This window comes from Colossoma macropomum, unplaced genomic scaffold, assembly GCF_904425465.1.
Source record: "Colossoma macropomum unplaced genomic scaffold, Colossoma_macropomum, whole genome shotgun sequence".
In the NCBI taxonomy this organism is placed as follows: domain Eukaryota; kingdom Metazoa; phylum Chordata; class Actinopteri; order Characiformes; family Serrasalmidae; genus Colossoma; species Colossoma macropomum.
In genome coordinates, this window is record NW_023494796.1 from 13650495 (window position 1) to 13794673 (window position 144179).

At 39.0% G+C, this 144179-nt stretch overlaps 3 protein-coding genes across 11 annotated transcripts; 2 read left to right on the top strand and 1 right to left on the bottom strand.

Annotated features, from left to right (window-relative positions):
* The first annotated feature begins 6755 nt into the window (after positions 1-6755).
* On the top strand, positions 6756-28959 carry lcorl (ligand dependent nuclear receptor corepressor-like). 5 transcript variants are annotated; one of them, XR_005007942.1, is made up of 8 exons: positions 6756-6858; positions 10693-10758; positions 11662-11741; positions 12788-12905; positions 13483-13728; positions 14713-14782; positions 21719-26071; positions 27160-28959. XR_005007942.1 is itself a non-coding variant. In XM_036583845.1 (7 exons), exons 1-7 carry the CDS (start codon positions 6762-6764, stop codon positions 16527-16529), a joined length of 1731 nt encoding a protein of 576 aa, XP_036439738.1. In that variant the 5' UTR covers positions 6756-6761; the 3' UTR covers positions 16530-21541. The 5 variants fall into 5 exon arrangements, 2 of the variants coding, with proteins under 2 accessions (XP_036439738.1, XP_036439739.1); XR_005007943.1 differs by having other exon boundaries at positions 27197-28959; XR_005007944.1 differs by having other exon boundaries at positions 14716-14782.
* A 3315-nt stretch (positions 28960-32274) lies between these two features.
* tasp1 (taspase, threonine aspartase, 1) lies at positions 32275-83586 on the top strand. Of its 4 annotated transcripts, none has more exons than XM_036583849.1 (15): positions 32275-32405; positions 36246-36448; positions 40500-40567; positions 45197-45265; positions 46092-46212; positions 55578-55662; positions 56987-57066; positions 59348-59454; positions 61166-61300; positions 61523-61601; positions 63488-63598; positions 72062-72100; positions 75061-75168; positions 78995-79065; positions 83345-83586. In XM_036583849.1, the coding sequence occupies exons 2-15, from the start codon at positions 36319-36321 to the stop codon at positions 83435-83437; spliced, it is 1296 nt and encodes a 431-aa protein (XP_036439742.1). In that variant the 5' UTR covers positions 32275-32405; positions 36246-36318; the 3' UTR covers positions 83438-83586. The 4 variants fall into 4 exon arrangements, with proteins under 4 accessions (XP_036439742.1, XP_036439741.1, XP_036439744.1 ...); XM_036583848.1 differs by having other exon boundaries at positions 32276-32405; positions 78992-79065; XM_036583851.1 differs by lacking the exon at positions 72062-72100 and having other exon boundaries at positions 32277-32405.
* A 23468-nt stretch (positions 83587-107054) lies between these two features.
* On the bottom strand, positions 107055-118391 carry btbd3b (BTB (POZ) domain containing 3b). 2 transcript variants are annotated; one of them, XM_036583462.1, is made up of 5 exons: positions 118053-118391; positions 117613-117865; positions 116375-116465; positions 111880-111998; positions 107275-108307 (listed from the first exon to the last, which is right to left on the bottom strand). In XM_036583462.1, the coding sequence occupies exons 2-5, from the start codon at positions 117747-117749 to the stop codon at positions 107275-107277; spliced, it is 1380 nt and encodes a 459-aa protein (XP_036439355.1). In that variant the 5' UTR covers positions 117750-117865; positions 118053-118391. The 2 variants fall into 2 exon arrangements, with proteins under 2 accessions (XP_036439354.1, XP_036439355.1); XM_036583461.1 differs by lacking the exon at positions 118053-118391 and having other exon boundaries at positions 107055-108307; positions 117613-118027.
* Between the last annotated feature and the right edge of the window lie 25788 nt (positions 118392-144179).

Genomic DNA, 144179 nt, shown 5'->3' on the forward strand with positions numbered 1-144179 from the left:
CCAATGTAGTAGGGGCTACAAGAAAATAAACAATACGCATATATATTATATACATACACAAAACATATATGTGCACATTCGACATATAAACAATACTGATAAGCTAGCCTTATTTAACGATGTGTTTTCTCTTTTTCAGGTACCTGCAAACTGGATCCCACCTCACCTGGATCCCCCTAGACCTCAGGTAAGTAGAAGTTTAGATTTAATAAAAATAATGAAAATAAAAGTCCCTTTAAGGTCCATGGAGGTAAGAGGTAAACTACAGTTCTGGTGATGTGTAAGTGTGTCCTTTACATTATCAGAGGATGATATGGATGTTGGCTTGTCAAGGTAACAATGAAAACAGATATATGTTCTCACTTCAGATAGCCTATCTAGCCACACTCATTCAGACTTGGGCTGTGAAGTAGTAGTGCAGTGTTAGAGCCTACCGTCAAGTAGATATGTACAGTTAGAAGTGACCTGCCTGCTATCTCAGCCATTTCAGCAGCGCTAAGCGGTGGTGTTCCCCCATCTTTGAGTGAAAGAGCATTCATTTGAAGTGCTATGCATTCCATGTCTTATTCTTCACTGATGCCACAATATCTGATCTTACAGAATCCTAAACCACTTAATTGAGGTTGATAATCAGTTGTATGTCTGTTACCAAGCAAGCAATGCTAATGTGCACAGCTAAGATGTAAACATATAATTAACACAACCTGAACAAAAATGTTAGAATAGGCAGATACCATGTGTAAAAATGGGAAAATAAAACTAAAGTGTGATGAACTGGACAAAGTCACAAATATTGTGAGTGGACCCCCTCCTTACAGGAATAACACCTCTGTTTCAGTTACCATTAGACTTTCTTTTACTCCTTATAAATAACCATGTGTTTAACTCTCTCTTTTTTTACTCACTGCAATATTTCATTTAGTAAGGTTTCATCTGGTGTTTTGTAATATGAATGAATGTAACAGTATTATGCTGGGTAATGGTAGTGAACTTGTTATGCATGTTTTAGCTGCATAAAAGAATATTTTCATTAGAACAGCTAATGGTACAAACAGAAGGTTAAAACAAAACTTAGTACACTCTTTGGGTATTTAGTAAATTGGTCTAGTTGAGATGTTTCTGTTATACTATTTTGTATCGGGAGTTCAGATAAGATTGACCTTAGGAACTGTTATTCGATAATAGCCATTGTCCTAAATTCAGTCCTAACTGAAGTTGTCATGGAGACTAAACAGATAAGATATCAAAAGTCAGTATGTTTCTGTCATACAGTCCCAGTATATACATATAGTGCACTGGGGTAAAACGTTTGTCATTTGTTTAAAAAATTAAAAAAAAACAAAACAAAAACAATGAACATGTTTTAATTGGTTTTTCATTAAAATGTCCAGTAAAATACAAAACCACAAGTGACTCATCTAAATCATCTCTAAAAATCAGACCAATTCACTGCAACATTTGGAAGTAATAGATGTTTTGTGAGGTTGTTCTTTGTCGCTTCCTCTCTAAAACTTATTCAGAATCTCCATCTAAAGTCAACTGAATATAAACCAAACAATATATGCCCATTTCACAATATAGACATATGAACTAACATAGTTTTAAATATGAAAAATACTGTTGATTCTTTGCAAGCCAGAGTAAAGTTGAGAACTGAAAACCAGTAACTACAGCTATGTGCTGTTGGCTCAAAGGTCTTCTCAAACGAAGCTTTGAAACCCAATAATTTAAATCGTCACTTGGAGACTAAACAAAGTGAGGATGTTTTTAAACCTATTGAAATTAGCCACAACAAGGTTTTAAACACTGTTCTCTTCAGCCAAACATGATTAGCTATCTCATTAGGTGAGTCAGGTGTTGCTAGGTGGTTGCTATAGTATCCGGAGTGGTTGCTAGGGTGTTGCTGGGAGCTTGCTATGTTATCGAAGATGGTTGCTAAGGTGTTACTAGGTGGTTGCTAAGGTGTTGCTAGGCAGGTGCTCCTCTTATTGTCATTTTTTTAATCCCTCATTTCTGTCATATGTATGTGTGTACATGTATATGCAAATATATTGCTGCTGTCTGAAGAAAACCTAGTATCTCCATTTTTGTTGTTTTTCTGTTTTTGACACAACTTGAAAATGCCTGTTGCCCTGTAAATTTCATGAAGAATGGACCAAAAAAACGACCCAAAATGATTTGGGAAAATGTCTTGTTCCATTCACTTCCATTGAGTAAAGTAGGTTTTTTCCTTTTCCTGTAAAGATTTAGAAGACATGAGGTTTTCCTCCCGACAACAGTGAAATCTTCAGCAAAATTTTCAGTAATTTCAATGCAGCTCCACTGCCTGATTGTGATTATAATGAACTATTCCACGTTTTCACGTGATGATTTCACGCAGCTAGTGTAGACAACATCATTGATTATAATGTGAGCTTTTGGTTTTCTACTTGCTGTTAGGTCACAGTGAACGAGAGAGGAAAGCAAAAAAAAAAAATGTCACTACACAGTTTTGGGGTAGTTACTTAAAAAAAAAAAAGAAATTCCATTCAAGTTACTAATTACTGTTCTCATACAGGGATTGCATTACATATTACTTCCTGGAAAACTAAACTAAATAGATAAATAAACAAAACTCTAATAATTTCTTTAATAATTATTCTAATAATTGTTTTACTCCTATGATACTTTGAACCAAATTATCTCATTATATTGCCAAGCTTTTTTTCTACAGTGGATATACCACTTGGAAGCCCAGGGCCTCAACTTATTTAAACTGTACTTTCAGGGGGCTACAATACTACTATAATTTTATTTAAAAGTAGAGAATGGTGCTTTATTAGTGTTGAATAGAAGTTTTGAGTTACACGCCTTAGCTGAAAGTAGTATTACTATTGAATACCTAACTTGTCAAACTCAAATTCAAATGAGAACTGTCCTAACACAGCCTCGTGGGAAATTTAGTTTTGGAACCATTTTTAAGCCATTTTTAACAGACAGCACTTCCTAAAAGAGGCAGCAGTATTTTATTATTATCAGAACAGGTTTAATGCTCCTTCCTGTGACTATGTAAGAGAGTACATAGAGATAAGCTGTTTTATGATTCAGTGATAAACTTTGTCTACAGTGATAAATATCTACAGTCAGCGAGAGGAACGACCAAAAGGTTAAAGTCCAACCACATCGGACCTCTTTACAGCATTTTCTCAGTAACGATTGTCAACGTTTATTCAGAATCTGTTCCGCATTCTCCCATTAAAACCCCAAACTGCTTTAAACTGGGCTGAACTTAGTGGCAAATGAGTTTATGTTCATTAAAATGTCACTCAGTGACCAGCGGCACCTGCCACCAGAAGAAAAATACTTCATGTATTTTACTGTGAGTGATATTTGGATTGTTATTCCTTGTTTGTTCAAATATTTCCAGTACATTTGATCAACTAAACTAAATAACACAGTTATCAAGAAATATTTGTAATTTTTAATTTAAAAAGGGCCTATTCGTTTAGACAGAAGTATCTTGAAGTATCAATTTGGATGTGGGCGGGGCCAGGTATGCTATGAATCAACTTTAATCCAAATAATCTGGCCTAACATGGCAAACTAGAAAAGTGCATTTCCTAAAGGAAATGTGGAATGGTTGCACAGCGGTTACAATGGAAGTCATTAGGAGGAATGGGGGATGAAAAAACTACACATAGAGGAGAGTGGGTCAGTATGGCTGTGGATTAGAGCTTGGAGACCTGATCTGAATGAGTACATTGTGGCTGTTTGAGAAAAAGATAGATCAGGGCTTTTTTGCGAAAGAAAATGAATGGGACACTATTGAAGGAAAGAGGGATGATTAAAATGACATATAGAGGAGTGCGTGTCAGTGTGGCTGTGGAATAGAGCTTGGGAATGTGCCCATGCATTTCAGTGTCTGTTGCACAATCGAAAAAACAGGGCTATGGTTTGCCCGAAAATAAATGGATTAAAGCTTGGGGATGTGCCCTGAGTGAGTACATGCATTTTGGTGGCTGTCGGCCAAAGAAGTAATACAGTTTAAGTGGTGGCAAAAATGAATGAGACTCTATGAGAGGAACGAGGGATGAAAAAACGACAAATAGAGGAGTGCGGGTCAGTATGGCTATGTATTAGAGCTTGGGAATGTGCCCTGAGTGAGTACATGCATTTCGGTGGCTGTGGGACAAAGAAGCAATAGAGTTTGAGTTGTGGTAAAAATGAATGAGGGATGATAAAATGACAGAAAGAGGAGTGCAGGTCAGAATGACTTTGGATTGGAGCTTGGGGACCTGCCCTGAAGTGAGTACATGCAGTTTGTTTGCCGTCGGGTAAAGAAGCAATAGAGTTTGAGTGGTGGGGAAAATGAATGGGACTCCAAGGGTGGAACAAGGGATGAAAAAACGACAAATAGAGGAGTGCGGGTCAGGACGGCTGTGGATTAGAACTTCTGAATGAGCACATGCATTTTGGTGACTGTCGGGCAAAGAAGTGATAGAGTTTGAGTGGTGGCGAAAATGAATGGGACTCAATGAGAGGAACGAGGGATGAAAAAAATGACACAAAGAGGAGTGCGGGTAAATATGGCGGTGGATTAGTTCTTGTGCTAGCTAAGCACAATTCCACCTTAAAAACAGTTCCACCTTAAAAACTCATTATGTATGCTGATACTGCTGAACAAAAGTGAATTGGGGGCCTGCCCTGAGATAGTGTATGAAAAACGGTGTCATTTGGACAAGCAGAAGTACCTTAGATTGGCATGCAAATGTTCACCCCATTCATTCTCTATGGGAAAAAATTCCGCAAAGTTCCATTGCTACACGGAATCCGCGCATCCGATCAAAATGCTGTATACAAGCACGCATCACACAATCAGGCCGGAAAATCTGGATTTGGAATGGTGTCGATATCGCAAAAGCTGCAGGACTAGTTACGTGGCGAAGAAACGGCAGAAAATAAAAAGAATAACTAGAAAAGTGCATTTCCTAAAGGAAACGTGGAATAGTTGCGCAGTGGTTACTATGGAAGTCATTAGGTGGAACGAGGGATGATAAAACTACACATAGAGGAGTGTGGGTCAGTAAGGCAGTGGATTAGAGCTTGGAGACCTGATCTAAATGAGTACATGTACTTTGGTGACTGTTGGGGAAAAAGACAGATTAGGGCTTTTGTTTGCGAAAGAAAATGAATTGGACGCTATGGGAGGAATGAGGGATGAAAAAAACAACATATAGAGGAGTGCAGGTCAGTAAAGCTGTGGATTAGAGCTTAGGTATCTGCCCATGCATTTCGGTGTCTGTTGCATAGTGGAAAAAACAGGGCTACAGTTTGGCCAAGGGATGAAAAAATCAGAAACAGACGAGTGCGGGTCAGTATGGCTATGGACTACAGCTTGGGGATGTGCCCTGAGTGACTACATGCACTTCGGTGGCTGTGGGGCAAAAAAGTAATAGAGTTTGAGTGGTGGGGAAAATGAATGAGACTCTATGAGAGGAACAAGGGATGAAAAAATGACAAATAGAGGAGTGCGGGTCAGGACGGCTGTGGACTAGAGCTTGGAGACCGTCCCTTAATGAGTACATGTAGTTTGTTTGCTGTCGGGCAAAGAAGTAATAGAGTTTGAGTGGTAGCGAAAATGAATGAGACTCAATGAGAGGAACGAGGGATGAAAAAATTAAGAGGAGTGCGGGTCAGTATGACGGTGGATTAGTTCTTGTGCTAGCTAAGTACAATTCCACCTTAAAAACAGTTCCACCTTAAAAAAAAATCATTGTGTGTGTGCTGACACTGCTGAGCATTAGGCTGGGAGCATGTGAGACATTGGGCTCCGTGCGTGAATTTGTATGGGTGTGTGAGTTAAGGGCCCATTGTGACATCACGTGTGGCATGCTGCCAACACTCCGCTCAATGTAAGCCTATGGGAGAGACGAAGGATGGAAAAAAACCACAAACGGATGAGTGCGGGTCAAAACAACAGTGAATTCATGCTTGGGGGCCTGCCCTGAGATAGTGTATGAAAAAACGGTGTCGTTCGGGCAAGCAGAAGTACCTTAGATTGGCATGCAAATGTTCACCCCATTCATCTCTATGGGAAAAAATTCCGCAAAATTCCCTTACCACACGAAATCCGTGCATTCGATCAAAAAGCTGTATACAAGCACGCATCACGCAATCAGACAATCTGGAGCTGGAATGGTGTTGATATCTCGAAAGCTGCGGGACTAGTTACGCGGCACAGAAACGGCAGAAAAATAAGAGTAAAGAAGATAATAATAATAATAATAATAATAATAATAATAATAATAATAATCGGCCAAAGCAATGCGCAACCATAATGACAGTGAAGGAGGGACACAAAACTGGAACTGTCTAACTTGTCTAACCTTTACTGTGTTATTATATTCATCTCTAAATTTATCAGAAAACAGTATTATCATATAAAACACCTGTACATCTAATCAGACTAGTCATATTAAATCTCCACATGGATGTTAACTGTGCAGATCGAAATGTAACCATGACAACAACAAAAACAAACAAACAAAACTGACACTAAACATAGACGCTAAACTGTTTTTTAGATCAAAACATGCTTTAATATATTAAAATTTAATGAAATAATGAAATTAAATTGCTAAAAATAAAAATAAACTCACAAAAAGAAGACAAAGGGCCGTGCTGATAGCCAATCAGAGCGCAGTACGGCGTGACTCCGCCCCTTCGCTCTGTGCCGCCTGTCAGTCAGGGGCGCGGGCGCGGGCGCGAGGCGGGAGGATAACATGGCGACGCGGTGCCGCAGCGCGAAGTGCGCGGCGGAAAGAAGGGGCGTGCGCAGAGAGCTCGAGACGTGGAGACACAAGCTCATCGCCTGCGTGGGTAAGAGATTAAAACATAACAACAAAGAAAAGTAAATGTATATATGAATATAAACAAATACACAAACGAATCTTTACATCATGTATCGGTGCTGAGAGCCGAGAGCCGAGAGCTGAGAGCTAGGAAGGCTTCTATTTGCAATTTTCCTGTCCACCTTAAACGGTGCAGCAGTTCCGTTCTGGCACTTGGAGGCGCCCGAATGTAACTGCTACACCATTTAAGGTGGAACGGAAAATTCGGAGAAGCCAATTTTAGCCTCTGTCACAAAGAGGAGAAGACACAAAGCCGCACACTCGGTAAAACGCACACAAACACATTACAAATATATTATAAATGTTTGGCACGCACTTATATACATACATCGAAATGCATAGCTTATACCTGTAAATTCTATCTTTATATGCCCGCTGTGTGCTGCAGTGCGGGTTTTTGGGCAGGAGAACTAATGCTATTGCTAACGAGCATTAGCTCAAATTAGCATCAGGGTGGTCGCCATTGCTCTGCTTTTTCTGTATCTCTCTGCCTGACTCCCTCTTCTCTCTCCTCTGGTGTTTTTTGGAAGTGCAGGTAGGCATTACAACCTGGATGTCCTTTTGTAGCGAGTTAAGGAGAAGCGAGTTTATCTTGGCCTGATCTCCGACCCTGGTTTAACAGTACAATCAACTGTAAACATGCTAGCTAGCTGCTAACCGAGCTGGGCTAACCGGGCGATTCGGGGCCGGGGCTGGGATCAGTGGGGGTTTTCGAGGGATTTAGGCGGCTTTAGATGGTATTATAGTCCCTGATCATCGCAGCCTTTCTGCTGCATTGAAAACCGTATAGTCATTTGAATAAAATCTCAGATTTCTCTCAAAGATCCGCTTGACGAGAAACTGAACAGCTCGCTCTCCGTTGTTTGTATGTCTTATAAATCTGCTCTTAAAAAGGCTTTTTAGCCTTTTGTTTTAGGTTTGATTTTATAAAGGGGACGTTATTTGGATAAGGTGTCGGTGTGTCCCAAGTCCTGCTGGGGTTAAAACATGCTTTTAAATACAAAATATGCCTTCAGATGTTTCTGTACGTTCATTTAATGTTAAATGTTTTTAGTAGATGTGTAACAATGCATCATGGTATTGCGCTGAAAAACCGACCTAGATAATAATAGATACATACCACTCTGAGATAATCATAATAGATACATACCACTCTGAGATAATCATAATAGATACATACCACTCTGAGATAATCATGGCATATAAAGGATTTGCATTGTTTGTAGGGGTAGTAATAATAGTAGCAGTAATTGTAGTAGTAGGCGGTTATACTGGTTCTTTGTTCTGAAAGTTTTGTCAGTAGATCCCTTATCAAGCAAAGATATCACAGTGTATGTGCATTCCAATGCTTAGTACAATTAGCACCTTTAGTTTGATGCAAGAATGTTTCAGTAAAATAAATAAATGAATAGCAGGTTTGTTATGGAGAGAGCAGACATTAGCGAGAAATGTGTAATGACCAGCCAGTCTCTTTGGGTTAGCCTTCAGCCTGCTTGTCGCCCCTCTTCGAAATCAATAAAATTATAATGAATAATATATAATTTTTTTCCATAAGGCATAATCAGGTTTTCATAAATGTTATAATAAGTTACATTTTCATTAAAAATATTACTGCTACTATTATTACTACCCCTACAAACAATGCAAATCCTTTATATGCCATGATAATCTTGTATCTTTGTCACTTGTGTTATCAGAATATTTCATATTTTCAGTGTGTTTGCTCATATTTAATTGTGTTTTTGGGTCACAGGGTCTGAGCAGAAGCATTTCAAAGCTTTGAATAGGAGGTTGATGCATTCTCCCCACAAATGTTATTTTCTACTTTAGACAGCAATAACTTTTGTCAGTCATTGATGTTACACTTTCTACAACCCTAGCAGGTGATATTGTTTTAAAATGATTTTACAAATAGAATTAATTCCTAAATTAACATTTCTAAACATGCTCCCTTTCCTGCATGTGTCACTTATGTTAAGATAATCTTCTATTTTCACCAAAAGTGTCACTGGTGTCTTGCTCTATTACTGTACGTTCACACTAGGAAGCAACAAAGTGACAGGTGACTAGTGTTCTGTCGGTACTGGCGGTATCCACCATATGTTCAGAAGCTTATTGTTACGTAATACATCACGATAATGGCAAATAGCACTCCCGCTGTATTGTGGTTTTAATTCTGAAAAAGATTTGAGTATTTGAAGCTGCTCCTTCAGCCAGTGCAATGCGGTATTTTTTTTACTTTTTTCTTTCTTTGTGTTTTTTTTTTTTTTAATTAATTTATTTTTTTATTGGTTTTTCTCTCTTCTAACAAGCATACACACTCATCTCAATACATTTCAGGCTTACAGGATTTTATTAATAAAATTATTCCTTAGGTTTAAAACAAACAATTAAATGGTTAATGGGAGTTTTATTATCTGATAACCTGAGTGAACGCTGCTGATCTGTGAAAGATATAGCAGGAAAACAGCCATAATAAAGTAAATAAGTAAATAATGTTTTGGGGTTTAACTGAATTAAATGAATCTGCTATAAAACACACCTAGGGGCACTTATAGTTGTTCTAGTTAGATACAAAAATAAGTTATAAACAAATGCAACTTATCAAAAACATAAATAAAAATATTTTGTACATTTAAAATCAACTGAAACTATACCAAAAATGGTGAGAAATATTTTATTGTGTGTAATGACTGTGTTGATTGTGTGTAATGACTGTAATGCTTGTTCAATAGTAAAGTTATTATCTGGTTATATTTTACTCTTATACTGTAATGGAACTGCATTTTACAGGCTTCGCTCATTCTTAAAACCAATAATATCTGTTTTGTAACTGAACATAGTGTTAGATGTTTGTTATAGAAGCCCAGAAGGTGTGTGTGTCTGTGTGTGTATGTGTGTGTGTGTGTGTGTGTAAAATGTAGTTATTTATTTTTTGTAAAATAGGCTGTAGAGAGACTGTATTGTAGTACCGAGTGCATCATGGCCTGGCTTTAGCTACAGCGCACAGTGTTAGCAGTGATGTAGCTCTGTTTCTCAGTGTGTTGTTTTAAATGAAACAGCTCTATTTGACATTTTTGTTCATAGACGAGGCTGTCGTTTCGAGTAGCATGGACAGAGCGTCTCTGTACACTGCGACTATATAAATCGTAGTCTGTGACGATGGTCTGTTCGAACATACGGTGTGACCAGAGAACAGGCTTTCTAAAATTCCTCTGTATTTCTGGCTTTAAAGGATGTTTAGCTACAGCTCAACCAGCCAAACAAAATACTTAGAGAAGACTCAACATGTGCGCTCCTCATATGCGTTAGCCTCAGATGCTGTCAGAGACTTTTGTTGAAAGACACATGGTAGGAGCAAAAATATAGCTGAACAGAATCGCCTTCTGCGAGGAACAAAACCCACTCTTCTCCACTGCATCGCTACTCAATCCAAGGCAGCGTTAAATAATATAGCATAGCTAGCTAATGCATGTTATTAAAAATCAGGTACATTTTAACAATTTAACTGTTAAAGTACATTACACTCATTTACACTATCAACTACTAAGTAGATTGCTTAGGTTACTTGGTATCAGACTCTGTATCAGTGAGTGCTTAAAAAATATGTACTTGTACTTGGCCTGAAAAAAATGGTACTATGCTTATTGAAACTGCAGTACAAATAAAATTAAATTTAAACATGCTTTCAAAATGAAAAAAATTAACAATAACAGAACATACATAAAAGCTGCATTAAAAAGAGATGACTTCGCTTGAATGTTGTGATTAAATAGTTTGTAATGAGATTTCTCTGTTTCAGGGTTTGAGAGCATTCTGGAAGGAATTTATGGGCCAAGACTGCTGCAGGACCTCAGCATATTTGATGGTGAGATATTGTTAATCTTTATGATGTTTATACACTAAGGCCCAATCCCATTTCTTATTTTTACCCCTACCCCTGTTTTCGAGTGTCACCTTGCCCCTCAGAACTGAGTCACAACGGCTAGTGGTTGAAATCTTCCCCTACGAAATGAGACAACATTAAAATAAAAAAAACAAATTACTTCATTAACAGGCTACTAGTGGTGCTCTGTAGGTGACCCTGCCAGTCTGCAATGATAGCAGAGGAGCGGAAAAGTTCAGCAACCTCGCTGCTGGGCATAAGGTAAATTTAGGGCATCATATGCCTTCAAAGAGGGGAGATGTGAAAATGATTCATTATCCCCCTCATTCTTTGGTGATATAAAGCTGAAGTCAGTTTTTTTTCGCCAGCTTCTCTTTCGAATTTTCCTGTTCCATCTTAAATGGAGCAGCAGTAACATTCTGGTGCTTCAGGCGTCAGTACTTCTGGACTATTTAAGGTGGAATGGGAAATTTAGCTAGCTAGCTACCGAGACGTTAGCATAGTACTAGCGGTTTTTTAATGCTTGTTATGAAGGAAAGGACGATAATACATTGAAACAACATTAAACTAAAATCGCTTGCACAGCCATCTTGCCGGGCTTTTCTTTGTTTCTCATAACACTCTGTTTGGAGTGTGCCTCTGAAAAACCTTCGTTTAAAGGGCGATGTAGCCCTGGCACTTCGCCCTACCCTTCTATCTCAACAACAATCAGGACACCCTAACCCTAGACGTGAACGTGCGAAACGGAGGGCTAAGGGCTAAGTGGTAGGGGCAGGGGGTGAAATGGGATTGGGCCTAAATGAGAGATTTATTTCTGTATAATAACGTGTCTGTGTTCAGGAGTCACTGTCAGTATTTTCTAAACTTGTGGTTTTTTTTGTTCAGACTGCGAGCCTGAGGCTGTCTCTGATTGGTCTACTGATGCTTTCTGCCCCTTCTGTAACCTGCAGTTAGAGAAACTTACCGTAAGTCTGAATCATCTTCACAGCGGAAAATCCATCGAAACGAGTGTTCAGTTAAAACCTGCTCCACCTCTGAAAACACCAGATGCAGTACTGTGCAAAAGTCTTAGTGCCTCTGAGAAAATGGTCTGTAAGGCTGTTTATCAGGACAGTAAACATTTAATTTTTTTTTTTACAATAAATACAAACAAACAAATAAATGTTCACAAATAAATGATTGTTCTCTGTGTGTGTGTTAGTTTAACCATTTTTGCTGTCTACTTGAGGGCCCTTCTTGTGTTCTACAGTCTCTCCTCCTGTTACCGTTTCAGGTCTAAAGTGCTCTTTTAGTTGAGTTTGAGTTATTTCAGCTGTTCAGATTTCTGTAAATGTGTCTTGGGGGCAGGGCTGTGTGTGGGTCACTGTTTCAGGGTTTTTCCACAGTAACTACAAACAGCAGAAAGCCTGTACAGTAATACTGAATAAAACTGTTCTGAGGACAGTAAAGATCTGCAGAGTTTCTGTCTCAAACTGACACGTTAAAACTGTGAACAGAGCATTCCTGTTTCTCCAAACCTTCAGCACAATGACCCTCTTCTACAGCCTCACTACAGACACTGTCAGCACTGTTTTACAATCATTCACAGACATTGTTACTGTTTTACCATCTATACCACTGTTTCTCTATTGTTATTTTATAATTACTATCACTGTTACTATTACTATTTCTTATTGTTATTATTGTTGTTATTTTGGGTTTGGAAACTGAACTTGCGAGAGAAGCTTTGTTTTTGGTCTATCATTTCATGTCATGTCATTGGTCTATCATCATCTAACATAAATATTTCATTCAGCTTCAGAATTTACATTTATTAAAAATGCAAGCTGCTGTTATGTATTAACAGAATTAAAGGTGCTTTAATTAAGCTGCTCTGTCCATCTGATTATAGAAGAATATTTTTACACTGAGCATGTAAAGTGTTGAACTGTTTTTAACTGCATATGTAAGTTATTGCGAGTAAGCTGAATGTAAATTGATTGTAATGTGGCTGATTTTGTTTTTGAAACAGGAACACGTGCCCGTGTCGCCGCCCCCCGCCGAAACCCCCCCACCTCAGGGCCTGACCACCTCGGAAAAACTCCAGTGCCAAGCAGACCAATTTCTTCATGCAGTTTTTCATAAAAAAGGTATTTATTGAACACTGAGAATATATGTACCTTCTGAAACTATAATGATATTCAGGGATTTACAAGGTTTAGATTTCCATAAAGTGAAAGGACTTTGAGTTAACTAAGATTAGTAGTTATAATAATAATACTAGTAAAAACAGGAATAGTAATAATAACAATGTCATATCTGTAGTAGCTTTGGTTTGTGTTACTGCACACGGAGGGTTTACTGTAATTCCTAGAGATGCTCTGATTTCTGGGATGATAAGTGATGCTCTTGGTTGTGACCAATACTGAAATCCGTAATTGTAAATTTACTTTCTTAAAACAGGCTCACACTGTAATCCACAAATGAAGTGCAGTAATACAGATCAAAATTCTGATGTTGCAAATGAGGTTAGCTCTGTGATGTTTTGGTGTTGTCAAATAATAAAAATCCTTTTTTTGTTTTTGTTGTTGTTGTTGTTGTTATTATTATTATTATTATTATGATTATTATTATTATTATTATTATTGTTATTATTAAAAATAGATTTTTTTGTCTTTAAGAGAATTAAAAACCAAATGTGTTTTCTTTCCTCTGTACATCACCCAGAATTCCCAGAGAGTTGTGATCCTAGTATACCATTGGCAGCGCAGGAGTTGATGCGTAAGATGATTCGTCAGTTTGCGATTGAATACGCCTGTAAGATCCAGCCTGAGGGTCCAGAGGGTCCCAACGCCAGCCAGGTTGATCTCCCTAAACACAGCGAGCTCGACGGTCCCCTGGACCTGACCATCAGCCGCGTCACCCACTGCCCGGACATCGCTGTAAGCCGAGCCATGCACTGCCCACAGCAAGGTGAGCCAAACAGCAGCAAGGGACACTTCACTCTTTAATTTATATTAACACTTTAATGTGGTGTACGTGAGGATTAGAGGTGAGGGGGTTTATTCAAATATGTAGATATCTAAACTCATCATAATATTAGTTTATTTAATTAGATATTCTAATAAAGCATGTTTCAAAAAGTTACTTAAAAGTAGTTTTGTTAGTCTGAGTGAGTGTGTTGAGCGACACAAAGCTGATCATGCTAAGATAAATGGATACATCTAAACTGAGCAAAAAGATGTTAAATCACTATATCAGTGCAGAAATCATTAAATGGTCCCAAAACACAGAGACAAATTACTAAATTGGGCAAAAACACAAAGCACAAAATTGCCCCAATACTCTAAATTGGCCAAAAATGCAAAGAAAAATTGCTAAATTGGCTGAAAATGCAAAGACAAATTGCTAAATCGACCCAAAATGCAAAGACAAAGCATTAAATAAATATTACATAAAACCTAAAACTTAAAGTAATTGAACTACAACGCAAATTAAATTTTTAACATGAAATATTTCAAACTCTGATATAGAGTTCATCTTCCAATAAAATAATGTGTTGTGTGAAAGTTTTAAGATCAGTTGATTTAAAGTGAAATATTACTCTTAGTGTTGTATTTATATCCAATTGATATTTCGGCTCAGGTCAGTCATTCTGTAAATAGTTAATCCGTATTTGAGACTGGAGCAAAACATTCTTAACTAAAAACAAACACTAGAGTACATCTTTGAAATTCTGCATGGTTGCCAGATTTGAAAATAATCATTCTCTTTAACTTTTTCATGTAAATTGATATGATCTGCCCAGTTATAGTGAACTGCTGTGGAGTTAACTGTTGGTGCTGATCTGTAATAAAACAGTAGTGTAACCTAAAACAGTGTATTTGTATTTTATTTCTATTTAGTTAAAACCTGCATTTTTTTAAACCTTACTAAATATTTTTGTACATGTTTCAGCAGATGGTGTTCTTGACCTTTCAAAGAAAAACACATCTGTAAAAGTGCTGAATTCTCAGAATGTTTCGCGGTGAGTATTTTTACTCCTCAATTTTAGTTTTTGGTTTGACTTTTTAGTGTGTATTTCCTGTTTGTGATAGAGTAGCATCATAAATGTAAAACATCAGTAGTTTTCTCTGTTTATCAGGATTTTTTTTCTCCATTTATATCATAGATAAAGGTTGTGAACATCTTGCACATTAACAGTAATAGTTTAGTGGTTGTTCTGTTGCACTGCCAAAGGGGTTGACTCTTTTCTAACTTGTTGGAAGGTAACGTCACATTTTGTCAGCAGTCAGGGCTTCACTTGTTCCTCTGTGCAGCCTGTATTTATTTATTTGTTTTATTTACATTTATTTATGCGTTATTATTATTATTATTATTATTAATATTATTATTATTATTATTATTATTATTATTATTATTATTTTCACTCAAAAACTAAGCTGCATTGCAAAGATACTGGAAGCTTTACTGTAGAAGTGTGTCTTTCTCCACACGTTTGACTGAGAGCTCTCCTTCCACGAAGTATCGTTTGCAACCTAAGGCCAAAATCAAACCAAAATGTTTACCCCCATATTCAGAGGCTTTGTGTTAAACAGACAAAGAGAGAAGCGAGTGATGTTACCCAAAGACAAGGCAGTAAAGGAGTGGACCCTGAGTGCTTCCTGTCGTTCGTCCGTTCACCCGTTCGTTTCTCATCCTCCCATCCACCTCCCCTTAGGAGACCAAACCGAGAGGACTATTTGGATCGCAGTTCAGAGTTTGCAGAAGGTTTGCTCTCTAAAGCCTTGAAAGACATTCGCTCTGGTTCACTGGATGTTCATAAAGCTGCCATTCTGTACGGGATACCTCAGAAAACCTTACGGCTGCAGGCTGAGGCCTTACTGCCAGAGAAAAAGCCGCGGCTGCCTGTTGGAGATAATGGCGGGGGTCCAGAGGCAGGCTGGCCTGCGACTGAAACACAGCTGCTGCTGCAGAAGGTGGCAGCCTGGGCCCGCTCTCAGACAGACCACCCAGAGGGCGCCAGAGTGGCGTTTTCTCCTGTGGAGAATGCAGAGTTTCCCACGGCGATGGCATCATCATACCTCCACCGTCTGACGCTGCAGAGGATGGTGTCTCAGCTCCGGGAGCGCAGCGACGGCGTCCTGTCTCACCCTGGCACACCCACACCCCCGCAGAGCCCTGCCACTGGGGCTGGCGTTGCCATCCGGATCCCTCAGGTACGCGCCGGCGTCCAGCCAAAAACGCCACTGGACCTGGCGGGTCTGGTGGACGCTGTGTTTCAGGCCAACAAGGGCTCAGATGGTCCGGTCGCGCTGCACAAGCTAAAGACCATTCTACCCAAACAGGGTGTCTTGGAGTGCCCCTCCGCGCCGGAGTCGCGGCTGCTGCTACAGGGGGACTTGCCCCCCCTCTGCATGAAGAACGGTGCCGTGGGGGGCAGCGCTACAGGAAGCAGCGATGCCTGCGGCGACGATGGAGAGCGGCGAGACAAACAGCCACGGAAAAAACGCGGACGCTACCGCCAGTACGACCACGACATACTGGAGGAGGCCATCGCCATGGTGATGGGTGGGAAGATGAGCGTGTCGAAAGCTCAGGGCGTGTATGGGGTTCCGCACAGCACGCTGGAGTACAAGGTGAAGGAACGCATGGGCACGCTGAAAACGCCGCCCAAAAAAAAGCTCCGCCTCTCCGAAGCCAAAACCTCAGGCTCCATTAATTCAGGGACGACGACAACTAATGCCTCAACAACCGCCTTCAAACGGTTCTAAACACAACACAACCTCAGCTCCTGCCTGCACACGGCTCTAACAGAATGCCTCACATTCAGCTACGGGATGTTTGAACACAGTCAGGACCTTCACTCCTTCTGACTTGAAAGAAAAACTTGAATTCTCAAAAATCCTTACAGGTTCTGGTACATTTCAGAGAAATCACAACACATGCCTTTAAAAAGAATCTATTCAGGGGTTTCACTGTGGATATCTATATAATTATATACATACAATTATATATAATATATATATTTAAAGACGATATACTGTAAAGCACTGATTTTTAAGTTAAGTTCAGTTTTAAACTAAAGAATTTATTCAGGTTTGATTTCTGCCTAAGGTAATCAGCTCTTAATGATTAACAGCTTTCATGCTTTGACTGGTCCATCAGTCTTAGTCACTGAGAGATTTTCTTTTTGTTTTTTTGGTCCCCAGAGTTAGTCTGTACAGTGTTTTCTGTGCTGTTTAGGCTGATAAAATGGGGAATGTATTGCTTCAGCGCTTTATTCAGCATTTTATTCCTCCATTTAATGATGGAGTAAGGTTTGTATTCTTACCTGCAGGTACAAACTTTCATTTCCGCTGAAGAATCACAATGTTAACGTATATCTGCTAAATCCTTTCGATATCATTAGAAACTTGATGAATCGGATCGAGTGGGTTTATTACTGAAACATTCTTTTCTTAATGAAGAACCGAAATTCCCACTCAGACCAGCTCAATTTTATTCTTTTAGTAACACAAATGCAAGTGTGTAACGTTTGTCAGCTTAAAAAAATGCTTTGCCTCTTTTCAGTGAACTTGTTTTGGGGTAAGTTGGAATGCAACATAATGCATGTCAAAAAATCTGCACAGGAAAAAAAGCTTGATAGTTCTAGTGAATGTGTCGTTTAATATTAATATTAGATTTTCTTTCAGCAGTCAACTGCTGTAAAACCTCATTTTAAGCTATTTTTCTCTGCTGCTTCAAGTGCTCTGTGTTTTATTGTCATTTTCAGTATATCACTAAAGATCTGGGGCAGGTTGTACCAGCTGTACGTGAGTTCAAATGTAGGCTAGTTATGATGCAAGTTTGTTTACTAAGTTCAGGTTTACGCATTACTAATTCAAGAAAGGTTTTGCTACACAAACTACTTTTTACGTTGAGCTTAATATCTACTAAATATTTACACACTGGTCTTGGTCAACGTCCAGACAAACTTGTGCAGCTTGACATATTTGAAATCTGAACACTTAACGGATGTTTTGCCCTGCAGACCTGCTTTAGTTCCTGAAACAGACAAGTTTCTTACACTTTTCTGACTTGTGAATGTGTTTCAGAGCTCAAAGAGATTAAAATCAGTAATTATACAACAGAGAGTTTGTTTTAAAAACAATGCTGAGAAATTCTAAATATGTGCAGAATTTTCTGTTTTATAACAGTACTAAGACAATGGTGGCTGTGAGATGATGATTTCACTCCTCTTTACATTGTGTGAAATTTGTTAATGTCCAGATGATTTATTGCTCTAGAATATCACAAGACAGATGAAACAAGATACAAAACTCATGAGCTCAGTTTAGTCAGAAAACAGTGTGGTTTGGTGAATATTGTAAGTTATTGTCACCAAATGTACCATTTCCATATTACGGTCAGTATGAACGTTAAGCGAACTAAAGTGTCTGCTTCCTGCTTCTATCCAGCCCAGGAGAACTAAACTACAAACGTAAACGCAAACCTAAAAGCTGCACATTCGTGTGTTAAGAGGAAATCTAAACTACTGAGTTATATTGTTTCAGTTTTGTTCAGTTCAGTTGTGAAAATGTAAATTGTTCTTTTCTATACTGGATTTTTTTTTGGTATGGAATGCAAAAAGTCAGTGCAGGCTGCTGCATGTATTTCCATGAAATCATGTTTATTGATTTTAACATTCATGTTCAATTGAAAAGCGACAGTGTTCAGCATTTGTATGCATTAGTTAGGTGTTGCTAGTTTAGGCATGACTTGTGTGGTGCAACTGAATTTAGTAAAAGGGCAGTGTAAAACTAGTGTAACAGATTTCGTAAAGACTTGATGCACAAACTAAAGGAAAAACTTACGCAGAACTGGTGCAACCCTGTCCAGATGTGTTTTATCTGTCTGCTGTAACCAAAATATCACTTCAGGGTCATTTTACAACCTAATTACACTCCAGATGAAGCTGCTTTAGTAATGTCCATGTTCGTCTATATAAGGGCGAGTGCTGCGTTCACACAGTGGCTCTGAGGTTTTAGATCTGCTCTGATTTATCAGCAGAGCTGCTCCGTGAATACGGCCTTTAGTCTGTGGTCTTTCTGCCTCATTTGGCTTTTTGTATTGTTCTCTTCCCCACAGCTTCACCTTCCTTTAGTGTCACCTTCCCATAGCACGATACTAATAGATCGACATGTCACTGGCTGTGATCTGTGTACTGCTAATGAAACCCAAATTCCTTTGTTCCCCCTTTATTTCATAGCATGGACCCGTTTTAATAAGTTAAACTATAAATGAAGGATAAGAGTAGGTTGCAATTTATAAGATGCACATTCTCCTGTGTGTTTGTATTGTCTAATCATTATTAATAATTACAGTGTGTAAGTTAATAATTAACATGGCCATATTTGGAGATTTTATTGTGCGCATTTAATGCAAGCACAGGGACTTGCAGCTCCTTATAAAGTGCAGCCCTAGAATTAAATGTGAATTTTTGTGATTGATGCTTTGGAAAATATAAGAATTTCTACATGCAATGTTAATGTAGTAGTCTTTGTGTTGTGAAAATTCTGTATGTGGTATAACTGTTAATGTTATCTAAGGAAAAAAAATTGTGGAGAGATTCTTAAATTTAAGTCAAAAGCATTTTGCCCTATAAACCACTGAATGTTCCTTACAACTTGTTAACTTTGCATAGTGCCTGTTTTTGCAACACATTTCAGAGTAGGGTTTTTTGTTATTTTTTTGGAAGTTAGCAACAGTTTTATATCTAAAAATATTATTAGGAGTTTATATTGCTGTTAATTTTTCTGGTGATGTATGCATTACTTTTACAGGCACTTTTTTTTTCCCGACTCAAGGGCAGTCCCACCAGTGTTTGAGTGAAGTTTTCTTACCTTTAGTGTACTTTTTACAGTCAAATAATTCTCAGGTCTCCCCGTCTGTCGCATTGATGGATTAAAGTAAAGCTCAAAGTGATTCAGTGCTGAAGGTTTATAGAAATGTACCGATTCGGTCACGCCCTTAAAAATTAAGGTACTACAAAAGTTTCTTTGGGGTAATACCATAGAATAACCACTTTTGCTTCAATAAAGAATCTTTCTGTGGCTGAATCTGTAAAGATTACGTGTGTGAAGAACCTTTTTTTTAAAAGGTTTTTATAGAATCTTGACAAAATGTAATTGATAATTTCAGAGGTGCCTAGATAGGTTAAATTATGTGGAGGTTTACTTTAAAAAGGTTGTTCACACTCACACTTCTCCTTTATAAAAATGTTTCCTTTTGCCTGTTTTTGTTGGGAGTTAGGACTGAGTAAAAATGTGGACCCTTTGGTGGGGGTCTCTCAGGGGAACCACTACTTTAAAGAACCGCTCATTGAAAGATGTTATTAGGGAAGCAAAGTGGTTCTTCTATGGCATTGCTCCAGAGAACCGTCTTTAGCACCTTTACTTTTAAGGGTGCAGGTGAAGGCAGATTCATCTTCACTAAAATGTGATTTTTCCAAACACACTGTTTTCAACACATGAATTAGTTCTGTACAGTTCATGTAATGTAATGTAAGTTTTTCAGCAAATGATAATTTGCAGGTGAAATCAGGTACAGGAAACCAAATCTAATGGATTGAGTTTGGTGTCTTAATGTAGCCATAGAGTATCCTCAGGGTAAGATTACGAATATAGTTAAAGGTGTAACTGCCCTTTTAACTGCAGTAAGTCCAAGGATGAGTTGTAAGGGTTCTGACAGACAGTCTCATTTTTACAGATCCCTTTTCTGTAAGTTGTACCGTTCTGTGAAAACTTTTAGGTGGTCGATAAAGTAAATCGGCTGAATTGTCGAGTCCTCTGAGTTTTCTTATTCAGAATAAAACTTATTGAAATTCTTTTCGGCCAAACTTTTAAAAAGCGTTAGGATCTCAAAGCTTTTCGCTGTGGGAACAGTTTGCAGCAGTAAGTTTGTCATTTCTTAAGCTGAAGTAAGATAAATTAATTGCAATCATTTATTTATGCATACATCTGTTGCACTATGATTGAATCATTGAGTTTTTTCTCTGAAAATTTTACGTAAATGTTTTGTGTTGTATTGTGTATTTATTTCTTTGTGATGAGAATCAGACTTTAGTGTGTTAAGTTTGTATCAAAGCACTTTGTTGCTCTCAGATTTAAATGTGAAACGTGTTTTACTGTAATTGCATGCATATATTAATGTCTCTTTGAATAAGGTTATTTTTCCCCTTGTGATTATCCTGATTGCTTTATTTATTTATTTTTGTTTGCTTACTAACAAGAGAAAGGGCTTTTCATGGAGAGAGGCCATTAAAACACTCCATAATTTTACTCTTTGAGATCTTTGATGTAGAAATTGAACACTTATTTTGGATCAAATCATTGATTCTAACTGTGTAATGTTCTTGTTTTTTTTAATGTTTCATTTCAAAGACTAATGAAAGTCATTTAAGATTATAAAGATGAATTAATGAATTGGGCTCTTAATGTTGGTTTATGAACCTCTGCTATTTTGACACTCAAAATGTAACTTTTTACATGTTAACTTTACCTAAACCTCCTTAAACAAATTAATGTCCTCATGCAATCTTTGTTTTTTGTTTAACTCTGACAGTGTATTGCCTGCAGAAATGGGTTTGCTCGTGGTTATTCTAAAGCGACATTTAGAGAGGCAGATGGTTTGGCTGCTTTTATGGATGCTTTGTACAAATGAAGTTTCCTTGAGTGTGAGCGTTGCTACAATCGTCATCCTCTGCCTTCTACAAGTTGTCAATAAAAAAGCTATCATTAAAAAATGTGTTTTTTTTTTCTATGTAATAAGTATCATAACATGATAAGAGTTTGAAAGGGATAATATAATTTGCCATAAAATCTGTTGATATGCACGTCATATGCACTGCTGGTCCTTTGACTCTTGTCACTGATCTTCATCAGTAAAATGAATAACGTTTTGTCCCCATTTATTTGTGTAGTTCTTTGGTGACTGTGGATGAGGACCAGTGCAGAATGGAAGAGGAAAAGGAAGAACCAGAGGAGTGGAGAGGAACAGTGTTGGAGAAGGTCTTGTCTTCACTCTGCTCTTATCACAGAACGCTTCTGATCCGCATCCTGCAGGACATGCGGGAGCACTATAGCATTGTATTAGCTCTGAGAGATGCTCACAGGCGGATGGCTAAAACTGAGCTTTACTGCTGTCCTGCTGAAGGGAAATCTCCCAGTGATCCTTTAACCTGCTCGCTAGGTAACTGCGCAGCAGCTGGTTGTGCTAGCTGTTTAACTGCATGTGGACTTAGAACATGTGCACTTACCTCCATTTGTATCTGTATGAAGACCCTCGGTGGTCTCACTTGCCAAAACCTTGCACCTGGATGTGTCGGCAAAGTCATTTGTCCGAGCTCTACTGTTTGCTGTGCTCATCATAAAATACTACTGTGCCAGCACAACAGTGAAAGTGTGTGCATTGCACATGCAAGCAATGTGTTGAGTGTCCATATCAAACGTCCCAGCACTCTAAATTCTTGTCTAACTTGCCGTAGCCCCTCCCCACCCCCACTCTCGCCAAAGCCGGTGGATGTGGAATGTAAAACGGGTGACCAAACGGTCAGCTGTAAAGGTGAGGAGTTTGCAGCACTAAGCAAACCTCCACCTCTTCTACCTCACCAAACTGAGGCTGAAGATGAAGATAAAGCTCTACAATCGGGAGAATCTGCCACTCCTCTAGTTAAAGATGATTCTGAAGATGACAAACATCACTGTGGATCCTTTTTAGGTGATCTAATGGACAAATTTACTGAAAAACTAAAGAACATCCAACCAGCTGAGAGAGAGCAAACTCCGCAGACCGCTCATGCGGGTCAAAACTCAAAAGCATGTGACGATACACACTTGACAGAGATTATAACCACAGTGTTGCACAGCAGCTGTGACAAAGAATATGACCTGAAGGAGCTCTTTGAGCAGCGCATGGCTACGGAACAGAGGTCCCCTCAGACGCGCTCTCGTCGGAGACAGGAAGTGTTGGCTGCCATGAGCAAATCCCCTGACATTTCAGCATCCCGCAGACAGAGCTTACAGATCAAACGAGACCTTGCACGGCTCGACCCTTCTGCCTGTAGAAAGAAGGTGGGGCTGGACAAAAGCAAGTGTCCAAAGAATGCCCAGGCCCATAATGAGCCTTCAGAAGAGTCCACTTCTCCAGAAAGTCTATCTGAGATGGAGCCCGTAAACGAATTCTCGGACACTCAAAACAGTGAACGGTGCAGGTTAACTTCAGAAACGCAAAACCTTCAGCAGGAAAACCAACCTGCTGTCTTGCCGGAAATTCCACACTGCAATGAAACGGACCTTTCTCAAATGGATATTTCTCACACAAAGGCAATAGCAAAGTCCCACCAGGACAAAAGTCAAATGTTTCATCCAATTGGCAAAATTGAAAGGTCCAGGAGAAATATTGTTCGTCCTCAGCGTTTCTCTTCCTATGTAACAGAGCCCCGGAAGATGTACTATGCTGCCTGTTTTTCTGAGAGCATATTCATCAAACATTCTCCCAGCATTAATTCTACAACTAAACATGAATCTGCGAAGATTAGCATGTCTACTGAAACTGACACTGAACATTCAATCAAAACTGAAACACAAGATCATATGATGCATCCATCAAGCCACACATCAATTGACTCACCTAAGAAAAGAAGATGTGAAGATGAGAGTGGTGAAAACGGCCAGTCTAGAACAAAATGTCAGGAAGATTACACAACACCAACAAAACGGTTGAAATCCTGTGGAGGCAAGAGTGTAGTGGAATCTCAGAGTCCTGGGTTAATTCAGGGTCAGTCTACTGATACAGAAAGCCTAGAGGACACTAAGGAGTGTAGTTTAAAGTATGTTAGTCCCATAAAGCTCATGCTGGTGTCTCCTGTGAAGGGTGAAAATGGGATCAAATACACACTCAAAGCTGCAGACTCTGGAACAAACTCTCATGGAGAAATGTTTGATCCTTGTGTTGAAGCTTCGTGGGCAGGCAGTGCCATAAATGAGCAAGCCCTGGATAAAGATTTGCAAACAGATTCAGTGCAGGATGTTGAGTTTGGTGGGACTGACATCAAACTACCAGAAGAAAGTGTATGCACCGCTAAGACTGGTTTATTCAGTCATGGAATTGGGACTGGTGAGGCTTTACCAACTGTGCATGAAACGACTCCTGTTAAGAGACGTCCTGGAAGGCCCAAAAAGTTAGGACCACAGATTGAAAAAGCAGTGAAACGTCCCATTGGCAGACCCCCTAAAGCCAAGGCTGGAGACCCAAATAGCATGAATAGTAAAAATGTAAATCACACAGCAAGTGAAAAGTCAAGTGAAGATGATGTCAACAAAAGTCTGAAAATAACTATCATGTATGGGAGGTCAAGAAAAGCCAGGAGAGTGGTATCTGAGGACATGGGGCATCTTTCCACCAACCAGCCTGCTTATGATGTCCTTAATAGTGTTGCAAGTATTGAGACAAGTATCAGTGGAGATTCTATACTTAATGCAGCCAAAAATCAGTTAGAAGATCTAAATTTTGTAATGCCTGTGGAAGACAAGAAAGGCTGTGTCCATTCAAGCAGTAACATAAAATGCCAAAAGCAAAGTGATCAGACAGTAACAAGAAAACCAGGAAGGCCACCTAAGGTCAAGATCTCTGGAATTTCTGTCACTGTTACCACAGTATCACCAAGGCAACGCAAAATTCACATGAAAAGAGACATGAAGGACTCACCTCTACAGCGAAGGGCGCTTTCAATGGAATTTGAACCTTCCAAAGAGAAGATGACAATCGGTGAACATACTGATGGTGCCTTCAGAGATGGAGTGGGTACCATGGAAGAAAGCACAGAGAGTCCCAGGGACATCATTCGTGCCTGTTAGACATTCTGTAAGGGAGCGCAAACCCTCTATTCATCTGCTGCACTCAGTTGCTACAGCTAGATCCTTTAGTCGTAGCAATGCACTGATTTGTAGGTCACACAAGCTGCTTATGAGCAAGACTAACCACCAGACACATCAGCGCAGGCCCGAGGTGGCTGCCAATAATGCACTTTCCAAAAAGAAGGTCAGTCATATGAAAAATGTTGTTCGTTTTTCTGGGGTTTCTGTAGACTCTATCTTTGCATCAAATGACAGCCTCAAGTGGTGGCCCATCAGTGCATCACATGAGACCATAAGTGAAGAGTTGGCCAGAAGGATCAGAATGATGTCTGACACATGGGTTTCGGATGTCTCTGAGGTAAAAAAGTCAGAAGTGATTAAAACAAAACAGAATCCAATTCCATGTGAAAAGGTCACCAGTTCTGATAAGAGGTCCTCTGTGGTAAAAATACTGTTTGAGAGAAACTACAGTATGGAAAAGGTTTGCTCCTGGTTTATGCAGACCACAGAGACTCAGTCCTTGGCAATTGTGAAGAAAGCCAATGCAAGAAATCCCTTTGAGATCTCTCATTACAATTCCATAAGATCCACTTGCAGAGAGGATGTTTGCCCTAGCTCACAAGCAGATCGACTCAGGAAGCATGTCAAGAAATTTGCAAAAGTTCTCCCAAAGAGTCCAAGAATGCATCAGCAGGCACAAGCGACAATGTATAAACCAAGGAGGTTTTTTGCCAAACAGTACCTTTTTAGCCCATCAAAAGTTACATTGATGCACACTGATGGGCAGAAAACATCCAGGTCTGGTGGATCATGGGGGGTCTACAGAACAGCTTTGCTCAGAGCAAGGTCCAAGTTCAAAACCATGGCAAGGAAAAGTTCATTGAATGAGGCACAACTTAAAAACCACCTGGGAATTAGTTGTGAGACAACAGATTTATCAAAAGAAATGCCTACCTCAGAAAAGAAAGTGCAGAATGCATCAGGTATCGCAGAAAGCAAACTGTGTAAGGTTGAAGCTTTCGAGAAGACAGTGGGCATCACTGGCATCTCCAAGGAGGAGACAATTAGCTCTAAAGCGTGGAGTCCAGAGACACTGAAGGAGTGCCGGGTGTTTCTAAAAAAGATAAACTCTCCAAGCACAAAATCAGTGACTGGAGAATGTAACATTTGCACAGTGAAATTCAATATATCACCTGCGGGGTGTGATGTATCTATGGAACAAAAGAGCAGTGAAACCACTAAGTTGGGGAAGACATTTAGTTCTCCGAGGAAATCCGTCTTGTTTCGGATGAACCAGAAAAAGTCAGAAAAAAAGCGCAGAAGTTCCCGCACAAGCGAGTTGCCTCCCGCAAAAATGACACGACAATCAAGGAGCAGCAGGGGTGTTCTGGGAGCAAGGTGGTGCGATTTTGTACTTGGTAAGTGTGTGTGTGTGTGTGTGTGTGCGTGTTTTAAAGATATTAATTCATATAAATAAATATTAACTGGATTCTTAAACATGCTTTCAGTTTTTAAAGTGGGATGGCCTTGCATTGGACCAGGGGTTCACAACTACGGTCCTGGAGGGCCAGTGTCCAGCACAGTTTGGTGATTTACTGATTTAAACACACCTGATTACGTTTGTCTGTTAACTGGCAGGTTTACTAACTCTGCAGAATTGCAAAGCGAACTGATTTTATGCAACAGTAACAGCAGAACATGCTAGTCTAGGTGACCACTCTAAAATGCGTGGTTTTCTTAGTTACTTGAGTGAACAGGAGCCTGAGAGGACGGAGACAATTTTTATAAAAAGTTTCAAATTAAAAAAACTTGCAAACAAAATGTTAAGAATGAACCTCTAAAAATCCATAGCAAGTAAATTACAAAAAATAAATAAAATGATACTTTAAGAAAAAATTAAGATATATCCCTCTACTACTAATTTAATATTTAGGCAGTTTTTGGTTCTATTCTTGGTGTGGTTTGGCTGCTGCAGTTCTTTTGCTATTGAGATTTGACATGTTTTAACAAGTTGGTGGGTCTTAGATGTTCTTTACTTTAATCATCTGAGTTGATTGAGTGACCGGTATTTTGGTCCTTTTATTTGTATCTTTTTTACATTTTGATGCTGAATGTTTTGCTTGTAAACTTATTTCAAATTTCAAAAATGGCACAAACTCCGTAAATTTAATCTGTAAACCTAACATTTACCTAGAACATAACCTAGAACGTCATACAAATAAAAGCTGCTTGAGTAAGCGACCATATGTAGATAATTTACTGTATTTATCAGTCAGGGATTATTTCTACTGGTTCGCACGATTAATTAGAGAAGTGGTCGTACTCTGCTTCTCTTAACGTACTGTGAGGTTTGTGTTTTGAGTTTTTCCTGAGGTTTTGTTATCAGTGTACAGAACACATGAAAATTTTTTTTATGAGGCCATCCCACTTTAATGCTGTTTCTTTTGCCGCTTTACTGTTTAACAATGAAAATGTAAATAGATCCTGCAATATCTCTACCTTACAGGACCATCCAAATAACTGAGGATCTTTGGGTTTCTTAGCAGGAGTGTACGTAGAACCCAAACATACGGTGCCTTTAAGAACGGACTGGCTGAAAAATCAAGAGCATTAAGACACGCACGCAACCTCAGCAAGCAACATGTAGCAAAAGACTTTAATTATAAGAACTTGCACTATCTAATCTTATATGTTAATTTTATATCTATAAACATGCCCCTTTTTACTGTTTGAAACATCCCTGATTTTATTATTGCAGAGAACCAAGAAACTCTTACAAGATGTTTAAGGAGTGTCAGAAAGTGTGCAAAGTGTTTCTGTTTGATTTTTTAAAAGTCTCTAATACTGGAGTATTGTATCAGCATTGAGTGATATACTGTAACTACAACTCAAACTTTGGACTATTACTGAGAAAAAGGATTTTTCCAATCCTTTTTCTAAATTCTACATTTTTACATATACATTTTTTTCAGCATGCAAGTGCTCTACATACGTCAGAAATACCAGTTTATCTCCCAATTCTCAAATTACTAACATATGAACCTTTTGGGCTAATTTAGTTTGGTGATTGGGTTCCTAACATTTTGGCCTATTGCAGTTTTCCAGTGTTCAGTAAAACATCAAATCCTCAATTACAGTAAAATCCAAAAGAAAAACTGCTAGAAGTGACCTTTCATTTGATTTGATGTAGAAATGGTACCTACTGTCCTGTCCTCTAGTGCCAGTTCTGAGGAACTCTGTTAGTCATAAAGATTATGTGAATTTTTTTCTGAAGCATTAATTCAACTTTATATTGTGTTGCACTACAAAACTGTTACTTTTTTATGTACATACATAACAGACTGCCACTGTTGTACAAATTATTCCTTTGGTGCAATGTTTTACCTTCTTAAGCAGAGATGTTAAGGACTTGGCTATTTTATTAAAAGCTTTTAGGTAATTTACAAACCAGCTTTTCTTTTTCTTTTTTTTTTCTTTTCAAATACAAAAGATTCATGTGTAAATGCAAGCTATTGTGTTTGTTTATTGCAGTGTGATTCTTATCTCTCGAAATCCAGTTTAAACTATCAAATCCAAACTCTAACAAAACTACTTCATGCCCAGTATAAACTGTATCAAATCTAGTATAAACTGTTTCCGGTGCAGTCCAAACTATCAAATCCAATCTAAACCTTTTAAAGTCCAGTGTTAATTGTACCAAATCCGGTATAAACAGTTTCAAATCAGGTCTAAACTGTTTTGATTCAGTCAAAGCTATCTTATTTAGTCTAAACTACTGCAGATTCAGTCAAAACTATTAAATCCAGTCTAAACCGTTTCAGATTGTCCATCTCCAACACAACCACCCTGCTCCACCCCCCCAACGGCTGGTTTCCAATCATTTGGATCCACAAACAGATTTTACACAAACACTCTCCTGTTTAAGCTAGTTACATCAACAGTTTACCGTTTTATATGGCCTCAACCTGCTTCCAAATCAAGCTCTAAACGTGGCAGTGGCTTTGGCACGTCTGGGAGAAAGTCTGACAACCAAAAGCCTTAAAAAGTAAAGACACCATAAAGCTGGTCAGCTGTTTAAATTGGAGTTCGTTTGGGGAAACTGCCTTTACTGTCTGTGAAATGTCTCAGTAGGAAAGTTATAAGTAGTCAGTTATAGAATTATTTTGGGCTGTTGGATAGAAATGGAACTGAGAGGTTCTCTGAATGTGATCTGGTGCTATATCTTTGGGGTGTGTATATATACACACTCATTTGCCTTTATGTAATAGTGTCATGTCACTAAAACAATAAAAATGTTTGAACCAGTGCTGTGCTGTTTACTGCTGTTAGCCTGCTAGCTAAGCTGGCTCTAGCACAACTAGCTCTGCTCAGCTGTCCAAGTTAACACTGTTTAACACTCAGCAGCTGTTTGACGGAAGGTAATTTATTGAGTGATGAACTTTTTTCTGGTTAAAAACAGCTGAAGCTGAACTGTTGTTTTGAGTGGACAGAAGAATCAAACTCTGCTTAACAGATGAAGAAACAAACGGCACAAAGCATGAATTATTTGTCATTCCAATTTTTAAAAAAAGATATTTATTTCCACTCTCTTAAAAGATTGTGTTGGTGAACTGTGACTAATTTTATCAAACTAACACCACTGTATTTCATCCATACTTTTTAAAATCAAATTTCACCTTTATTCTTATTTTTCTCCTATCAAGCTGCATTTCTACTCACACCTGAACTATTAAGTCTATAGAAGCTTTTAAAAAGTATTTTCTTTACATTTCTACACACACAAAAAAAACTAAGTTTTCTGTTATTTTGGCTTCTGCTGATGGAAATACATTTTTTAAAGTAAAAATATTCCATAATGAAAATACACAATACACAGTAAAAGCTCTTGTTTGAAGTTTATGAAACAATTCAGTGTAAAACAGGCATCCAATTTTTCATAATGCTGAAACTCTGGTTATTTGGGATAAAGACTTATTTCTGAGCTCATTTATGAAGTGGCACCCTTTCTTTTACCTTATGTCAACTTTGTCAGAGATTCAGTTATTTTGAGAAGTGATGATTTCTGAAGCTTTGAATCAGTTGAACTAATCGATTTTAAAAGTGATTCATTGTTTGGAAACACTCAAATCATGCACGCTGGCAGCAGTTTCTGGTTAGTGTATACACATTCCGAAACATGAAGGATTTCTACTTGGGCTATAAATGTCAAAAATCAGTTAAAACATGAGAAACTCGACTAGCTTAAGTTGTTAGCATTAAGCTAATGGTGATTTACAGGAACACATTCTGACAAGGCTGAAATGAATTACCTATTCAGATTTTCCATTCTATCTTAAAAGATGCCACAGTTACATTCTACTACAGGGGTACAGAACTCTGGTCCTGGAGGTTCAGCACAGTTCATTTTCCTGCTCAAACACACCTGATTCACTGATTACTCATTCATTGATTCATTGATTTTTTTTTTATGGCAGGTGTTTGAGTAGGGGAACCACTAAACTGTGCTGGAACACACTGGAAGTGCACCCCTGTTCTAGCATCTTGATGCACCAGAATAAAACTGCTGCACCCTTTAAGGTAGAATGTAAAATTTGAATAAGAAACCTAGGGCAGCTCAAGCTCAGATATTTGAAGCTCCTTATAGATGCTTATGACACACACATAAGCATATAGTTTACCTTGTAGAAGTTTCACAGTGACTCAGCAGTGAGCTCTGGTCTAGGTTGAGGTGTAAAGAGGGATGCATGTAGGCCGGTTTTGAGACCCAGAGCAGCCAACTATTTGTACTGACTGCGTTGTTTTTAAACTACATAAAATAATTTGATGCAATGACATTTTTACCAACCGTTATATCTCCCGCTCGGCATATCTTCTGGTGTTAAACTTCGCAGTGGGACACAATTAGTTAACAGTCTGAGGCTACAAACGGTCGTGGATCTTATGGCTCTAGTTAAATCCATAAAATAACATGTCTGAGTTCATATTACACCAGATTTAGTAAGCATAGAAAGAGGTATATGGAGTTAATTTTGTGCCAAAAGCTTTAAATTAAATAATAAAATTCACAAGCAAAATATTAAGTATCAAAATGCCCAAATATGTTGCTAATACGAATAATGACTTTTCAAAAAAATACTACTCATTTTTATTCATTCTATAAATGTATGTTTTACTCTTTTAATAAATGTATTATTCATTTTGTCTGTCTTTGCTTAATTTTTTTTTCTATTTGCTGATATCTCTTTTTTTCTGTAAGCGCTCTTTTGCTTCTGAAATTTTTCTTTTGCTTTTGGTACTTTTAACAGGGGGCGGGTCTTAGAAGAGGGTGTACACCTGCACTCTCTATTGGTCATCTGATTTGGAGTGACAGGTCTTCTGAACACGTAGCCACTCAGCATGAATCGCCCCCAGAATAGCACAACATGCTGTGTTGAGTGCTTTATCATATTCCTTTTAAATTATTAATGTTAGACGTTTATGGGTACTGTGTTGACCTGGATAAAAACGATATAATATGGACATTCAAGAGCAATTTATGAATGAACGGAGCTGCACCAGTTCGCAGATGCTAGCGCTAACTAGCTCTTCACCGTGTTTAAGTCAGTGCTGCATTATTTCCCTCGACCGCACAGCACCGCAGATTCAGCAAATTCCTGACCTAACACACCTGATTGAGTACATGAAGGGCTCTAGAATCAGTTGATGAGCTGTATCAGGTGTTTAAGGTAAGGAATAGCTGAAACTGTGCGGAGCTCAGTGTGTGTGTGTGTGTGTGTGTGTGTGTGTGTGTGTTTATTTGTAACTTGGGCAGTGGAAGATGATGTCAGCCAAGAACATGAAGACGCAAGAGTATACACATAAACACATAAGAACGCATACTGAAAAACGGCCATAGAGTCTCTTTACTGGGGAAACTGATGTCCTTAAATATAAACGCCCAAACAAATAGAAACGTCACATCTAATGAAAGAATTTATAAACAACCATATTGTTTTTTTGCATTTGGGAACATAAATTGGAATAAAGTATGGACAATTTGAGATAAATGTTGTATGAATAATAAAATAAAGGTAGTGACTTTTACACAGTATGTCCCGTTAAAAGTGTTTTAGAGAGATTTAGAATTATTAATGAATATTCCTGTACCTTTTGTGGTTTAGAAAAGGAGATAAGTATCCATCTGTTTTACCAGTGTACAAAAATCTTTCGGATTGATGTGGAAAATTTTGTAAGAAGAAAGACTGGACACTGTATTACATGGGATGTTTCAGATGTTATTAGTTATTTCTCCATGGACAGATTAGATGTTAAAGTATTTCTTTTTGTACAATACTTAATTATTATGGGTAAATATTATTCACATAAGAAGGGAAGGTCTGACTAGAAGCCAAACTTTATACATTTCCTCGATTAGGTTAAGGAATGTGGCACTATTTTAAAATATATGAAAAACAAGGAAGCAAAAAAGACTTTATATATTATAGTCTATATTGATTACGATTTATTTAATGTGTAAGTGCATCCTTGGCTGTTGGTTGTTGTATGTTATGTTGTTGTATACTTCCTGCTATAAAAAAAGAAATGGCCATCGACCGAGTTTCACGCTCCAGCTCAGTAGGTGGCGATAAGGCACCTATCTCGCGCTTCTGAGACACCGAATAAAAGGAAGAAGAAGAACAACTGCAACAAGAAGAACACCGCGTAGTTTAATGTGATTTTTATACAGATGCAGCAGCGGGACTCCAGTTGTAGGTGTGTATTTACTGCTAATTTAACTACACTGAAGACTTCATGTACCTCAGCTTAGCGTGGTTTGATTTAATGCGTGATTACAGACCTGACAGTGTTGTGACACAACTACTTCAAACAGCACTAAGATTTGAAACGTCAGAGTGGAACAAGAAATCTGTCTTATCGAAATACAAAACCGTACAGACACGTAACTGCAGCAGTGTTCCTCCGTAGGTCTGCAAGTGTACGTTATTCCCTTCCGATTTAGCTGGCCAGAGAACGTAGCTAACCCTCTGGGAGATCTAAGAGCAGAAGTTTTCACTGGCGCAGGTGTCTTTGTGGCCAGGCAGTTGTGGGTGAAACATAAGAGCATAAGCAAATGAAACTGTTAGTCACGTGCGAGCGTTTTAAGAATTAAAGACTACGCGCTTAAAAAGGATGGTTCTTTAGTAAAGGCAATTGTCCTAAAATCATGAGTTCTGTATAGAACGATTTCATGCTTAAATGGGTTTTATGGGTTTTTGCATGGTGAAATGGTTATTCAGATTAATGGAGAATGTGTTGTAAATGGTTCTAGCACCAAAAAGGATTCCTCTGTTATGATGTCAAGCTTGTAAAAATAGAAGAACCCTTTTTGATGCTAGAACCATTTTCAAAGTGGTTCTATATAGAATCATATGCAACACATTTTCCATCAATCTGAAGGACCATTTCGCCATGCAAAGAACTATTTAAACATGAAATGTAGAACCACTGCCTTTACTAAAGAATCATCTTTTTTATGAGTGTTTGTGCATGAATACTTTTATCAACCATTTGCATATTTCCTGTGTTTCTTTATTCTAACACTACACTAAGAAATGCATTACAGCTTTATGGGTTCAGACAAGTGCAGTTAAATGAATAGCGTGTTTCTCCCTGTTGTTTTCCCTCTTCATTGTAACCCATTGATTAAATACTGTCCACCACCCCCACCTATCATTGAACAAAAATGCTCGACTTGCTCGGAGACTCTCTGTTGCAACATATGAGCATCAAAAACACAACATATACTGGTTTTGGTGGTGATCAGCGTAACAGCTTCCACTGTTGATGACCAACATCTAAAACACAACATATGCTGGTCGTGCTGGTCTATGCTAGTTTTACTAGAAGGATCATGTCATCAGCTTATACAACTCTCAAAAAATTGGGATGCTGTGCAAAATGTAGCAGAATAAACCCTATACTTCATAGAAACTAGTACAAACACAACATATCAAATGTTGAAACAAAAAAAAAATGTTTTTTGAAATATATATGTCCATTTTGAATTTTATGCCAGCAACATGTTTCAGAAAAAGTTGAGACAGTGGCAACAAAAGACTAATTAGGTCGAAATGCTAAAAAAAACACCTGATGGTACAGCTCTCAACTAATTAGGTTAATTGACAACAGGTCAGTAACCTGACTGGGTATAAAAAGAGCATTCCAGAGAGGCAGAGAAGTAAAGATGGGGAGGGGTTCACCACTCTGTGAAAGACACAGGCAAATAGTACAACAATTCAAGAATAACATTTCTCAACGTAAAATAGCAAAGAACCTGGGGATTTCATCATCTACAGTATATGATATCATTAAAATATTCAGAGAATGCAGAGGGCTGCAAAGGACAAGGGACATTAGTGCACGTGCGATGTGTGACTTGTGCAACTATAAAGGCACCATTAATACTGAACGATATACAGGTTTTGGAGCAACATAAGCTGCAATCCAGATGACATCTTTTTCAGGCCTTGTTTATTTCAGCAAGACAATGCTAAACAACATTCTGCATGTATTACAACAGCATTCTTTCGTAGTAAGAGAGTCCAGGTGCTAAACTGGCCTGCCTGCAGTCCTGACCTGTCACCCATTGAAAACATTTAGTGTGTGTGAATGAAGAATGGGAAAAATTTTACTTTCAAAACAACAGCATTTGGTTTCCTCAGTTCCCAAATGCTTACAGAGTGTTGTTAAAAGAAGATGCAACACAGTGGTGAACATGCCCCTGTCCCAACTCTTTTACAATGTCTTGCTGACATCAAACACTAAATGGGCATATATTTTTCAAAAGTAATACAATTTCTCAGTTTCAACATTTTATATGTTGTCTTTTTACTATTGTAAATTAAATATACGGTTTAAATGATTTGCACATCATTTCATTATGTATTGATTTATATTTTGCACAGCATCCCAACATTTTTAAAAACAGTGTTGTAATCAAATTAGTACTAGGTTATGATGGTAAAAATAATATTAATAATATCATTATTTTAATCTATTTAAAAACAACTGTCAGGCTGTTGTACTCTAGAATGCCATGTCAGAGTTTAGGAGATATATAAAAATCATCTTCCACTAACTGAGCTGTGAGGGAGCATAGAAGTTTGACCTGCCTCAGCTGAACAAAGTGGTCTAGACAGTTTTAAGCACGTCAGTATATGCCGGACGCAGTCTTTGCATCCGTCCATCAGACTGCCAGCTAGTGCAGTGTGTTTGCTCTGTCAGTTTGTGTGGTCTACCACTTCCTGGCTGAGCTGTTGTTGCTCCTAGGCCCTTTAATTTCACAGTAATATCACTTACAGTTGAACAGGGCAGAAATTTCATGAACTGGCTTGTGGGATCCTATGATAGTGCCACGTTTAAAGTCACTGAGCTCCTTAGTATGACCCATTCTTCTGCCAGTGTTTGTCTACGAAGTTTGCATGGCTCTGTGCTTGGTTTTATATACCTGTTAGCAGTGGATGTGGCTGAGACACCTGAACCCAGTAATTAGGAGGGGTGTCTACATGTTTTTGGCCATAAAGTATATGTTGTTTCACTGCCTTATGGTGCACTCTATTTCGTGTTTCAGTGCACAGTACACTACAAACAAAAATTTAACAAAAGCGGGACGTCAGGTATACTGAGATAAAGGAGCTTAATGCTGCGTTGAGTGAATAAAATGCAAAAAATGTAACTATGATGAATAATTACTGCAAGGGTGCTCCTCATTAAACATTTGTTAGGTTGGCCTAAAGTTGCTGTTTAGGACATTCATAATTTAGACTGGCTAGTAGGCTGCACTCTTAAAACCAAAGGTGCCAAAAAGGGTTGTTTGTGCACTGCCCTAGAAGAAACATTTTAGTGCAGAAGTGTCAAAATCAACCACTAAAGGGTCCATATTAAAAAATGTTAACAAATCCATTGGCCGGAGAAAAAAAGGTTTTATTTTAGTTTTGATTACTGTTGTTCTGTAACCTGAACTGACCATAGTTCATTCAAAATATGCAAAACTTAAGCAGTAAAATATCGGCACTTGTGGTAGACCTTGAAATATTACATAAAAACTTGAAATATTCTAAATTTTAATTTCCCCTGGAGCTAGCAAGGTTATTGATACTTGGGCTCAGTTTCTGAGCTGCTGAGCTAACATTAGGCGTTTATATTGTTTGAATTGCAGCTGAAATGCAGCTAGTGTGTTGGTGATACGACAGTTGTGGATTTGCATAGAATTGTGTAGAATTGTGTAGAATTGAGGTGTAACTGCTGTCCCATAGACTGTTGTTGGAAGAAGAGTCAGAGTGCACAGTATGTTGCAGTGCATGCTGGGGACGTAGTGCAGCGCATTGTGAAACGGGCTAATATTAAAAGAAAATTAAAATGCTTCTGCGGGTCATATAGGATTGTGCCTTGTGTTTAACACATGAACTTCTTACATTGGTATAGGACTTGCATTATGTTTAAAACTTTAAAATGTTCTACACATCTACATTTACATTTTAGACACTGATTTTACCCTATGTGTGTTTTATGTCATGCAATGTTATTTATCCTTGTGTCTTATTTTTTTTCCAGGACTCAGAGGACCAATATGTTTACGTTATGAGTGACTGATGGGCCAAGATGCGACCGCTGCTTCACCCAAGTCATGGAGAAATTAAGAAACTCAACAGGTTGCACAGGGACTGTGTTCCCACTACAGTATTCAGGGACTATGCAGAACAGCACTATCTCCAGCAGGGAGCACAGAGCTGTGGGGTTTGTGCTTGTGCATGCAGGTTTGTGTTTGAATAGAGGCACACATTTTTAAATTAGCTCTAATTAAATCTGTATTTTGAATTGTCCAGTCAGGGGAGATCATCTTTAGTGAAGCCTTTTGTACACTCTTCTCTCATTTCAACTTCCTGTATTATCTGTGCTTTCTAAATTTTCACAGAAATGTTAAATGGGATTGTGGGGTTGCAATAGATGATCAACAGACAGTGCCCTCCATTATGTTTGTTTCTGCTTGTTTTGGGGTTTAGTCCCTGTAATTGTTTTTTTTTTTCTCAGCTTATGAAAAGAAAGCTCAGTGGGATTAGGAAATGGTGACTGACTTGGCGAGTCAAGCATTTTCTAGTTTTTAGCTTTGGAAAAACTCCTTTGTTGCTGGGCAGTATGTTTGGGATCATTGTCTTGCTATAGGATTAGGCACTATCCAAAGAGTTTGGAGGCATTTTCAGGAACTTCAGCTGATAAGATGTTTCTATACATCTCAGAATCCCTTTCCAGGCCCAAGCCATAATGCCTACCAACCACTATGTTTTACAGATGAGGTGGTATGCTTTGGATCTTGGTCATTTCCATTTCGCCTCCACACTTTGTTTTCACCATTGCTCTGATACAAGTAAATCTTGGTCTCATCTGTCCACAAGACCTTTTTCCAGACCCCTGCAGGCTTTTTAAAATGCTTTTTAGAAAACTAGATTGGCTGTCCTGTTTCTGTTGCTAACTGGTTGTTTGCATCCTGCAGTGCAGCCTCTGTATTTCTGTTTGTGAAGTCTTCTGGGTACAGTAGTCATTGACAAATCCACACCTGCCTCCTGAAGTGTTTTTTGGTTTGTCAGACAGGTGTATGGGGATTTTTCTGCATTATGGTGAGAATTCTCATTGAAATGTTAGCTGTGGAGGTCTTCCTTGGCCTACTAGTACCTTTTGTAGTTCACCAGTTAAGCTCACCAGTTCTCTCTTTCTTCGTAATAATGTTCCGATCAGTTGATTTTGGTAAGCCTCAAGTGACCGGTGTTTCTCAGCTTTATAATCTTTCCTTTGACTTTCTTTAACATCACTCTGATCCTCATGTGTACAAACAGTAAGCAGACGGCACAGGTTACCAAAAGCCTACAGTCAAGCTCAGACAGTCAAGCTACAGTCAAGCAAAAAGCTCTTATACCTTCAGTAATGGGGGGCTATGTATAATAAAGTGTGTATATGTACACAACCAAAAAAGTTGGGACACTGTGTAAAATGTAAATAAAAGTAAATAAAAACAGAATCCAATGATTTGCCAATCTCATAGATGCATATTTCATTCACAGTAGAACATATAACACATATCAGATGTTGAAAGTAAGACATTTTACCGTTTCATGAAAAATATTAACTCATTTAGAACTTAATGGCAGCAACGCATCTGAAAAAAGTTGGTACAGGGCCATGTCTACCATTGTGTAGCATCCCCTCCTACTTTAACAACAGTCTCTAAACATCTGGGAAGTGAGGAGACCAATTGCTGTAGTTTTGGGAGAGAAATGTTGTCTTGCTAAAATATCCAAGGCCATCCCTGAAAGAGACATTGTCTGGATGGGAGCATATGTTGTTCTAAAGCCTCTGTACACTGTTCAGCATTGATAGTGCCTTTCCAGATGTGTAAGCTGCCCACGCCATAGACAGTAATGCAGGATGCAGGCTTTTGAACTGTGCGCTGATAACAAGCTGGATGGTGCCTCTCCTCCTGAGTGCACAGGACACGGCGTCCGTGGTTTCCAAAAAGAATTTCAAATTTTGATTCAACTGACCACAGAACAGTTTTTTATTTAGCCTCAGTCCGTTTTAAATGAGCTTTGGCCCAGAGAAGACAGCAGCGTTTCTGGATTGTGTTGACATATGGCTTTTTCTTTGCATGATACAGCTTTAACTTGTGTTTGTGCATTGCACAGCGAACTGTGTTCACAGACAGTGATTTCTGGAAGTGTTCCTGAGCCCGTGCAGTGATTTCCAGTACAGAACAATGCCTGTTTTCAATGCAGTGCCCCCAGAGAGCCCGAAGCTCACGAGCATCCAGTATTGACTGTCGGCCTTGTCCCTTGTGTACAGGGAATAAAATATGGGTCGGTGAGATTTGCAAATCATTGCATTCTGTTTTTATTTACAATTATTTACATTTTACACGGCGTCCTAACTTTTTTTTGGAATCGAGAACACACCTGATCTAACTAATCAGGTAACTAACATCTTTTTACTGGTCAGAAATGGGCAGTGGACCCGTGTCGTTTATTTTTCTATTTACTTAATTAAAACAGAGCTAGCTGTAGAGCAAACACTCCCCCAACCCCAAATATTTTCTCTCTAGCTTAGTTGTGGCTCACTAGTTAGGTCTAGCCATTCTCATGCATCTACAATCCCGGAAGTATCAAAACTACAAAGTGCTTCCTTTTTGAACTACCACTATCAGAACAAAACAGTGCACTTGGAGGAGAAACTTAATTCTGTTGACTGTTAAGACTGTAGTGATTTACTGAATAGTTTACTTTCATGCTCATAATAAGATCAAATAAGGCCATTTGCTGCTATTATGTGGTTTTGCCTCATTGCATATGCATTTATTGGGGTTTGACTCTCAAAGTGCAAATAACTGGGAGGAGATTATTATAATGAACCACTATAAGACAGTAATTATAATGAACCCCTATAATACTTTATCAAGATTTTGCCTAAATAATGATTTTACGATTTTTTTCCCCAAACGACTGTTAAAAGCACAATTTCTGCATTGCGAAAGCTACTTATTACTTTGCTGCTTTATGCATGCTGTAGTCCTTGTACCATGTACATCACAGCCGTTGACGCACTGCATGTAGCTAAGACGTTATGCTCACTACAAGTTAAAAATCATACAATATGGTCAGTGAAATTATCAGGTATTTTTTCTAATATTACACGGTTTCTAAGAAACATGTGGCACAGAGCTCAAGATGAGCTCCTCCCTGTAGCTGAAAATGAATGTTTCATAAGTCTAAATAGTAGCTAAATCATTTTTTGTCTCTTGTTTCTTATATTGCGCTGGCTGTGTTAATTAAGTGTTGTGTTTGTGTTCATTTGCCTGGAAGTTTTTAGTAGTGATGCACTGAAATGAGAACGGTTGATCATCCAAGGCAAATTAATTATATATATATTTTTTAAGTTATACTGTGCTTTGTGGGACTGTTGTTGGATTTTTTTTTCAGCATTTCAAAAACTGAGGCTACAGCATGCTACTGAGGACTTTGTCATATGTCATATCTCCAAAATGGTAACTTTACAGGACAAGGAAAAAACATTAACTCATAATGAAAGTTACTGTAAGAAGGTTTTTTCCCCCAGGTAATTTTGGACCATTTCTATTGGTCTATTCATCATAAACTTTTAACACAAGACAAAGGGTGATTAAAAGTTTCAAATTGGAGATACAAGTTTTTGTAGTCCATCAGCATACTATATTAGCCTCCTTTTACCCTGTTATTCAAAGGTCAGGACCCCCACAGGACCACCACAGAGCATTTTTTTTTTAGGTGGTGGATCATTCTTTAATTGCAGTGACACTGACGTGGTGGTGGCATGTTAGTGTGTGTTGCGCTGTTACAATTGTTTCAGACACAGTAGTGCTTCTGGAGTTTTTAAACACTGTGTCCTTTCACTGTCCACTGTGTTACACTTTCCTACCTTGTTGGTCCACCTTGTAGATCTAAGTCAGTGGCAGTAGCTCATCTGTTGCTGCACAGTTTGTGTCAGTCATCCTCTAGTCCTTAATCAGTGGTCACAGGTCTCTGCCCACAGGATGCTGTTGGCTGTTGGTTGGTGGACTATTTTTAGTCCAGCAGTGAGACTGAGGTGTTTAAAACTCCAGCAGCACTGCTGTGTCTGATCCACTCGTACCAGCACAACACACGCTAACACGCCACACATGCTTATGTACTTCATTACATATGCTGCTGACAGAGGTCACTGGTCTGTTCCATGTTTTAGTCATGAATTGCACACTTCTAGATGGTAAAAATAGCATTAATGATTTTTTTCCCCCCTTTTATCTAGGAGCAGGGTATCATTCGGAATCCAAAGCCAAGGAGTATAAACATGTGTGCAAGAGAGCTTGTCAGAAAGTGAGTACATTTGAATTTCTTTTCACTGCTTGCATTCTGGTGTCGGTGTGTGTGTGTATGTATGTATGTCTATATATGTATGTGTGTGTGTGTGTGTATATATATATATATATATATATATATATATATACACACACACACACAGTATCTCAGAAAAGTGAGTAGACCCCTCACATTTCTGCAAATATTTTATTATATCTTTTCATGGGACAACACTATAGAAATGAAACTTGGATATAACTTAAAGTAGTCAGTGTACAGCTTGTATAGCAGTATAAATAAATATAATAAATAATTCAGCACACAGCCATTAATGTCTAAATAGCTGGCAACACAAGTGAGAACACCTCACAGTGAACATGTCCAAATTGTGCCCAATTGTGCCCAATTGTGTCGTTGCCCCTCCCTGGTGTCATGTGACTCATTAGAGTTTTCCAGGACAGGTTCCACTCGGAACAGGCCTTGCCATGGTTGACCAAAGAAGTTGAGTCCACGTGTTCAGCGTCATATCCAGAGGTTGGCTTCAAAAAATAGACGCATGAGTGCCGCCAGCATTGCTGCAGAGGTTGAAGAAGTGGGAGGTCAGCCTGTCAGTGCTCAGACTGTATGCCACACAATGCATCAACTCGTTCTGCATGGCCGTCGTCCCAGAAGGAAGCCTCTTCTGAAGCTGATGCACAAGAAAGCCCACAAAAAGTTTGCTGAAGACAAACAGTCCAAGAACATGGATTACTGGAAGCATGTCCTGTTGTCTGACGAGACCAAGATAAACTTGTTTGGCTCAGATGGTGTCCAGCATGTGTGGCGGCGCCTTGGTGAGGTGTACCAAGACAGCTGTCTCTTGCCTACAGTCAAGCATGGTGGTGGTAGCATCGTGGTCTGGGGAGCTGCATTGAGGGAAACATGAATTCCAACATGTACTGTGACATTCTGAAGCAGAGCATGATCCCCTTCCTTCGGGAACTGCACCGCATGGCAGTTTTCCAACATGATAACAACCCCAAACACACCTCCAAGATGACAACTGAGCACCTGTGGGGCATCCTCAAGTGGAAGGTGGAGGAGCGCAAGGTGTCTAACATTGGAGGAGTGGAAGAGGATTCCAGTAGCAACCTGTGCAGCTCTGGTGAATTCCATGCCCAAGAGGGTTAAGGCAGTGCAAGATAATAATGGTGGTCACACAAAATATTGACACTTTGAGCACAATTTGGATGTGTCACTGTGAGGTGTACTCACTTGTGTTGCCAGCTATTTAGACATTAATGGCTGTGTGTTGAGTTATTTTCAGAGGACAGTAAATCTATACTGCTATACAAGCTGTACACTGACTACTTATTTTCTATAGTGTTGTCCCATGAAAAGATATAATAAAATATTTGCAGAAATGTGAGGGGTGTACTCACTTTTGTGAGATACTGGATACATACATATATATATACCCATTTCCAAAAAAGTTGGGACGCTGTGGAAAAATGTGTTTCATTGAAAATAGTACAAAGACAAGGCATTACACAGAAATACAAAGAATTACAAAGAATTACTTAGCTTTATCAGCCTTTTGTTGCCCCTGTCCCAACTTTTTTGGAACGTGTTGTTGGCATCAAATTCAAAATGGGCATATATTTTTCAAAAAACACTAAAATTTCTCAGTTTCAACATTTGATATGTTGTCTTTGTAGTATTTTTCTTTAAAATTATGGTTTACATGATTTTCATATCATTGCATTCTGTTTTCATTTACATTCTGCCCAACTTTTTTGGAAATGGGGTTGTGTGTATGTGTGTGTGTGTGTGTATATATATGTATGTATGTATGTATGTATGTATGTATGTATGTGTATGTATGTGTATGTGAAGAAATAAAGAAAAGAACCACATGTGCTTGATTTTATACACGTTAGCCATCATTAGAAGCTGTATCCACAATATAGAAATGCTCAAACAGTAAATAGAAGAGTTATTGGATTTCTTGACTAGTCAGTGCAGTACCTATGCCAAATCTAATCTTTATTTCTGTATGCTACCCTGAACCTGACTAATGTAGAGCATTTAATTGTTAACTAAAAACCTTAAATAAAAGACCTAAATAGCCTACTGTAAAATCTTACTAAGTAATTTGCATTTTAAATATAGGACAATTGTGTCTTCTCAGACATCTTTAAAAGTGTGTATTTTGATATACTGGTTTATAAATGTTGTTTGTAGCAGCTACAAAAATGCAACTGATTTCAAACTATAATGGAGTGACTAATTGCTAATGCTTGTTGCCCTCGCCTCAAGGCACATTCTGTCATTTTGTCGCAATTTGCACTTCATAATGCACCACACATTTTCCATGGGAGACTGGTCAGGACTGCAGGCAGGCCAGTCTAGAACATGCAAGCGTTCTGATTATGCTGCCATGCTGTAACACATGCAGAATGTAGCTTGGTGCGGTCATGCTGAAATAAGCATGGACATGTCTAATAAAGTCATCTTAAAACATGACCTGTTCTGTTGAAACTAATAACACCAAAAAATAATGTAGTGCTCTTGTCAACACTAAATATATCATTCAGACATTCACGGTGTAGGTTGGAAAAAGTTATGTAAACCTCTAGACTAATGACTTCAACAAAATCTAAGTGTATTTCAGGGAGTAAGTCTGGAGTAAGTCTGGAGTAATGAGTCTCCCGTTCAAAAAAACATTGAACTGGCATAGTGTCCATGTGCCTCCGCCACTGGTTCCCAACCCAAAAGGTTGAGGCATGCCTTTGTTGACTTATAAAACTAAGATTGAATTGTTTATATTGTTTGGGAAGAACAGATAGCACTATGTATAGTGTTAAAAAAGGCACTGCGTACCAACCTGAAAACATCCCAGTGATGGAGGGAGCATCATGATTTGGGGCTGCTTTTGGGCCTGGACTGATAAATTCCCAAAAAAAGATGAATTCCCTTGATTATCAAAGTATCCTAGAGGATCATGTCAGGGTGACTGTCTGCCAGCTGAAGCTCAGTAGAAGCTGGCTGATGACTTTGTATTGACCCTAAACATTGAAGTAAATCTACTATGAAATTTCTTCTTCCAAAAAAAAAAATCTAAAGAATAAAAAAAAATAAAAAATTCTAAAAGATTTACATGCAGTATGCATGGTTTAAAGTTCTCCATTTTTAGTTAGTCATGAAAAATCATTGTGCTGTTAATGGAATAATCTTTGACTTTAATGGTACTTGCATGAACCACTGAGTGTACTGATGAAGTATGAACTGATTTTTGTTTAAAATGACAGGCTGACAACTTATTTTCCTAAATAGAACAAATAAATAGTAAACTAAATAGAACTTCTTAACAGAACAGGCTAAAAGATAGCAAACATGATAAACTACCCCATCATTAATATCACAGGCGTGAATTAAAGTGCTTACAATATGACTCACTGTAAAATGGCACTATATAAGACAAAACAATGTCACTGGAATGGCTTACACATTTCAAATATCTGTGTTTCAGTTAGATCTGACGTTTGTAGCATCAAACCCAGCTGAATAAAAAATGGCTGCATACTCTCTTTTATAGTGAGCTAGGGCAGTTTTTAAATTCCCTCTACAACAAAATAGTGCACTATTTGTCAAGTATAAATGTGGCTGAATCCCAAGTGGCTATTTATTAGCTATATTATGCACTTTGGGATGTAGGAGCCAGTATTAAATCTTATGTAGTGCACTATGTAGGGAGGGGGAAGCCATTTGAGATTCAGCCTCACTATTTAGCCACTATTTGTTAGAACAACGGCCTCTTGTAGCTTATTGCAGATTTTTTGAGAAACTGAAAGCAAATCCCCCAATATAGAAAGGAAGCTGTAATAAAGATAAGGTGGAAAGTAACATGTATGGTGCATTCAGACTTGGCGGGTTTGGTTAGATTAAAACAAACCCTGTTGCGGGGATTTCACCGTGTTTGTGTTGTGCAAAACCCCAGTAAGACTGGGAGTCATATTGGCTTATTGCTCTAATATCACAAGACAGATAAAGCAGAGAATGGAATAATGCAGAAAGTTCAGTGGATATTATCACAGTTATTGTATGTTATAAAGTAGGTCATAGTGATGCATTGTCTTTACTTGACACTTGAAACTGAAGAGATTACAGATGGGACAAGTGTTCTTTTGTGTGCTGGTATTGTCTCCATTGCCTCTGACATATTTACAAATGTTGTCTGAACGCACTGAGCACCTGAACAGTGGCATTGTTGGAGCACTATTTTCCTTTAAAGGGCTTTCAAAACTGAATCCTTTTGCTTTATCCCTAGCTAATATACTCTAGTAACAACAGTAGTCTAGCAATTTGTTGCAGTTTGAAGCTAAAGATTTACCTGAAAATAATGCACACTGAACAAAAGCTAACCAAACATTTCATATAGAAGTATCTGTCTTTTATAGTACAGAGAAGAAGAAATTATGTGCAAAATAGTTTGGTTCTAGTTGAACTAAACCACCTACTCATGATTCCTAAAAAGAATCAATGGACGATATTGACATCCAACCACAATTATAAACAGTTCATACTTGACTTGTTTTGGGTCTCTGACCTTCGACTTTTCCATGAAATATGTTTCCCCTTTGTTTTACGCTGCCTCTTGTTTTGCAGGCTGTGGACAGGCTGAGAGCTGGAGCCATGGCCCTGGAAGCAGTGACTGCAGCTCTTACAGAGCTAGAGGTAAAGCCTCTCTGAATTTTAACTTAGCAAATTTGGATTACAAAATACCTTTAGTGATCAGTCAAAAGTAAGCAGAATGTGTTTTAATAGATGTTAAGTAGTTTTTGTTTGGATCTTACCACAGATGAGAAATGTTACTATTGTTTTCTTTTCACTTGACAGTGAATCCATTTTTGGTCCCTGTTTTCTGTTCATTGTCACAATTATCACACAGTACCATTTAGCTTCATAAATGAAAATGATATAGGAGAAAATACTTTGAAATTTGTAATCGTTGACTAAAGGTACAGTGAGTCCAATTTTCTATTATAGTGCAATTAAATACTAAAGAAAATGAATATATTCTAATGGGCAGAGGTGTGGAGTGTACTAACAGGAAATAAAGTGTAACAGTCCTAACTCACACAAAATAATGAACTTTGTTGCTTGCAGTACAAAACAAAGTTTTTAGTTCAGAAATTGAAGAACGAAATTTGAAATAAAATGAATAAATATGCATAGAACAAAATATTTGGGCTAAATTTTGATTCAGACAATTTGTTTGCCAGTATATCTTGGTATTGGTCATTTTGGCTATGGAGGAGCTATGATGGTTTTCAGATAGCAAACGTGTGCTTGGGATTGATATATAGGTCAGGAGACAAGTGAAAGTTAAATTTATTCCTTATCGGACCTTGAAACATTAAACATTTACAAATCATGACCTTGATACTTCGTCGCACATAACGGCTCTGCAAGAGTTGAAAGATAATTCAGCTAGAAAGATGAAATTTAGTGTGTTTTGGACAACTATACAGACATCCTTAGTGTTGTTTGTTGTTTGCAGGATTCACCGTTCACCAACGCTGGTACAGGCTCCAACCTTAACCTGTCTGGGGATATTGAGTGTGATGCGAGCATAATGGATGGGAAGTCATTAGATTATGGAGCAGTTGGAGCTTTAAGTGGTGGGTTCGTTAATGCCACTTTTAGTATATACTCTGTTTGGACATGGAAGTGCATGACTAGACATATGTAGCACAGACTAATCTATATGAGAAACAGAAGAAAGTAAACCTGTTTTCTGCTGCCTTAAAAAGTGGAAAGTTGACATTAGAATACATCATCAAATTTTCATCAAGCATTTAGGGTGTGTTGTTTTATATATTTTCCCACTTTATCCGTTTGATATTTAAACACATGATTTTAGTACAGTTATTATATAGTCTATTATACCTCCTCAGTGCTTGCAGTCATTGCAGATTAACTAAATTCATAAATGATAATTCATTATTTCAAAGTTATAATGTTGCTTTTTTACTTCCCCACTGTATAGATATGCGTTCCTGATTTTAGGCAATGTATGACAAAATTGTGCTAAAAAGTTTGTGTGTATTTTGTATCTGTCTGGATTTCTGCATGAACAACTCTAAAATGTGGTCTTACCTTCACCTAAGTCAAAATAAAAAAATAAAGACAGTGTTTTTAAACCAATAACATGCAGAACGGTTTACTGTGATCGTATGGTTTAAGTCTGTAATCTACAAGTTTATTATTCAGGTATTAACCTTAGAATTTGCAGACCATTAGCACTCATCTGAGGGTCCTTTTTACTGTTTTGTAGGATTCTGCACTGTTCCGTAGTGGGTCTTTGTAGAACACCCTTTCCTAGAGAGAGCAGCAATAGTGCTAAATTTCTTTACTTTGTAAACATGCATGACAATGAACTGATGGAGGATTGTCTTAACTGTTTCCAGTTTTGTGAGCTTCAACAGCTTTTCTTCTGGTGACCAAGAAAATGTCAATTTATGACGTTCAATTTAAATAGAATCATGTTGTGAAAAACAGATTACTTGGTAACTTTAAGTGTGTGTTTATTCCTTATGGCAGGACAGGCCAAAATCACGCCTGAATAGAACACCTGACTCCAATTTGTCTCTTTTCAAGAAGTCATGATCACAGAGGTTCTCACTGCTTCCATCAGTGTTTTCTTGATTGACAACCATTTGCTCACTAAACCTTTGTGATGTCTTTTAAATAAGTACAAACCCAGTTCCAAAAAAGTTGGGACAGTATGTGAAATGCCAATAAAACAAAAAGCAGTGGTTAGTAAATTCTGTTTGACCTGTATTCAATTGAAAAACACAGTACTCGATATTTTACCTTATGAAATTCATTGTTTTCTGTAAATATATGCCAATTCCAAATTTGATGCCTACAACATGTTCCAAAAAAGTTGTGACAGAAACAGTTGGAGACTGAAACAACTGATCCAGTTTTGAAAGCAGACTTTTTTGACATTCTTCATTTATACAAGTCTTCAGCTGTGCCACAGTACAGGGCTTTTTGCTCTTCATAATGTGTCAATGTTTTCAACAGTAGACAGACTGGCCAGTCTAACGCTAACCACCAATTCTGTTACATTAGCTAACAGACACCTGCGCTGCGCTCAGTGATGGGGGAGAGGGAGGACCATCCTACCCACTCAGCAAGGCCAACTGTGCTCTCTTGGACTCTTGGCCACGGATGGCTGTAGCATCACGAGGCAGGCCTTGCTTTTTACACACAGACATTTCTCTGCATTTCTTCAGTCTTTTGCTAGTATGCACCATAGAGGTAGAAATACCTGAAATCCTTGCATACACTCGCAGCAGAATGTTGTTCTTAAACAGTTGGACTATTTGCTGATTTTATTTGCATTTCACATATGGTCACAACTTTTTTGGAATTGGATTTGTACATGTTCACCCTTGGCAAGTTTGGTTCAATTAAAACAAAGCCTTCTGAGATAGCTCTGTTGATGCAGTTCATTAGGGAATGAGAAGACTGTCATGTGAACTTTTGTGTGGACCGAGACCCCTTGATCCCTTCCAAACAAACTGTGGTGTGGTTCAGGTGAAGTATGAATGAAAAGTGTATCAGGGGCGTCCATATGGGCCAAACACAGAAGGAACTACTGTCTCTTCTCCACATACCTTTGGTACAGATGAATTTCTGACACTGTTTGGACACATGCGGGTGCTCTGAATTATTAATTATTAAAACAGGCTAAGACATGTTCAAAGCTACTGTAAAATACTTGATATATAGAAATATGATCACACACATCAATTATACAATTTTTTGCAGCTTTAAAAAACAGCAGGCCACTCGGTTTTATGTTACAGTGGTTTTACTCACTCTTGTGCTGTAGGAACACTAAGGTAACACACAGCCTCTTGTGGTATTACCACCAAATGGATGTCATAAAATGTTAATCTTTTTTTTGTTTTTTTTACATTTTACCCATACAATTTTTCTTGTATGTAAAAGTTTTATTTACATATTTTGCTTACAAATAGAAACAGATCCTAGGACTGTCTTTACTTATTATTATGACTTAAGTGAAGATTGGATCCCATTTTAGAAGTCGTTCATGCAGAAATCCAGATAATTTCCAAAGTGTTACGAACTATGTATGTAATGTTTAGTGTATTCTGAGCATTTCCATTTTTCCAATCCTTGTTTTAAAATGTCATGGTCACTGAGATATTTACATTTTTACATGCAAAGCACCTTATAGATCTGATTTGTCACTCACTCACTCACTATTAACAGGCTAAAGATGCTCTACAAGGGGGCACTGTTCACTGGTGTCGCTGGAGGCTGTGGTGGCAAATGTTCCTGCAGGAATTAGATTTTCCACCACAGGTGCCACCCCCATGGAAGGTAGCTGATAGCTTATTAGGCTGTCAGTCCTGGACATAGTTGTGCATTGTCCATTGCTTCTTTTTGGAAATAAGAGAACATGCTTGTATACCCTATTAGCACTTCATCTCGCTTCTCAGCATATGTTTAGTTTCAAAATCTATAACCTTTGTCAGGAGTGGTGAGACAAGTCCTCCAAAGTACAACCCCAAGTTGGGACACTGTGAAAAATCTAAATAAAAACAAAATGCAATGATGTGCAAATCATTTAAACCCTTTATGTAATTGAAAATAGTACAAAGACAACATATCAACTGTTGAAACTAAGAAATTTTATTGTTTTTTGAAAAATATATGCCCATTTTGAATTTGATGCCAGCAACGTGTTCCAAAAAAGTTGGGACAGGGGCAACAAAAGGCTGGTAAAGTTGTGTAATGCTTAACAAAACACCTGGTGGTTAATTGGCAACATGAGTGGGTAGAAAAAAGCATCCCAGAGAGGCTGAGTCTTTCAGAAGTAATGATGAGGACGGGTTCGCCAAGACTGCATGATCAAATAGTGCAACAATTCCAGAATAACATTTCTCAACATAAAATAGCAAAGAAATCTCTGTATGCAAGGGACAAGGCCGTGATCTTTGGGACCTCAGACGGCACTGCATTAAAAACAGACATGATTCTGTAGTGGAAATCACTGCATGGGCTCAGAAAAACTTGAAAACAGTTCGGCGCTGCTAATTAAATCTCTTAATTGCAAAGAAGCATATATAAACAGGATCCAGAAAATCTGCCACCTTCTTGGGGCCTGAGCTCATTTAAAATGGACTGAGGGGAAGTGGAAAAGTGTCCTGTGGTCTGATGAATCAACATTTGAAATTCTTTTTGGAAATCATGGACACTGTGTCGTCCGGGCTAAAGACCACTCAGCTTGTTATCAGTGCACAGTTCACAAGCCAGTATTCATGATGGTATAGGGGTTCATTAGTGCACATGGCATGGGTGACGTGCACATCTGTGAAGGCACCATTAATGCTGAACGATATATACATGTTTTGGCAACATATGCTACGTCTTTTTCAAGGAAGTCCTTGCTTATTTCAGCAAGACAATGTCAAACCACGATGTACATGTATTACAACAGCGTGGCTCTGTACTAAAAGAGTCCGGGCGCTAAACCGGCCTGCCTGCAGTCCAGACCTGTCACCGCTGAACTTTTGGCACATTAGAAAATGAAAAACATGACAAAGGAGACCCTAAACTATGGAGCAGCTAAAATCCTATGTTAAGCAAAAATGGGAAAACATTTCACTTTCAAAACAACAGCAGCTGGTCTCCTCAGTTCCCAAACACTTACAGAGTGTTGTTAAAAGAAGAGGTGATGAAACACAGTGGAAAATGTGCCCCCGTCCCAACTTTTTTGGAACATGTTGTTGGCTTCAAATTCAAAGTGGGCATATATTTTTCAAAAAACAGTAACATTTCTCAGTTTCAACTCTTGATCTGTTGTCTTTGTAATATTTTCAATGAAATATAGGGTTTAAATGATTTGCATATTATTGAATATTGTTTCTATTTTACGTTTTGCACTGCCTTCCAACTTTTTGGAAATGGGATTTGTGTTTCTGCAATGCTGTTTCGTGAAAGGATTTATGCCTCCATGAAATGGTTGATGTTCAGAGTTAGATAACTGTTTATAGTTAATGTTTCTCTAGCGCTAATGGTATGTTTTGCCAATTTAATGCATAATTAAACCATGTTTATACATTTCTAATCTTTAAATTCATGTAAGAGTCCTCCCTACATTTATTTCCAAAACAGTGACAGTATCACTTCTAATACATACACTCAATAAATGAATATTTATATAAAAAATATTTACTACAGTGATTTTCAAACTGTGGACCATATTGTGGGGATATCTGGGTCACAAGGAAGCCGCATCAATGCATTTTATCTTCTGCTGACTGTGGCGCTTGTGTCATCATTGTAGCAGGTTGTGAATGCTGATTACCTGACTGGAAACAGCAATGAAATATCTGGTCCATTCTGTGGTTAAAGTCACCGTGAATTGGAAATCAGGTTATAATTTTCTTTCTTAACATGATATACTTCCGACTGAAACAGTATATTCGGATAGGAAAAAAAAATGTTCTTTATGCACATGCTGTAGATACTCACATTCACTGCGAGAGCTTAAAGAGGTTGCCATTTTATTGCATTTTTTCAGGTTTGTCAAACAACTATATGATTATAAAATTAATATGACAAGGGGAGTGGTGATCTGGACATGCAGACATTATCTTCTCTTTCATTCACACACTTTTCCTAGCTGGTCTGTGGCCTAATTGCCTGTTCTTTTGCAGAATTGCTCAAATTACAGAGTCACTCGAAGCCCATATACACTTTACAAATTATTATTCTGCTCAGCCACTGGCAGATTTAACTTATCTTACTGATATATTTCACTCAGCTACTGGCAGATGGAACATTATTTAATCAGCCACTGGCATGTTTAACTACATAGTTTTATACAATCTTTGATTTAATGAAGATATTAGGATATTTCATGTTGTCACTGGAGCATTTCACTCAGTTTTGGCGTATTTCATTCAGCCACTGGTATATTCTACTGTAGGTAGTCTTTTAGCAAACACTGCTTGCGTTGATAGTTAGCAAACTCATAACAGTATTATTGTACTGTACAATATTAACCCCCACAAAAATCCACATTAGATCAGATATTACATTAGTTTACAATGACGAGGCAGTCAATCTAAAGTCTAAAGGATAAACAGCGAAGTAAATGCTGATCATCTGACAGCTAATGTTACTAGCCTATTCATAGCATAACTTACTTCACCTCATCACTTTTAGCTGGAAAACAGCACTTTTTGAAAGGTTAGGTTTGGTGATCAGTAGTGGTTGTATCAATGCCTATCTCACCATGAAGCTGAGATTTACTTCGTATTTTGATTTTCCATTCCACCTTAAATGGTGCAGCCGTTACAGTGTGGTGCCTATGAGGCATTTTTGAAGAGTTAGTTAGCTGATTCCAAATGTGATAAATCCAGTAAATGATGTTAAAAGTTTTATTTTATTAAATCTCTATGATTACATTTACAAATTGAGCTTGAATTGATGTTGATCTGTATTCTCACTGCAGTGCTTCCTACATGCTCAAAAAGTGAAGTTGCATCTGAACTGCTGAATGAACATTGCTTTTCTTTGTGCTTTTTTGCACTCTGATCTTTCATTTGATGGATGCACGTTAGTCAGCTCTGCAGATGTATTTTGTAATTTGAATTTCTGGATACTGTTTATATGTGGTTTCTTCTTTGCATGGTAGAATTGTAACTTGCATTTATGAATGCAGCAATGAACTGTGTTCACAGACAGTGGTTTCAAAAGTGTTCCTGAGCTCATGCAGTGATTTCCGCTAGAGAATTGTGTCTGTTTTTAATGCAGTGCCGCCTGAGGGCCCAAAGAAATACAATATTGGTTTTCAGACTTATCCTTTACATACAGAGATTTCTCCCAGTTCTCTGAAGCTTTTAATGATACTGATAATGATACCGTAGATTCTGGAAGATCCTGCCTCTCTGCCTCATCACTATGCTCTTTTTATACCCAATCATGTTACTTACCTGTTCCACCAGGTGTTTTTTTTTTTTTCAGCATTGCACAATTTAACCTGCCTTTTGTTGCCTCTGTCTTTGAAACATGTTGCTGGCATCAAATTCAAAATATAATTTTCAAAAAACGCTAACATTTCTCAGTTTATTTCCAATTAAATATAGGGTTTAAATGATTTGCACATCATTGCATTTTGTTTTTATTTACATTTTGCACAGCGTCCCTGTAATTTTACATAACGGTTTTGCATCCTGTATGTTTCTGTCAAGACTTGCTATATTGTGTTTGTTATTATGAACATGAAACCAGTTACCCATTTTATGTGAAATATTATTCTTTATATTTTATACACAGTTAACGTTTTAGCTTCATTCGGTCATTCTATAAGCAACTAATCTCAATATTTAAAATATTATTAAGAACGTTTGAACGATTGAGCCCCTACTAAGGGAGTTTTCTTCGAGTCCTCCCAAGGTCAGTTTCGTATGGGACCCGACACTATGAGACTTACTAGTGCAAAGCCGCTGTTTACAACAAAATCCGGCTTCATCAGTCAAGAACAGTTGCACGTAGATGTGGCTCTTGCAACCATTGAGACAATACAAAAGAATGTAAATAATTCTTTGAGCTAGAGTAAAGACATCTATGACGGGGGTGCACAACTCCGGTGCTGGGGGCCAGTATCCAGTACAGTTTGGAAGTTTTCGTGGTCAGGCACACTCACTAAGCCTGGCAATAACAAATGAGTAATCAGGTGAGTTAGAACAGGTAAATCACCAACTGTGCATCCCTGGTCTATGACATCAAAACTTTCCTCAAATGTAATACATTTGTGCTATATCAACTGTCTTGGTTTTATGTTGGAAGTACAAGAGCCTGAAATATAGGGTTTCTAAGCATTGGTGTGCTATTTAAAAAGAGAAGACACTTTCTTAATGCACACTACAGTGTCTCATTTTTCATAAAGGCATCTCCCACAATAGATATTTTTAATTTAAAAACGTTTTTATTCTCTTAGGCGTTTGAGTCCTTTTAAAGACTGTGTACTCTGTAATCTGCTCTGTCTTTTTGCACTGTCCTGCCATCAGTAGCTCTTGTACTTTTTTTTTATTGTTTTTATTTGCATGTTTATCTGCATGTTATTTTCCCTGTTGAATTTATTGTGCACTTTTGACTAGTCTTTGGTGTCTTTGTGGAGACTTGAAATTGCTGTTGCAGAAACTTTTTATATGTATGTGATGCAGGCTACATTTTTTCCAGGGCTTATTTACGATGTTGATTTTAGTCTTTGGTCATTTGTGAACGACTTGAGAAATTTGGTTGTTTTCCATGTGTTCCGTACACATGTGCTACATCTCTGAGCATCAGACTCTACTGGAGTTCAGTAAAAAGTACTGTAATGCAGCAGCGGTTGAGCCATGGATTCTTAGCAAAGGCTGTGAGACCATGCCGCTGTATAATACAGCTGACCGATGGAGGTTAGTGGACGCACAGGCTGCTTTACTAAAGGCTAAAGCAAGGCTAAGGGCTGTCATTACTCTAAGAGACTTCCTCAATACCAACCTGGACTAACATTAACTCAGACTGTGACAACGAGAGATCAGACAAAGGTCTACTATAGGCGTGTTTTACACTGTTTGTACATTGTCTTTTACAGAGTACTGTACATATTTACATAGTTACTGCATCCAGTTATTAAGTAATGGCACTCAGACTTGCCAGTATGGTTTAATAATTAATAATAAGTGTGCCTGGCTCCTACCCCTCCTGAAGTCCACTGTGATCTCCTTGGTTTTCTGGGTGTTGAGTGCCAGGTTGTTGTCCTCACACCATGCCGTCAGGTGCGGGTCCTCGTCCCTGTAGGCCGTCTTATCGTCACCTCTGATCAGACATAACACCATGGTGTCATCCGCGAACTTGATTCTGGAGTTAGAGCCATAAACAGGAACAAAGTCATGGGTGAACAGGGAGTACAAAAGAGGGCTGAGCACACAGCCTTGTGGCATGCAGGTATTCAGGGTGATGGGGGAGGAGAAGAGTTTGTCTAACTCAGTCAGGAAGTCCAGAATCCAGTTGCACAGAGATGTGCTGATACCAAGCTGGACAAGCTTTAAGATCAGCTTGGAGGGGATCACTGTGTTAAATGCTGAACTGAAGTCAATGAACAGCATTCTGACATATGAATTTTGACAGTCCAGGTGGGTTAGTACAGTGTGGAGTGCTGTGGAAGTGGTGTCCTCTGTTTAGCTGTTGCAGCGGTAGGCAAACTGGTGTGGGTCCAGTGTAACAGGCAGACAGGACTTCAAATGTGAAAGAACTAGTCTTTAATGCACTTGGAGATGATGGAGGTGAGTGCATTAAAGACTAGTTCTTTCACATTTGAAGTCTTTAACGCACTCACCTCCATCATCTCTCATCACTTGGAGATGATGGAGGTGAGTGCGACAGGGCAGAAGTCATTCAGAGCTGAAGCAGTCGAATGCTTTGGCACTGGCACAATGGTGGCAGTCTTGAAGCTAGTTGGGAGAACTGCCTGGGCCAGCGACAGATGTAAAGACCCCAGCCAGATGTTTAGCACAGGCTTTTTGCACACAACCAGGTACTCTATCAGGGCCTGCTGCCTTCTGTGCATTCATATACTCATACCTAGGTTCACATATATATTCATATAAAAGGTTCTTCTATTGTTACGATGTCAAGCCTGTAACAATAAAATAACACTTTTTGGCACTATATAGAACCCTTTCCAAAAAGGTTCTATATAGAACCATCTACAGCACATTTTTCTATCAATCGGAAGAACCCTGTAAAGATGCAAAACAAAGCCTTCAATCATGCAAAGTGTTCTTTGAGTGTTCATGGTTCTATACACAACAGTTTTCTTTACTAAAGAACCTTTGAAGAACTATCTTTTTTAAGAGTGTACCAAAGACCATCTGGGGAAAATTCTAATGTATGCATGTTCTTAGGAACCTTATTAGACTTATGTGCAAGCACTGCATCTTCTCTTCAGGAATCAAGAACCCAGTGTTGGTGGCCAGAAGACTACTGAGTGAAGCACAAAAAGGGAAGCTTTCAGCTGGCAGGATCCCTCCCTGGTGAGCCAACCCATTGGTTATTAAATAATTAACTATCTTGCTTTTGGTGTATTTGTGTTTGTTAGGTGTTGTCAGTTTTTTTGTTTAAAGGCTTTTTCTCTGCCTTTTTTAAACCAGTCGTTCATTTGTTTTAGAGATCAGGTGCTTGTTTCACTAAAGCAAATTAGGATTGGTAAAAATGTGGCCCTTAATATGGCACTTGTTTTGACAGATACTAGGCATGTTTCGGTTTTTGGCAAATCATTTTTACAAATATTTCAGCAAGATTAATAATGTTTATACAAGCGTCCAACACATCTCTGCAATAAAATTAAAATGTAATCTGTTTCCAAATGTTTGCTGTTTACTAAGAGATCCCTGCCATGGACATCTAGGAATGGAAACATGATATACAGTGTATGGGATAGGCAGTACCAACTCACTGAGGGTCTGATGGATTTCCATGAAAAACTTTCAGCACTTTCTGCAAAATTTCTCTAATGTAATTTATATAATTGTGTAATTATGAAACATTTCATTTTATATACTGTTCTTTGTAATCCTTGTATTTTTATTCTATATTGAAAATTTACTACACAGCCTAGAAACAGCCTGGGATACCATATCAATGACCCAGCAACATCTTGGCAACCACCTGGGATACCATAGCAACTGCTTTAACTTTTGAAGCATTTTTAGCTGGCTTTGTCAAGCCAATTAAAAGTTTGTTCACAAACTTTCCCTTTATAGTTGTTATTTCTTTTTCAAGGTCTAGTTTGAAAACCATTTTATAAAAATTTCATTTGTTGTCTGCTGGGAGCATCTGCAGTCACAATTACAGGGGTTAGTTTTGTGTTCAATATCCAGGGCACTGGAGCACTGCGCACTGCACACAGAGTTCAGAACTAAAAACTGTGGTGGCAACCTCCTTGGAAAACAAACTGAAATGACTTTGACAGGATATGTTCATTGTAAGACATGTAGGATGTGGGGATATGTCAGAACTTTTTGATAGTTATTAAAGTCTAACGTTATATGTTCTCTTATTTATCAACCATGAGGTGTGTAAACTCTATACTCTACCAGGGCAGTGGAGAGCCTGCATTTTACATTTTGGTCAGTGGTGAAGTCATTTATCAAATAATATTATTTTCACTTTGTTGAAGTCATAAAAGGGTATTTAATTTGATTTTTAAAAATTGTACAGCAGCCCTGTCATGTGGTCCTGCAAGGCACATTTGCCCTGGTACTGCCTACTTGAGATCTTTCATGTGAATGTTACTCAAGAACTGAAAAAGTCATCCTGTTTCTAAGCAAATAGATTGATGTTGTCTGTCTATGTCAGCTTTTTAGTGGGAACAGGCGCACAGCAATGGGCTCTCACTCACGGAATACCTCCATGTCCTTCAGAGAAGATGGCCACCAGTGAGTACTTTATACATTCATTGTCTATATTTCTGTTCCTGGCACCTGCACATTGGGTCACTACTGATTGGGTAGTGTCATTGCTGTTTCCACACTGTATCTCATAAAATCCTTATGTTCTCTTGCTAGTTGCAAACTTGACAGGCACTGATGAAGAACTGAAGGATTGGGGCTATGGCAGATAGCAGTAGTTGCTAACCAGTGATTGGAGGGCTGAGGAAAATGAGACAGAGCTTTGAAGATGTTATGTGTTATGATTTTAATTGGCCCTTATACAATGACAGGCATTATCAGTTTCCACACTAAATCTCATGAATGTTGACACACGGAAAAAAAATCCTTATGAAACTACTGAGGTTCAGACCTCTGTGTCCTTATTGGCATGATTTCAGGTGTACAGCTCCATTAAAACATGTAAAATGACAAAAAGAAGTTTCATTTTATGTGGCAATGCAGACTGTTTGCTGTAAATTCCCAAATTAATGACAATGCTAATGGCACACTGCATTTTCTCAAAGACAGTTTATAGTAAACAGCCAAACATATAGCCTGTAGACCTCAGAAGTCTTGTGTCATTCTGTAGTTGACATCATGCCCACATTAGGGACTCTGGGTCTAAGCAGATTTTTCTATCGGAAGCAAAACCATTTATTACCTTTTGGTTAGGCTACGGAGCCCCATAGGGGACACTAAGGAGAAAAAAAAATTGTGAGGAGGAAAATCTGCCCCCGCAGTTTAGTAATCCGTACTCTCAGTTTATAAACTGTGCCCACGGATTTGTAAACTGTACTCTCGTTTGGCAAAACTGTACCGACAGATTTGTAAACTGTACTCTCGGTTAGCAAAACTGTACCGACGGATTTGTACACTGTGTAAAGCACATGCTACCAGCCACAGCTACGGTACAGGCCACATTGATGAGATATTTTGAGAAACTGGAGAATTTTGTGACATTTCTGAATGAGGGCAGGCAATTGGACGACACAACTGTGTCGACCTTTCATGATGAAAAGATAAATATAAGCAAGTAACGTTAACGTGACATAAAGCAGACATTACCATAAAGTAGGTAGGATATTGTGCTGTAGCTTTCACATACACTGTTTTCAAAGGCTTTAACATTTCATTAAATTACAGTTTAACCTTACTGCTTAATTGGAGTGTTTTGTAGAAATGTATTATGTGAATGCGCTTGTTTAAAACGAGGCAAAAATAATCTCGTTTTTGTCTCTATTATGCCACTCCACGGCCAGCGACGACTGAATGGAGTGTCAGCTCGGAGAGCACATTGCATGTTAAAAGGAATAACATTAAACTCTGACTATGCAAAAATTGCTGGATATTTACAGCCCAGTGAACAATCGACGTTGAAATCACGTGCATGAGTGTCATTTCAGTACAGTACAGTTTACAAATCCGTCAGTACAGTTTTGCTAACCAAGAGTACAGTTTACAAATCCGTGGGCACAGTTCATAAACTGAGAGTACGAATTACTAAACTGCGGGGACAGATTTTCCTCCTCACAATTTTTTTTCTCGTTAGTGACCCCTACGGGGCTCCATATTAGGCTCACTATTTGGGCTGACTATTTTATTTTTTTTTTTTAAATGGTAAACTCATAATATGGTTGCTGCCTTTAGATATGGCATTACACATTTTGTACATCTGGATTTGTTATATAGAGTTTAAATTACCTGTTGGAATACAACTACCATAAACAGAAGAACCTGTGTCCAGTTTTTATCACTATGCTTGGGGAGATGGCTTGGGCAGTGGGGATATTGTACATCCCATGTAGTGAGAATAGTTTCTGGATAATTGACTACGAACAATTTACTACAACTTCTTTGATCACTCCAACTTCACAAAATATTTGAATAAAGATATGCCCATGTGCAACTGTGATTTTTTTTTGTGTTCATGCAGGATTAATTTCTCCTTGCGCGTGCAGCAGTATACAGCCCAGCAACACCTTCCCATGTAAAACTAATCTAGTCTGACTAGTACTTTAAAATTTGTGGATAGGAATATTAATCCTTGCTGTAATAGATGCTCAGATCTTAAGAGAAGAGTCAAAAAAGAGAAACATGGGCACCAGAGAAGCAGTGGGATTCTGGGTGCTTTGTAGAAGAGTAGTGATGGAATCCAATCAGTTAATGAGTTGCCATAGTCCATGTTTTCATGGAACAGAAGACACAAAAAGCTCATGATTATAGTTTCTGGAATACGATTGGCTGTGAAATCTGAGAAACTGAGAATTACTTCTTTGATATTTCCCAGAATTTAGTTTGTCAGCTTACAAAAGGAACAAACGGAAGATGGAGCTGGCAGAGAAAATAGAGACAGAACATCATTTTTTGAAGCGACAACGAACGTCAAGTGGAACTGTGAGTAAATGTATAAAAGCATGTAATGTGTCAAGATGCTGTATTTGAAGTTGCATTTTATTTATTTAAAGTTGAATTATTGTTGGTGTCAGCATATAGATCCCCCAGTAGTTTTTTCAGAGAGCACCTTGGTGGAATAAGCTGATGGCTGAAGGTGCTCCTGGGTAATACACAGTAGAGTGGACAGATAGAATTGTTCAAAATGTAGGCTCCAATTTGGCTACCATCCTCATCTCTGTTACTGCCCCCAAGTAAGTCCAGAATGAGCCCAGTGATGGCACTAGCTTTCCTAATGCGTTTATTGAGGCACCCAATCTGACCAAAGCAATAAAAAGAATGCTGGCCATAATAGACTGTCAGAATAACTCTAGTAAATGAATTGTCCTGTCTAAATAGGTTCAAATATATGTATCAAAATAAAAACAACTGGTGAAAAGAGACTGTCAAAATCCACAAAAACTGGGTACTGTATTTCTTAATGAGCAAGGAGGGAATAAAACACAATTTTTTGAAAACAAAGTTGAAATCAGATTGACTTATGGCTTCAATGAGATCCCTGCTGAACTCCCTGTTGGGCAGTTAAAGTTTTATGGCTAAAATGTAATTCTTTATGGCAGCTATGAATAGGTATTTTCGTGCAATAATACATCACTCTAGGCCTTCTGGAAGTCTTAGATATGTCACTGACTCTGAATACAAGCAGCAGCCTAATCAGTGGGTTGTTAGAAATGGGAAACAGTGGCGGCTTCATACCAGAACTCACTACTGAAAGAGTCACAGTGAAACTGTTGCAAGGTAAAATACATGTTATATATCTGTCAAAACGTCAGGTAAAACAAGCAATGTCTTTTAGAAGCTTCAAATGTCTGTGTTTAATCTGTTCATGCAATTGCTGTTAGTTTAGTGCAAACAAACTCCTAGTATCCCATAGCTCTGCTATCAGAAGTTAGCATTATTGTAGAGATGGGTTTTTTCCTCATGTTTTCAGGGAGTTTTGACATGTACAACTTAAGTTAAAAGCCTAGCTCTAATAATTATGGCTCGCCACTGGTGCAATACCTTCATCTTTGGCTCAGGGACTTTTTGCATTATCTGTTATTGCATTTTATTTTATTTTAATATCATGAAATGTGTCAAATGTTTACAAGACACTTTATTTGAAATTGCATGTTATTATTCACTTAAAATGCAGCCAGCTTACCAATATGCAATCCATGTTTAGCAATTGATTGGTACTTAATTTAAGAGAGTTTCATTGATTAGCTTGCATTCACATCTTCACCTAAATAGTGCTGATGCCTGGGCTTACAATAAATTCTAGTAATGTGTAGTTGTCCTGATATTAGCAGCATGATAACCGCTTCAGCTTTTTTTAGTGTTGTGTTTTTGTGCATGGAGTGGCACTGCAATAACTGTTTTAACCACAATTCTAAGAGTTAAGAGGTGTGCAGTGCTCTAATGAGCTTGAGTTTGGATGCACATCCAATTACTAGACATGTTACGAACAACCAAAATATGATTTACAGCCTTATACATGATACATCACTTCACATTTTACAAGGTTATAAGAATTGGGATGGCAGCACAGTAGACATGGATGATAGAAATACTGGTTTGTGGCAAGAGGACCTTGTTTGTTAAAAGGAAATGTAATGGCAGAGTAATTTTGCTGAGCAGAACACTAATTTAATCCATTTTTTTGTTCCAATAGGTGAGTGAAATTATAGAGCCTATCTCCTCGTCATTGGACACAGTGGGGGCAATTGTTGTGGATCAGGAAGGGAATGTGGCAGCTGCTGTTTCCAGCGGAGGTTTGGCCATGAAACATCCAGGGCGAGTGGGCCAGGTAGGAGACACTGATCCATCATGCAGTTTGATGTAATCACTACATCTTCCATAATTATGCAATGGGATTATAGAATCACACTCTGGCTGGAATGATATTATCCACTACAAAACATCTCTATACACCTTGGTAGAAAGTTTGTCATTTCTCAGCCTCATGTGTTGAATATGACGTAGCTGCAACAGTTATCTCCTTCCATACCTGTCTCCTACTCTGTGTAAGGCTGCTCATTATGGCTGTGGCTGCTGGGCTGAAAATGCGCATGATGCCAGACCTTATGCTACAGCTGTGAGTACCTCAGGTATGAAAAATCTCTGCTCTCTGGTGTATAAAATTTGAATCATGCTTAGTTTGATTTTTCATAGGTTATGGTCATATTACTCTTACATACATTTATTTATAATACATTTATTTATTTACGTATGTATGTATGTATGCATGTATGTATTTATTTATTTATTTAAAACATGCCCTAAAAGCTCTGCACAGGAGACGTGAAGTGTACACAGATAATTTCAGTAATCTGAATGCGCCACCCACAAAATCAACTTAAACAACCATGTAGATTCTGAATGCAGATCGTTTTTCCCCTCATATCTATTATCATAACTTTTAAACTTAAGTGACTGACTTTGAATACGGCCAAATATAACAAATGTCCACTCTATGCACATCTTGTTTTGAGCTTTTGCTATACATCAGCTATGGTTGAGGTTATAGGCAGTGTGTATAATAGCATTACTGTCTGAAACCCATTGCCAGAAATGGTGTCTATCTATTATGATTCAGTGCCATAGGTGGATAGTTTTTTTTCATGAGTGACCAATCACTCCATAGAGGATGGACAAGCTCTGGAAATCTTTACCTGAAAACCTGAGAGCAATTGATATTCTTGGCACTTTTAAAAGGCATCCTAAAACACACTTAATTAGTACTGCATTTAAATAGAATAAGGGCCTTTGTGGACTTTTGTTTATTAGTTATTTCTCTCCTTTAGGATTTCATTGCACATTTCTTATGTTTTTATTTAATACACTGTGTGGAGTCCACAATTTCATATTTCAGTAGCAAATCTTATCTTAAATTAAGTAACATATCTTACAGTATCTTATCTCAAGTTAGAAAATCCTAGTTGAGGTTGATAATCAATTATCATGTCTGTTACCAAGCAACCATTTCTTTAAAAGTTTGACTGCAAACAACAATTGTACAGAATATAGAACAATGATTATTGTTTTAAAGGTTAATGAACTATAATTTTTAAGGCAACCAGGTTACTAACTTTTAGATAAAACATCGATTCAATTTTTACAGTGTACCAATAAATATGCACTATGGTAGGACATTTTGACAAGGTAGGACAGCATTATTTTGCCTAACAAAAGAGCCATATATTCAGCTCTCCTCATTCACCACCATTGCTGCAATATTTGAAAAGTTTTCATCATACATTAACACACGCAGATGGAAAAGCCATATGCAGCCTTCAAAAAACACAGTGTGAAGAAAAAAAGGCAGTGCACTGCAGCTCAGAAAAACACTGCAGTCCTCCACTTACCTATTATCAATACCTTGCTAGCTCATTGCGGGATTGTACTGTTATGAGCTGCTACCGCCGCATGTAAATGAGATAAAAGCGTGGCAACATCTCACATTGAACGAAGTGTGATATTTGACAGTAATTCTCGTTTACAATTAAGCAAACATGATCCTATTTGCTCTGAATGACGAGGTAAATGTTGGCATTGCCCTTAACTGACTTTCCTTCTTATTCTAAACAACAACAGACATTCATCAGGGCCCAGTTTCCCAAAAGCATCTTAATGTTAAGCTCATCTTAACTTGTACAGAAAGTGTTTAGTGTGATGCTTGCGCTACCGTTTAAGAATCATCTTTGTGCTAAAGTGATTTTTGGAAAGCCTTGAGTTTTCAGATCAGTAATGAGATTTGTGATAAATGCCTATAAATAGTTTTCTTGTTGGTGTGATTATAACAAAAACATATAGTGAGATTTTGTGTTTGGGAGTATAAATCAAAAGTCCAAAAAGTTTACTTTCTGCAAAGGGTTCATTGCAGTCATGCAGAACTTGAGTTTGCAACAACAGGGGGTAAGTGATGGATAAATTATAGGATTTTAAATTATGGTGTAGAATTTTGCTCATTCCTGTTATTCTTGTTGATCTTAAGGATGTGGTGAGCACCTGATACGCACTATGCTAGCCAGAGAGTGTTCCACAGCTGTGCAGGCTGAAGATGCACATCAAGCCCTCCTGGAGGCTATGCAAAACAAGTTCATAGGTGAGTAGTGCAACTACATGGTATGACAGGCCGTTTAGGCCAAAATTCTAACTTACCTCTCACACTCACTACCAGACCTCTCACTCTCACTATCAAACTCCCTCACACTCACTATCAAACCCTCTCACACTCGCTAGCAAACTTCACACTCACTATCAAACTCTCTCACACACGCTATCAAACTCTCTCACATTCACTATCAAACTCCCTCACACTCACTATCAAACTCTCTCACTCTCGCTAGCAAACCTCTCACACTCACTATCAAACTCACACACAAACTATCAAACTCTCTCACACTCGCTATCAAACCTCTCACACTCACTATCAAACCTCCCACACTTGCTATCAAACTCTCTCACACTCACTATCAAACTCTCACACACACTATTAAACTCTAGGCGTTCTTGATAGTGAGTGTGAGAGAACTTGGTAGAGTGTATAAGAGAACTTGATGGTCATGTTTTCTGATTGGCCTAGTTATCATTTAAATTAGCAGTTTCTGATTCGCTCATAGTCAAATATGCTCGTCCCCCACGTGCGGTAGTTCACTCTTAAGAACAGATAGTTCTTCAAAGGTCCTTTAGTAAAGACAGTGTTTCTATATTACTACAGCATTTTAGGGCCACTGTTAATAAAAATAAAAATAGTAGACTTTGAGAATAAAGTTGTAATATTTTGAGAAAAAAGTCGTAATATTTCAGGAGAAAAGTTGTACTCTTTTGAGAAGAAAGTCGTAGAATTACGACATTAAAGTGGCAGTAATACCAGGAAAGGTCGCAATATTGTGGCCAAAGGCTTTGCAAAGGGAAGGCGGCACCTCCTCGTGTTAAATGAGTAATGTTGAGGAGTTGGTGGAGTTATACTTTCATATCGATTTCACCCATAAAGAAATACTCCCTGTCTCTCCTGCACATCAGCACCAGCCTGTTATTAGTATAAGAAACGGCTGAAACGGCTGTGCAGGAAACTGTTTATTTAGAATAAAGAACCAGACGGACTCAGAGGAAACTGTCTGTCTGTTTTGTTGAAGGAGAATCGCAGGCAGGGTCGTCTACACAGCTATCGGTGGCTACATCTCCGTGCCATTCAAAGGGGGTATGAAGTTTCACAGACAATGAGAATGATAATCCAAACGATCGATCCACAAGCAGACAGGAGTGTGTGAAACTCTGGCACCAGTACGCCAACCGAGGCCCCAACGCGTTATGGCAGGCCCCCTACAGTTAGCCCACTTTATCCTTGAAATATTACGACTTTATTCTCGAAGTCTACTATTTTTATTTACATTAACAGTGGCCCTAAAATGCCGTCGTGGTTTCACAACCTAAGCATAAAATTAAAAAAAAAAAAACAGAAGTAGAATAAAGGGTCGTATTTTACTTATCTAAATGTAAAAGTTTCCATCACTATACCCGGAAATAAACGTGCAGAGGGCACATACGGTCGCAGAACCTCAAAAATCATTTGTGGTTAAAAAATGATAAAGACAGAAAAGATCGAGCATGAATGTTGAGAGGATAGGCCTAGTCCGCCATTTGGGGAGGCAACATTACGTTTTATAGGTGTTTGTATATTTGATGCTGTAATGCGTTAACGGAATCCAGACGCTTGCAGATAAAGAACCAAAAGGAGGCTTTAATGTTTAAATCAGAATTCATGGTTGTTGTCGAGAAACAGCTAAAAAGGTCAAAACACAGTAAGCAGAGATCCAGGGCAAACAATCCAAAGGGCAGAACAAAAACAGAGTCTGAGAAACGAAAAATACAGGTCATTCACAGCAGTATATAACAGATAGAACGCTCAGTAGTTTGTAATCGAAACAATACCTCACAACTGACTGTGGCTAAGCTAAGAATGTCATATGATCAAACACACAGGTGTCACCCATTAGTATTCCGGTGATCCAGTCGAGCAATGAGAGAACTAGAGAGCACTCTACGCGGGTGATCTCTGGGACGAAGAGCAGTCTTGTCAGGATGAAGGCTGTGAAAGTCTGCCACAAGACCTGGGTCCAGGATGTCTCTCGCAGGCACCCAACTCTGCTCCTCTGGTCCGTATCCCTCCCAGTCCACTAGGTACTGGAGTTGCCCTCCACGTCTCCAGGAGTCCATCAGCCTACGAACAGTGTAGACTGGTGCCACCTCTATCTCCGCTGGCGGAGGTGGTGTGCCATCTGGCGTAGCCTCATCCAAGGGCCCTGCAATAACGGGTTTAAGAAGAGAAACATGAAATGAGCGTGAGACACGATAATGGGGGGGTAAGTCTAGTCTATAGGCTACATCATTAGTCCTCTTCACTATTTTGAATGGCCCTATGTATTTGGGATGAATCTTTCAACTTCCCTCAAGGTGACGGAAGTCCTTGGTGGACAATCATACACGGTCTCCAGGCTGAAATACAGGGTTTGCACTCCGGCGTCTGTCAGCTTGTTCTTTGTTCCTTTCTAGTACATTTTCTATACGCTGTTGTGCATCTTCCCACACCTTTTCACTCTTCTGCATCCATTCATCCACTGCTGGTACATCGGTAGACGTACCCATCCAGGGCGCTAAAGGTGGTTGGAACCCCAAAATACACTGAAAGGGTGTCATTCCAGTAGCTGAGCTAGTGAGTGAGTCATCTCGGCCCAGGGTAAGAAACGTGACCAGTCAGAGGGATTTTCATGACCGAATATTCTAAAGGAATTTACTTAATTCCTGGTTCACCCTTTTACATTGTCCATTCAATTGGGGGTGATACCCAGAAGTGAGACTTATTGAAACTCCTAAACTCTCAAAAAACGCAGCCCAAACTTGGGAAGTAAATTGGGGTCCCCTATTGGACACGACTGCGATGGACTGGCGACCTGTCCAGGGTGTATCCTGCCTTCCGCCCAATGACAGCTGGGATAGGCTCCAGCGCCCCACCGCGACCCAGAAGGATAAGCGGTTTAGATGATGTATGTATGTATGTATGTATGTATGTATTGGACACGATATTTTCTGGTATGCCAAACAGCCTGAAAACATAGTGGAATAGTGCCTCTGCTGTCTGAAATGCACTTGGTAAAGAAGGAAAGGGAACAAATCTGACCCTCCTAGAAAAGCGGTCTATAACCGTCAGAATGGTTGTAAAGCCTTGTGATTTGGGCAGGTCAGTTACAAAGTCTATGGCTATGTGGGACCAGGGTCTGGCAGGGACTGATAAGGGGACAATCTTTCCTGCTGGCAGTGTCTTAGGGGTTTTGCATTGAGCACATGTAGAGCAGGAGCTTACAAAAGAATGTGTGTCCTTATGCATCGATTCCCACCAGTATCAATGGGATAAGAGCTGGTGCGTGCTTGTCCCTCCAGGGTGGCCTGGCGTAAGTGATGAATGGGCCCAAGTAATGAGTTGTGTACAGAACTGATCGGGTACCTATGTCTTCCCTGGGGGGCGCTGACTTTGTACCACTACATTTGGTGATGCCTTTGCGATCTCTTTGTCTATCTCCCAACGAATAGAGGCTATAGAAACTTCAGGTGGGAGGATGCGTTCAAACTTATCCATTTCAGGTGAGAGACTGTCTTTCTGGTACAGTCGGGATAAAGCATCTGCTTTAGTATTTCTGGATCCGGGTCCATAGGTTATGCTGAAATTAAAACGAGAGAAGAATAATGACCATCTAGCTTGACGTGAGTTTAAACGTTTAGCATTGCGCAGGTATTCTAGGTTTTTGTGGTCTGTTAACACGACAAACGGATGTGTGGCGCCTTCGAGCCAGTGTCGCCATTCTTCAAGGGCTAATTTGACGGCTAATAATTGCCTATCACCTATGTCATAGTTTCATTCTGCTGGGGACAATTTATGGGAATAGAAAGCTATGGGATGTAATTTTGGAGGTGAGCCTGAGCGTTGGGATTGCACAGCTCCTACACCGGTTTCGGACGCGTCTACTTCTACGACGAAGGGCTCTGAAGGGTCTGGATGCTTTAAAATGGGGGCTGTGGTGAGGGCTTCTTTTAGTTTCTGAAATGCCCTTTCTGCCTGCTCTGTTCATTTTAGTCTCTTAGTGCCACCTTTAAGTGAAGATGTAAGAGGAGCCGCAATACTAAAGTTCTGTATAAATCGGCGGTAGAAATTTGCGAAACCTAAGAATCTCTGTATTTCTTTCACTGATGAGGGTGCTGACCACTGAACTACTGCCTAAGAATGATACTGATTGCAAATGAAACTCACATTTTTTGCCTTTCAAATACAAATTGCTGTCCAGTAAACGTCTCAATACAGCACAAACATGTTGGACATGTGATTCTTTGTCAGGGGAGTACACTAGGATATCATCTAAATATGCAGTAACATATCTCCCTAGCATGTCTGAGTACTTCATTAATAAATGCTTGAAAGACAGAGGGGGCGATAGAGAGTCCGAAAGGCATCACCAAGTATTCATAGTGCCCCCTTGTGGTCACGAAAGCAGTCTTCCACTCGTCTCCTTCCCCGATTCTGATCAAGTTGTATGCACTCCTGAGATCAAGTTTAGTGGAGTATTTTGCCCCTCTTAATTGTTCCAAGGCTACCAGAACTAGAGGAAGAGGATATGGGTAGGTTTTAGTGATTTGATTAAGGGCTCGATAGTCGATGCAAGGGCGTAATCCACCATCTTTCTTTTTAATGAAAAAGAAGCTAGAAGCTACAGGAGAGGTGGATGGTCTAATAAAGCCCTGTTCTAGAGCTTCGTTGATGTACGTGTCTAGAGCCTTTTCTTCCTCTTGTGTCAAGGGATATATTTTAGATTTAGGAAAAACAGGGTTATCTGTGAGTTCAATGGCAGAGTCATAAGTTCTATGTGGGGGCAGCTTGGTAGCATTGTTCTTATTGAAGACTTCTTTCAAATCAGTGTATTCGGAAGGGACTTGGAAGTAGTCGTTAGCATTGGGGCTTTCTACAGAGGTGGATGAGATCTTGATTGATGGAGGTGTAATACATGACTGGCACCAAAAATCCGACCATCTTTGAATAGTGTGTTCAGGCCAAGAAATGGAGGGATTGTGTTTCTCTAGCCATGGGAGACCTAAAATCAACTTGAATTCTGATTGTTCCAGTACTAGGAAGGATAAAGTCTCTTTGTGTAGTGCACTGGCCTGTAGTAGAATGGGTTGTGTGACTTGTGAGATGATCCCCAGGCCTGCTGGACCTCCGTCCAAAGCTGCCACCTTTAATGATGTCTTCAACGTCTCCACTGGAATGCGAAGCTGCTCCACCAATCGGGCGTGAATGACATTCCTTTCCGCTCCGGAATTGATCAGGGCTGAAACGATAAGAGAGTAGGGTGACAGTATATGGTTACAGGTATCATAACAGACTTTGAAACCAACCCCTTAGTGGGTACGGCGCCTTATGTCCAGGGGTCGGCGCCTTATGTGCTTGTGGTCTGACTTGACAGTCACAAAGTCGATGTCCAGCATTGCCACACTAGAGACAGAGATGCTCTCTGAAGCGACGCTGTCTCTCCTCTTGGGACAAACGTAATGAGTCACACTGCATGGGCTCGGTGCTTTCAGTGGGTTCTTGGGCTATTTTCACTCTGTTGAACGTTCTTCTGGTCCTTTGTTCGTTCTTGGGTTGCGATCGGTGATGAAGCAAATGATCCAAGCGTATAGCAAGATTGATAAGCTAATCTAGGCTCAAATCGTTATCTTTATAAGCGAGCTCACTTAATATATCCGCATTTAATCCTTGTCGAAACATTACTAGAAGAGCAGCCTCGTTCCACCCACTACTAGCTGCCAGGGTGCGGAACTCCAGAGAATAGTTTACCACTGAGCGATTCCCTTGACGTAACTTAGACAGCAATTCACCACTAACTTTGCTCTCGTTTGGGTGATCAAACATGGTCTTAAATTCCATAATAAACTGGGCATAAGATAATCGATGGATATGAATCCAACTTGCAGTAGCCCATTCCAGTGTTTTATTAGCTAACTTTGACACTATGAAGGAGATTTTAGCTTGATCAGAACTGACTGGTGAATTCTCGAAAAACACTGAACGTTGGAGGAAAAACCTGCAGCACTTATCTGGATCTTCCTCAAATTTATCAGGTTTACTTACAGGAAATACAGCAGGAGAAGCCTCAGCTTGAGACCTAGTGTCATTAGTAGTAACTTTGAGTGGCGCCAGGTTCATATTTTGCAGCTGACTAGTTAACCCCTTTACAATAGTGACTAGTTGAGTTTGCTGTTCAGCTTGTTGGTGAGCTAGCGCCTCTAATGAATGAGTTACTCCTGTCAGAACCTGTTGATGACGTCCCAGTAACTGGCCTTGTTCCGTCAGGGCTTTCTGGAAGGCTTCCGGGTCCGCCGTCTGCATGTTCGGGGAGGTATTCTGTAATGCGTTAACAGAATCCAGATGCTTGCGGATAAAGAACCAAAAGGAGGCTTTGATGTTTAAATCAGAACCCAAGGTCGTCGTCAAGAAACAGGCAAAAAGGTAAAAACACAGTAAGCAGAGATCCAGGGCAAACAATCCAAAGGGCAGAGCAAAAACAGAGTCGGAGAAACGAAAAATACAGGTCATTCACAGCAGTATACAACAGATAGAACGCTCAGTAGTTCGTAATCGAAACAATACCTCGCAACTGACTGTGGCTAAAGCCTGGGCTTATAAACTAAGCTAAGGAGGTCATATGATCAAACACACAGGTGTCACCCATTAGTATTCCAGTGATCCAGAACGCTGATAGGAGCGTGAGGAGAGTTCGGAAGTCAGCTGAAACAGTGACAGATGCAGCTTTTCTATCAGCAAAAAACTGAAGCGACATGAGGAACAGACTCTACAGGACTCCCACCATTTAACAGCGAAATCAAAGAGAAATGAAAGTCACTCTGCCCAATAATGATGAGAAAAATTAATTGTAATGTCACGTCGTCAGATGTAAACTTCGTTATAGTGATTGTGTTACAGCTCCAGACTTAAAAATTATAGCTGTGAGCTCCTCGCTGTCCTGTGTTCATATTGTTCATATAATACTGTGGTGGCTCTGGTTTTGGGAAGGAGCTTTGAGGCACATTATGCAGAGCTGCGCCGTGGCTCCACCCCTTAAGGGACTGGGTTGTAGTTTAATGATGTTAGTGTTATTGTTCTGTTAGTCTAAAATGTATGTGTGTGTTATTTGTGTTATTCTGTAGCCTCTCCCGTGACTCCTTCTTCACCAACACACTCATCACCCATATCAGAGTGAGGCACCAACCAGCGCCTTCGGTACATTATACTAAACTGTCACTGCGAGGCTCTGTGTTCGGCTTTAGGTTGTTGTGAAGGAAAAGCAAGGATTAACCGCTATTTACACACAGAAAAAAATGGAATCGCCAGTATAATCTGAAGTGTCTGAAGAGGTGCATGCACGTGAAGGGGAGTCAGGATTCTGCACAACCCTAACAAACAGGCCTGATTTCAGTGATTTCTGAGTGTCTGAGACCATGCGTGCCCTCTGCACATCTACCTCAGGTTAAGGTGATAGATTTTTAAAATTTGGATAAGTAATTTACGACCCTTTATTCCATTGTTGTTTGTTTGTTATTTAATTTTATGCTTAGTTTGTGAAACTGTGAAACAAAGCTATTTCATGATTTTTCCACTGACAATAACAGAATAAAAGACGAGAATACACGGACCGCTATAGCACCAAAACGACTTTAGTCATACGTATAACCATTTACAGCACATTGTCTATCAATCTGAAGAACGATTTCACCATGCCAAGAGCTCTTTAATCATGCAAATGGTTCTTTTTGTGTTACCAGTTCTATATAGAACCACTGTCTTTACTAAAGGACCTTTGAAGAACTATCTGTTTTTAAGAGTGAACTACTGCACGTGGGGGGCGGGCATATTTGACTATGAGCGAATCAGAAACTGCTAACTTATTAAATGATAACTCTCTAGGCCAATCAGAAAACATGACCATCAAGTTCTCTCATACACTCTATCAAGCTCTCTCCTACTCACTATCAAGAACACCTAGAGTTTGATAGTGTGTGTAAGAAAGTTTGACAGTGTGTGTGAGAGAGTTTGATAGTAAGTGTGAGAGAGTTTGATAGTGAGTGTGAGAGGGTTTGATAGTAAGTGTGAGAGAGTTTGATAGTGAGTGTGAGAGGGTTTGATAGCGAGTGTGAGAGGTTTGATAGTGAGTGTGAGAGAGTTTGATAGTGTGTGTGAGAGTTTGATAGTGAGTGTGAGAGAGTTTGATAGTGAGTGTGAGAGGATTGATAGTGAGAGGTTTGATAGTGAGTGTAAGAGGATTGATAGTGAGAGGTTTGATAGTGAGTGTGAGAGGACTGATAGTGAGTGTGAGAGATTTGATAGTGAGTGTGAGAGGACTGATAGTGAGTGTGAGAGATTTGATAGTGAGTGTGAGAGGTAAGTTAGAATTTTGGCCTAAATGGCCTCTCATAATATGGTGTGGTCTCCCTTGAAACATCTTTTTTTTTTCTTTCGCAGTGTCTTTTGTCTTTTCGCAGTGCCATTTGCTGTACAACAGTAAGTGAACCACTAGGAAGTGGACACTCTGAGTTGATGGAACGTGAATGGTATTATGAGTAAAATGTTTAATATATAACAGTTAAAATTGCATGATAATCATGGCTGTTTGCGCATTCACAAAAAATGGTGGTGTACAAATTAGAAGATCTTCAGGCATCGTTCCTCAGACTAAACAACTTCAGATCTTGCACAATTGGACATCAGGCAAAACAGCCTTAAACAGCAAGACATCAAACACAGCCACCACAGACACTATGGCCCCAGACCCAAATTTCTTTGATCCCATTGCTGCAGTTGGTAATACAGCATTGGTGGTAGATGTTTTTTGTAGAGAGCATTCACATAACTTAAATATATATTTTGTTTGGAACAATCCTCAGCCTTGCTTTGCAGCTCAAGAGTTTTAACTAATGCTTGCTAGCTAAGGTCTTAGGCTAGATCCAAGGATGTCCTAACATGTTCAAAGTTATGTACATGAATGACAAACAATAAACAAACAAAGGCCCTACATGTCCTGAATGCATTGGCTGATCTACAGGGTCACATGCGGATGGCAGCTGCCACCCCCTTCTTGTGCCCACCTCCCCAATTCTGCAGCCCCTTATGATGCAATTAAGCACAGTGTGCCTGTACTCCCAAAATTTTTAAAATGAACAAGAACGTTGTGTTTAAAAAGCGAAATCTTATTTAACTGCCATTCTGTTTATTCACATCTCATCAAAAAATCATAAACATTTTTCATGCCTGCTGTGGCAGTATGCTTTAGTCTAGGATGCTTTACAGGTCAGGTTTAAGTTAAATTAGTCAGAGAGGTTTGCATGAAATGTAGTAACATTTTTATGTAAAAGAAGGTTGATTACCTCTTGTTGCAGCATAAAGAATCATCATTTTTACAGCAGCCAAAAGGCACAATGTCTGCTTGAATGGTTCACCATTAGGGTACTCTGGCTAATGAGTAATGAATGTGTCCTGATATTTCAGCCACACTCTTCCTTGCAGGTGCATAAAATCAAAAGCATATAACGATGTAATCTCCATAACCTAGCAGCTGCAGTAGGATGCACTATAGTGAAGAGCTCAGTTATTTTCAGCATAGTCAAATATCTGCTAGCTTTGCCCTGATGTGCTGCAAGCACGTAAAACCATTCTCTGTTAGCTCACTGCTAAATTTCAAACTACCTCTGGAAGCAACATTAGCACAAGAAGTGTTCGTCAGGAGCTTCATGGATTGAGTTTCCATGGATCACCATGTGCAGTGTCAGTCTTCGGCTGGAGTGGTGTAAAGTACACTGCAATTGGACATGTTTGTTTTTGTCCTTAGCCAGAAGTTCCAGAATGTAACTGCTGCACCGTTTAAGGTGGGATGGAAAATTTGAAAAGGTCGGTTATGAATTAAACACAGACATCTGAAGCTTTTTAAAGACATTTCATGTTTTACTCAAAGCTTGTGAGAGGCATATTAGCATATATTTGACCTTGTAGCAGTTTCACAGTGACTCTTAGTAGTGTACTGCTGCTGCCGGTTTTTTTTTGCTGTTTTCCATATTAAGACGTTTGAGAAGGCCTCAAGTGACGTTTTTTCCTCACAGAATTGGTCCCACCTATTGTAATTTAAAACATGATTGGGTGATTCCTCTGTCACTTTGTAATTATGTTGATAGTTAATCCGACAAATTAGGACTTCTATTCAGCTTTCGAAGTCATAATCAATAGGAGAGCTCACTTAACTATATCTACCTAGATGTAGATCCTGACAGCAACAATATATAAATTTATTGAATTCATGATACAACATGAAACATGTTGAAAATCACATAACACACAACTTGAATTGCTTGTGTTTGATGCTGCTGTTGTAATGTAATAGGTAAACTAATGTAATGATGCTTTTTTTGTCATATGACTGATGACATTACATCAGAAGGTTTATCATAACAGAGGACAAACAAACACATCTAAACAGTTTTTGCAATGTGTATGTTTTTGTTTTCCTTTGTCATTCCTTTTTACTCACTTATACCACATCCATGAAGTCTTCTTCCCCTTCCACAGTCTCATCAGTGCAGTGCTAACCTGTTAAGAAGTTTGCTCATATGCTTCATGAAAGAATTTGAAGCACTTGTACTAAAGTGATGGATATGTATGTTTTTTTATATTGTTCTGAAGGACCCCCATGGACCCTCACAGAGCAGGTACTATTTGGGTGGTGGATCATTCTCAGCACTGCAGTAACACTGACGTGGTGGTGGTGTGTTAGTGTGTGTTTTGCTGGTACGAGTGGATCAGACACAGCAGTGCTGCTGGAGTTTTTAAACACTGTGTCCACTCACTGTCCACACTATTAGACACTTCTACCCTGTCAGTTCACCTTGTAAATGTAAAGTCAGAGACGGTAGCTCATCTGCTGCTGCACAGGTTGTGTTGGTCATCCTCTAGTCCTTCATCAGTGGTCACAGGATGCTGTTGGCTGGATATTTTTGGTTTGTGGACTATTCTCAGTCCAGCAGTGACACTGAGGTGTTTAAAAACTCCACTCAGACCAGCGCATCACACACTAACACACCACCACCACATCAGTGTTACTGCAGTGCCGAGAATGATCCACCACCAAATAGTACCTGCTCTGTGAGGTTCCATGGGGGTCCTGACCACTGAAGAACAGGGTAAAAGGAGGCTAACAAAATATGCAGAAAAAACAGATGGACTACAGTCTGTAACTGTAGAACTACAAAGTGCACCTATATAGTAAGTGAAGCTGATAAAATGGACAATGAGCGTAGAAACAAGGAGGTGGTCATAATGTTATCGGTGTGTGTGTGTGTGTGTGTATATATATATATATATATAATATATATATATAATATATGTGTGTGTGTGTGTGTGTGTGTGTGTGTGTGTGTGTGTTTAGAGAAACTCTTGACTAAATGGGACTTAATCTAACTCTGTGTGTGTTACAGGTTCACCATTCCTGGCCAGTGAGGATGGTGTTCTGGGTGGAGTAATTGTTCTAAGATGTTGTAAATGTGGAGATGATCAGAGCTCTGACAGTCTCCGGGCTTTGCTGGGTATGTCCTATACTTGCTAACACAACACCTTACAGTAAGAATAAAGTAACACGTTCTGGTAACCCTCGCTTTCCATCAACACAGCACATCCCTTACCTTCAGTGACACTCAAGACGTTCCCTAAAAATACACAGATACATGCAAACATAAGTAGCTAAGGGCTGAAGGAAGTATTAAATCCTGAAAGTGCCTGAATAGCACTTCACAACACACCATGATGAAATTGGTGACTGAATGTACATCAGAGAGAAAGTTGGAAGCCCATGTAGTCAATAACACAGATTTTCAATGCAACACTGTCATCATCACAATATATTTGGTTCCTTGAGTGACCTTGAATTCAAACAATGAGAATTAAATCAAGCTTCATTTTTCCAAAGATATTCAGTCCCTTTACTACTTTTTGCTAGCATTTTGCCCATCTTTCTTTTTTCTGTTTATGGATTTTGCAAGATAGTCTTTTGGTCAATTCAAAACCTTTCTTTTGCTTCTCAGTTTTGACATTTCTGTTGGCGGGTGGGGGGGGGTCTTCAGAATTAACATTCCACTTTCTTTTTCTTTCAGTCAACTGATTGTGAAGTGACAGGTCTCCTTAGGACTCTTAGCCACACCAACAAAACCGTAGAAAACCACCAACGTGGCGAAACGCATCACAAAGTGTGGTGTTACGCTGGCATGTTCTATGTTTTTAAGCAATATCTTTTGTGTTCTGTTCAAATTATGAACATAATACAGGTTGGATTCATGGGTCAAGTGATCAGCTTTGCAAAATATATTTTGGGTATACCTAGTTTTAGACCAAGCTGTAACACCTTTTGGTTTTGCAGATACTAGTGCTTTGTCTAACAGCTTTACCAAATACACTTCAGCTTCTAAAAAATCTTGCGTAACACAGGAAACAAACATGTTAAACGAGACTGATTAACACTGGGAAACAATGCTTATAATCAGATATGCCCATGTTCTACAATGTTGGAGAAGTTTCATGGTTTGTGGAGTGGGTGTGCCTAGGGTCAGAGGATCTGTCACTCCAAAATCTGTTGACCGATAGAGTGAATGCCTTCTTCTAAAACCCACGCAAACATAAAAACTCAGAAGCCAAAGAGTATTTCGCCAAATCTTCAAATAAGAAAACTGTTTGATGGGCAAAAACGAGTAGTAAAAAACTGAATATTTTTTTAAAAATTAAGCTTAATTTATTTCTTGACTTTAATAAGCAGATGCACAGCACTAGAAGAGGCCCTCTTAAGCTATGCAGGATGTGTTCCATATCTGGTTGTGGTCTTTTGAATGGAATAGGCGAACAGATGCTGAAAAACCACACAAGCATCCCAACCACCTTTATGGGTAGGTTTTCCAGTTCCCTCCTCACCAGGTCAGCAATATCATAAATCTGAGGAAAAGTAATGGGAATGAAGGCCCTGAGAATAGTATAACATAGGAGGTAGCTGAAGTGGGAGGGAGCCTGCCCGATACTCTGGTGCCGGCAGTGACAGAGGAGGGCTGAACTCAAATCTGTTAAAAATGTATTTAACTCATGAGCCCTGTCAAAGTTCCCCATTACCATCAGTTTTCCTAATCCCATTCCACACCTCCTGCTGAAGCTTGTGCTCTAGTTGGAACTTCTGCTCTGCCTGAACAAGTTTGTCTCCTTGCCAGAAGATCTGTTTTTGTAGAAACTACATTACCTACAAAGAATTTGTTGGAAGGAGCAGAGTCTCCTCAACCTCTTTTGCCCACTTCCTCACCATCCTTGTGGTAACAGCCAGCTGTTGGATGGTTTGTTTCGAGATGAACCACTTATGATCTTACCAAGGGTGACAAACCAGTTGAGGCTCTGGTCAGAATAAAAAATGTAATCACTGATCTGTTATAAACATGCCTACTATGCCTACCTACACTACCAGTGTTTTTGGGTAGGTACTCAGTGTTTGAATTTTTTTGCTATTTTACTAAGTAGTGCCAGAAGGAGGCAAGATAGTAAACTTTACTTGGTGGGAAGCTCAATATCTTTGCTAACTGTCTTCAAATCAATTACAGTGCAGAGCATCTTCACCAGTAACATGCTGGCTTTGCGTCATTCAAACTTACATACTAACATACACTTAAATGCAGTGGCGAACCTTGACTATTAAGGCCTTTACGTTACATACCGAGCATGATTTATTCATACAACAATAAATTAATCACATGCACACCAAATGCAAAACACGGTAACATAAATTTATTTGTCCTCAGTTCAATTTTTGTAAACATTCGCAGACAACGTTGAATGTTGACAATAAAGATGAATCAGCTGTGTCCCAGCAACTAAAACATTTTGTGTTTACACAGGAATTCATCAACAGACACAGAAATGCCTATAAATAATAATAAGATACAGTATTCCATATTAAATTAATTATTGTTTTAGAAAACCGTTTTAGAATTCTCTTAGAAGGCTCCTACAAAAGAGAATATTCAAATGGAAATTCCAATATTCTTAAAAGGGGAGAGGCTGAGAAATAAATGTAGCATTTTGTATGTGTATGTGTCTGCGTCTGTTTCGACAATTTGTAGTGTAACGTTTAATGTTTTAAGTGAATACTCAGTTGTTCCATTATTGAAGTGTTTATTGTATGTGCATTCATTTTAGCATCTTTGCTGCTGTTTTTACTGTACTGATTTTAAGGTTAACCTGTCTTATGCATTACTGAATATACTAGACTTTATTTATATTACTATTAAATGTTTTTTTTTTTTAAATTTAGTATGATTAAAAATTAAAGTAAACAAAGGCAAAGAAGTAAACTGAATCATAGAAAATGTAAAATGAAAATGCAGCTTTTGTGTAAAACAGAAAATGATGAGTGGGTTAGATCCAGTCTGTAATACCTCCTGGGCCCACCAGGGAGCAGCAGCACATTTTAGGAAAAAACAGTGTATATGATTTTCAAACCTACAGCTTTAAAATTGTGTCACCTTTACAAGTCAATGGCTACATCCCAAAATGCATACAAAACAGTGTGTCAAAATAGTATGCAACCATTAGGAGGCTATTCATCAGTACAGTAAGCATAGTATAGTAGGTGTAGTTAGCTTCTTATTTGAATTTTCCATTCCACCTTAAACGATACAGCAGTTGCATTTAGGCACCAGAATAAAAAGAATATTTGAGAAGGGCAGTTCTAAATTAACAACAGACATTTAAAGCTTCTAAAAGACATTTCATGTTTTACATGAAGCTTGTGACAGACATATTAGTATATATATTTTACCTTATAGCATAAGTGACTCAGTAGAAAGGTCTGGTATAGAGCTTTTCCATTTCTAACACAAATTGGTTCATTTAAACACTGTGTTTAGTGGTCACAAGATGCTGTTGGATGGATATTTTTAGTTGGTGGACTATTCTCAGCCCAGCAGTGACACAGAGGTGTTGAAAAACTCTGAGTGTCTGATCCACTCGTACCAGCAGATGACGTCAAAAAGGGAATTCAACGAGACGTTTCAGGCACCTGGGAAAAGTGTTTTTTGTGGGAGAGAGTTACTCCCTCTGCCATGTCCATTTGAACTCTGTTACTTTGCAGACTATTTACATGCACAAAAAGTTATATAACACACTAAAGGAAAGTGAACAATCTGAAAAGCATGATAAGTCCCCTTTAAAAATGTGTTCTTTATTTGTTTTCATTTATTGAAATGGTAGCAAGCAAGCAAGCAAAGTTTATTCATATAGCGCTTTTTACAACAGGTGTTGTCACAAAGCAGCTTTACAAAACAATCAGCATTACAGAAAGAAATCCAGGTCCAAACCCCTAATGCATCTCTCTTCTGTCTTTAGTAGAGTTCCTCTGGAGCCATACTACAGAAAGTATGTGTGTGGGTTACATGTCTGCGCATGACAGTAAAGCCAAGGTAAGGAAATCTCCATATACTATACAACCAGCTACAGAGTAACACAGATGTATAGTGCCCTCCAGATATTTATTGATAATAGCTAATTGATATAAACAAGAAATACTGTATAAAATTAATTTCATTGTTCCAGAGCTTCTGTTGGTGGCGAGACCAACAGCATCAGCATCTCAGTTTACCTTAATTTTCACTGTTCATTTGCCTTCAGACAGAACCTATTAAATTAAAGGGAGAATTACCAAAAGCCTAAGCAAGTTTACCCCAACAAGGCCATTTATATGTTGGATATATAGCAGTATGTTGGAATAATTACACTGGCAGCCAATATTATGCTAATAATAATAATAATAATAATATTAATTAATAATAATAGTAAACTTTCTGGTTCTTGTAAGGACTCTGCATTCTGGACTAACTGAAGCTTCTTTAGGCTCATACTGGAGCATCTAGATAGCAAGCCACAGAGGTCCAGCTGTAATTGGATGTTACTCTAGATCCAAATTTTGTATTGTCTTTTGTCGTTTAACTTATAATGATCAAAATAGAATTAGGTAGAATCTGGCCTGATTAGTGGAACTGTGTGATCTATGGGGTCAAATGCTATGTTATTATTAAGCAAATAATAAAGCCCTCATCAAAGAAGAGTAAAACATCTTTCGTTGTCTTCAGTAGGTCGAACATCAGAAGATGTTGGCAGTTGAGCTAGTTTGATATAGTGGTGCATAGCTGGGTTCTTCTGGAGTCAACTCTCGATTCCTGCCATTGGAATTGAGGAGTCGACTTCCTGACTCCACTTTATTTTAATCAAGACCACACCAGATGTGTTAATAAAAGGATATTGCAGAGATTAAGCCATCCTAAACACAGTTCATCCTATTTTTTGATAAGCTACAGATTACAGTGACATGATAAAAATTCAGCTTATTTCACATAATAGGGGTTGAGGGGAAACTCGGAATGATGTACTGAGAAAATTATCACTGTTGTCAGAATTCTTTGATTTTGAAGTTGGATGTTCCATGTTCCTTTTTTCTCAAGGCTGAAGATGACTTTGTATTTACCACCTTCTTATTAGACTTTTCAGGTCCACCTTAAATGATGCACCAGTTACCTTAAGGGTGCACATGTACCAGAATGTAACTGCAGTGCCATTTAAGGTGGAACTGAAATTTTAATTAGAAGCTGGGAAATGTGGAGTAGATCTCAGCTTCATCCTCTTTTGCACAATATTCTGTGAAAGCTATTGTTTGTTTTTGGCTTTGTTTTTCGTTCCTTGTACTGTTTCAGATCAGTGTTTATTGCAACCATTATCATGAAGAAAATGAGGAGTTGCAATGTGGGACATATTGAAAACGCTTTTGTGAGCAGAATTTGTGCTTTCAGCGGCTGGTGAGCAGCACTGGCATTGTTTAAAGCCTGGTAATTTAACAAACTCACACTACTGAATCTCCTTCGTGCTTCACATGTGCTTCCGTCAATATTTCCCGCAAGCCCATTACGATGAAATAAGATAGACACGACGAAGAGTCAACTCCAAGCATTTAAACTCTGAGACACTGGCCAATAGTTGACCCTGACTCCCAGGTGTGTAAGAGTCGAAGAATCGTTTATTTTGGAATTGACTCCCCATTACTAGTTTGATGTTAATTTTGTTGCTAGAACAGGTTTTCTGAAATTTTGTTTGATTCAAGGAACAGAACGTATCAATAGGCCTGGAACCTATTTGGCATCTCAAGGCAGATAGCAGATGGTTGGTTTAGGCAGTCTGTCTGTTATCATTATCATTAGCATAACATTGGCTATTTTTACACCTCCTTAATATTACTCTGTTCATTTCTGACTGCCTCAAACATATCTCATAAACACAAGCTATAAATAACTATCATAGAAAATCTACCGTTAGTTAGCACTTTTAGACTCCATCTGATGTCTGGCATTCTGCCTTTGGGTATACAGTTGACTATCGCTGCTTCTTGGAGTCAAGTATAAACAAAGCACTTTCAACAGGTTTCTCAGTGGTTGTCTCATGACATTGAGAAATCCTGTTGGACATGTGAATCAGAGAGTGGTGCAGTGTGTAAGCACTGGAAGCCTTTTAGCTTTGGCTTTGCAACTATGCCACCGAGATGTCAACCATTTGCCCTTCAGTGAAGGCAGTACTGGCAGAGTCAAGAGCATACTATTGTTTTCTGAAGTACAATGAGGTTCTACGAGCAAGTCTGTATATTATCTACTAACTGTGGTCTCCTCTAAGGATCATTCAGCAAGAGATACAATTATCACTAGTGATAGGGGAGGGATAACAAAGCATTTTTTAATTGGAGCTAGCCCTCTTCGGCCATATACTGCTACTTAGGTTGTTGGCTGGTTTGAGTATTCCCATTAAAGGTGTCCTGATTATAATCCAGTCATTTTTTTAAAATCTGGATATCTAAGATAAAAATCTGGTTATGAGAAATTGTGTAATAAGTAAAAACTAAACCCTCCAGGAAGCAAACACACTCTTACTATATGATTTTAAAAACGTCCTGTTTTTTGGTTTGGATAGCTGGCAGGATAGTTTCCTACAGGACAGTCTTTGTGCACCAAAGGCCATTGCCACAGGATCACTGAAGGCCAAAGGGAACTAAAGCATGCTAATGAGGCTGAACTAAAGCCTGAAATTGACTAAGGTGAAACAGGAGAGTAAGAGACAACAAAGCTGGGATTAGCAGCGCCACAGAGACCCAAGCAGGCATTAACCTCTTCAACTCCTTGAGACCACTGGTGGTTCCAAAATGCACTTCGTCATATTCTTCATAACTTTCATATTTCATAAGCTACATTCAAAAAGTGGTTGTCATATGAGAGCTTTAACTGTCTTCTTTCCAGTCAAATAGATGGGTAATGTAATTTTAAACCATTATAATAGAAGAAGCTAAATTCACAATTTTTTTGTCTACTGAAAGTTGACCCATTTTTCCACAAATCTGGGCAATAAGGTATAAACAGATGGTGTCTCTTCAATGATATACTCCGTAAAAATTATTTTTATAAAATAATACAAAGAGCGTCTAAGATTTTTGGCTTTCAGCAGTAAATTGTAAGCATATAGCAATTTGTATATGATCATAAAACACATTTTCTGTTAATTTGAGGGGAGCTTTTACAAAAAAAAAGAAACAAAAAATAAAAATTTACATTTATTTCATGCAATTACTGAATAATTTGCATGACGATTTGGTCATGTAAATTCAGATAGCAAAACCAAAATATACCCTGGAGAATAAGAGGAGACCTTGGAGCTATAAAAAAATAGACAGAGGCTTCTAGAACAGGACACAGTCAGTGAATCTGAAGCGCGGCTATATGTGTGGTGCTTGTGTACACAGTGATGGTTATATTTCTTTTCCAGTACCTTTTTCTTTCAGGCTCAGGAGCTGCCCACCCTGAAGACCAAAGTATACAGTGCTGTAAAAATTTTGCTAATTTGTCACATGTAAATGTTTCAGATCATCCAACTAATTTTAATGTAAGATGAAGACAGCACAGGTAAACATAAAATGCAGCTTTACATTATCATTCTATTTAAGATAAAGATTTATTCAAAACCTATTTTTACCTATGTGAAAATTTCCCCCCTAAACCTAATGACTGGTTCTGCCACCCTTAGCAGTCAAATCATTGTCCTGTTGCATAACCCAACCGCTCTTGAGCTTTAGGTCACAAACTGATGGGCAGACGTTCTCCTTCAGGATTTTCTGAGAGCAGAATTCATGGTTCCATCAATTATGACAAGTCGTCTAAGTCCTGCAGAAGCAAAGCAACCCCAGACTTTCACACTACCACCACCATGTTTAACTGTTGGTATGATGTTCTTATGGTGAAATGTGGTGTTAACTTTATGCCAGATGTAATAGGACCTATGCCTTTCAAAAAGTTCCACCTTTGACTCATCAGTCCACAGCCAGTCAGCAGCAGTTTGCGCCTAGAAGACAGAAAACACTAAAACTATTAAAATAAAGATGCCAAAAATAGCCCTTTATCAGTGGTCAGTTTCCAACCACAGACAGGACCACTGTTGGCTGTATATTTGTGATTGGTGTACTATTCTTACTCAAGCAGTGACATCAAGGTGTTTAACAATCCCAGCAACACAAACAACACCCTCATTTATTTGTACTAGACTTAATGAGATTGCACCAGCCACACTTGTCTTTCACTCCTTGTTCTGAAGAATCATAATACTGAGCACATACTGTCCTATTCTGTTTTCTGCTCTCTCTTGCTCTCTCTCCAGACTCATATATCCAGACTGCCTCCTGGAGCTGTGGCTGGACAATCACTGGCGATTGAAGGTGGTGTATGTCGGCTGGGGGCCATGAATGATTGAAAGCAGATAAAATCCCTTTTTTCAGCAGCAATATGCTCATCGTAATCAAGGCAAAGTCTTATGAATGGAGGTATTAATGTTGACCTTTTTTTTTTAACTATGAACATACAATAAGTTTGTCTTATAAGGCAATTAAATGGTTAACGATATTCAGATCTGAAGCCATGTGTTTCATTAAAATCTCTATTAAAGGATAAACCAAGATAGCTCCTTCTGTATTGCGCAGTTGGTACATAGCTAACAAATAGAGTGTTTGAAAATGAATGAAAACAACTGTTTTACAACATCAAACCATAAACCACAAAGTCAAACCAAACAATAATTTTAGTTTCACTGTCACCATCTTATGTTACCCCATGCAAGTAACATATAGGCACAGAGAGGGTTCATTCAGATTCAGTTTTCACACAGATCCTGTGTTTTGTTTTGCACAGTACATATTTAAGCCATTTTGCTTAGCCTCTTTTTGAAATAATTTATTTAATCTAAACTGAATTAACCGTATATTATTTTAGCAGTGTTTGTTCTAAAAGAAGTGCTTTTAATGCACAGTGCTTGATTTTACAGGGGGATATGGATTAGAAATGATTGAGATTTCTCAGCTTTTTCCTGGGAATGGCAGAACATTATGTACAGCACTAAATGTGAAAACGTGGTAAATATTAAAAGATTTCAGGCAGTTGTGTTTTGTTGTGACCATATTTGCATAAAAATAAATTCTCTGAGTATTAACAATTTGGCCATTCCCATCTATAATTTGAACTATTCATGAATTACACTTCTGTGTAAAGCATAGTTATGACTTGTGCTGTATTCCAAGCGCTATGGGCAAATTACATTGGATACAAATCTAATAACTAGCTAATAAGCTAATAATTAATGGAAGCTTATGTCTCCTATTCAGCATGGTGTATTCTGCAAGCCTAATTCATCAAGCAAATGTTAAACTAGCATTTCATGTGTTATTCGTCATGCTATTTGTACCGTGTTCAACATGGTATTCCTTTCAGCCTCATTGGTTTGACAGAATTGTCGATTTTATTTAATTTTCATGTTTTTTTTCTCTCACTTCAGTACCCAGCGTGCATTATGCAAATACATCATAGAACCATCGGTTATCCTTATGTTGCTTGAGCAATTCTGACTCCTAGCCTTGCCACTGAGCTACAGGCTAATAGCATTAGTGCAACTCTAATTTATTTACAGTTTTGTTTGTACTTTGGCTGGACATGATGTCCAACCTGATTTACCAGGTCACAGAGAACCCAGTTGACTACATTTGGCGTAAAGTGATTTTTTTCTCTCAATGAGCTATTCATTTCAAGAGTGAATTTACTATGTGTAGTGTTACAGCTGGAGCCATATTTTTGAACAAGCAATGTTAATCAGGTAAACAATGAAACATTTTAAATTAGCTTTCAACAAGGTTAAATATGTGAATGAAACTGAATTTCTGCTCCATAATACCCTTGAGGTATTTGCACTGAATTTCAGAAAATCAGTCAAATGCATCAAGAACATAGCAGAAAATGTTCTCCAAGAAAACATGTCCCCTCTTCCCATCTCTGTTTGCTTCCTTAGTTGATTGTTCCCTAGCTGTATTTTTGCTGATCTGTGTACAATGAATTTTATTTCTAGTAATGTTCAATTTAAAATTCAGCTTGGTTTGAAAATGTCTGGAATTATTTGAAGCACATTTGTGTAGATAAAGAAATTGTTTCAGAATGTTTATCAAACCAGCTTAGTCATACGATGGGAAATGGGATTTGATTTGTCAATATGTTTAAAAAACATATCACACTTATGGAACTTTATAGCAGTTATGCAGATGTCACCTAGAGTCTATTAAATGTTTCACAAGAGTTTCAAAATATATATCTCGCTGCTGTCAGAACAAAACCTCGTATCTCCGTTTTTGCCGTTTTTCAGTTTTTGACATTATCTGAAAATATCTGTTGCCCTGTACATTGTGTGTTAATTTCATGATGAATAGACCAAAAGAAATGACAAAGAAGTACTTGGAAAAAAGTCTGTTTCTGTTGACTTGCAGTAAAAGTCAAAAAGTAAAAGTGCGCTTTTTCCTTCTTCTGTAAAGTTATAATTTTGGAGATACAAGGTTTTTGGAGATGCGAGGTTACACACACAGACACACACACACACATTTAGTCAAAAGAGCATTTGCGAGGTTCAGGCAGTGATGTTGGACGAGAAGGCTTGGCTCTCAATCGACGTTCCAGTTCATCAGAAAGGTGTTCTATGGGCTTGAGGTATCTGTGCATATGGAGTCGAAAACGGGTCAAAAAGATTTTGAGCCTGAAAAACGATATTCACAAATGTACTGAAATTTGCAGTTGTGTTTGAGCAAGTACATACATGTAAAATCCAGATTCACAAATAATTTGGAATCTGCAAATTTGAAAACGAAAAAAATAAATCAAATTCACAAATGCATAAAAATATTTTGAATATATAGAAAGGATTTTTGAATGTGTAAAAAAGATTGGCATTTGTAAATGAAATGTTGTGAATGTGTGAATCAGTACTACTCAAATGATTTACATTGTGCCAGACCATAAAATCAAATGTAAAGTTTTAAGTTCAAAGTGTGACAGTGGGAGTTTTTCTGTGTGACAGTACAAATCTGCGAACATGTCTCCCTTTCTGTTTGTGTGAACTTCTTTTTACAACTACATATTTTTGACCTTGTTTTGAAGGCAAATTGATGGACCAATAGGAAAGCTTGAACTGGTTCAATCAGAAAGTGAGTCTTACTTATCCAGTCACAACCGTGACTGGTTGCTGTCAGTCAAAGCTTTGATAAGCTGTTGGTACCTGCCTCTAATGGCACTTCCACTGAGGGCATTTGTGGACATATTGGTATCTGATTTTGGTAGTATGTATACATGTTAGGTTATAGAACACAAAACTATGGACATTTGACTTTGCAGTCAGTTATGTTAATATAATAATATTGCCATGCACTCGTCCCCCTGCTACCATTCATTCCGGTAGATAGTGTTTCCTGGCACCTGCCAAATCCAGATTCCCAGATGTGCTTGATTTAATACGCCTGTTAGCAATGATCAGTCTTGTCAATGCGCCTGAACTCTCTTCATTAAGTACACCTCCTTGTATCTACAGTCCTTGTTCATTTTATCAGCTCCGTTTACCATATAGATGCACTCTGTAGTTCTACAATTACAGACTGCTGATTATCTGCACACTTTGTTAGCCCCTTTTCACCCTGTTCTTGAGTAGTCAGGACCACCAAAGAGCAGGTATTATTTGGGTGGTGGATCATTCTCAGCACTGCGGTGACACTGACATGGTGGTGGTGTGTTGGTGTGTTGTGCTGGTATGAGTGGATCAGACACAGCAGTGCTGCTGGAGTTTTTAAACACCGCAGTGTCCACCAACCAAAAATATTGCAGCAGCAGATTAGCTATTGTCTCTGACTTTACATTTACAAGAGGCACGTCTAATAGAGTGGACAGTAAGTGGGCACAGTGTTTAAATACTCCAGCAGCACTGCTTTGTCTAATCCATTCATACCAGCGCAACACACACTAACACAGTGCTGAGTATGATCCACCAACCAAATAATACCTGCGGTGTCCTGTGGGGGTCCTGACCATTGAAGAACAGGGTAAAATGTTGTACCTTAAGGTTCTACCTTTTGAACTTGTTTATTTATTTATTTATTTTTGGGAAATATAGTCATTCTGAAACTGATGCCTGCAACATGTTCCAAAAAGTTGGTACTGGGGCAGTTTGGAATGTTTCAAAAAAACCTCTTAAACAGGTGATGTAATAATGTTTGGATATAAAAGGAGCATCCAGAGAAGGCCTAGTCCTTTATGAGAGAAATCTCATGCATAGGCCAGAAACCACAACTGCCCTTATTCCTGCCCTTAACCTGACTGTAAACCAGTGGGCTGAGCTGAAGAGGAGAGATTGCAAGCAACGAGCCCTTAACTGAAGAGAGTTTGTATGGAAGAATGATTTCAGATGCCTTTCTCCTACCTCAAACTGCATAATAAGACACTTAGGCTACGTTTACACAGCAGGTAAAAGTGGCCCAAATCTGATTTTCTCAACAAATCCGATTTTTTGGCTGTTCACATTATCTTTTAAATGTGACCTGTATGCGACATCAGTCTGAACAGATACGCTCCTAAACCGACCCGCATACGCAAAAGAACAGTGCCTCACGTGGCGGCTCATCTAGAGGTACACAATCATGACGGCCAGCGAACGCCAGTCGCTCTCGGAGCTTTCAGTTTCGGCTTCACCAGCATCGCATTGAGCGAGTATAAAGTTCCAGTGGTTGACAGCTGGACTCATCACCCACAGTGTGTTCGAGTTCGCCGAAAAGGGCACGTTATTCGGCCACGGCCACTTCTTCGGTTCGAGTCCTCGGATTCTTTAAACTGTTCGCTGACACTGCAGCCTCGGTCTCCTCCACTCGCATTCGGCCGTTTCGTTCGAAATCTCCTCGAACACGGAGCGGCTGCGATATTTCTCTTCTGATTTTTTAGTACAGAAACATCAGCCTAAATGTTTGAGTCTCAGCAGCGCAAGGTTGAATGTCGAGTTGTACTGGCGTAAAAGTCGCATGAATTCCGATCTGGCTGTTCAGACAGAGTCGCACTGCCGCAGATCGGATACGTATCGGATTTCAGTACCACATATGAAAGCGTCTCAAATCGGAATTGAAAATGTCAGATTCAGTGCGGTTTTTGCTGATCACACAGCCACACAGATGACACATCTGTGTCACATTTGAGGAAAAAGATCGGATTTGGGCCACTTTTACCTGCTGTGTGAACGTAGCCTTAGTATTCTAATCTTGACAAAGGGATGGAGCAAACAGATGCATGGTTGCCAATAACTGTGAAACATGGTTTTGAGAAAATAGTTTCTCATATTTTCAGCATTTCATCAAGCGAATGAATTTGCTTATCTTTACCAGTGGAGGGCACTATATTAACGTTTTTTTTTCTGGGAAAGCCATTACATTTGCTATGCATCTCCTCAAGAGAACAATGTGTTAAAATTATATTACCTGATATTTTTTGGAAGAAATTCAATAAAAATGAAAACATTTTGCATACTGTAGAACTTAGGTGGTGGGAATTAAAGGTCTATTAGCAATCCACTTTATGAAAAGGGATTAAAGTGTCAGTAACAGTACTGTATTGTGAAATAGTGACAAACACCAGCTAGAGGCAAGATCAGCTTTTTTTAAGACTCCATAAAAGACGCAGTTATTATGGGCAAATTAAAAAAAAATAAAAAAAAGTTTAACAAGGACATGACTAGGTGACGCAAGTCTTTTCAATAACAAGAGTTTTCAATACTCACAGCTAATGACAGAGACAGACAAAAATATAACAACCACAGGTCCAGCTCACTGTGAAGGAGAGGTACTTGGTCAAAGCAAGTGAATACTTTTGAAGCCCAGTCCCAGATGGCTCCCAAGACCTGCAGTCCTCCTCAAAGTCCACAGAGTTTTGGCCAAACTTGTTTTAAATGAGTGTATCAGTACAGATTACAAGCATAATCAGAGGTGTAAGTAACAAATTACATTTACTCTTGTTACTGTATTTGAGTACAGTTTTCCTTGTAATCATACTTTTTGGAGTAGAATTAAATCATAGTAGTTTTACTTGAGTTAATTTTTAATTAAACATTTTTACTTTGCTACTTGAATTATTAATCATGTTACAGAATAAAAATACATAATGAGCATATCAGCTCATAAACCACTAAGAACAAAGCGTGGTTAAATTTAAAAGATTCACCTATCAAAAAACAGCAGCTTTGGTAGGAAAAACATTCCAGAGATGTCTAGTTTAGTGGAGAAGGACAGAACTGAAGCAGCACACATGAGGAACAGACCGCATCCAAACGGTCATCTGTATTCATTTTCACATGAACTAAAGAAAACTACATTATTATCAGCGGCCAAATACGAAACCACTCTCACAACTGGACTGCAGCCTGAGGCAGCATTAGCCGTGCTAGTTGACCCACGGCTACCATGTAGCCATGTAGCCGTGGGTACCATGTTTACAGTTTTCTTTTTTCTTTTATAATGCTTCTGTTTATTACAGCGCCTGTCAGCTACTTTAGTTAACAGATGTTGCCCACAGCCTACAGTTTACCGTTTAAAATACAGCCTAGCTTAGCTGCTGTTTTGGAGATAAACGGCCATGTACAAGAAATCTAGTCTAATACAGGCTCTTCATAAACTCTGGACAGTGATTCTGTTGTGCTGTCGTTGTTTAAGCTGACTTCCCTGATCTGATCTCTCGCCACCTCCCCGCCCTCTCTCTATAGCTGTGTCCCATTTCAGGGGCTGCAACCTTCGAAAGACGCGGTCTATGAAGGCGTGTCCTTCAAAGGCTCTGTAGACCCATGAAGACTGAACTCGAATGAGATGGTCTGCTCCACGGTGGATTTCCTTTTTGTGTCACAGCACCGCTGTTCCTGCCCTTTCCGCTGCGTCACGAAATGCCGCTTTTGTCGAATTTTTTAAAGTTCTTTAAAGACGGAACCAGAACCTTTTCCATTTATTAGAGCTGGAGAATTGGGACACAACTGGTCTCTCTCTCTCTCTCTCTCTCTCTCTCTCTCTCGCTCTGTCTTTCTCTCTCTTTCTCTCTCTTCCTAACTCTCTTTTCTTCTGTTTTTTTCTTTCTCTCTTTTCCTCTCTCTCTGCCTCTCTGTCGTCCTCTTTCTGTTCCTCTCTTTTCCTCTCTCTCTTCCTCTTCCCCCTCTCTCTCTCTTCCTCTCTCTGTTCCTCTCTCTGTCTCTTCCTTTCTTTCTGCCTCTGCCCCCCCCCCTTCTGCCTTGGAGTTAATCTTTAACTGTGAGAGGCTGTTTAGCTGTTTAACTGTCAAATTAAGTAATAATGTCTAATTTTGTATTAAGTGATCAGCATGATTACTAGTGAAATATATTACAGTAAAAATCAAAGCTGGGTAAACTGCTGATGTTGCTGCTGTTTTTAATGGCAGAAATGTTTTGAACAGATATCAGTGAAAATATACAGTTTGAAGGCTGTGAATGTGTTTAGTAACTTCGGTAAATTTTCAATAAACTACTTATTTACTCTTACTATTTACTTGTACTTGAGTAAATTATTACTACAGTAGCAGTACTTGTACTTAAGTAGGGATTTTTTTCAAGGAGAAAGTAAGAGGCCACTGCTGAGTCCGCATCAATGCAGTCCTTGCCAAAAGCTGCAGTATGGGTACATACAGGTTGCTACTGAGCTTAGCTTTTTACTGAGTTAGGAGATTGAGTTTGGTTCTCCTGACAACACTGGTGTCCTTCAGGATGCTACCCACAGGACACTGTTACCTTGATATTTTTGGTTGATAGACTACTCTCAGTCCAGCAGTGATACAGTAGCCCTGCTGTGTCTGATCCACTATACCAGCACTAACGCGCCACCACCATGTCAGTCACTGCAGTGCTGAGAATGATCCACCACACAAATAATACCTGCTCTGTGGTGGTCCTGTGGGAGTCCTGACCATTGAGGAACAGGGTAAGAGGGGGCTAACAAAGTACGCAGAGAAACAGATGGACTACAGTCTGTAATTGTAGAACTACAAAGTGCACATATATGGTAAGTGGAGCTGATAAAATGGACAAAGAGTATAGATACACAGAAGTGTACTTAACAAAGTGGCTGGTCAGTGTAGTAATAACATCTGTGTGTTCCTGCGTGAACACTAACAAACTATTCTGTCTTAGACATTGTACCCCTGCACACCATACTAAGTACCCTTACATTTGGCTTGCTCACTAAGTATTTCTTGATAAAAAAAAAACGACCCATGGAGCAAAGAAGGCATTCAAGCGCAAATGGCCACAGTTCATAACAACTCAACTGTTTTGGTAAATAAACAATCAGCTTCAACTCAAAAGCTTCACTCGAAGAGTGGATCAGTGTCAAGCTAAAATAAAAAAAACACTGTCAGCAGTATTTGAAAGTACGAGATTCATCAAGGAAGCTCAAAAGAAGAAAAATACAGTACAAATGAAGCTTCTTCCTATTTTGCAAACCCCTACAGAAAGGCCACGTATCAAATATTTCCAGAGTTCAGATGGAATTCTTGTGTTTGAAAGCAAACCAACGATAATGAGCCCTTCTGCCAAATGAGCCCAGAATCAGTCAATTTCAGAAAAGGCTTCAGGAGATTCTTAGCAAGCCAATTTACATAAAAGAGCCAAACGAGGATGCAAAAGTGGTCACTGGTTAAAATGTGAATGGGAAGTCTCTTACCACTTAACCATGTCTGTTTTTAAAGAAAGTCCTGCCCTTCAATAGCAAGAGCCAGTCAGCTTGCTGTTTAAGCCACAAGCAGGAAAAGCTCCCTCTCTGTTGTGGAGGTTCGCAATCCAGTAGCCAAATAAAGCTGAAAAAAAAAAAGTTTTGTGTGATATAAGCTACAAACTATTTTTTGTGTGTTATAAGCTACAAACTATGCTGGTTTTGCCAGATTTTAGTAGTTTTAGAAGTCATTTCAAAGATGTTTCTGAAACATTAATATGACTTTATAGTTTGGGGTTTGTGGGTCTCTTTCTATTGGACAGTACACAGTTCCCTCCACAATTAATGGCACCCCTGGTAAAGATGAGTGAAAGAGTTATATGAAATCTACCTGTTGGTGAATTACCTTAATCTCACACTGAAAAAAAATGAGAAAAAATCAAATTTTAATTAAAGTAAATTTATTCTGAGAATATTTTTCGATTTCCATTTTACTTTTTTAAGTTGAAGGTAGAGTCACAGAAGTCAAATTCCCCTAGTCATTCTTCCCATTCTTCTTCGTGGGAAAGACACAAAACACACAATTCAAATAAGGGAAAAGTGTGTTAGGAATGGCTATAAAAATAGCTACACATCTAAAAATGTTCATGTCTACAGTTTGGGCGATAATTAAAAAGTTCCAATCAACTAGAACTATGACAGACTTGCCTTTTATATTCCCCCCACACACAGCCCCCACAAGAGAGGCAAAAAATCACCAAGGATCACTGTTGGAGGGCTACAGAAAAAAGTAGCATCTTTGGTCATCAGGTCTCCCAAACTACCATTAGACACCACCCCCATGCCAGCAAAATATTTGGAAGGCATGGTAGGTAAAAGCCTTTCCTGTCATTTAAACAAACATAAGCGCCTGGAATTTTGCTACTGGGACTTTGGCTTGAACCTCTGCCAAGAAACTAAAAACGGGTTGTCAGAGGATCTTCCAGCAGAAGATCTTCCACCTAGAACCCTGGTTGATTTGTTGAGATTCTGTAAAAAGGAATGGTCTCCCACCTTATAAGATATTATAGGAGAAGGCTAAACGTTGTTTTATTGGCAAATGGATGTTGCACAAATAATTAAATGCAGAGGTGCCAATAATTGTGGCACATGTGGTTTTGTTAAAAAGAACTATTTCTAAATGATTTTTTTTTCCCAGAATAAATTCACTTCAGTTAAAGGTTGGATTTGTTTTGTGTGTGATTTAGCTAATTCACAAGAAGGTATATTTTTTACAACCCTTTTTACTCGTCTTTACCAGTGGTGCCAATAATTACTGTCCTGACTTTACGATAACTCCAGTGGTGTCCTAACTTCAGCTTGAACCATCTGTCTCTATTGTTTTTAGACAACTATGACCAGCAACAAAACACTTAACTTGTCAGTGAAGGTGAAAAAAAAATACCTGATGTGCTTCTATGAGATGAATGTGCTTTTTAAGACACCAAAGAAAAAGCATGCTTTTCTATGTGGTTGGCACATCTTTGAACAAGTACCTAAACAGTGTGAAGTTCAATTTAATAGTTTAATAATTCAATCTGGTATGTACAACTTCCCAATGAGCACCCGAATACAGCATTAGGCCAAACACAATGTTCTTCTCCCGCATGCACACACCATAAATTACGAAATTCGATAAATTATGAAAATTCGAAGAGGTGAAAGCTTGCATTAGTTTCCTGTTTGTAGAATCCCAAGTTTCCACTTTGTTGGCCGATCAAATGCAATATATAAGCATTACAGAAACTTCCTATCTTTTGTCCTAAGTTAAGATCTGACAAGATCAAAATAAGATTTTTCACAAATTCATATTACAAACGCAAATTCTGCAACAAGTGAGCTTAATGAAAAGCAACAAAAGCAACATCCTACTACCATTCTGTTAACTACAGGGCTGGATCCTAGTGCACTATGGTTCACTTACCATTCTGCTGTTCTTTTATCTCTCACCCCTTTACATCCATACCACTTAGAGTAGTCTAAAGGTATTTCTAGGTAATAGATGTTTTAAACGGGGCTTTTGGACACACTTGCATAAGGTGTAGTCATCCGAGTCTTCGGCCTATCATATAAGTTTAAGATACAACGCATTTCCAAAAAAGTTGGGACGCTGTGAAAAATATAAAAAAAACCAAAATGCAATGCTGTGCAAACCATTTAAACTCTGTATTTCATTGAAAATGCTTCAAAGACAACATATCAAATGTTGAAACTAAGAATTTTTTTTGTTTTTTGAAAAATATATGCCCATTTTGAATTTGGTGACATCAAAAAACAATAAAATTTCAAAAAACAATAAAATTTCTCAGTTTCAACATTTGATTTGTTGTCTTTGTACTATTTTCAATGAAATATATGCATCATTGAATTTTGTTTTTAATTTACATTTTGCACAGTGTCCCAACTTTTTTGGAAATGGGGTTGTATTTGTAGATGTCTAGTTATGTGGAGAGGTTTGCCATGAACTCGATTATGCGCTTGTAAATGGCATTGCTGTAGTTTGCACCTTTGTCAAAATAACTTTGTCAAGTTATTTTGTGCTGTATTGTCCTTTGTCCTTGACTACCTGAAGGCTTTCTTGAAAAAAGATTTCTTTGTTTTTTGTTTGTTTGTTTGTTTAAGGGTGTGCAAGGTGCTGTGGTTGTCATCCTTGTCCTCCAGAATTTCTGAATCTCCACTTCTGCAGCTGCCAACAACCAGACAGAGTGGCTGCTGTGTTGGCCTCCTTCTTTTTTTTCTTTCTAGTCTTACTGTCTTACTGGGGGAACAGAGCAGCATGCATTCTTTCAAACAGCATATACTATACAGTGTAGTATACTGTGCATTGTGGGGCAAGGCATGCCTAAATATGCAACTTTTGCAAACAGAAATTTATGGATGTTCAGTGAACAAGGTCTCCACACTCAGTATAATGTACGTATGCACAATTAGAAAACATATTACTCAGTAACAGATAGGACCCTTTAGGGCCTTTGATTTCTGGGATCTGAAAAAAAGTCTATAATTTGTAGTTCAATTTTATTCAATAGAATTATGCTTGTATTAAAACTATACAAGTATTACAGCACTACTCTTATTTCATTGTAAAGTTTTGGATGACAACAAAAGGGTTATATTCTTGAAACCCCAGCAGAAAAATGGCCAATCAGGAATTTTCTCTGTGGTATCTTGGTAGATATAGTTAAGCAAGGTCTCCTGATAGGGACTTCAAGAACTGGAGCGCAGTCCTAATGCATTAGATTAACCACCAGCGTAATTACTAAGTGACAGAGGAATCAATGAATCAGTGAATGAATTTTGATTTCTAACAAGCAGGACAAAAAAAACACTCTAGGTCTTCTGGAAGTCCCAGATATGTCACTGACTGAATATGAAAAATAGCAGTGAAAAACAGCTCTATACGATAGTTTAGGAACTTTTGGAAAAGTCTCTTTGAAACTGCCAGGTAAGATATTTACTCATTTGTCTGTTTCAAGCTTCAAGTTAAAAATGGAATGTCTTTCAGAAGCTTCAAATTTTTGTTTTTAATCTAGAGCTGCTAAAATATATTAATGTGAATTACCGTTAGCGCTAAAAAATGCTACTAGAATTCCATAGGGCCACTAATGTCATGCATTCGGCTCCCTCTATGGAGGAAACGGACATCATCTCCCAGAATTCTCAGGGAGATCATGTGACTGAGCAGCCGCACTCGGAATCTGACTCTGACTCTAACTCCATTTCCCAGGATACTATGGAGTCTCATGTGACTTCGGACTCTCACAGGCGCTCCTATCAGCGCTCACAATCCCCTGAGTTTTGACTGCTTGCACCTGTGTTGGTGATCATATGACAGGTAGTTTAGAGTAGATAAGCCTGGGCTTTAGTTAGACTCACTGTGAGGTATTGTTTCTCTGAGACTACTGAGCGTTTTTCATCCTGTTTACCGTGTTTGACCTTTTGCTTCGTTTGACTCCGTTTTTGCCTATTGCCTATTCCTTTGGTACTTTCGCTTGTGTGTATGATCTGTGTTTTGACTTTTGGACTGTTTTTTGCCTACGATCTGTTTTTCCCCTTTTGACTACGGCCGCTTGGTTTATATTAAACCACCTGCACTCACCCATCCGCGCACGTCTGGTTTTCTGTCCGAGCATTACAACTAACAGAAGCTGGCATTATCCTAGAGGTGGGTTCATGGTTTGACATTTGTCTCTCAAATGGAAAGCCTGGCACTAATAGTCTCAGTTCACAACTGCTTAGTAATATATTTACATTTTTTACTTTTCTACTTATGTACCTAAAGCTAATGTACCTTTTACACTTCAGGGTTTGTCCTTTCCATTGTTGGAGTCCAGCAGCCTCTGTATGTTTCTGAATAAAGAAATGGTCTGTGCATGTCTCTGAATAAAGGATGTTCTTTTATAACACTCTGTGTGAGAAACACTGACAACCTAAGACCTGATTAACTCTTCGCTCTCTCTCCTCTCGAAAAAGTACGAAGACGTGAAGCAGCTTAGTAAATGAGGCCACAGAAGCAGATCTGTGAAGACTCAAGGGGAGGTGACATTCAAAGAACTCAGTGACTTATTCACATGCATAAGCAAAAAAAATGAAATAATATTAACCCTAAAACAAATTTTGTGCCAGCAGCATTGTGGTGATTCCTGTATAAAGACTATGTCAACTACATTACACAATGCATTATATAACAAATTATATAATGGCAATTTGAAGTAAGATAAATTTGGCAATATGTAATATTGCACCTAAATAAGAGGACCCGTCACACCTCAGTCTCTTCTGTCTCCTGTTCTTCATCCTAATCATTATCGGCTGCGTATATTCCATCAGTAGATATTTCACTATGTGTTTATACTCACCTCTTTCTCTCAGTGGTTGTGAAGCCTTGCCAGAGTCACAGCTTCTGTTGATGTCTTCATGTTCTCCTTCTTTGACTATCACTAATTTCCAGTCAAAATGGCCATTAAGTACAAGGTACTAATTTTTTAACTTCAGGAAAAAAGCAGAAAACATATTAACAGAGAATTACACAGAAGCCTTCACCACTCTGTTACAACACCCTTCTTTTTAACAGCACTTAATGAACATTTAAGAACTGAAGTCAAAAACGTATCTGTTTTTGAAAGCAGATTTTTTTTCAATTCTTCTGTTATGTAGAACATCTCAACTGTACAGGGCCTTGGCCGTCAGAGCTTAAAAACACGTTTCCAGTAGGAGACAGTCTCGCACCTGCACTCTCTGTTTTCTTTTACTATTTCATTAAATATTTTCTGTTATAATGTATTATAATATTTCTATTATAAATTATTTTTTTAAACATTTAGTTTTCTTATCGCTTATTATCTCTGTTGGTTCTTTTACTAAATTTGTATCATGCAGTCAAGAGAAAAAAAAATTCACTCAAGATCAGAGACAAATATACAGGGTAATACATTAAGCTAATTTTGTTTCTAAATGTAAATGTATGATACTTGAGAGTTATGCATGATTCTTAACACAAATCACTCACTCTTAGCCAACAAAGCAAAAAAAGTTGCTTAACTAGGTCATGTGTATCTATGTCAGGCTGTAGTCTTTTTATATGTTAATCTTTAAGCATACCTCAAATTCTGTTTAGTTAGCTCAGTATCACTAAACGAGACTTTTGGGCTTCAGTAGCTCTGATTCTGCACTCACATGGCCCTGAGCTGCTTTAGAATTTAAAATGGCTAGCTGGCTTATATGTGCTTTGCCTTTAAACAATTTTTGCTCAGCACTTATTCCCCTTCTCTTTTTGACATGTTGCCAGCACCCTGCAGCACTGATGCCATTATAGCATCAGTCATAAGGAACATATTTGTAGACAGAAACAAATTAATATAATGCATTACCCTGTAGATTTTTCTCTGATCTTGAGTGATAACTGTATTGTGTCCACACTGTATGATTTTTTCATATTTTCCCTGGACTTCATGATAGTTTTATAGAACATGATATATATGCTAATGAGCCAAAACATTATGACCACTCACAAATGAAGTGAATAACACTGATTATCTTGTGACAGGGGTGCATGTCAAGGTCTGGGATATATTATATATTATAGTAAGCAAACACTCAGTTCTTGTAGTCGATGTGTTGGATGTGGGAGGAGTGGCCGGGGTGAAGGCCTGAGCATCTTTCACAAGGCCTAAATCATTATCGGCAGACAAATGGGTCAGAGCATATCCAAAGCGGCAAGGCTTATAGCATGCACCCAGTCAGCAGTGGTGAGTAGCTACCGACAGTGGTCTGAGGAGGGACAAACTATGAACAGTGACAGGGCATTGGGTGCCCAAGGCTTATCGACCGTGCAAAGGCAATGCAGGCTATCCTGTTTGGTCCGAACCGACAGATGGGCTACTGTGAAGTCACAGAAATTTTTAATGATGGTTTCGGAAGGAATCTGTCATAAAACAGTGCATCCGGAGGGACGGCCTCCGCCCCAGGCATGTCGGATCTGTTGTCCTCTCACGGAACATCGAGAGGACCAACCACTGACTACACAGCCACGTAAGTAGCGCCAAAAATAGAAACGCTACTGCTTATAATGCTAGTGTTAGCACTGAAAATAAGATGATTACTAGCACTTATACTGTAAATAAGGCAAGTACTGATAAAAAAGCTTATTCTATAATCACAAATATCAGACCAGTTGCATCACCTAGGTTCCACTGTATTGAGACTGTGTCTCTGCCCCGAATTAAATCTAAATCTAAACGTAGAATAACTCAATCAGACCGTTTCAACAACCTAATCAATATTAAATCATATTCAGATGATAGCAGCAACACCTCAATTCTAAAATTTGGGTTACTCAATATAAGATCACTTAACTCAAAAGCAGTCATCGTAAATGAAATTATAAGTGATCATAAATTTGACATTTTCTGTCTCACCGAAACATGGGTTAGACAGGATGAATATTCAGCACTAAATGAAGCCACCCCTATAGGCTATAATTATGTACACAGCCCAAGATTATCAGGCAAAGGAGGTGGATTATGTGTAATCTACTAGAATACCCTAGATATTAGGCAAAAACAATGTGACACCTTCACTTCTTTTGAGGTTCTTTCTATCAACATTACAAATCCGGCCACAAAAAAGAAAGCATTTTCATTATTTAACATTTATAGACCACCAGGACCCTACTCAGAATATCAAAAGAATTTAGTGATTTCGCTGCAAACCTAGCTGTGTGCAATGATAAAGTAATGATTGTAGGAGATTTTAATATCCATTTTGAGAAGGCAGATGACCCACTAAAAAAGGCATTTACTTCAATCCTAGACTCTGTTGGTATTACCCAAAATGTAACAGGGCCTACACACTACAGTAGTCACACTTTAGACTTAGTTCTGACACTCGGACTTAATATCCTACTTAATATCCTACCGCAAACCTCAGTAATCTCCGACCATTACCTAATTTCTTATGAGCTACGTCTTAGCCATAATACATGTACGTCCCCTTGCTATTCTACAAAGCACGCAATAAAACCATTTACCGCCCTACAATTCGTAGAAAACCTCCCAGAACTAACAAGCCTAATCTCCACTCCATCAGACCCAATGGAGCTAGATGTATTAACCGACTATTTAGAAAATACCTTTCTATCTACTTTTGAAAATGTGGCGCCACTTAAATTCAAAAGGATAAGACAGAAAAAGCTCGCCCCGTGGTACAATGATAAAACCCGTACCTTAAAACAAACAGTACGGAAACTAGTGCAGAAATGGCGATCAACCAAGCTGGAAATGTTCCACTTGGCCTGGAAGGACAGCCTTATAGAGTATAGAAATGCTCTCACTAAAGCTGGCTCAGCATATCTGGCCTCGCTGATTGAGAATAATAAATATAATCCTAGAGTACTGTTTAGTGTGATTTCCAGAATTACAAAAAATCAGGCAGGGATTGAACCAGAAATTCCGGCGACTCTCACCAGTTAAGTTTTTATGGACTTTTTTAATAATAAAATTGAAAATATTAGACAACAAATTCAACTGGCAGTATTAAATCCAACTTGGCTGTCATCTGACGTGGCTGATATAAAACATAACGTAGTTGCAGAAGAAAGGCTTGAAACTTTCTACGCACTCACACAGCCAGAATTAGAGAAGATTATCTCCTCTGCAAATTGCACAACCTGCACACTTAATGCAATTCCCTCAGTTACTCAAAGAAGTGCTACCAGTTATCATAAATCCTCTTTTAACTATAGTAAACTCGTCCCTTAGCCTGGGCCATGTACCCAAAGCTTTTAAACTAGCAGTTATTAAACCTCTGATCAAGAAACCTTGATGCTAGTGTATTGTCTAATTACAGGCCTATTTCTAACCTACCGTTTATATCTAAGATCTTAGAAAAAGCTGTAGCCCAACAACTTAGTTCATATCTACATAAGAACCACATATATGAAAAATTCCAATCTGGATTCAGGCCACATCACAGCACTGAGACAACTCTAGGTAAGATAACAAATGATCTTCTTCTTGCCTCTGATCAAGGCTACATATCCCTGTTGGTGCAACTTGACCTCAGCGCAGCTTTCGATACGATAGACAATATTCTCCTAGAAAGGTTAGAAAACATGGTTGGAATCACAGGGAAAGCCCTATCATGGTTCAAATCTTAATTAACAGAACGTTATCAGTTCGTAAATGTAAATGACTTATCTTCCAATTATTCACAAGTAAGATTTGGAATTCCGCAAGGCTCTATTTTAGGACCATTATTATTTACATTATACATGTTACCGTTAGGCACAGTTATATGTACATGTATTTAGAAGCTCACAAGATGAGCTGTTTAAAAGAGATTACTTTAAAGATTTCCGTTTTGAATTAAAAAAAGATTGATGTGTGTGAAGCATGGTTGGTGAAGAATTCACCTCTACAATAGCGATTGACATGTAAAAGTAAAAGAAAAAAATGTAAAATGAGAGGGTTTTTGAAAAATTATCAATGTATGAGTATTAACCTGTTGTCTTGGCAGGTAAGAAGTTGCAGCAAAGAGAGAGAGAAGCAAGAAACGGGGGGCTCCTAGCATTTGTTTAGTTTAGCTTTTGGTAGTTAATGTTTCCCCTTAGATAAAGGCAGCAGATCCAGGGGTCCATGGACACAGGAAATCATAGTAAACTGAGATGCTGGTGCTGTTGTCCCACCGCTCGCACGCGATCACTCAGGTTTGTGGGCGGTGGAGCGGAGGGATGCCAAAATGTTTCAGGGTGCTCCCGTATCTGTGTGCCCTTCTGGTTCTCTCCTTTTAGTAAAGCTGTTATAGTCAGATCTGCCAGAGTCATTAGCCACACTCTGGAAAGGACTTACTTATTATTCTACATACACCCATACAGAACTAAATTAACTCCATCTCCCTACCTTTTTTCTGAGTAAACGACTGCCCACCTGTCCGGCCGGACACTGATGGACGATTGTCTGTCAAGCTCCCGCTTCAGACCAGTTTCCCACGCCCCAGTCACCGCCACCTGCCTTGGACTAGCTGCCCACCCGACACTGAAGTGGACTCCTAACTATTATTACTACTACTACTACTATTAATATTAGTAGTATAATAATTTTGTAGGTAGTTTGACCAGAGGAGGATGGGTCCCCCCTTGTGAGCCTTGGTTCCTCCCAAGGTTTCTTCCCCAGCTCTGAGGGAGTTTTTCTTTGCCACTGTCGTCCCTGGCTTGCTCACCTGGAGGATTTACATTTCATGTTAAAACTTTGTCCTTAATGGATTTCTATGAAGCTGCTTTGTGACAACATCAGTTGTAAAAAGCGCTATACAAATAAATTTGACTTGACATCACACCCTGCTGCGTATTGGGCTACTTAACTGCAGATTGGTCAGAGCTCCCATGCTAACCCCTGTCTACTTTTCAAAGCATCAGAACTGGACCTTGAATTAATAGAAGAAGATCTGCTGGTCCTGTTTTCTTTTATGTATGGACTGTTTACCTGGGGAAGTAATGGCACCAGGATGCACTGTGGGAAGAAGAGAAGATGGTGGAGGGAGTGTGATAGTCTGGGCAGTGTTCTGCTGGGAAACTCCAGGTCCAGACATTCATGTGAATGCCAATTTGACACATGCCATCTACCTAAACTTTGTGGTGGACAAGGTACACCCCTTCATGGCAATGGTAATCCCTGATTGTAGTTGTGATTCACATGAACACTTTCTGACAAGGCTGAATTAGCTTCTTATTCCAATTTTCACCTTAAATAGTGCAGCAGTTACATTCTGGACACATACATGTAGACACTGAAATGTAACTGCTGCAGCATTTAAGGTGGAATTTAATATTTGTTGGCAACAGAATGTAACTGCTGCATCATTTAAGGCGGAATGGAAAATTTGCTGGCACCAGAACGTAACTGCTTTGGAAAGGAATTTTGAAAAAGGCAGTTCTAGATTAAACCCAGACATTTGAAGCTTCCATGTTTTACTTAAAGCACATTAGCATACAGCTAAGATACCTTGTATCTGTGACTCACCTTGTAGCAGTTTTACTGTGACTCAGTAGTAGCTTTAGTATAGAGCTGCCATTGCTGTTTTCCTTCAGCCCACTGATTAAGCTGCCCCTCATATTCACAGTCAGTGATGCTTCTAGAACTTCCAGAAGGCCTAGAATGAAGTTTTCTTCTTATGAAATTGGTCCCACACAAAACTTTAAATTGTGATTGGTTGATTCTTTTGTTACTTTGTAATTATGCTGATAGTTTATTTAACGTGTTAGGAGTCTTCATTTCTTGAAGTCATAACCAATAGGAGAGCTCGCTTAGCAATACTTACCTACATACCACAGACAAAATCCAGATTGCCCAATTTTCCGCTCATCATTTCAAAAATATAACCCTTTAGGTTCCCTCTGTATTATCTATCTATCTATTGTATTACCAGGTCATAGAGCTGTATTTTGGGTCTTAATATATTCTGTTGAAGACAATCCATTTTTGTATAAAGAATAAGGTGTGGTGACTCCTGCACTGCTCTTTATTTCCTCATCAACCATGGAGCACAAACACATTAACTGTGGAATAATGAAAACTGTACAGAAACAGTAGGTCCTACTACTAGTGGAAATGATCAAAGACGTCCCGCTCAGTGTGTTTGTCAAACTGACTTGTTGTTTTGAGTGCCCTAGTTCCTTCAGCATTACTAAACATTAATTCATAACACTTCACCAAATATACTACATATATATATATATATATATATATATATATATATATATATATATATATATATATTAGGGGTGCGGGAAAAAATCGATTCTTAGATGCATCGCGATGCGGATGTGAACGATTCTGAATCGATTCACAAATGTTAAAAATCGATTTTCTAAATATTTAAGTGGGTAAGTGCAGCGCCTGGACGGTCTGTGACGGCACACAACAAAAACACTACTGGATGAGTGAGAAATCCGACCGGCAGCCTCTGCATTAAAAGCCAGGTTTGATCAGGAGTCACAACCCAAATGTTAAGAAGAACCATTTTGTCCTTTCAACAAGAATCAAACCACCTTGGGAACCACAACATTTAATGTCCAGTATGTCTCAGTATGGGATAATGTCCTAGTATAGGCTAAACAATATAAACGAGAGCGCAGATCTACTTTGCTCTGCTTTAAGCTTCGCCTACAGCCGCTTTCCTCCCATTTCCGCCAGAAAACGAGAGCAGTTTCTTGTAAAATGTCTCTCAACATTCGGCTGTCTTACAAGGCTGAAGTCGCTTCTCATTCTCCAGCTTCTTGTTCAAATTTTCCCGTTCCACCTTAAATTCTGACTGAGGCACCGAATGTAAATGCGGCACTGTTTAAGGTGGAACGAGAAAATTCGGAAGAGAAGCGACTTCATCTTTGCAACTTTTTACTGTTTGACTCTCTCGTTGCAGATTTAACTTGCCAGGAAACCAACTGTGCTGCTTATAAATACAAATAACGCATCGTTGCTATGTGACCTGCAGTCCGCACGGCAATTCTCATTCATTGCGAAACAGGGCTTTCGCGCAATGTTGCACACGTCACGTCTCGAAGATATTTTACTGACACAGCGATCGCCCCTTTCTCTGCAACGAGACCAAAACCAAAGTTATAAAGTCACTAAAAACAGGTAGGATGGCTGTAACACGCTGTGTGGACATCTACTGCCACTGGATCTTATTTCACCGTAACTGCGCATTTTATCGCAGATGAGTGGCAGCAGCGTCTCATGTGCTCCAAAGGCAGTGAATGAGAGCATTCCAGTTCACTTGCCACATTACTTCCATTTGATTTATTAATAAAAGATATTGGAAGGAAATTCATTATGGATCATTACAAATACTTTGCTTTAAAACTACTAAGTCCTCACACAGTGAGAAAATAGAAATGATGTATAGAAAAAAAAGATGCATCGAGATGCATCGATAATCGTTTTATAATGGCATCGCAGCCCTCTGAATCGTAATCGAATCGAATCGTGAGGTGCCTAGAGATTCCCACCCCTAATATATATATATATATATATATATATATATATATATATATATATATACTATAAAGTGCCAGGCACACTGACCACAAATTTTTCCTCCTAAATTTTAAACAACACATAACTTTACCTTTCACTGCTTTTCTTTTTAAAAAAATAGATTTTATTTCTATGTCTTCTCAGGAAACACAAGGAAGACAGCAATCATTTCTTTCAGGGCCTTTGTCCTTAGCTAAGATACACACATTCACTTCCAATTTATTAGGCTTTGTATCTACTCTTGTAGATCTTTCCATATAGGTGCACTTTGTAATTGTACAATTACAGACTGTGGTCCATCTGTTTTCCTGCATACTAGCCCCCCTTTTTCAAAGTCAGGACCCCCATGTGACTATGATTTATTTTGTTACTTCCACCCATAATATAGGACCACCACTGATCTGGTCCTATATGGGTGGCTGAACATTCAATCAAAAGTCAATCCACATTGTAAAACTGCCTTCCCTTTTTCTCTCCATTTTGGAGTAGTCACTTTAAGAGACTTTATTGTTTATAGTCAATTGGAATTGATAACTCAATACAATGGCATTAAAAAGGAGACCAAAATCTAGAAGAACACAGAATGAGAACTGTATTGTACAATACAGTAGTGAATGTTTGAGATCTGGGAAGACTTTTCTTGTGCTTAAAAGTAAGTTTAGCTACAGTTCATAACTGATCAATCAAGACTCTCTCACTGAATCATTTGAATCCACCATCCACTTTTTCACAAATTGACCTCTTACTATGACTAACTTAGCTATTATTGTAATTTAGACCAGTATTTAGTTAAATCTGCCCTCATGGATTTATTCATGACGTGTGGTAGATACATGTCAGAATTAAAAAAAAATGAACAGAATGGAATCAAATGAATCCACTGGAATTGCAAAATTAACCACTCATTTTACCAAAAAAATGTTAACAGATAGACTACAATCTGTAACTATAAAACTATGAAGTGCACCTGTACAGACAGTAGAACTTTGACAGCGAGTGTAGATACAAGAGAAGTGTACTTAATGAAGTGGACAGTGAGTGTCTGTTGGCATGTATATTGTATAAACTGTTGAAGTTTCATCTTTCAATTGTGGTATATGTAAGGAGACTTCAACTGTATAGTGATAACCACTCATTTGTTTGCAAATTCAGCTCTCATTCACATTCATAGGCTTTTGCAATGTATGCGTGCAAAACATAGGTCATTCACATACTGAGAAGATCCCTCATCTTTTATCAGGTAGTGCACATGGACCAAAATACATTTCAAAATACGTGGCCTACGTGAAAAGGATGTGCAGTTTGTAATCAAAACTTACACAATTCCAGAGACAAGTCCCAGAGTTAAGCTTTGTACAAACTGATATGTTCCAAGTTATGACAAAGTTATTATTAGCATAAAATATTGTTGTTAAATTGTAATCAATTAAATCTGTTATTTAAATTGTGAGACAAACATAAATGTGAAGGTTTTTTTTCTTTTCCAGGTAACACCACTAAGCCTTATGTGTATCTTGAACACAGTAAAGCTTCTCAATGGTAGACTAATTGATAACTCTAAGAGCCTGCCGTGTTACTGGTAACAAGTCAAATTCAAACAGATGAATGCTTGATTCTATAAAATTAAAAAGGTAAAGACCAAGACACTGCTTAAAGGGTGCTTACTGCACCACCCTGTCTCCATAGATGTTTGCTGCAGTGTTGGGGTGTTTAATACTCTAGTATTTCCTAGCTAATACGAAGTGGTTGTTGATTTTTTTTGTTTGCTGAAAAGTTAATACAATATATATAAGTGATTGTTTTCTGTTTTTTTTTGTGTGTAATTTGTGTATTTTGTATGCATGTATGTAGATGCATACATTTATACATAAAACATACTTCCAGAACACCCCTCATATCCCCAAACAAAAGCAACCCTTAAAAGTTTTTTCCCAGCCCTCTATCCTGAATTATTACTTAGAAAAATCATAAATTCCCAAAGCCAAATAACAGATAGATAAAATGTAAGAATGATTAAGTGATGAATTGGGTTAAATTCTGAGGATAGAGAAATTAAAATATAACCCCTACCTACTGAACAGCAGGGGTGAAAAATATTTGAGTAATTGTATCATTTTGGATATTTGTACTGTACTAGTATTATTGATTTCTAATTATTGATTTCTTGTACTTGACTCAGTTACACTTCAAAGAGATAAAACACACTTATTACACATTATTTCTTACTTGATGTAAGTCTCTTAGACCTTCAAAGTACTTGGTCAGTTGAGTTCACATGCATTTGAATTTAGTGCTTTTTTAATTCAAAACAACCAAAAATCCGAGCAAATTCATATCAGTGTAGAATGAAAATGCCCACAACTATGCTAATTTGTCTTTATGTGAGGATCAGTACTGCTAATTAGCCACCCAACTGCATCACACACAACTGAACAAAGATAACTTAATAATTTATCTGTTAATACATAGTTTTATTTACTTTAATAGGTTTGAATGGTAATAATTTACTCTCAATTAAGTATATTTTTGGCTCCAAAACTCCACTTTTAATTGAGTAATACTTTCATACTTATATTTAAGTACAATTTCTCTGTACTTTTTTCCACCCCTGTTTAATCACACTGTAGTTGCAATATTACTTTGGTGTAAGGTATTGTAACTGTGTCCTTACCCTCTAATGAATAGCGGAAATGATTAGATTCACACAATTACCTTTGACTTGAATATTGTATGTATTGCTACCATGTACATGTGGCCTGTGCAAGCAAACGCTGCAACACGCGGCAATTAAATTTACTTTACATATTTAAATATACACTGTATGTGTATACCACTGTCTTGTTCTTTTTTGCCTTGAAGTCCACATTTTCACAGTCAAAACATTTACATATCAACACAGGATATACAAGAACAGTTACCTTATAAAAGATAACTTTCTTTTGTCAATGAGAGCATTTTCTTGTCTTCTTTGAGGAACCTTAAGCATAAAATATGAGCTCTGGGATCTGACCACCCTGTACACCTGTGCCATTGGTACTGTCTGAGGAGCACTGGAACTGGAAGGTCACCTTGCCGCACTGTACCTCAGTCATTCCTTCCTGCCCAAAATAGCTGAGCTCATTCCCATCCAGAACCACGCTGGCTGTATAGAAAGTGTCAGGTTCTATTTGTACTGGATGTTCAAACCACACAGGGAAAGTGTTGCTGGAACCATCAGAGAAATACTTACTGAGGTTCTGGCCCAATATTACTCCCTGGCGCTTCAGCTCAATTTTGGCACTATACTCTGCAGAGCCACAGCTTGAACCGTAGAGCCCAAAACCAGCAATAAATACTCGCTTGTCAACAGCAAACTGAATACTGTCGCAGCGTCCACGGTAACGCCATTGGTTGCTCCGATAAGCACAGGACTGGAAGCGGTGACACTTCTGTGGGGTCAGTCCTCTGCGCGGCTTGCTGACAAACTGCAGATCTGGCTTCTTAGCTGCTGTGTACCACAAGAATATATCATTCGTCTCATTTAGTGTCAGCACGCCTGACTGAGCTGCACCATTAGCAAAGTCATCCAGGGCCATGGTGGGAATGCGAATCAGGTACACAGCCTGGCCAAGAACTTTGCGCTTGTTACCAATGGAAACGGCCAAATCTCTTCGCTGACACTCAGCCTCTGCCCATTTCAGGGCTGCCTCAAACACCACAATCTCCTTGGCATTCAGTGTCTCTCGCCGCAGGATACTCTCCAAAGTCTTGGGGTCAATGTCACAGAAGCCATCAGATTTAAGGGCCAATTCAGCCTGGGTGTCAATCACTTCCCAGCAGCGCTGTGTAAGCTCCGGTTCCTCGAAAAGGCAGCTCTGAGACAGCAGAATGCAAGCATTCTTAGCACTTAAACTTGTCTCCAAGAAGTTGACGCAGGCCCGTGCTAAGTGTGGAATGATGTATTTCTTCGCTACATATAACGTCGCCAACACAGTATCAGCACTTAGGTCAATCTCATCGCAGTATATGTATCTGAGGAAGACATAATAAATGTTTCTTAGAAATGCAACAGGCCCTATGAGGATTTGATTTAAGTGCAATAATGTTGATTTGATGTTGGGCAACATCAATGATGCTGTAATGGTTAGTGATCCAGCATTGGAAAATCAACCATGTTGAAAATTGTAGATGATTCAACAGAACTCACTGATGTTTGAATAGCTGTTGATCTAATGTCAGCATACACTCTTAAAATGATGGTTCTTCAGAAGTTCTTTAGGAAAAACAAATGATTCTATATAGAACCATGAACACAAGAACCGTTTGCATGCTTAAAGGGTTCTTTGCATTGTGAAATCACTCTTCAGATTGATGGAGAATGGATATGGTTCTATATAGAACCTTTTAGAACCATTGTCATCACTAAAAAACCCTAGAAGAACCATCTTTTTAAAGAGTGTAGTAAATTCAGTTCAGCATTTACAAAATTTGACACATCTTACTTACGTTTTTAAGCATTTAGCAGACACTCTAGTCCAAAGCAACTTACAGTGGTTGGCAAGTGCACCATTTAGAGACTTACCCATTGACTTTTATTCTCACATGGCACTCCTGCCTGGATGGGGGCTGAACCTCCAGTGTTTGGTATGGTGGGCATCTTGCATTACCCACTGCACCATCCTCACATATGAGACAAATTCTACAAACTTGTGATGACAACACAATAGCATATATCCTGGTCAAGGCACATGAAAAAGATTACACAGTGGATAATGCAACCTCCCTTTTTCAACATTAAGTCAACATCAGTACTGACATTAGATCAAGAGCTGTTCGGCCATCAACAAGTGCTGTTGGATCAATGTTCAACATAGCTGATTTTCCAGCATTTTATCAATAGCCAATACCACTAGCAAGATCAATGCAAGTTCAACATCAGAGATCTACACTGAACATCAAATCAACTGTTTCAATCACAGCGTGCTATCTGGAAAGTGAAGTGAAAAAGCCTTTTGTTTGCCTTTTTAATTTTTACATAATTCTGACAGAACTTTCTGTATAACATAGTCATATTAAACATATTACTATGAACTGTGAAGACAAAGCATGGGGGAAAGGATCAGCCTGTTTGTCTCAGTATCTCCTTTATGCTTATAGTCACCATAACACACTGAGTTTGTATACATTATCTGAGATGTTGCTCAGTTCAGGAGAAAGAGAACAGTAACATATTCCACCTACACATTCACAGGCAGGCTAAGAAATGGATAGAAGAAGGAGCTAAGTGAGAGAGGAGACACAGAGAGGGTGAGAAAAAAGCACAAGCTTAAATTCCGTAAAACACTGCCACGATTCACAGCCTTGAGAGAAGAAGTTATTAAACACATTATAGAAATCCTAAGCCAGAGGTATTCAGCTCCAGACTGTGAATACCAATCTACTATGTTACAGAACAGCTTCTCAGCACCATTCCTGGGAACCCACTGCACTGCACTTTGGTCTAAACTTTTCCTGCCCCAACTCACTAGATCTGACTCATGAAGGAATCAGGTATGACATTAATTGTCCAATTAGGCACAAACATTTTCAAAAAATCTGTGACAGTATGTGAAATGCCAATAAAAAAGAAAGCAGTGAGTAGTAAACTCTGTTTGACCTGTATTAAATTGAAAACAGTAGAAGAACACAATATTTGATGTTTCAAAAAAGTTGGGACATAAGCATGTTTACCACTGTGTTGCATCACCTTTCCTTTTAACAGCACTTAATAATCATGTGGAAATTGAAGACACCAAGTCACTTTGCTGCATGCTGTTGTAACGTGCAGTCACTTGGCACTGACATCTCTGAAGAAGATGGCATCTAAAAGGAAGAACATGTTCCCTCAAAATGTGTTCATATCATTAAGTGTTAATGGTGCTTTTACAGATGGGCAAGTTACCCATTAATTGAATTTTATGCTGGCAACAATCTGGAAGGTCTATGCATCAGTACATCCTTTTATATATGCTTTAGCCCTGAGAAGTCAGACACATTTGTGGATGTTGCTAACATATGGCTTCTATATGGTGGCTAAAAAGACCCAACAAACTGCAATTAAAAAAGAAGCTGCAAACTCAGAAAATGCTTTCGTCACAAAGATGACACTGGTGCTACATTTCACAAATGCGCTGCAATTACAGAAAACACATGCAACTTCAAAAACGCTGATAAGACAGTCACAACACAACAGAGGGGTTTTGTCCGGATGACACTCAAAGAGGATGGAGCCATTCAGACCTTTAAATTCTAAACAACAGCATAAACATTCACCAGTAAAAGTAAGTTAACTTTTATTTGAACAGATTACTACTATCAGTGTATTGTAATGAGAATTAGCTGTAGAGTGTAGCTGTAAAAGTTACTAGTAATACCAGATAATTACCATGGTACAGCTATGACATGTCAGTCAGATAGCAAACTAGCCAGCCAGGCTAACCATGAACTTAGGAATGAGTGTCCTTGGTCTTATCTACTTCTGTCAGTGATTTTCCATCATAGATATTCTGTTGTCTTTGAGTCTTCCTGAAACATTTCTGTTGTGTTGTGGCTTACTTCAGTTGTGTTGTGACTGGTCTTGCAGCATTTCTGAAGTTGCCTGTATTTACTATAATTGCAGTGTGTTTGTAAAATGTAGCTCTGATGTAGTCATTCTGATGAAAGTGTTTTCTGTATTTGCAGCACATTTGTGAAATGCAGTTCAGGTGTAGTCATTTTGATAAAAATGTTTTTTGTCTTTGCACCATGTTTATGAGTTTGCAACCTGTTTTTAATTGTACTGTAAATTGTCAGCCACTGTACTTCCACTGGGCTTTGTACAGTCTTAACTTGCATTTGTAGAAGCAGCGATGAACTGTGTTTTTTGACAGTGGTTTGTCATAGTGTTCCTGAGCCCATGTGCTCACACCCATCACAGAAGCATGTGGGCATTAAATGCAGTGCTGTCTTGCATTTTAAACACAATTTTCTGGATTCGCTAAATCTTTCGATAATATTATACACCACAAAGGATGAAATACCTAAAAGCCTTGTCGAGGAACACTGTTCTTAAACGGTTTGGCTATTTGCTGATACATTTTTGGCAAAATGGTGAACATCAACCCATCCTTGCTCATAAAGGATTAGGCCTTTCCTACATGCTCTTTTTCTACCCATTACTCTTTGAAAATGTTTTCTGAACATTTAACACTGTTCCTAGTCTTGTCTTGCCTCTATCCCAGCTTTTTTGGAATGTGTTGCAGGCATCAATTTCAGAATGAGCGTATAACAAAAAAAGTTGAAAAGTTGATAAAGTCTTTGCACTGCTTTCATTCAAGTATGAAAAATAGGTCAAAGTGGATTTTCAAATCACTGTTTTTTTTTGTTATTTGCACTTTACCTACTGTACATCTTTCAGACTGTGAAAGATGAGTGCTTTAAACAGAGAGGTTACTCCTACTTTTGCTCCTCACCAGAAACAATCACAGCTCAGTCATTTGCACAGTACATAAGAAAGAGTTTAAAAGGAGATCTTGGGGAGTCAGCTAGCAAACTCTTGACAGACAGATACTGAGACAGACTCTTACTTTAACATGGCCAGGAACGCTGCAGGCTCCACATCTGGAATACTGATTTCATCCTTATCCTCTGCTAGCTCTCCGTAGAACATGGCATGAAACACTGAACTTCCCACAGCCAGGACATACTTGTTAAAAAAGAAATGCAAAACAATGGGAGTTAAGTAATTTGTTGTCCTTTAAAGTTCCAATATTAAAAATGTTTGCATGATGTCCAGCAAAGGTTGAATGCAAAATCAAGATAGAAATATGATAAAACTTGCCTTAAAAATTGCTTATCAGACGTGTCTGGGAACTGTGTGGGTGTGGTCCTAATATTCTGATGAGCATGCATGATTAACATTTGCCAGCATAAAAATTAAAAAAAAAAAAAAATTAAAATAGAGACAATTAACCTCTGTGTATCACAATCAAACAATAACAACCTTAATTTTTATCTGTTTCTTTATGTCGGTTTGAATGGAACCACTCAGGTTGCTAATGTTAAAAATACATTCCACAATCCATGTGCCACAATTACACACATATCTTTGTTATTATCTTATTGCTTGTCAGGCAATATTAGTAGCAGCTCATGCTGCAAAAACAAGCTTCAAAAACAAATTTCTGGCAAACTGTAGGAACTTGAGTTTGTTGGTCCTTGAGTGCAGAGGCTTTCTTCTGGCAACTTCCCATCAACTTATGCTTATGTAGGTGGCCCCTGATGGTAGTTTGGGAGATGTTCTGAGCCCAAGACCTAACTAATGTCTGAAATTCTACAGTTTGAATCTGTTGTGATCCTTGGCAATTCTTTGGCTACTAGAACTGTTCTCTTCCTGGCAAATTCTTACATTCTCCAGTTGCATTACATTCCTTGATTAATGCCCTGGTCATGGAAAATGGACATTTTTAACTGTTTAGCTATTTTCTTGAAGCCATTTCCTGATTTGCGCAGCCCAACAACATTTTGTTGTACATCACTGTTATATTCTCTGGTCCTTCTTATAGTGATGAATGTCTAAGGGAATCTGTGTGTCACCTCATATTTATACCCCAGTGAAACAGGAAGTCACGGCTGACTGTTTAAGTGTTCCTAATCACTCAGGTGAACTTTAAAACATAAACTATGAATGGGAATATACTGTAGTTGGATTTTACTTGTAAGAATTTGTATAGTTGCCAACTATTTTGGCTCACAGATTTAAGACAAATATTTATTTTATGATAAGATTTATTTTTTTCTCAAAAGGATAAGCAATAAAGAATGTTTTATACAGCCCATTTCGCTCATGTCTACCAGGGGTGCCAATATTTGTGGAAGTCCCACACTGCTTTTTGAATAAGGCACAATACAGTGACTCAATAAAACCTGCAATATAACAAACTGCAACATCTGCAACAATAGTGTTAGCAGTTCATGAAGACCAAATTTGTTCAAACTTCTCAAAATTCTAAAACATCTCTCCCTCTCTCTCTGTCATAAATGTAGCGCTTATCCTTAATACATCAGACACTTTCACCAGGAGGCTATTCCATGTGGAAAGAGAAAGAAAACTAGCACAGATGTTTAATCAGGTTAAGGATAACACACACACACACACACACACAACCAACATGGCCTACATTTATGTTTAAACTGGGGCTGTCCTGTATCTTTTCTTCTATTTATATTGTACCTTTCTCCTAAATGATAATGTTCACAAATCACTTTTCTTTTAAGTCTCCTTTGATTTAAATCTTAGCTTGTTCCCATCCTCTTGGAATCATTTACAAATGAACTCTGGTGGAGCACAATTAAATCAACTTGCAAAGCACTTAATTATGCTTGCGATTTTCTTTTTGGGTTTTGGCCCACATGAAATTAAGCTTGGTTTTCGAGGATGGCATTTGTATCATACTCCACAGTGGTTATGCTACAAAATTGTAGGATGCTAAAACAAGTTATACTTGTCTGTGGTAACGAGGGGTGTCAGTCACAATATGCATGTTAAAATTTTTTTTTTTTCAATATGGGGCGCGTTGTAAACCAAATACAGTTAGATTTCATGCTATAAAATTTGTGATAATGGGAATGCTTTCACAGCAGCTACTTCTCCCCACAGGATTCAAGGAATGGCTAAGTGCCAATTCGTAACAAGCAAAACAAATAACTCACTCCATAGGGATGTTATTAATAGGGATGTTATTAGCTACCAATTTGACTGACTGAGCCATTTTAGCCTGAAGTCAGAACCACAATTTATATACAAACACAAGATCAGACTGTAAATGAACTTGTAATGCTCAGTTCATTTAATATGTAGCCTTATAGTTTAGTTTACTTTTATATGGATATTTCACTTTTGCATAAGTTCTTTGTCATTTATTTTATGTCTTCTAAGAAAATGACTTAGCCAGCACTGTTGTCAGTGGAAATTATAAAAAAATGTTTTGGCGATTACCTAAATAAATGAATAAATAAATAAATGTTAAAATTAGGATTTTTTATCTAATTCTGTATTGAAAATATATCGTATTGTGGTGCAAAAATGATGGCATGTATCACATCGTGAAATTACATTGTGGTAACCAATCCAAAGCATGTAATGATGAAAACTGACACAACCAACTGATATATTAGTAATAACTCCTAATTAATAATAATAGTAATAAATCTTAAATCTTGAAGTTGGTGAACTGTTCTCTCTTGCTACTCTAAAACTGCAAATAAAAAAAACAAAAAGATAATGATCCTTAACTGTTATGGAAATGAAACATTCATTGAAAACTTTAGTACTGGTTAACCACAATATTTTTGTTAAAAACGATGTAAACAGCAACCTATCTCCAATTAATATTAAATAGATCAGCATCATGTTTTGCATGTTTTATTCATCATTTTGCGCATGCTGTACAGCACTGCCAGAGCTGAGTGAAGGTAGCAACAGCTACAACATTTCCAGCCTTCTTGACAGCCGTCACTACACACTACATGGATAAACCAAAGTAAAACATGCTCTAATGTTTTCTCAGCATAACCATAACCATATTGGCTGAGGTTATGCTGTGCAGATGAGTAGTCCTGAATACCCTTCCTAAAAAGGCTTCTATATATGAGCAAAGTGGTCTGTATCAGACTTATACACTTTGCCCTCTTAAAACAACTGAAATGATGAGTCATCATGGCTCCTGGATGGCAACATTTGTGCTAATAAATGTGTTCTGCAAAATCTAATTAAAATGGTAAAATATATAAAGAGGATCCAATGTCTGTGAGTTCTTAGATGAAGAACTAGCTTTGCTCTGAGGTAAAACAGTAGCATTGTCACATGAAAATATTAGGAAGACACAAGAAATTATTCATTAATTTATTATTTATTATTTAATAATTATATATGTTTTTTGCCACTGGTGAGACTACTGAACTAAAAAGTTGTTTTATATCAGTTAGTTTAAATTGAAGGACAATAAAATAGTTGTCTGGCAATTAAATTAATGAAACATATTTAAACACTATGAAACAAAGGCTCACACGGTTTTCATGTATATATATATATATATATATATATATATATATATATATATATATATATATATATATACAAACCACATGCTTTATTAAGTACCCCACAGGACCACCACAGAGCAGGTATTATTTGGGTGGTGGATCATTCTCAGCACTGCAGTGACACTGACAAGGTGGTGGCGTGTTAGTGTGTGTTGTTCTGGTACAAGTGGATCAGACACAGCAGTGCTGCTGGAGTTCTTAAACACTGTATCCATTCACTGTTCACTCTATTACACGCCTATGTTGTTGGTCCACCTTGTAGATGTAAAGTCAGAGATAAAAGCTCATCGGTTGCTGCACAGTTTAAGTTGATCATCCTCCAACAGTGGTCACAGGATACTGCCCACAGGACCCTGTTGTCTGGATATTTTTGGTAGGTGGACTACTCTCAGTCCAGCAGTGACACTGAGGTGTTTAAAAACTCCAGCAGCACCACTATGTCTGATCCACTCGTATCAGCACAACACACACTAACACACCAGTCACTAACTTCAGTGCTGTGAATGATCCACCCCCCAAATAATACCTGCTCTGTGGTGGTCCTGACCATTGAAAAACAGAGTGAAAGGGAGCTAACAAAGTATGCAGAGAAACAGATGGACTACAGTCTGTAATTGTAGAATTACAAAGTGCACTTATATGGTAAGTGGAGCTGATAAAATGGACATTGAGTGTAGATACAAGGACTCTCTCTCTTACGGACACACACACACACGAGTGTTTATAGATTAGTATAAATCAGTAATTCAAAATATATAACTAGATAGATAAATATATAATAGACAGATAAATAGATAATAGATGCAAAGCAAACTGTAAATCTTTCATTGCCCCTTTGTTCATCCTTTACATAAATAATTGAACTACTTCTCTCAAAGATACATTCTGCTTCGCTGCTGCTACTAATGAAAATTACATTGTGTTGTGTTCAGTTTGTCAATGATAATGTGACCACTTTGAGATGAGGAGGAAGCTTACCTTGTGCCCTGGAAGCCTCTGCATTTCTTCAGGCTGGCCCACTACAAAATGTACATCTGCCATTAGCTCATTGTTGAACATCACAGCATTTCTGCAAAGGTGACGAGATGTTTGATGAAACAAATGTAAAACAAAAACAGAAAGTCTTATGAAGAGGAGCAGCGAATTGCTATTTATTTCACTGAAACACATCAGGGAACACTGTAGAGGTTGTGGAAATTCTGTGGGCTCTCAATGTCAAATTCTATGGCCAACTGTTAGCTATGGTTCTCTAAGAGTGTAATTTTTAAATAAAAAAAAAAATCATTTCTGCCATTGCATATATTAACACATCCAAAGAAAAAGCTAAGGTTTAAACACTGTTTACCAAAACCACCTCATGGAAAATCCCTATGAACTTCAGCCTCTTCAGTGCACAATAGAACCTTCCTCATATATTATTGAGAGCTGGGCCATAAAAGAGTACTGGGTAAACAAGGCATGCTGTTCTATAAAGACAACAAAAGCAGGCCTAAAAGTACTCATTTGATTTCACCAGCATGGGGTTGTCCTGAGATGGAAGGGGTAATATTACCCTTTGACTCTGAGGACATTAAACAATACTTGTTCCTTTCCCCACACAGCTCAAACATTCAACACACTGTCAGCTCTCCAAAAATCAAAGAGTCAAATTTGGTTTCTATTTTTACACAGGCATAAAGAATTATCACCTTTCCTAATCACATGAACAAAAAATGCCCACTGCTAACTCTAAACTCAAGCACTCATAAATTGTTATGCAAGCTGGAAAACAAGCTACAAACTCTTTGAACAGAAAGTGATGATTATTGAATAACTGGCATGCTGTAGAATTTACTGTCGCCACAGGTTTTTGTCAGGTTTTGTTTTTGCTACAGGTGATGTTTTCAGTTTCGTACACAATTGGCATTAATAAGATGGATCCATCTTTGAAATAGTATGAGGATCTGTCAGGTTGTGTTTAATCATATTATTTGACACCAATACAGTAAACAATTTTGTTTTATTACTCTGAACAAGTAATGATGAGAAGTTCAGAGAAGTGTTTTTGAAAACAGACTGAACCTGTGCTACTTATTCTCACAGAGAAACAAGACTATATGGATTTACATAAGCCCAAACTTTACATTAACCCAATTACAGAAAAAGAAAAAAAGGCCTGAAAGGTCTATATATAGTACACAGCTGCTTGAGGATTTTTTAAACCAAGAAAAACCCACCTTTCTCTGATAGTGGAGTAGAGACCCTGCCAGTTGCAGCATTGGATGGTGTTGTTATTGTTCAGGTTCTGCTGCTGGTATGTCTGTACGGTGCTAGCCGAAGACGACTTTTTGGTGGAGAAGATCTCTCCGGCCATTTTCTTCTTCTTTTTGGTCTTCAGGGTGATGATTTCATAACAAACAGGGGGCAGCTTGGAGATGCCGCTGGAGCTTCCCTTCTTGGAGCCTTTACTGGACTTGCTCTTCACTGACTCTGGAAGCATCAAGAAGAACGTCAGACATTTCATGTTCCTTCCCTTGGCATCCACCATGAGTGTGTTCATCTGCTGAGCAGGACATGCAGAAAGGACACTGAACAGAAGAAGGACTTGAAGGACACACAAAAGTGTTTCTAACCCCCCCCCCCGAAAAAAAGCACAGAAAATTAAAAATATCTTCACCTTTTACAAGTTAATCTTCTTTTTCTTCCCAATATCTTGCTGTCTGTGTCCCCAATAGACGATTTAAGTATATCTCCTCCTGTGCTTTTAAGAGTGATCTACTGAAGGGCAGCATCTTTTGGAATCCATAACTGGAGTCTCTCACATATTTTTCTCTTCTTTAGTCTGATTCTGTCTCTGCTGAGCTTGTGTGACAGCACCTGATTTAGTGCTGCAGCAGTGGTCCATAAGCAAGCCGTCTCTCTCTTTCTCTCTCTCTTGCTCTCTCTCTCTTTTGCTCACACACACATACATGCACAGCCTATAAAGTCTCTGCAGGATGCTTTAGTTGTGGACCTGCGCTCTGCCGGGTGTTTTGCTGACTACGGGAGTTGAATTGGATGAGTGAAGCTGAGAGAGCAGCCCAGTTGGGAGCCAAGCAACCCCCACGCCTCAGCCAATAGGCATGCGCAAGAGATACGATTGGTCACCCGGCCTTGCACAGCACCTACTGGAATATGCAAAGTCCTTTTTAAATTAAAGCGACAGCTGCTTTTCCCTAGGCTAATGTATTCATCTGCAGTTAGCGTCTACCTCACCTAAAGCGTGAATTCTTTATTTTTAATATTTAATGGAAATACAAAAAAAGTGTCTGAAATCATAGATGCGTGAACAGTGGAGCAATTGGAGCCTGTACACCCCCCACTTTTATTAGAGGGGGGAGCAAACTTGCATTTGATCTTTCACTGTTTATTCGGAACGATTAGACTTGCAGCGGAAATAACTCAGGGAACTTTTAAATTTATAATTTTCACACTTTTTTCAGCCTCCCATGAAAAGAAACTGTCATGTAAGAAGATTTTCCCCCCTCTCTACAGCATGACAGTATGACTTTTTACTCCAAAAATAAGAAAAAGTGATTATTTTGATTTTCTTTTTCAAAAATACTCCATCATTTTCAGCTGGTGAGACGAGCTGAACTTCTGTTCTGTGCCAAGTGCAGTGTTAATTTCACTGCTGTTTGGGAACTATATGATGTTGAGCTTGTGGTCAGCATAACCTTGTTTGAGCTTGTTTAGTTTTACGTGGGGAACTGCTGTAACTTGAGTGATTACAGACAGTCTCTGCATGATGATTTTAATCTAGTATGAATCTGTAATGTCCATAGTTTTACTGAGTAATAATTCCAGAGGGAATTACGTTCTATAATTTTCCAAACTCAGAGCTCCTTTCATAATAGTATAATAGTCCTGTTTGAATCAACATCATGGGAATGTAATAACAAATCCTGGACATTGGCTTTTAAAACTTTGTTTTAAAAAAAGAATAAAGAAAACACATCTATTATAATGCTCATTTCTACTACTGTCCCTATGGGATTTTAATAGCATCTTAGTGCTAAGCTAATGCTAGTATAACACACACACACACACACACACACACACACACACACACACACACACATACATACACACATACACATATACACACACACATCCTCCTGGGTCGCGGGGGGTGCTGGAGCCTATCCCAGCGCTCATTGGGCAGAAGGCAGGAAACACCCTGGACAGGTTGCCAGTCCATTACAGAGCAGACATACACACAGACATACACATGTGCTACATGGAAATTTGGAGCTTGTAAAGATATTCTATATATTTTATTCAAAACTTTTAACCAACTAACTTACATACAGTATATTTTTAATTATCCTCTTAATCTTTCATTCAAAACGTTAGCAAAAACCTAACCTTTATTTAAGCTATAATGATAAGAAAAAACTAAATCTTGTAATGAAATTAACATTTTTCTTAATATCTATGTGTGTTTAATATCTATGTGTGCCGCAATTGTTGGCATTCTTAAGGGTGAAATCTCACTGAAGTATATTCTCATTTATATGTAGTTCTTAAATTCACCTGAATGATAAAGAACACTTAAATGTTCAGCCATGACTTCCTGATTCACTAGGGAATATATATATATATAAGATGAAACACAAAGACTAAAGACTAAATTTCATCAGTCATCCATCATTATGAGAAAGACCAGAGAATACTGCAAGTTTAAAACAAGTGGAGATGTTAAGAAGAGGATGTATGTTTACACTGAGCCCATGCACAGTGAGCAGAATGGTTTGAATGGACAAAGAAATTTCAAGGATCATAGCTGGGGAATTGCAGTTATGGTCTTGAGGTAACAACATCACACAAACCACAGACACCACCTTTAAAACCTGAAAAAAACTAAAAATTTAAAATCTGACTCTCAGCCAGGAAGATTAAACTGGGCTATAGTTTGGATCTTACAGCAAGACAATGATCCAGAGTATGCCTGAGTCCACAAGCGTGGTCCTGGAGAGCTTCTGTATGGAGGAATGGTCTCAGATCACTTGCCATGTGATCTCCAGTGTCATTAAGCTTTACAGAAGAAGACTCAGATCTGTTATCTTTGCAAAGTTAAGCAAGGTGTTTAGTGCAGTTTTCTCAAGTCATTGTATTTTAAATAAAGGTTAGATTTTTGTTATGCATAGAACCACCAATAATGGTGGTGGTTCTAATGCATAGAACCACCAATAGATTTCAATATGGCCCTGATAATACTTGTAGAGTTTAAATACAACAAGCATGATCATTCCTTTGAACTAAAATGAGCTATATGTATTTGTAATCATTAGGCCCTCCTGAAAACCTGTAAGTTTGTGAAGGAATTGGTTGTTCTAAAGAGCTCATTGATTTTGAATGTGGCACTGTAATAGGATGCCATCATTTCAACAAGTCAGTTCATGAAATTCCTTTCCTCCTAGATATTCCACAATCAACTGTGAAGTTTATTGTTGAAAGGTGGACGCATTTAGGAACCACAGCAACTCAGCTACGAAGTGGCAGACCATGTGAAGTTACAGAGCAGGGTCGCTGAGTGCTGAGGCACATAGTGCATCAAAGTCACTAACGCTCTGCTGACTCAGTAACTGCAGATTTCCAAACCTCCCCTGGCATTAACATCAGCACAAAAACTGCGCTGGAGCGTCATGGCATGGGATTCGATGTCTGAGCAGTTGCATGAAAGCCTTATATCATCAAGCACAATGTCAAGCGTCGGATGGAGTGGTGCAAAGCACGATGCCACTGGACTCTGTAGTGGTGAAACGTATTCTGTGGAGTGACGAATCACACTTCTCTGTTTGGCAGTCGGATGGATGAGTTTGTGTTTGGTGAATGCCAGGTTTGGTGGACATTACCTGGCTGACTGCACTCTGACAACTGTAAAGTTTCATGGAGGAAGGATAATGCTATGGGGTTGTTTTCAGGGGTTGGCCAAGGCCCCTTAGTTGTATCCAACATTGTGAGAACAGTTTGGGGAAGACCCTTTTCTGTTCCAGCATGACTGTGCCCCAGTGCACAAAGCAAGATCCATACAGGCATAGATGGGTGAGTTTGGTGTGGAAGAACTTGACTGGTACGTGCAGAGCCCTGACCTCAACCCCATTGAACACCATTGGGATCAACTAGAACGGAGATTGCGAGCCAGGCATTGTGTCTGACCTCACAAATGCTCTTCTGGATGAATGGGCAAATATTCCCACAGACACACTCCACAAATATTGTGGAAAGCCTTCCCAGAAGAGTGGAGGCTATTAGAGCTGCAAAAGGGGGGACCAACTCCATATTAATGCCTAGATTAATGCTTAGAATAGGATGTAATAAAAGCTCCTGTTAGTGTAATCTGGTCCTAGTAACATAATACCATCATAGAACCAAGATCCTAATAATTGTCCTGTTGAATATTTACCATGACAATATTATTCAAACACTTTATTCAACCAAATGATTGCATTTAGCTCATCAATTAAATGTATTTACTATTTACACGTTTACAATACAATTACTGTTACTATTACTATTACTATTGTTATTATGCTGAATAATAGCCTGTCTGTATGCGTGCTCTAAGTGTGATTTTACTCCTTCCTTCTGTCACAAACCCAGGGGAATATTCCATTCCTAACTCATTTTCTTCTTCCCTACAAATCCCTGCTCTCTGCTTATCTCCCTTTAGCTATATAGCTTCAGATTGGGGACCAGAAACTGAAGGACTCATTTTGAAGCTTCACATGGACAACACTGTTAGAATCAATAATGAAGTCTCCACAGTCAAAGAAAAGAGCACAAAGCCTTTCTCCAGCTTAATGAAACCAATGCTCATTCTTTCACAATAACAGTAATAAGCTGGCAATGTCATAATGCCATTTGTGGTATTGAGCAATAAAGTATGAGGAAATTAAAAAGCTCTTCTGTGTCAAACCATCATGAGACTATATTTTTATTACACAGAGGAGAGTGGAAGATGAGCGATGTGTGAGGGTTAGAGAGCAGGTAGAGAAAGAGTTGATCCATGGAATCCTAGCAATTGTGAATCAAGAGTCATCTGCAAAGCTTGGGACTCAATTCTACCTAATGACATTCAAGCTCGCATCCACATGCACACGGAGAGTGAGATATTCTGCTGTCTGTGTCTATGCAGTTTCCACTGCACTTGTCCACAACAAATGCGATAGGCTGGCTGTGTTCTGCTTTGAACAAGCTGGAAAACAATGTACAATGTACAATTTGTAACAAAAAATTCTTACAATAAACGTTCCCAGTATCAAGACAGCTATCCACCCGAAAAAGCTGGCAGGAGAATCAGGTAAGTTTAGCTAGCCCCTGATAGTCAGTTCATTTGGCTAGCTTTAGCTCTCCAAAAGGCCTGCTGAGGTCTTGTGTCCCTGAAGAAAAACTAAAGTAGGAGCATATGAAGTTAATGTCAAGATTCCTTGTTATTCATGCAATTCATTGTGATAGTACTTAAAATTGTACTGTAATCAATAATTACGTAAATTATTGTGTAAAATTGAATCAACTCCATTAATTACATCTGGAAACAGAGTGAATTTTAAAATTTCCTGATTCAAACAGCCCTACCTGCCAGGCTATATCAATTGTGATCACAGTGGAACATGCACAAGCCTTTCCAGGCAGAGTGATGCAATCAAAACACACTTACATTTCTGTCAGAAGAAGCTTGCAGCGTAGAATAATGTTAATTTGCTTTATCACAGATGAAAAGAATTGTTTATCACAATAATAACTATTACTATAAAACCTAATAATGATTCATTTCTAAGCTTCTGCAGTCTTAGGGATGTAAACCTGCGTTTACAAGTGCTTGTGTGAGTTGTCTCTTGGAGAAAAAGCGGACCCTCTGTGGTGGCTTTGACAGACTACCATTCTGCTGAGGAACACCTGCAGGAGACTTGGCGAACAGGAAGCGGAAGCGGAGTTAAGCTGCGGAACGAACAGCCAGGAAGGTTGGCATGGGAAGGCTGGCACAAGCTGGGTCTGGCACACTGACTACTGGCTATGTCCTTTTCTTCCCACTGAAACAGCCAAGAGCACCTGACAGGTGGAGAGAGGAGAGGAAGCTATGGATCCAGCACAGAGACCAGGCTTCTGTCCAAATAGGAACCTTACTGGGTGACATGAACTGGAGGAGACTGAGGAGGACGGATGGACAAAAGGAGACACAGTCTGTCTGTGAGTGTGCACAGACTATGGCCAAGTACTGCCAGATAACAAGCACTTACCTCCCACGTCTGTAGTTGGGTACACACATTTTCACACATGACTGCCAATATACACATGTTTTTACTTCTGTTGGCTCAGGTCACTACTGAATCCTCATTCCATTAGTTTATACATGGCAATACAATTCTGCAATAAGTAAAAATTACCTGATGATGTTCCTCTCTTTTTTTCACAAGACACAAGTGAATATTGATAATCATCACAACCAAACAATATGTACCTACCAAGCATAACTTGTCACTTAACTCAGGTGCAGTCTGAGTCCGGGAGTGCAGACCATCACAGAATTTCAAAGTTCAAACTGTGGAAAAAAAAACTGTTTAAAGAACAAATGATTAAATTTGTACAAGGATTATGTTATGATCTATATAAACTCATTTCAACATGTGAAAATAATACCATTTTGAAGGTAGAACATTTTGTTACAACAGCTCTTTTTGCTGCATGCTCTGGTAAGAGAGGAGAATGTACTGTTATGTGTGTGTGTGTGTGTGTGTGTGTGTGTGTGTGTGAGACAAAGTACTAAAGGGGGAGGGGAAGTAATTCTCCATCTGTTTGAGGGCAGCAACAAAAGGTATCTGAATTCTCTCTCTCACTGGATAACAGAAATAGCAAAATCTAAGCAATATACTAGCGTGAAGGCATTAACTGTACAAATAAAGTTGATGAAAACCATACATAGGAAGGTGATAATTACAGATGCATTCATATTTCTGGACAGATACAATATCCAGTAATTAGCGCCTTGTTGCACTCAATACGTAATGTAATTTTTTTAAACGCTGTAACGTTCACACTATAATTCACATGTAGTTAAATTACTATAATTTTACATAGCTGTGACAAAGCTAAATCATGCATGATGTTTACTGCATTCATTATCAACATACATTATTTTATGTAGATATTTACATTACATTACATTACATATATAGTTCCACGATTTCCTGTTTATTTGCTAAGTTTAACATTGGAAAAAAAACATAAAACATAAAATGTGCTTTACCTTTTACACAGGCCACATTTCATGTTTTATTTTTTCCCAATATGTTAAAATTAGCAAAATAAATCATAATTGTGCATTAAAATGTGCAAAATGTGTTTTCTGTAGAGGATTTGTTAACTTTGACCAGGGACACTCAAACTTTTGCATACAACTGTAGATCTTTGGGGATCCTGTCATAAGGGGACAGCACATAGTACAGGTGTGAACATGGGGTACAATGTGAGAAAAATTGTGATCTGATCACTCAAACCACTTTCAGAGGTGGTTAGGGATGTACGACCACATTTTTAGTGTGAACAATAAAGCACCCTAATATGTCTCTGACAGCAACAAAGGACTACCTAATCAACATCACAGCAGAGCCGAACGTAGCTGTCTTGCATAGACTGATGTATGTGTTCAGCAGTCTTCAACTCATGAAATCTAATCACAAATTGTGATTGGAGATGCATTCAAAACAAATGGAAACACATATACAGATATATGTGTATATGTAAACAGATGTATACGTCTCACTGACCATTCAAGACAGACTTAAATTCAAGTGTAAACAGGGCCTCACTGTTCAGAATCAAATCTCCAGTCTTTTGATGTGGTGCAACTATCAGGTGTGCAGGCTGAAAATAGTGTGGTAAATTTTCAGTTGTAACTATATGCTGCAATTCTACAACCCCATTTCGAAAAAAGTTGGGATGCTGTGCAAAATGTAAATAAAAACAAAATGCAATGATGTGCAAATCATTTAAACCCTATATTTCATTGAACATAGTACAAAGATAACATATCAAATGTTGAAAATGAAAAATCTTTTATTGTTTTTTGAAAAATACATACCCATTTTGAATTTGATGCCAACAACACATTCCAAAAAAGTTGAGATGGGGGCAACAAAATGCTGTTAAAGTTGTGTAATGCTAAAAAAAACACCTGGTGGTTGATTAACAACAGGTCAGTAACATGATTGTGTATAAAAAGAGCATCTCAGAGAGGCTTTCAGAAGTAAAGATGAGGAGGGGTTCACCACTCTGTAAAAGACTGCACGTGCAAATAGTACAACAATTCAAGAAAAATTGTTTCTAAATGTAAAATAAATGTATATGTAAATGTTTCTAAATGTAATAACTTTTGCTTTTCATCATCTACAGTTCATAATATCATTAAAAGATTCAGAGAATCTGGAGGAATCTCTGTATGCAAGGGACAAGGCCAAAAACGAGTATTTGCTGGCCATGATCTCTGGGCCATCAGGTGGCACTGCATTAAGTAGACATGATTTTGTCATGGGAATCACTGCATGGGCTAAGGAACACTTCTTAAAACCACTGTCATCGCTGCATCCACAAATGCTAATTAAAACTCTGAAACACAAAGAAGAAACCATATATAATCAGGATCCAGAAATGCCACCTTCTCTGGGCCCGAGCACTTTTAAAATGGACTGAGGTGTAGTGGAAAAGTGTCCTATGGTCCACCAAATCAACATTTGAAATTTTTTTTGGGAAATCATGGATGCTGTGTCCTCCAGGCTAAAGACCACTCAGGTTGTTATCAGTGCACAGTTCAAAAGCCAGTATTCATGATGGTATAAGGGTGCATTAGTGCACATGGCATGGGTGACATGCACATTTGTGAAGGCACCATTAATGCTGAATGATATATACATGTTTTGGCAACATATGCTGCCATCCAGACAACGTCTTTTTCAGGGAAGGCTTTGCACATTTCAGCAAGACAATGTCAAGCCACATTCTGCATGTATAACAACAGCATTGCTCCATATTAAAAGAGTCCAGGTGCTAAACTGGCCTGCCTGCAGTCCAGACCTGTCACCACTGAAAAGGTTTGGCGTATCATGAAATGAAAAATACGACAAAGGTGACCCTGAACTGTTGAGGAGCTGAAATCCTATGTTAAGAAAGAATGGGAAAACATTTCACTTTTAAAACTACAGCAATTGGTTTTTTCAGTTCCTAGACACTTACAGAGTGATGTTAAAAGAAGAGGTGATAAAACACAGTGGTAAACATGCCCCCGTCCCAACTTTTCTGAAACGTGTTGTTGGCATCAAATGGGCATATATTTTTCAAAAAACAGGCCACAGGGCTGCTTCACACCAAACTTGTCAAACCATATTTTTATGGTCTTTGTGCTTTGTGCATAGGGGCACAGTCATGCTAGAACAGGAAAGGGTCTTCTCTAAACTCTTGCCACAAATTTGGAAGCAAATAATAATCTAAATTGTCTTTGTATGCTGTACAATTAACATTACTCTTCACTGCAACTAAGGGGCTGAGCTCAAACCCTGAAAAACAGCCCCAGACCATTATTCCTCCTCCACCAAACTTTACTGTTGGCACTATGCATTCCAGTATGTAGCATTCTCCTGGCATCTGCCGTAAGTCAGATTTGTCCATGAGACAAATAATGAAGCATGATTCATCACTCCTGAGAACATGTTTTGTAAAAGCTCCAGAGTCCAATAGAGCCATGCTTTACACCACTCCAGCCGACATTTGGCATTGCGCATAGTGGTCTTAGGCTTAAGTGCAGCATCTTCACCATGGAATCCAATCTCATTAAGCTTCTGATGTTGTCTTGTACAATGCTTGTGCATGTGTGTTTCAACAACGAATGTCACTCAGTCTGTGACTCAGTAAGAAACAGCGACTCTTGTAGGCTCACTGCTTCTAGTGATATTTGATAGAAATGTATAGACAGTACAAGGCAGTACAATACATAGCCTACACTGCTCCATTAGCCAATATGAAGTCACACATAGAAAGAAACACACACTCTCTCTTTGCTTAGAGGAGAAAAATATGAATCATGTATTTGTGTTGTAATTTATAAAGGAGGAAATCTTTATTTTTCCAATAATAATAATAATAATAATAATAATAATAATGCACCCTAAAGCACCCTCTGCAATGGATAAGCGGCTTAGAAGATGGTTGGATAATAATAGCATTAAATATAGATACTGTAAAAATGGGTTTGATTTGAATGCCTGTTTGTAGGGAATATATATGTATATATATATATATATATATATATATATATATATATTTATATATATATATATATATATATATATATATATATATATATATATATATATATTCCCTACAAACAGGCATTCAAATATATATTCAATATATATATACACATAGTGTGTTGCTCTTTATCAGCAGAGAAAGCAAGAGAGAGATAGAGAAAGAGAGAGAGAAATGAATATTTACAAGACTTCTCCCTTACCTTCCCAATAGAAATGGAAAGACCTGCTTTCCTGAAAAGATCCATGTATGATTTTACTCTTTCCTTCTGTCTCTGATTCAGGGGAATATTCCATTCCAGCTCACTATTTCTTCTCTGCTCTCTTATCTACCTGCATCTGCTTATGGAAAAGGGCTCTTCTTTTTCAGATAGTTACAAAAATGTACAAATTTTTAATACACAGAGGTAAGTAGAAATGGTTTACAGAACGCTGTGTGAGGGTTAGAGTACTACTGATATATCTGTCTCCCTCTACCTCATCCATCCACCATAGGAGCTTCACAAACCACACATTCTCACTACAGCAGTGACACTGACATGGTAGTGGCATGTTAGTGGATGCTGAGCTCATAAAAGTGCAGTGTTGCTGCACCTTTGACCAGCGCAGCAACCTCTTGCATGCCACTAACATTCATCGCAGCTGAATGTGGCCATGAAGGACAGGGTTGCAGTCTTACTTTCTGCTCTAAAACGCAAAGGCATGGCTAAAATAAAGCTCTGCCTACGGACTGAAACTGTTTTTTTGTTTATAAATAAATCTAAACGTGGCATGATGCTTCTATGTGCAAAGTACTAAATGAAATAAGTGAATAATACTAGTTGAGGGTGCTGACATTTTAAGCAGTGCATATGTGATGACAATTTTTTCTCTTTTTTCTTTTGATAATTTACATTAAATAGAATATGTCATTATATGCTAGAATGTTGTGAGAGACTACAATATACAGTATATATGGTTTTCCAAGCATGAGGGTCTTCAGGAGTCTGTTTTGTGATTTCCTCTCATGGCTTTCGAATTACATGACAACAAAACATGCATATTGATTACACCATACAAAAAAGTTGCAGACATAAGCTATTTTTAAACAAAACTTAATTCAAAAACATTGTAATTTAAAATTATGTCAAAATAGTTGATAAAGGTCTTTTAATGATACCTTTGTTTTTTGTTACAATTTTTGGGGCATTACACCACATTTCTTAATTTAAGTCTAAAAACTCTCACAATGTATTCAATTTAAAATTTCTAAAGGTGCCCATCATTGGAGAGATGTTTTTAAGTAATCCTTTAGATCAAATATATTTCATTCATGTTTTTGTTAATGGATGTGGAAACAAAAATGAGCATCATGCCATTGACCCACATTCAGGAATTCAGAAAATCATAGAATATTGATAGAAACCTGAATATATTGTATAAAAACCTGCATACCTTTTGAAAGAAGAACTAGTTACAGCGCCCTTAGAATTATATAGTAAAGATGAGCACAAAGGCTAGTAGTGTTATTGTTTGTCAACTGCAGTCAGATGCAAAAGTTTGAACATCTTCAGTCAAATGACACATTTTGTTGATTTTCTAAGTGAAAATAAATGTTTCTCTACAGAATAATGAATATGTATTTTTCTGCACAATTTAGTACAATTTCTATTTATTTGATGAGTTTAACACTTTAAAAAGAAAAAAAAAACATACCCCCGATTATCAGCAAATAAACAGTAATTGAGCACTAAAAAATGGAGAAGTGTGTACTCTGTAGACAATATGTTAACTTATTTTCACTTAGAAAATCAAAAACAAGGTTATATCTTACCATCAGAAAATATATAAAATGTTCTGAGGCCATTCATCCAAAGAACATCCCCCCCTCCCCGATTTTTCCAGAATGTTCAGTCCTCATTTCAAGTTAGGCTTTATTGTCATTCCAGCTATATACAAGTACACAGTGAAACAAAACAACATTCCTCTAGGACCATGGTGCAACACAGGAACACAAGAGCGAGACAATACAATATACACAGTGTAGACAATACAGTACAATAAATAAATACAAAAGACTTGCAATAAATACAAAAGAGAGCACAGGCAGTAGACGGTACTGAGAGTATGTGCAAAGGAGGGTGTAACATACTATGGCATATTAACAGCTTAGCAGATAGCCTAGCATATATGAGTATAGCTGTCACTGAGGTAGCAACCAGAGCAGCAATCTGCAGTATACTGTATTTAGTTGATACAGTAATTCTAGCAGCTAACATTGTTAAAGTGAAGTAAAATGTGCAAAAATGCAAAGTCAGCTACTGTTGTGGAAATAAACTGTGCAAAAATGCAAGTATTCAGATCTACAGGCATATCAAGTGAATGTATGTATACATGTGTGGATCCATGTGTGTGTGTTATGTATATGTGCATGTGAGTCCGTGGGAGTTGAGGAATCTGATGACTTGTGGAAAGAAACTGTTGCACATTCTGGCTGTGAGGGCCCAAATGCTGAGATACCTTCTTGCCAAATGCAGAAGAGAGAACAGTTTGTGTGCGGGGTGTGTGGGGTCAGTCACAATGCTAGTGGCTTTTCAGATGCAGCATGGTGTAAATGTCTGTGATGGAGGGAAGAGAGACCCCAATGATCTTTTCAGCTGTCCTCACTATTTGCTGGAGGGTCTTGCAGTCATAGGCTGTGCAATTCCCAAACCAGGCAGTAATGCTCAGGATGCTTTCTATAGTGCCTCTGTAGAAGGTGTTAAGAGTGGTAAGGGTAGTGGGTAGGAAGTGAGCTTTCCTTAACTTCCGCAGGAAACGCTGCTGGGCTTTCATGGTTATGAAGCTGGTGTTCAGGGTCCAAGTGAGGTTCTCTGCTAGGTGAATACCAAGGAACTTGGTGCTTGCAACAATCTCCACAGGGGAGTTGTTGATGGTGAGTGGAGAGTGGTCACTCTGTGCTCTCCTGAAGTCAACAACCATCTCCTTTGTTTTGTCCACATTCAGATGTAGGTTGTTAACTTTACACCAATCTGTCAGTCACCACACCTCCTCTCTGTATGCTGACTCATCATTCTTGCTGATGAGACCAACCATAATAGTGTCATCAGCAAACTTTATGATGTGGTTGGAACCGTGATCTGCTGCACAGTTGTGAGTCAGCAAAGTGAACAGTAGTGGACTGAGCACACTGCCCTGGGGGGCTCCAGTGCTCAGTGTGATGGTGTTAGAAATGCTGCTCCCAATCCGGATTGACTGAGGTTTCTCAGTAAGAAAATCCAGGATCCAATTGCAGAGGTAAGTGTTTAGGCCGAGCAGACTCAGCTTTCCAATGAGATGCTGAGGGATGATGGTGTTGAATGCTGAACTGAAGTCTATGAACAGTATTCTAACATAAGTGTCCTTTTTCTCAAGATGAGTGAGGTTATGGTGTCATCTGTAGAGCAGTTGGAGCGATATGCGAACTGCAGAGGGTCCAGTGAAGCTCTTCAGAGCTCTTTAGCTCACTGCACAGGTTTTGCAATGTGGCTTTAGGCCGGGGTAGTGGGAAATGTTAGTTTTTTTTGGTGGGTTAGCTAGATAGCCAATGCTAAGTTTGCATGTATGTTTGCACAAAAGTGTTTTTCACTGACATTTGTACAGTCTCAAGAAAAAAATACATAAGCTTCGGTTGATGCTACACATGATTCTATCCATAGAAACTTGTTATTGTGCATGGGCAATACAGTGCAGTACATCATTTCATGTCAGTATGATCTTGTGTTAGGTACAAAGTAATGATAGCTAGAAAGTAAGATAGCTGATTTAACTGCTTTAGTTGCATAAAATGAATTGAAAAGACAATTAAATTGTCATTTATTTATATGAAAATTAATTACTAGCAAAAATATCATGACAGTGACAGGCCTATGCTTCGGCTGGATAGAGACCTAGATTTATTTGCAAAAATCAATCAAAAGTACTGCTTTTGGCAACACAGAGAATTATATGGTTTTTGTTCTTTCAGCATTAACAAAAACCCCTTATGTAAAGTAGTAACATTATGACCTTTTTTGCTGTTTTTTGCGTTCTGGCACATTTCCACCCTTTTGTATGATACTGTATTTTGGGCAGTACAGTCTTGCTACAATACTACACATTTTTGTAGTATTGGTTAGGGTACATCTCATTGAATGCTTGCACTGATGACAGTGATGAGAGCTGCTAGTTTTTTCTTGCAAAAGAAGCAGGTTAACTTTCTCAACACTAATACCCAGTGATTGCTCTTAAGCCTAATAAGAAGAGGCGATGCCTCAGTCTGACCTTTTGAGGTGTTATCAGGGCTGGAATGACGCTACCCAGGACAATAAGATGTTAACTTTAAGCACAGCGCTCATGCACAGAAACACACATGCAGACAGACAGATGCTGACACACATACGCATTGCACACACTTCACATACACTAGAGCCCACCCCCACTCAAGTAAAGTGTCAGTAAACTGACTGTAATTTTGCTACATATAAGTTATGCTATACCAAACAAATCATTTTTGAAAAGAAGCTGGATTCATTAAATCAAAGTTGCACTGCACATGTTCAGGGATGGGGGAGTAGCTAAATAGCACACTACTTTTTGTAGCTAACTAAAAATTTTTGTAGCTAATAGCTTTAGCTGCTACAGTTTTATGAAATGTAGCTAATAGCTGTAGCGCCTACAATTTTTTGTGTAGCTATAGCGATCATTTTTGCTACAATTTTGCTATAGGCTTCAAGCAATCCATGCAAAATCTGAACCACAGAATGCGTTAACTGGGCTGGTGACGACCGTGCAATCCTGACTGAGGCACAGACAGTTCGAGCAAACAGGCATGCTCTGTGAGCGGCCCCACGCTCTGATCACCCCTTACTAGTAGGCTTAGCTCAGGGGTTGCAACCAAAATGTTAAGAAGAGCCGTTTTGTCCTTTCAACAAAAATGAAACCACTTGGGAGCCACAACATTTTATGTCCGTTTTACCATCTTGGCTGTAAATATGTCTCAGTATGTGCTAATGTGCTAGTACAGGCTAAAAATATAATATAAACACAAACGCATACTTACTTTGCTCTGCTTTAAGCTTTAGCTCAGCTATAGCCCCTTTTCTCGCATCTCAGGAAACCTCTCTGCGAGTTTCTTGTAATATCTCTGTGTTTAACTTTTTACAAGGCTGAGTTCAGCTTTCTCGTTCTCCAGCTTCTCGTTCGAATTATCGAAATTACTTATTTGCATTTATAAGCCTGCTGCGCCATTTAAGGTGGAACGTCCCGTTCTTTTTTCTTATAAATGCAAATAAGTCCATTCATCTCCAAATTATTGATGTTTGTCTTAAATTGTTCTCTTTGCCTTTTTGTTATCTGCATTGCTGTGACCAGCAGTCTGCATGTCAGTCTTCAGCATTAAAGGTTGGTGAATTAGCAGTTATACATTAACTCCAGTGTTTAAGACCATTTATTGTGAAAACTGTGTAAGAACTGTGTTATAATGATTTTACAGCAAAGGAGGATTATGTTATTTTACCTAAAATTCTAGTTCTGCTGTGGAGCTGCATCAGTTCTGCAGCAGTGGAGAGATTATTCAGCTGTTCAGGCCTGATTCTGACCCCCAAAAGAGCCAGGGTCACTAATGAGAATTTTGTGGCTAAAGTGTTGCTGAAGTTTAACAAAGGACTCTGAATGTCATGTCTGTACATATCTTGCTGAAAAGTTGGAGCAGTTTTATTTCAACAGCTGACAATGCATTGCACAAAATTGTTTGGTTTGTATACGGTTATTTTTGTTCATTTTTGTTAGGAAAAACCTGGAATGATTGACTTTGCCTTTACTTAGTCTAAATTTTTGTTGGATATCACGCTTTTGGCTGTGTAAGTTTGATTGTTGGTTACACTTAAACCTTTTGGTGATCTTTTTGTATATTGCAGCTTTTCAATTGTATGTTTCTATCTAGCACATGATTAAGTGCAGTGTCTTGTTCACACTTTCAGTGGGCTTGTTTGGTGTGTCAGATGGAGATACACAGACATTCTGACAATCATGCTCTTAAACTAGCTAAAAAAGTAGTTCACTATTTTTCAAAAGGTAGCTAAAAAGTAACCACTACTTTTTCTGGAAAAGATGTTGACATTATAGTGCATTCAGCTCTTCCTGGTTCTTGAACTCTACATACTCTGAGATGAAGACTTTGATAACATTCAGTTTGATTTTATCAATAAAATTTCCATTGGCCATATTGATGCTATCATTTATTGAATATGTTATAAATTACTTCTTATTATTAGAAACAGACCATGGTATTTTGAGGTCCCTGGGCACAAGTGTCTTTAGAGGCCCTCACCCTCCAAGAGTACCAACAATAACATGGGAAACCTAAAAAACAGAAACAGAAAAAAAAACAGAAAACAGATGGAAAGAAAAAAAAGTAAGTATCTCAAATATGAGATTAAACAACAGCCACTCAATTTGAATGTCTACCTAAATCATGGTTAATCTGATTTGTCCTAATTTTCTTTGAGCCACCTTTGGCTTCAGTGTGTGAGGGCTCCAAAGGCTCATTACTCAGAGGCCCAGGGCCTTCAGAGGTGCTTAAACCTGCTTATGGGAATCTTACTTTTAAACATCCCTAGTTACATCTTTTAACTGCAACTGAAGATTTAAATTCATACCCAGGCATGCTGATAACTAACTGAAGGCTTGAGGCAATGCTGGATGCAATACTTGTGCAGTGACTGGAAGGCTAAAAAAAGAAAGCAGATCTTTACTTTTTGAATACTTTGATTTGCCATAATAAAGTGACAGTAGAAATTAATTCTTTCTCTTCATTTGATTGGGTAGGCCTGTGAGCAGTCTGGGTAAGACCAGACCTACCCAGGCCTACCCATGGCTATTCCCCTGCCCAGAACCAGACCACTAAAAGCCATAGACAGCCAAGATTTGAAATTTACACTGAGCAGGCAGTCATTTTAAAGTGCCAATAATCTTTTCACATCAGCTAATGCTACTACCCTGGTCAAATTTCACCTAAAATCTTTTACCTCTAAAACAGGGAGTTAGTTATTTCAGTGACATTAAATGTAATAAATCAACTAAATTTATTGAGCAACAGTGAGCACGTCAGAGAGCGAGCGGCAGTCAGTGTGTCCCCATTCAGGGGCTGCGTCCTTCGGAGGCATTTGAAGGCCAATTGCATAACAGCAGCCTGACTAGACTGTCCCATTTCTTTGTTTTTTTTTTTATGCAATCAATGTACAAACAGTAATAGCAATGCAGTATACACTTGTCTACTTAACACAAACTGAAGCAGTCGGTAAATTTAAGTAACCTTATCAAAAATATAAATAAAAAATATAAATAAATAAATAAATGAATAAACAAATAAAAATAATAATAACAATAGTAAATAAAAAAGGCGAGGGGGTGTTAGGGGAGACACAATTATTCCCTAGTGTCTTTAAAACCATTTTCATAAATTAATTTTAGTAACTTTTTGCCATGTACACTACGGTACCAAAATAGTACATGAGCTCATTATGAAAAACGTAAAAATATAGCGTTGTTGTCATATACCTTACTTTATGTGTGAAAATTTTTCCTAACAATAAAATAACATTTACAGCCATTTCAGAATCTGTGTCTCGGAAAAGCATTCGATATATAATATGTGTCTTTGTAAACTCACTTAAACCCACAATCTTTGGATATAACCAATAATGTAAATCATCCCAAAATGTGTTCGAGTACTTACAAGAAACAAATAAATGCTCAGTTGTTTTAATATCTTTTTTACAGAAAGCACAAACATTTTCATCCAAATTAAACCTTTGTCTCAGAAATTCTTTAGATGGATATATTCCATTCATTATTTGGAAATGAACTTCCTTAGACTTCGGGGGGACATGAAATGTAATATACATAGATCTGAGTTTACATATATAATCCTTTGGGAAAAAGAAGAATCGAATTTCTGAAACAAACATTTGGGTACAGTATCCTATTGAAACAGCTCCCAAGAAAGTTATTGGAAAATTTTGCAAGTAAAAATTCTGTTCCTTGTATTAAGAGCTGGGGAAGTTGTGGGTCAGTGTCTTGAAGCCAACTTCTACACATTATAAACATAGCTTGTGGAATTGCCTTAATAACAGTATTATATTGTTTGCAAATACAAATGAAGTTAAAGTCCTTGCAAAAATCTTCATAAGACCTAACATTACCATTTGAATCTAAAAAATGTTGAACATATTCCCTTTTCAAACCATTCAGAAATGAACAGTGATTTGAATCTGTAGGTAATACATCTATTATTCCATATGGGAGTATTATGAGGTGTGAAACTGTGAATGTAGATCATTTTCCAATATAAAAGAACCTGTTGGTGAAATAAGGACAATTCAATAGGTATTTTTTTCAAATTAAAATCACATTTCAACATAAAATGAATTCCACCAAAATTTTTTAAACTTTCTGTGGGAGAATGAAACCAAAAGCTGTCACAGTCTGGAACAAAAGATTTTTAACCAATTGATTTTCAGTGTTCAATTAATACAGTCAGTCAATGGCTTTAAGTCCTCCATCTTCAAAGTCCTTTACTAAATCTGCCTTTTAAAAAAATGTGTCTTCTTCTTCCAGATATATTAAATAAATTTAAATTTATGGTCCTAATAGCAGAATTTGGAAAGGCTATAGAATATGCTGGGTAAATGCCTCTAGAAATACTTTCCATTTTTGTCAAATAGATACAACCAAATAATGAAATATCTCTTTGGAGATACTCTTAATTGAGCCTTACATTTATCCAAATTATTCCAGATATTCAGGGACTCTACAGATTTATTATCTTTAGAAAGGTGAATGCGAAGATATTTTACACTTGTCTTAACTGGAATACCATGAACTTCTGTTAGAGGAGAATTATGAATTGGTAATAGTTCACATTTTTTTAAGATTTAAACTTAATCTAGAGGCTTTGGAGAAAAATTCTATCAATTGCATAACTTTAGGAACTTGCTGAATATTTTTTTTGCTGTATCATCGGCCAACTGACTAATTACAAATTATCTGCCAAACACATTCAATTGGTCAAAATCTGAATTTTTGATGTAGATAGATAACATTTCTGTTGCCATAAAGAAAAGAAAAGGTGAGATCGGACAACTTTGCTTTATTCCTCGTCTTATTTCAAATCTAGGTGAAGTACACCTAAGCAAGGAAACAGAGCTATTAGTGCCTTTATAAAAGGATTCAACAATATTTCTAAACCTTTCCTCAAATCCAAACAATTTAAATGTTCAGAAAATAAAAGTGTTGTACAGTGTCAAAAGCTTTATAGAAGACAAGAAATAAAATATAACCATCTTCCTTAATCATATAATTGTACTCCAACAAATCAAATACTAATCGAATATTTCTATGAATTGATCTACCTTTCATGAAGCCAGTTTGTGTTTCAGAAATAACTTGGAATATACCATGCTTTAATCTATTTGCATAAATATGGCAATTTATTATATTAGCAATTTGTAATCCATGTTCAACAAAGTTATTGGCTGTAAATTGTCAAGAATTCTGGGGTCTTTCCCTGGTTTTGGAACAAGAGTAATAATACCTTGTCTCATTGTGTGAGGGAGTGACAGGTTGTTTGTGACCTCCTATAACATGGGAAAGACAATGTGTTTTGAAGAGTCCCAAAAATATCTGTAGAAATTGGCAGTTAAACCATCTGAACCAGGTGAATTATCTAATGACAAACACTTTAACGCTTCTTTTAACTCTTCCATAATTATTTAAAATATTAATCTATCTGTGGTATCAATCCACTAATACAACTAAAAATTATCAGCATATTCCTGAGAGAACCGTCCCGTTGCACTCACTCCCATCATCATGAAGTGCTTTGAGAGGCTTGTCATGAGGCACATTAAAGACCAGCTCCCTCCTTCACTGGACCCATTGCAATTTGCATATCGCCCCAACCGCTCAACAGATGACGCCATCTCCACCACACTCCACCTGGCACCCACTTGGACAATAGAGACACCTACGTCAGAATGCTGTTCATAGACTTCAGTTCAGCATTCAACACCATCATCCCTCAGCAGCTGATTAGAAAACTGACCCTACTGGGCCTGAACACCTCCCTCTGTAACTGGGTCCAGAATAGGTAACAACATATCCAGCACCACCATACTGAGCACCGGCGCCCCTCAGGGCTGTGTGCTTAGTCCACTGCTGTTCACTCTACTGACTCACGAGTGAGTGACTGCAGCACCTGATGTAGGTGGGGAGAGAGGAGCGGCACCTGATGTAGGTGGGCTAAGAGGAGAGACTACTGTGGGGAGAGAGGAGAAACACCTGGTGTAGGTGGGCTGAGAGGAGAGAGGCCTGATGTAGGTGGGCTGAGAGGAGAGACGCCTGATGTAGGTGGGCTAAGAGGAGAGACGCCTGATGTAGGTGGGGAGAGAGGAGAGACGCCTGATGTATGTGGGGAGAGAGGAGAGACGCCTGATGTATGTGGGGAGAGAGGAGAGACGCCTGATGTAGGTGGGCTGAGAGGAGCGGCACCTGGTGTAGGTGGGCTAAAAGGAGAGACTACTGTGGGGAGAGAGGAGAAACACCTGGTGTAGGTGGGCTGAGAGGAGAGAGGCCTGATGTAGGTGGGCTGAGAGGAGAGACGCCTGATGTAGGTGGGCTGAGTGGAGAGACGCCTGATGTAGGTGGGGAGAGAGGAGAGACGCCTGATGTATGTGGGGAGAGAGGAGAGACGCCTGATGTAGGTGGGCTGAAAGGAGAGATGCCTGATGTAGGTGGACTGAGAGGAGAGACGCCTGATGTAGGTGGGAAGAGAGGAGAGACGCCTGATGTAGGTGGGCTGAGAGGAGCTGCACCTGGTGTGGGTGGGCTAAGAGGAGAAATGACTGATGTAGGTGGGGAGAGAGGAGAGACGCCTGATGTATGTGGGCTGAGGGAAGCGGCACCTGATGTAGGTGGGCTGAGAGGAGCTGCACCTGGTGTAGGTGGGCTAAAAGGAGAGACTACTGTGGGGAGAGAGGAGAAACACCTGGTGTAGGTGGGCTGAGAGGAGAGAGGCCTGATGTAGGTGGGCTGAGAGGAGAGACGCCTGATGTAGGTGGGCTGAGTGGAGAGACGCCTGATGTAGGTGGGGAGAGAGGAGAGACGCCTGATGTATGTGGGGAGAGAGGAGAGACGCCTGATGTAGGTGGGCTGAAAGGAGAGATGCCTGATGTAGGTGGACTGAGAGGAGAGACGCCTGATGTAGGTGGGGAGAGAGGAGAGACGCCTGATGTAGGTGGGCTGAGAGGAGCTGCACCTGGTGCGGGTGGGCTAAGAGGAGAAATGACTGATGTAGGTGGGGAGAGAGGAGAGACGCCTGATGTAGGTGGGCTGAGAGGAGTGGCACCTGGTGTAGGTGGGCTAAAAGGAGAGACTACTGTGGGGAGAGAGGAGAGACACCTGATGTATGTGGGCTGAGAGGAGAGACGCCTGATTTGGATGGGCTGAGAGGAGAGATGCCTGATGTAGGTGGACTGAGAGGAGAGATGCCTGATGTAGGTGGGGAGAGAGGAGAGACGCCTGATGTAGGTGGGGAGAGAGGAGAGACGCCTGATGTAGGTGGGGAGAGAGGAGAGACGCCTGATGTAGGTGATCTGAGAGGAGAGAGGCCTGATGTAGGTGGGCTGAGAGGAGAGACGCCTGATGTAGGTGGGGAGAGAGGAGAGACGCCTGATGTAGGTGGGCTGAGAGGAGAGATGCCTGATGTAGGTGGGCTAAGAGGAGAGACGCCTGATGTAGGTGGGGAGAGAGGAGAGACGCCTGATGTATGTGGGGAGAGAGGAGAGACGCCTGATGTATGTGGGGAGAGAGGAGAGACGCCTGATGTAGGTGGGCTGAGAGGAGCGGCACCTGGTGTAGGTGGGCTAAAAGGAGAGACTACTGTGGGGAGAGAGGAGAAACACCTGGTGTAGGTGGGCTGAGAGGAGAGAGGCCTGATGTAGGTGGGCTGAGAGGAGAGACGCCTGATGTAGGTGGGCTGAGTGGAGAGACGCCTGATGTAGGTGGGGAGAGAGGAGAGACGCCTGATGTATGTGGGGAGAGAGGAGAGATGCCTGATGTAGGTGGACTGAGAGGAGAGATGCCTGATGTAGGTGGACTGAGAGGAGAGACGCCTGATGTAGGTGGGAAGAGAGGAGAGACGCCTGATGTAGGTGGGCTGAGAGGAGCTGCACCTGGTGTGGGTGGGCTAAGAGGAGAAATGACTGATGTAGGTGGGGAGAGAGGAGAGACGCCTGATGTATGTGGGCTGAGGGAAGCGGCACCTGATGTAGGTGGGCTGAGAGGAGCTGCACCTGGTGTAGGTGGGCTAAAAGGAGAGACTACTGTGGGGAGAGAGGAGAAACACCTGGTGTAGGTGGGCTGAGAGGAGAGAGGCCTGATGTAGGTGGGCTGAGAGGAGAGACGCCTGATGTAGGTGGGCTGAGTGGAGAGACGCCTGATGTAGGTGGGGAGAGAGGAGAGACGCCTGATGTATGTGGGGAGAGAGGAGAGACGCCTGATGTAGGTGGGCTGAAAGGAGAGATGCCTGATGTAGGTGGACTGAGAGGAGAGACGCCTGATGTAGGTGGGGAGAGAGGAGAGACGCCTGATGTAGGTGGGCTGAGAGGAGCTGCACCTGGTGCGGGTGGGCTAAGAGGAGAAATGACTGATGTAGGTGGGGAGAGAGGAGAGACGCCTGATGTAGGTGGGCTGAGAGGAGTGGCACCTGGTGTAGGTGGGCTAAAAGGAGAGACTACTGTGGGGAGAGAGGAGAGACACCTGATGTATGTGGGTTGAGAGGAGAGACGCCTGATGTTGGATGGGCTGAGAGGAGAGATGCCTGATGTAGGTGGACTGAGAGGAGAGATGCCTGATGTAGGTGGGGAGAGAGGAGAGACGCCTGATGTAGGTGGGGAGAGAGGAGAGACGCCTGATGTAGGTGGGGAGAGAGGAGAGACGCCTGATGTAGGTGATCTGAGAGGAGAGAGGCCTGATGTAGGTGGGCTGAGAGGAGAGACGCCTGATGTAGGTGGGGAGAGAGGAGAGACGCCTGATGTAGGTGGGCTGAGAGGAGAGATGCCTGATGTAGGTGGGCTAAGAGGAGAGACGCCTGATGTAGGTGGGGAGAGAGGAGAGACGCCTGATGTATGTGGGGAGAGAGGAGAGACGCCTGATGTATGTGGGGAGAGAGGAGAGACGCCTGATGTAGGTGGGCTGAGAGGAGCGGCACCTGGTGTAGGTGGGCTAAAAGGAGAGACTACTGTGGGGAGAGAGGAGAAACACCTGGTGTAGGTGGGCTGAGAGGAGAGAGGCCTGATGTAGGTGGGCTGAGAGGAGAGACGCCTGATGTAGGTGGGCTGAGTGGAGAGACGCCTGATGTAGGTGGGGAGAGAGGAGAGACGCCTGATGTATGTGGGGAGAGAGGAGAGACGCCTGATGTAGGTGGACTGAGAGGAGAGATGCCTGATGTAGGTGGACTGAGAGGAGAGACGCCTGATGTAGGTGGGAAGAGAGGAGAGACGCCTGATGTAGGTGGGCTGAGAGGAGCTGCACCTGGTGTGGGTGGGCTAAGAGGAGAAATGACTGATGTAGGTGGGGAGAGAGGAGAGACGCCTGATGTATGTGGGCTGAGGGAAGCGGCACCTGATGTAGGTGGGCTGAGAGGAGCTGCACCTGGTGTAGGTGGGCTAAAAGGAGAGACTACTGTGGGGAGAGAGGAGAAACACCTGGTGTAGGTGGGCTGAGAGGAGAGAGGCCTGATGTAGGTGGGCTGAGAGGAGAGACGCCTGATGTAGGTGGGCTGAGTGGAGAGACGCCTGATGTAGGTGGGGAGAGAGGAGAGACGCCTGATGTATGTGGGGAGAGAGGAGAGACGCCTGATGTAGGTGGGCTGAGAGGAGCGGCACCTGGTGTAGGTGGGCTAAAAGGAGAGACTACTGTGGGGAGAGAGGAGAAACACCTGGTGTAGGTGGGCTGAGAGGAGAGAGGCCTGATGTAGGTGGGCTGAGAGGAGAGACGCCTGATGTAGGTGGGCTGAGTGGAGAGACGCCTGATGTAGGTGGGGAGAGAGGAGAGACGCCTGATGTATGTGGGGAGAGAGGAGAGACGCCTGATGTAGGTGGGCTGAAAGGAGAGATGCCTGATGTAGGTGGACTGAGAGGAGAGACGCCTGATGTAGGTGGGGAGAGAGGAGAGACGCCTGATGTAGGTGGGCTGAGAGGAGCTGCACCTGGTGTGGGTGGGCTAAGAGGAGAAATGACTGATGTAGGTGGGGAGAGAGGAGAGACGCCTGATGTAGGTGGGCTGAGAGGAGTGGCACCTGGTGTAGGTGGACTAAAAGGAGAGACTACTGTGGGGAGAGAGGAGAGACACCTGATGTATGTGGGCTGAGAGGAGAGACGCCTGATTTGGATGGGCTGAGAGGAGAGATGCCTGATGTAGGTGGACTGAGAGGAGAGATGCCTGATGTAGGTGGGGAGAGAGGAGAGACGCCTGATGTAGGTGGGGAGAGAGGAGAGACGCCTGATGTAGGTGATCTGAGAGGAGAGAGGCCTGATGTAGGTGGGCTGAGAGGAGAGACGCCTGATGTATGTGGGGAGAGAGGAGAGACGCCTGATGTAGGTGGGCTGAGAGGAGCGGCACCTGGTGTAGGTGGGCTAAAAGGAGAGACTACTGTGGGGAGAGAGGAGAGACACCTGGTGTAGGTGGGCTGAGAGGAAAGAGGCCTGATGTAGGTGGGCTGAGAGGAGAGACGCCTGATGTAGGTGGGCTGAGTGGAGAGACGCCTGATGTAGGTGGGGAGAGAGGAAAGAGGCCTGATGTATGTGGGCTGAGAGGAGAGACGCCTGATTTGGATGGGCTGAGAGGAGAGATGCCTGATTTTGGATGGGCTGAGAGGAGAGATTCCTGATTTTGGATGGGCTGAGAGGAGAGATGCCTGATGTAGGTGGACTAAGAGGAGAGATGCCTGATGTAGGTGGTGAGAGAGGAGAGACGCCTGATGTATGTGGGCTGAGAGGAGAGACGCCTGATTTGGATGGGCTGAGAGGAGAGATGCCTGATGTAGGTGGGGAGACAGGAGAGACGCCTGATGTAGGTGATATATATATTCAATTATTTTGAAACATTACAAAAATACATTTCTAAACATTCAGTTTGAAGTCTATCTGATTGCTTTATTTGTATATTGTCTTTTTGGTCCTAAGCCCACCACAAACATTGTACTTTGGAGTCCCAAGACACCCTTTTGGGCACCTTTGAGAAAAACCTTGAAAAACCTTGTAAAATGTTAAACACGTGAAATTCTGTGGGTGTGTGCAATGCAGTATGCAATTTTTGTGCGCCCCCACTTGTCCATATTAAAGAACAGAAAGCTAGTGATACAGCCCACAGCGCCCTGATCTATCATGATATTGCTGGGTGATATGTATTTGTATTGAAACTAGCAAACATTTTACACACCCAGTTTAACTAGGGAACCTGCTGATTATGACCATTACAATTAGAAAATTAACCTGCATTAATGATGCATTTGGAGCTGAAATACAGCAAAAGAAATTGATTGTCAGGGCGGCTGGTTTGAGACCCACTGATCTAAAGAACTTTTCTAACATTATAATTATATACAATAATGCTTGGGACATGCAACACCAGGACAGAAGTGTACATATCATTCTGTCCACCATCATTCATCTCCATCCTTTCTTCTATCGCTCTCTTTCTTTCTGTCCTACTGTGGCCATTAAAATTTAATTTAAAAAAAAAATCAAATATAGGGCACCTTAATGACACAAATCACAAAGCGACAGTGACAGGTGACAATAAATATTGTACAGTGACTGTATTTTGTAGTGTTTTAGTTCATACATTAAAAATATGAGATTGTAAAACTTTTTGTTTTAATAAGAGGTCTATGCTTATGTCCTCCTAAAATCACTGTGTTGCATTATGGGGTGCAGTATAGCTTTGGTTGCATACTGGAATATTTGGCCAGAGTAGCACATCATCCAGGTATCTTTGGCATACCAGAGAAATTCATGTTGTTCACATTCTTGGACTACTTACTACTTTTGAGCAGAAACATTAACTGAGCAGTATGCAGTAGACTGTTTTGAACAGAGCCACTGGCTTAAACATCACCAGTGAAGTATTAACATTATGGGTGTGTTTAGATTATGTATCAGTGGAGATGTGAGTTTTTAGTATTTAGTTTACATTTATCTACTCTCACACCAAAAACAGCCTCACTGTGACTACCATAGTCCTCAGAATATTTTTCAAACTGAACTTCAACAACTCTGCATTAGGTGAAAAGAACAGAACCAGCAGAGTCGACCAATATGGTTTAAACTAGCTACAATCAACCAAGTTCACCAAACAGATTTTTTCCAAACTGTCAATTTACGTTCTAATGTCTGCTTCAACTA

What these genes read in the sequence shown, in the direction of transcription:
- lcorl (XM_036583845.1), top strand. Translation starts at nt 6,762, where the DNA reads ATGGCGACGCGGTGCCGCAGCGCGAAGTGCGCGGCGGAAAGAAGGGGC. An exon ending in GGACCTCAGCATATTTGATG is followed by an intron (nt 10,759 to 11,661) that starts GTGAGATATTGT and finishes TTTTTTGTTCAG; the next exon opens with ACTGCGAGCCTGAGGCTGTC. An exon ending in CATGCACTGCCCACAGCAAG is followed by an intron (nt 13,729 to 14,712) that starts GTGAGCCAAACA and finishes TACATGTTTCAG; the next exon opens with CAGATGGTGTTCTTGACCTT.
- btbd3b (XM_036583461.1), bottom strand. Translation starts at nt 117,935, where the DNA reads ATGAACACACTCATGGTGGATGCCAAGGGAAGGAACATGAAATGTCTG. An exon ending in TACTCCACTATCAGAGAAAG is followed by an intron (nt 116,466 to 117,612) that starts GTGGGTTTTTCT and finishes TCACCTTTGCAG; the next exon opens with AAATGCTGTGATGTTCAACA. An exon ending in GCGTTCCTGGCCATGTTAAA is followed by an intron (nt 108,308 to 111,879) that starts GTAAGAGTCTGT and finishes TGTCTTCCTCAG; the next exon opens with ATACATATACTGCGATGAGA.
- tasp1 (XM_036583848.1), top strand. Translation starts at nt 36,319, where the DNA reads ATGGAGAAATTAAGAAACTCAACAGGTTGCACAGGGACTGTGTTCCCA. An exon ending in TATGCAAAACAAGTTCATAG is followed by an intron (nt 63,599 to 72,061) that starts GTGAGTAGTGCA and finishes TTTCTTTCGCAG; the next exon opens with TGTCTTTTGTCTTTTCGCAG. An exon ending in CGCATGACAGTAAAGCCAAG is followed by an intron (nt 79,066 to 83,344) that starts GTAAGGAAATCT and finishes CTCTCTCTCCAG; the next exon opens with ACTCATATATCCAGACTGCC.